The 144,179-nt window shown below is 31.7% G+C and overlaps 5 protein-coding genes and 1 long non-coding RNA gene across 7 annotated transcripts; 1 reads left to right on the forward strand and 5 right to left on the reverse strand.

The window, feature by feature from the left end:
* Window positions 1-2,136: 2,136 nt before the first annotated feature.
* On the reverse strand, window positions 2,137-42,362 carry LOC139483194 (receptor-type tyrosine-protein phosphatase epsilon-like). Its single transcript, XM_071267226.1, has 22 exons — window positions 42,206-42,362; window positions 39,701-39,844; window positions 38,211-38,342; window positions 37,514-37,651; window positions 32,044-32,149; window positions 31,023-31,087; window positions 29,944-30,206; window positions 29,163-29,250; window positions 28,410-28,477; window positions 27,473-27,509; window positions 26,468-26,565; window positions 21,338-21,469; window positions 20,453-20,616; window positions 17,591-17,726; window positions 14,229-14,378; window positions 13,277-13,376; window positions 5,807-5,880; window positions 4,828-4,953; window positions 4,072-4,182; window positions 3,570-3,724; window positions 2,683-2,818; window positions 2,137-2,217 (listed from the first exon to the last, which is right to left on the reverse strand). Exons 1-22 carry the CDS (start codon window positions 42,360-42,362, stop codon window positions 2,137-2,139), a joined length of 2,661 nt encoding a protein of 886 aa, XP_071123327.1.
* A 227-nt stretch (window positions 42,363-42,589) lies between these two features.
* LOC139481730 (putative nuclease HARBI1) lies at window positions 42,590-43,460 on the forward strand. The gene has a single exon (XM_071265218.1). It carries the CDS (start codon window positions 42,652-42,654, stop codon window positions 43,207-43,209), a length of 558 nt encoding a protein of 185 aa, XP_071121319.1. The 5' UTR covers window positions 42,590-42,651; the 3' UTR covers window positions 43,210-43,460.
* A 2,773-nt stretch (window positions 43,461-46,233) lies between these two features.
* LOC139483195 (uncharacterized) lies at window positions 46,234-53,329 on the reverse strand. The gene is made up of 5 exons (XM_071267227.1): window positions 53,323-53,329; window positions 52,842-53,039; window positions 49,103-49,282; window positions 46,950-47,209; window positions 46,234-46,388 (listed from the first exon to the last, which is right to left on the reverse strand). Exons 1-5 carry the CDS (start codon window positions 53,327-53,329, stop codon window positions 46,251-46,253), a joined length of 783 nt encoding a protein of 260 aa, XP_071123328.1. The 3' UTR covers window positions 46,234-46,250.
* A 53,500-nt stretch (window positions 53,330-106,829) lies between these two features.
* On the reverse strand, window positions 106,830-113,437 carry LOC139482906 (receptor-type tyrosine-protein phosphatase alpha-like). The gene is made up of 8 exons (XM_071266931.1): window positions 113,294-113,437; window positions 112,422-112,521; window positions 111,597-111,670; window positions 110,611-110,736; window positions 109,844-109,954; window positions 109,335-109,489; window positions 108,468-108,603; window positions 106,830-108,003 (listed from the first exon to the last, which is right to left on the reverse strand). Exons 1-8 carry the CDS (start codon window positions 113,312-113,314, stop codon window positions 107,923-107,925), a joined length of 804 nt encoding a protein of 267 aa, XP_071123032.1. The 5' UTR covers window positions 113,315-113,437; the 3' UTR covers window positions 106,830-107,922.
* A 419-nt stretch (window positions 113,438-113,856) lies between these two features.
* LOC139483196 (receptor-type tyrosine-protein phosphatase T-like) lies at window positions 113,857-122,384 on the reverse strand. Its single transcript, XM_071267228.1, has 9 exons — window positions 122,354-122,384; window positions 121,292-121,554; window positions 120,529-120,616; window positions 119,414-119,481; window positions 118,464-118,500; window positions 117,542-117,639; window positions 117,107-117,238; window positions 116,223-116,386; window positions 113,857-114,052 (listed from the first exon to the last, which is right to left on the reverse strand). Exons 1-9 carry the CDS (start codon window positions 122,382-122,384, stop codon window positions 113,857-113,859), a joined length of 1,077 nt encoding a protein of 358 aa, XP_071123329.1.
* A 6,128-nt stretch (window positions 122,385-128,512) lies between these two features.
* On the reverse strand, window positions 128,513-132,988 carry LOC139482905 (uncharacterized). Of its 2 annotated transcripts, none has more exons than XR_011655001.1 (3): window positions 132,788-132,988; window positions 130,992-131,199; window positions 128,513-128,820 (listed from the first exon to the last, which is right to left on the reverse strand). It is a non-coding gene; the product is annotated as an uncharacterized lncRNA (long non-coding RNA). The 2 variants fall into 2 exon arrangements; XR_011655000.1 differs by lacking the exon at window positions 132,788-132,988 and adding an exon at window positions 132,417-132,617.
* Between the last annotated feature and the right edge of the window lie 11,191 nt (window positions 132,989-144,179).

Genomic DNA, 144,179 nt, shown 5'->3' on the forward strand with positions numbered 1-144,179 from the left:
AGCACCACGACGGGTGTCACATGTGGAGCAGGAATTGATTTTCTTTTCGGAGCACCAGAGATCGCCCCCCTGTTTTGGATGGTTTGATGCGTAGTCAGTATTTTTTTAATGTTATTTCGTGTGTACTATTATTTGTCTGTTTGTCTTTTTATGTCAAAGCGTTGTAAGTTTTTTTTTATCTATGAGTTTGAATGTCTCTCTTGTATCTTTCCTCCAGTTTTATAGACATTAAATCGTCTTTAACACAACCAAACAATTAAAAAAAAGACATAAATGATCTATTGACAAACCAGTGGGCACTGTTTATGTTCCTCCGTCAGGTTAACCATTTTATTATATACTGTCTTCCTAAATTATAGTGCATATGTTCCAGTAATTGATTGTGATATGAAAAATTGTTACAACAAATGCGTTTATTTGATCGTTATTTCCCTATGCAATATGTAATTGCTACATTTCCATCGGTATTCGTTGTGTCAATAGTCACTCCAAAGTTCATAACGGGCTACATTTCATTTATGGAAACTATTATATGATATGTTTTTCATGATAAACTCTTTTTTTCAAAAGAACATCTACATTATATTCCAATCGGAAGCAAACAAATAGTGAAAGCGCATGGCGTTTGCATTTTTTTTTACATAAATAAAATAGTTTTCTCGTTCTTGTTTTACATTGTCTTATTGGGGCCTTTTATAGCTGACTATGCGGTATGGGCTTTGCTCATTGTTGAAGGCCGTACGGTGACCTATAGTTGTTAATGTCTGTGTCATTTTGGTCTTTTGTGGATAGTTGTCTCATTAGCAATCATACCACATCTTCTTTTTTATACATTAAAGCAATTGCGCAATACAGACCATTAAAAAGTCTACATCATTAGCAACAAGCAGAGGAAAAGGTGAATGACACTCCACAACACACATGACACAATATTGAAAATATTGATCAAAATAAGCAATTGTGTTTTACAAGATGTTTACTTTTTTATATTTGCAAACATTTATGAATAACATTGATTAAGTCTTTTCTGAATACAAAATTTAAAGCAGTTCAACAATGCATGAAAATACATGTTACAATGTATCAATAAAATTTAACAATGAAGATTAGTTAATCATTATTTAACAGTACAGTATTTTTCAAATGTGTTGCTTCCGAAGGTTTTGGGGATGTTGACATACATAAAATACGATTTAAATTGGATTTTTGAGGTTCCTTAAATGTTTTACAACACAAAAACTAGTTTAACAAATTCTTAAACATTCAATTTGGAACTGTTTTAAGACAGGGGTCTATCAAATCATATTTGTTATGTTGTTCGCAAATCATGTTTGACAGTAAACTAATATTGATGAGTATGCATATATACAAGACTGGTTTAAATGATTAACAGAATCCGCAGACCAGGATGAACAAGTAATCTTTAAAAATCTTGAAACTACTGATCAACTCGATTTCAAATTTTATCCATGTACAGACCGTGTGATGTCAATGGGATCATTGCTTGTTTATTGTTTAATGAATATTACGGAAATTGTCAATTTGGAACTTTTTTTTTGTGATGATGACAGCTTTCAAAACCAAACGGTAAAATTACATTTAAAAAAATTAGTTTTCTACGTAACATCGTATTTAAAAAGATTTTTCCACTAGTAAGTTAAAACCATTACTATGTGGAAATTTGCATAATAGGTGTGGAAAAATGTTTTTTTGTTCACACTTGATTAATACGTATTCAAAAGAAGAAAATAACTGTATATAATCTTAAAACTAGCTTATTTCAAAAACATTAGACAAGAACTTTCAAATTGTATTGTTTTCTTTTGAAAACATTTAATTCGTTTGAAATTGTTGTTTTTTGTCCGTTTCAAGATAGGCAAACCATTTTGTTTTTAAACATATCTTAATTTAATGGTTTTAAATCTGTTTCAAGCAATAATTTGTTTAAATGCGAATAAGAAACTAAGCATACATAGTTTATTAAATCGCTTATATTGAACACCACAGTATTCTAAAAAAAAAAAACGACAAAAAATCTTGGGTATAATAGCTAACTAGATAAATTACATATATAAAAAAATACTGGCAATAGCACTTCTGTCTATAAATTAACATTCAAGTACTGTTATAACGTCACTAATAATTTGCATACAATGAATTGCTTGATTCCTCCTCCAGTAGTGATTTGATACACTTATAACAATACTCATACTGATCCTTAAAAAGAAATAAAAATGTTAGACAAGTATTAATGATATGGAATGTTTAAGCATGAAGGTAATTTTCCGATAATCTAAGGATGTAACATTTCTCCATCTTAGTTGATTATCAGATTTTTTGAATAGTTTTAAAAAGTGAGGATAGAATATCAGGAAAATATAAGTTAGTTTGTCCCTGGGTAAAATGTCACCCATTGGTGGTACAATGAAATTAGATACCTTTCAGTTGTTAAAACTTGCATTCCATAATGTGTGGTTTATTTTTCACTCGCTGTGAGCGTGTTGGTGTTAATTGATGAACATATAGACCGACCAATTAGTTGATAGTTAATATGTCACAACCTTGCATTTATCTGTGATACATATAAAGGTAATTGGTACAAAATTGGTGCTCTTTTTTTCAAAATTTAGAGAAGAAATGCACTTTTAATGCTTCTGACTATATATAAAAAAAAACACTTACGAATTCTGGAAGAAATTCCGGTCGCCTTATTTGTATTGCCCTTACCACTTGAAACATATCGACTTCATCATCCATCTGCATTTTCTCCAAAGCAAGTTTAAGTGCTACAAATAGTCCACTCTTGCTACATCCATCACTGCAATATAAAATAATTTCCCAGTACTCAATTAGATACTCTTGATGTACATGCATTTGGTGTTTTGAAGTAGACCAAATTTTGATTTTCCAGAACTTATTTGATACATCTGTTTGTTTTTATAGTGATTAAGATGATAACAAAATGTTGACTGCTGTACTCCTATTTTTTGACATTTTTACCTATTATGGTTTTTTGTTTTGTTCACGCATCGTTGTCAATAAAATGGAATTTGATGCAACTGTAATACAAGTGAGAAGTTTATCTAGCTATAAAACCAGGTTCAATCCCCCATTTTCTACATAAAAATATGTCCTTACCAAGTCAGGCAAATGACAGTTGTTATCCATTCGTTTGATGTGTTTGTGCTTTTGATTTGGCCATTTGATTAGGGACTTTTTTTTATTATTCTTGGAAGTCAGTTTTATTATGATTTTTCCTTTTTATGGAAATTCGTAATGTATAATTTCGATGAGAGAAAATGGAATGGAATAAAACTAAAAGCGTAGAGTTTGCTGACCCTTACTGAACATCCGAGTTAACCCTCGAATCACTGGTTTGTTTCGAGTTTCGCATGACGTTTCATAGTTTTATTTGTACTGTATAATCTATTTCTGTGTATCTATCCATTTCTTCCCTTAAGAATTTTTTCAGTATTTTTTGTGAAAAATAACTATAAAAAACAAAATCATAAGAAAATTATGGATTTACAAATTGCTTATTTACAATATTACAATGTATTCAAACCTACCTACAAACTACGGTGATTGGGCCCTTATTTATTTCCCAGCAGCCAATTACACGCTGGATAAGCTCCAACATATATTCAGGAGAAGATGGGACATCTGTATTTGCAGTCCATTTGGTTGCAGTGAACACAGTTATTGATTGTCTCTCCTTATTTTTCTGTAAATATTAAAATCAATCAATATTAAAAAAGTCATGTTTTAGGAAAATGTATTTCAGTAGGTAACATTAAATGTTTCATTTGCAAAGAATAACAATACCAAGGAATAAAATCAAAAGTTACGCTAATGGTTGCTTACATGTATATCTTCCAAATGAATAAGCGGAATGAGACTTCCTGCAGAACTTCAAATATAAAACTTTTAGAAAACATTTGCAATAGCACATATCAAGTGATTACTTTTCATGTTGTACTGCATGTTTATTTGTTGTTCTTTAACATTTGAATTTCGTTAATTGCCATTGAGCCATTATTTGATTGTGAAGGATATAATAAATACCATTACCTTATGGTTCAAAGACAGCTTCAGTTCACTTTGTAAGCTACTTTTGTCTTTAACAACACTAAACTGCTCACATTCTAAGTTTTCTTTCTCGTCAATCCAAAGTTCAGCATTCTATTTTAAATTGAAATTCAAAGCAAGACATTTTACACTTAATTAACATTATTATACCTCATGTATAATGTCGCAATGCAAAAGCTTGCTATGACCAAAATGCGAGTTTTCAGCAAATTGATAGCAGCCACTGAATAATGAATTTGAAATTGATTGCGACCTCTCAAAAAACACACAAATACGCTAACAAAATCAACAGAAAACCCGACAACTGAAAAACGAACATCCAACTTGAAAAAAAATTAACAGTTTGAAAACAAATATGTACACGTACGTAGGTCAATTCTAGCAACATCTGAAAGCATTTGCTTCCAATCATACTACAACTTCTGGGTTCTCATGATGATAAACAACCAAACGACAAGAGCTGAATAGTTAAGAAAATTTTATTTCTAGTGAAACCGATAAGAATACATTGTTTTTGCTAAGGTTTATTTACAATTTATTATCGTTGAGGTTTTATACTGTAAACAATTGCTAGTGTTTAAAAGACTTTTCATTTCCTGTTTGTACAAACACCTTTTTAGGAACAGATGTTCAAGTTTGCAGAATATGATCAAAAGAAGTAGGCTGGTCACGACATATATCCATGTATAACGTTGCTGTCTTGATATGATATTTATTTACATGTGGAGTACTATTTACCTTATTCGCAAGATCCAGCATAACCACAATCTTGGAACCGTGGTCATACACCATTGTCCAAAAGTCCACTACTGTTTCAACCAATGGACATTGTGTTACAAGGAATTTGCTCTCAGCTGAATAACCCTGCATAAAAATGGGTTATCATGTCAGTATCATTAGAAAAGGAAATAAAAAATATATATCTTAATGACATCAGCGGTACCATTTGTTTTGTAACGAATACGCATTTTGACAATCAATGTTTCATCTGTGATGCTCGTGAAACTCAAAACCTTATGAATAAAATGACGAGCTTATAACCCACAAATGACAAAACGTAAAGCCGAAGACCGAGTAAATAATTATAGCGTTGCAGGAGAAGATATCTAATTCCTGAAATTAAAATATTTTCCACAATTTTGTAACAGAAATTGTATAACACAATATCTGTATTTGCATTGCAGTACCGACTTACTGGCTACTGGGCTGGTGATACCCTCGGTACCTCACAGTCCATCAGCAACGATATAGACCCAGTGGCAGCTGCACTATTAACTGAACCAAAGTATATTTGAAAATCTATGTCTGTGCAATGGATTGGATCCGAAGCAAAACCTTTGTAAACATTATCAAGTATACAAACTTTGATCGATTGTCCTGTGCCGGACTTTATACTTGCAGTTTTAAAATAAAAGGATTCGATAAAAACTAAAATATTATTCACATATAATCATAAAAGAGGGACAAAAGATACCAGAGGGACAATCAAATTCGCAGATAATAATTTAACTGACAACGCCATGGCTACAAACAAAAAAGACAAACAGAAAAACAATAGTACACAAAACAAACATAGAAAATAAAGACTAAGCAACACGAACCAGCACAAACACTGAGGTGGATCTCAGGTGCCCCGGAAGGATAAGCAGAACCTGCTGTACATGTGGCACCCGTTGTGTTGATCATTTAAACATTTGGAAGTAAAATTTGTACTCACGGGTACTATCACTGCATTTATATAATCATTCCGTGTTTTACCAAATGACATTAGGTAAGGTCTATAATTGTCATCTACAAATATATGATTAAGATCAGCAACACATGAGTGTATACAAGCCGGATTTCTCAAATGACGTTTTATTTTTTAAATTAATGTACTATATTGTACAATTAACGTAGTTTACATGTAGAAACTAAACTTCTGTACGTTATTTCTACTATATCTAATGTAAATAAATGTGAATCAAATTACTACATGAAGTTTAAATAAATTATTGAAAGATCGCGATATATTTGTTGTGATCAACGTCATAGCAACTGAGTAATTTGATGAATCATTAGATGAAAATAAGACAAACGTGTAATTAACTTGATACGAAATAAATATATGTAAAACAGTCACAACGGTAATTAAAACAGAAATGTGTTTATTTTGTTAGTAGAACTCGTTCGTTTAATTTACTTTGGTTATCATGTAGTGTAGTATTCAAGTTAAGACCCTAAGGGAACATATATTTTTTTTTCTAGTGAGCTTCCTCCAGGCATGCTTCAAGGATGCTCCGAGCCTTTTAGAGAAGCTTATATCGTTAATACACCATAACACTCCCATAAATGTCAATCAAATAGAAAAGTTTATAGTTTAGAGCTTGTATGAGCCTTTTGTCAGCCTTTTGTACGCCTGTAATAATAAAGTTTTACTATGTTGCCCTAGAAAATAGCTTAATTGACACAAAACTAAACATGGACACTATACAACTGGAGTTTAAACAGTTAAGGGACAATTTGTCAAAATTAGAACGAAAAGCTCTAATAGAACTAAAACATAATAATAGTATTTATATATATAAAGCCATTAAAAATAACACAACAGTGATTGTAAATAAGATCGATTACAAAAAGCAGGAACAATTCACCTTCACAGTAACTATTACTTGAAAATGAATAAACCAACTACTATTGTTGTTGTAAAATCTATAACAGATATTGTTGAAAAACTATATAGGAAAAAAGAAATAGATTCACAAACTAATAATTTCTTGCAGAATAATAACGCATGAAAACATGGACACATGTAGCTTCTTCCAAAACTTCATAAAATCAATCTAGAAATAATTAAGGAGGCATTTGGAACTGGTCAAATATTTGGCAACATAAACATTTCTTACCGACCTATCGTCAATAATTAAGTGTAACTCTACCACGAGATGCATTGAAAGATTACTGGATCTAATTTTAAAAACCCTATTGAAGAGGCATCTCTTTTACATTCAAGATGCAAAAGACTTCCTTAATAAAATACAGTCGCACGAGGTCAAGAAAGAATGCATTCTTATTACCTTTGATGTAACGTCAATGTACACAAATATTCAGATTAGTAACTTAGAAGAAACAGTTATCAATGCATTAGAATCAGTTGACACACAAAAATATATTTTAAAAATTCCCAACAAAAAAGATTTAACGGCATTTGTTAAATTTTATACTAAGAAACAATGAATTTTAATTTAATGGACAGTTTTACAAAAAAATTATAGGGGCACCTATTGGTGCTATATTTTCTCCGATATGCAGATTTACATCTGTCTGTCCTATTAATAAATATCTTAGATAAATTCCAATGGAGAGAAAACATCAAATTACACTGTTAATACAGAGATAACGGTTTTATGATCTTCACAGGCACATTAAAACAGGTTGTTTTTATTATTATATTGATGTTTTGGGAGGCGACTTTCCTGATATGGAACTTGCGCCCAAGTTGAATATTTCTTTAACATAGCGAACAAAATTTAACCTCTGCTTAAATTCACATTTGAGGTGTCTAGATTTAGAATGACCTTTTTAGATACCGAAGTGTACAAAGGTGACAGATTCCATAATAATAACATCATTGATGTTAAATCACATGTAAAAAAACGAAACGTATCAATATTTACCAATCACTAGTGCACATCCTAAACACACATTTACAATGCCTGTACCAAGTCAGGAATATGACAGTTCTTGTCCATTCATTTTTGATGCGTTTTGTTATTTGATTTTGCCATGTGATTATGGACTTTCCGAATTGATTTTCCTCTGAGTTCAGTATTTTTGTGATTTTACTTTTTACAAGTATTACAGTGTGTGAATCTATACGAATTAGTAGAAATAATAGTGGCATTGCTGAATAAGATAAACATTTAACTAACTTACAAGAGAAGTTAGTTGAAAGAGGATATTGTAAAAATAAAACGGAAAATGTTTTTAAAAACTTTTAAAATACCACGAATAAAAAAAACTTTATTGAAGACCTATAGAACAGAGAATGTTTCACTTACTCTTATTACTAAATATAATCAAATGGTAAAAAAACCTTAGTAAAACATATTAACAATATGCAATAATAAGCTGCGCCACGAGCGCATGATACGCCCGTCGAGTTGTGCGTGAAGTTTTATGCAATAATTATAAATAATTTCTGAGATACGGCGCGACATGTGAAAACCCCCCTTTTTTACAAAAAACTCAATAACTCTAAAATAAAATTTTGAATCATCACCAAAATTATACAGATCATTAGATTAATATTACTTAAAAGGGTGTAAAGTTTTAAGCAATATTCATAAATGGTTTTTGATATACGGCGCGACATGTGATACAACCCCTCTTTAAAAAAAAACCACTCAATTACTCTAAAATAATAACTGAATCGTGACCAAAAAGTATCCAGATCTTAAGATTAATATAAGTAAGAAGTGTGTAAAGTTTTAAGCCATACTCATAAATCGTTTTTGAGATACGGCGCGACATGTTAACACCTCTTTTTTTTTACAAAAAACTCAATAACTCTAAAGATAAAATTATGAATCATCACCAACAAGTATAAAAATCTTGATATTAATATAACTAAGAAGTGTGTCAAGTTTAAGCAATAATAATTAATCGTTTTTGAGATACGGCATGTGAAAATCCCCCCCCCCTTTTTTTAACGAAAAAATAAATAACTCTAAAATAAATAATGTATCATAACAAATAGTATACAGATCTTTAGATTAATATAACTAAGAAATGTGTAAAGTTTTAAAGTTTTAAGCAATAATCATTAATCGTTTTTGAGATACGGCATGTGAAAATCCCCCTTCTTTTAACAAAAAAGTCAATAACTCTAAAATAGATAAGGTATCATCACAAAAAGTATACAGATCTTAGATTAATATTACTAAGAAGTGTGTAAAGTTTTAAAGTTTTAAGCAATAATCATACATCGTTTTTGAGATACGCGCGACATGTGAAAAAACACACCCTTGTTTTAGTTACCAAGTCCCGTAACTCAAAAAGTTTTAATCTTATGTTCACCAAAAAGTGTACAGGTCGTTTGCTCATCATAAGATACAACTATGTTTAGTTTTATGAAATTTGGATGTTGCTCTCAAGTTACGGTGCGACATGTTTACGCCGGACAGACGGATAGACGGACAGACGAACACACGGACGCCAGACATTTGTATACCATAATACGTCCTGTCAAAATTTTGACGGGCGTATAAGAAGTCAAACAATGCAGTGAATCTTCACCCAAGTGCCTATCATAGCGTATAAACGTAACAAAAATATAAAAGATTATCTTGCTAAATCAAGGCAAAAGTTGGAAGACTTTTGGATAGGGACCCATGCTTTACATGTTACAGTATAAGCAAAAAATCCCGAAGCACTGTTAGTAATAATCTTTATCAAAGACAACAAACTTTCATACATATGAAATAGAAAAGAATGGTGTAAAGTCTTGAGATTGAGTACGTATGTTGGTTGAAGGAGAAGCATTTCATTATAATGTGACACCTGCAGATCACGGTGTATCACAACGTCTACCCGAATCTGCCTGGTAACCATGTTCTTCAATGAAATCTTTTCTAGTTGGTATAGTATTTGGAAATTATAAAGTTGACGATTTTCTTCCACGTTTTACATGTTCGGAGCCTTAAAAATTGATCTGTGAGAGACGATACTGTTGTTAATTTTACTGCAGAATCTAGTAGTTTTATTAGAATATTGCCAGTTACTGAAGTATGGCCTATTTTAAGACTTACTTGGTTGACCGTAATGGAATATCCATTTCACAGATGATATCGGATAAGTTCTTTATGTCGTAACTACAATCCTGTTCCCTTTCCACGAATGTTAGCTACCAAATTATATTATTTACCGGGTTTGTAATAACACGAGCAACACGACCAACACGACGGGTGCCTTATGTGAAGCAGGATATGCTTACCTTCCCAGAGCACCTGACATCACAACCCCAATTTTTGATGGGGTTCGTGTTGCTTAGTCTTAAATTTTCTATGATGTTTCTTTTGTACTATTATTTATTTGTTTGACTTTTTCTTTTTTAGACATGGCGTTGTCAGTTTATTGTCGATGTATGAGTTGGAATGTTCCTATGGTATCTATTGACCCTCTTTTACTAGTTTCTTGAATTTTTCACAAAATCCTGTTTCATTTGCAAAGGATCCATTAATGGATTTAAAACAACATATATCAAAGTCCTTTTATATGTAAACAAAATCTGTAATATTAATTAAATCAATGTCTGTAAAGTGAATGTTACTCAAATGAAAAGATCCCAATGTATGTTGATTTAATGTTACACTTTTGAAAAAATAACACACTTGGCAAAGTCGCACTAAATCTTCTATTTCTAAATACCGAAATACAATTAACCACAATTGCGGTGGTAGGAGTTCACTCATAGTACACTTTAATACATTCAAGAAAAGTGTTGAATGCTATTTCATATGAGATGGCGTTATATTCTATTAGCACATACTTACAACTTTTTGTCCAATCAAATTGCTTGAATTTGCCTTCTAACTTTCATAGTACTTCCTTTTTCGTGTACTAAGTAAAAAGTAAAATCACAAAAATACTGAACTTAGAGGAAAATCAATTCGGAAAGTTCATAATCACATGGCAAAATCAAATAACAAAACGCATAAAAAACGAATGGACAAGAACTGTCATATTCCTGACTTGGAACAGGCATTTTCAAATGCAAAAAATGGTGGTTTAAACCTGGCTCTATAGCGCTAACCCTCTCATTTTAATGACAGTCTCATCAATTTCCGATATATTTACATTGATGCGTTAAATAAACAGACACAATAAATAAAATAGTCAAAATATGGGTACATCAGTCATCATCGTTTAACAATTTTAAAAGGAACAATTTAACAGAACACAAAAACATCTACTATCTACTAACACATTCATTGATTTGAGTGTCTGACGTCAGAAAATTGTATACGTCCTATAAATTTGTCGCTCAATGTGCATACCAACAGTTTTAAAATTTACATAGGAATTTTAGCATACAGGGTTAAAAAATCAAAAGTATATAAGAATGAATTTCAGAAATAGACCGAGATTTAAACTAGTACAAAAGTTATATACAGAATTTTTAAGAATCCAAAAATAGTTAATTCCACTACGCGATTGAATGATTTTGACGTTTGTGGTTCAACGTATATTGTCATTCATAATAGAAATATATCATAATGACATATAATAGAACAATATCATACTGACGGGATCTTTTAAAGTGCAGAGTCACGTTATAAGAACAAAAGAAATAACTACGCATGAATGACCACAAGGGTAAACTTTCATTGTATCTTAATCAAGATATTGAAATAAAAATTGCTACTGGCTATTTTGAAAAGAATGTTGTGTTCCAAATTAAACTAAACAGTTTGTAATTAGTTTTCAAATTAATTTTTAAACATCCCACTATTTAATCTTTGGATGTAAAAATGTTTTTGACAATTAAAAGTTTCTTTCAATTAAATAGAGAGTAACAAATATAGTTCTTTATAACTTGATTATAGTACAATGCCATCTAAAGTTATAACCATTTATATTATCTTCTGTGTAATTACTTTGTACCCAAAAATAGAGTGAACCATGAAACCTTGTAAAGGGAAATAAAAGCAATTTGACCTATTTCGTCATGAATTAATTGATTATTGGTTGCTTAATGTTCAGTGACAGATATTTCATGCATGTAAACTATTCACTAGACTACCTATGGGTACATAACAGGGGCAGATCCATCCATTTTTAAAGGGGTCCCAACCCAAAATAAAGGGGTTCAACTGTATGTTCGTATTCAAAGCATTGATCATCCCAAAAAATAAGCGTTTTCAACCACCCTCTTTTTGGATCGCCACTGCAAACTATCTTTATTTTTAAAAATTTATCATGTATAGTATAAAATACAGCTTTATACAAATATAGCAATAAACATACTGACACCAGCAACTACAATCTTTTCATTCTGGAGTCAATATCTTACAATGATAATAGTGAGTGATTTACAAATTACGTAAATGAGCTACAGCTAGTCATCTAAAACATATCAATAGATTAATTACAGGATTACTCAAGTTGTAAATATGTCCTCGCTCTAATTTTCATAGTACATACCTTTCTTTACACTAACTGACACATAAATCTTTGAAAATGCTTTATAAAAAGCTCATAAGATCAGTTTGTTTGCCCTATAAAGCTTCCGCAATAATGCTCATCATTCCATGGTACATTTAACAAATGTTGTAGAATTGAAAACATCATGATTATGTAAACTGTTATTCGGTTTTAATAAAGTTTTATAGATTTAGAAACGTTTTTACTTTCATGCACATATTGATAAATTTCTTTAATGAAAACCCCCCAAAAAAGGATTGCCCAATTTGATAGCTTGCAATGTAAATTATTCAGAAAAGATCAAAAAGGCATTTTACCAAGACATTGCAAGGTCTGTAATATATAAATAACTGTAAAGAACAAAGATGTATTTTCAAACTGAAGCTGCTTCTATCTTATTTATAAACAAGCATCTTTTACAGGCTCATATGAGCTTTTTACAAGTTGAACTCAGCGTGGATTCTCAATATGATTGACATTATGGGATCTTAATGGTTTATTAATGAAACAAGCTTGTCTAAAAGTCTTGACGCATCCTCAAAGCATGCCTGGTGGAAGCTCGTAAGAATAAATATGTGTTCCCTAAATAAGCTATACAAGAAAAACAACATTTTAGGGTTTTTTTTAATTTATTTTTTGTTGGTGTTTTTTTTTATGGACAATTGTTTAATATGATAAGATCATCCAATATACATTTTAAGTCATGTTTGTTGAAAACTATCTAGTAGAAACGTGCGGGTGTAAGATTTGCCTTTGGTAGAGTACGTGTCCGAGATATTTTAATATTAACTCTTGCTTTTTTATGTAATACTTCAAATTATAATTCATATATGTTCGAAGTCTTATGTATTTAGTGACTGCATATTTCTGATTCCGAATATTGCATTGATACTAATTTGTTATACTCTCTTTTGATGATGATAGGATATATCAAAATTAAAGATTTCAGTACATATTATATAAATGTTTTATTTAAAAAAAAACATCCAAGATTTTATCTTACGTGGATAAACATTTTTTGAAGAATTTTTTTGTATGTTTTCTCTTGAACGTGCAGATTTATATTCGGCAGGCTTATACGATGGTTTCAGAGATTGCAGTTTCTACAATTGAAATAAATAATATTGAATGGGATAGTTTTACTAAATACAATATGTATCGCTAAAGAGACTTTTAAACCCGTACTTACACATTCTTGATTACGAGATTTTAGGACGACATGTCCAAACAGAGTTATTAATGTCATACTAACATATCAAGAAAGGACAAAGCCCAAATAAAATATATAAACTAAAACTTTCTAGAATATGACATGCGCTTGGATTTAATAAACTCTCAATGTGATAATTTCCTTTCAAACAGAAACACACTTCTTATAGAACATACATAATATACATGATATACATAATATATCTCAACGTAATAATTTCCTTTTAAACAGAAACAAACCTCTTATAGAACATACATAATATACATGATATACCTAATATATAGTACCTAAGACTATGTATGACCTGAAAAATCCATACATCTTTTTTAGGGGCTAAATGAATATCAATACATAAAACATGCAGAATGTTAGATAGGGATACATTACAATAAAGTCTTTCTCTTTTGAACTAAATACACGTGTACTTACCTCAAAAAGATAGACGAAATAAACTAAAGGGACATTCAAACTCAACGTCCATTTTGCATGTCGGCACTTGAGTATCTTAGCCTAGATGTTGGCATTTATTTTTTGAACTTTCATTTTCGAATTAAAATTACGTATTTTTGTTATTATACTTTTTGCAAAGTAAGATTTTGATCATTAATATATGATTGTATTCCTTGTTCCGTTTATTTCAAGTCAAATGAAGAGCTGTACCATAGTTCTCACCGATAACGTATTTAATAAATGAATGTATATTATTCTTAGAGAATTGATTGTTTTTTTGCTTGATACAATATACCTGATACTCTTGTCTGTACATTGTTTGATTTTGTGGTAACCTTTTGTTTTCTTGCTTTTCGATATATCCACAAAAATTGTTCCTTGGAATGGAGGTATCTGGAACAGTGAACAATTCTAATAATGCTTCAAATACGACCTCATATTGTTCCTAAAAAAACAAGTGAAACTGCGAGCTACTGCTCACTGATGATACCCCCGCCGCAAGTGAATAATATTAATAGTGTAAAAATATGGAAGTGTTCGGTAAACAGGAAGTTGTCGAGTGATGAATCTGAAAAAGCATCACACGGTATACCTGACTTATATAAATCCTGAAACCAAATTTCAGAAATCCTTGTATTGTAGTTCCTGAGAAAAATGTGACGAAAATTTTCAACTTGGCTATCATGTGTAAAATCATACAAGTGTTCGGAAAACAGGAAGTTGTTGAGTGATGAATCTGAAAACGCATCACACGGTAAAGCTGACTTATATAAATCCTGAAACCAAATTTCAGAAATCCTTGTATTGTAGTTCCTGAGAAAAATGTGACGAAAATTTTCAACTTGGCTATCATGTGTAAAATCATACAAGTGTTCGGTAAACAGGAAGTTGTCGAGTGATGAATCTGAAAACGCATCACACGGTATAGCTGACTTATATAAATCCTGAAACCAAATTTCAGAAATCCTTGTATTGTAGTTCCTGAGAAAAATGTGACGAAAATTTTCAACTTGGCTATCATGTGTAAAATCAGACAAGTGTTCGGTAAACAGGAAGTTGTCAAGTGATGAATCTGAAAACGCATCACACGGTATGGCTGACATATATAAATGTTGATACCAAAATACAGAAAGGGTGGATGTGTAGTTCCTGAGAAAAATGTGACGAAAGTTTCATGGGACGGACTGACTGACGGACTGATGGACGGACGGACTGATGGACGGACTGACGGACGGACTGACGGACTGACAGACAGAGGTAAAACAGTATACCCCCCTTTTTTAAAGCGGGGGTATAATAAAATCTATATTAAAGGAATCCTAGCATTAACAGTTATTTGGTGTCACTTCCTATTTTATGTCATTGTTGTTCAATGAATTTACTTGCGTAAAATATACAATACCTTCATCCGAAAGATAGTATTACAACAAAATGAAGAATACATTCGTATCAATACAATAATCAGGATAATATGTTACAGACAGTAAACACTTTCAATGCAATAGTGAATTGTCATTTACTGAGGTCTGGTTGCGTAAGAGGGACACTTCCCCTCTTACATTTTCAAGCTTTTATTTAACCCTCTTGCTGCCAAAGGGACATTTATGGCTTCTACCCACAAATCTTGTTGATTGTGTAGAACGTCAAAGGTCCATTGTAACGTCACAATACTCAGGGGCACTGACAACGTCAAAAGACGGCGTCAAAAGGACGATTTTGGCGGGAATGAATCAAACTGAATAAAATGCTTTTAAAGTATACTTAAAACGGATGTCAAGAAATGATACAGGATCATAAGCTTGTAAGTACTATGATACCAACTTCTTTTACGTGTTTACTAATTATCTAGATCGTTATTTTCATGTAAAATGTTGCATTCCTTCGAGAAATTTGTTTTGCGTTTTTTTCGTACATCTATCAATCAGAATATCTCATATTATATATATAAATCAAAAATCTTATCCCTGATAAATAATCATAAAAAAGGTAACTGTTATACTTAATTACGCGAAATATTAATATTCATTCACAAAACACCTTACACGCTTTATTTAAACATGTTAAAAGAACTGGATAATATATTTAGGGCTTAACTTGAATACCACGATTGAAATCTCAGTTAGGATTTTCTGTTGTTGTAAAAATACACACATGTTAACCGATGTACTCGTATTGCCATACGATATTTTAATACACTTTAAACCTGTTTCATCATGGAAGCACTGACTTAAAAAAAATGTTCATTCGAAATCATTGGGGATGTTAAATTAGTAGTAGACACAATGATTTCTATTCCTATCATATATATCATAGATATCCTTTCCCAGTGGCAACCTCTTTTTTTCTGGCATTCACCACAGATCTTTTACTTTGTAGGAACCACTGAGCAATATACTTATTGTATATTGAATTTCAGACGTCCTTAATATTGCATGAAATATTTGCCACTGAACGTTGAAAAGAGAACAATTTATCAATTAACAGATTTTTAAAGATATTTCGTGTATGTCGATCAATTACAGTGTGTACTTTATCACAGTAAATGAAAATGAATTATTATTGATTCAGGTTCACTTGCAGACAATAGAAATTCATTTAGGAGAATTTCTTCCCTCGTTTTTACTATGTTTTTTTATTCGTATTCTCTAAATTTTTTAGCAATAAGTGGTCAACAAAATAATAATAAACATGATTCAAAAATAAGCAAAATGAATATGGATAATAATTTTTATACAAAAAATATTTCCTCGCCTACCGAAACAAGGATTGAAATCATGATAATTTTAATCTGACACGTTTGATACTTTACAACAAGAAGAAGTTCAAAGAATCATAGAACAGCTGCTCGGAGATTTCATTCATTTTCATTTTTATTGGGTGCCGTTGTTTTGTCGTTTATATATAATGATTTGAGAGTTGTTTTTACAGTATTTACCAATTACCTAATAAAAAAACGAGAATAAATATTTTAGTATTTTATAGGTGGTTAAGAATATCATTTATGCATTTCACTTGACAAAGATAAAACAAAGTCGCCTTCAGAGCTAGTATAGCAATTTGTATATTATTTTCACTTTATTTTAAGACAAGAAAGATAAACAAAAATATGTTCCAAGGTTAAAATAATGTTGTATTAAAAACACCGTTTATGACAATCTTAGAGCAATAACTTCCGTAAAATTACTTATACATCGCTTTTCATAATTACGGCTATATTGACGCGGGAAAAACAATTGACGGCGGGAAAGCGCAGTTCTACAGAGAGGCACAAGTTTTGTAACGTCACAGATAAGAAACGTCAAGATCCCTTTGGCGCGACAAAGCAAGAAAAAAAACTCGGCAGCAAGAGGGTTAATGATGTTTAAACCCGGTCAACTAATAACATACTATATTAATGGATTTAAAGTGTTCATTAGATTGAAAGAAAAAAGAGTAATTCGGCAAGAACACGAAAAATAAATATTATACCACCATAAAGGTTACAGATGATAGTTCAGGCAACGATATTACAACAACTGTTCAGCCATTACATTTAATATACAAGTACGTATTTCCGCCCAAGGCGACGTCACTGACAATACGACGTCGACAATAGACATGTACAATAGTTGGAACGTTATGTTCCCGCGATAATCTCAACATAAGTATAATACGTACATGTGTCTGTATCATATTCATTCTATCTTTTTTCATCATCTGAACATACTCCATAACATCAACAGAGCCAACTTTCTTTCCATGTTCATATAATGCATCTACAGCAATTAATGTTCCTGTTCTGCCAACACCGGCACTTCAAAATCAATTATTCAACTATTACTGTTTTCAGTGTAGAAAATTGTTTGGCTTTTGTAAAATGTAGAATTTTATGATTCTGAATAATCAGATAATCTTACTATAAATAATACAATAGAAATCCAGATTTCAAATCTTTAGTAATTTTCATTTGTTTGATCGTTTTGTTTATACCATATGAATGAAAGATTCAAAATAAATCACGATGACAGACATTAGTAAACACCATATGAACAAACGAATACATGCAGTAGTTATTGTGATCGCCAAAGTTCGTAATAACATTAAACGTTACCAATGGTGCAAAGGAGTAGGTTCATTAATAACCCTTGTTAGCCCCACAATATAGCAGTTTTACAAATTTTTTGAAATGTATACTTTAAGTTATTTATTGGAAAGTAAAATGCTTCTGCTACATAAATAAGGGCTTTTTTTGACAATACAATGCACATATATCGGGAACTAGCATCATTTAGTCATGCTAAATTACTTAAATCTCCACAATTCTAACATTTTAGTTAAATTTTAGACGGTTTCCGTCTTAAATGAAAGTGGCCGCATTCGTGTTCATTCTTAATATTGAAATGTAAGTTGTATTTGATGATAAAATATAACATATTTAAAGGTTGAGGATGAACACAGATGCGGCCACTTACATTTTTAACAAAATCCATCTAAAAAGTGACTGTTTTTGGGGCATATTTGATAGATATGTCATATTTAAGCCAGAATCGGAGCATTTTTAATGAGTAAATCAGTTAAAATCATTAAGATAAACTTATTGAATTATCTGAAATAGACACTTAAGTGTTTGAAAAGTGTCTAAAATCTTTCGTCAGATGAACTTGAAATTTGAGGCCAAAATTGGCCCTTACCGGACCTACTCCTTTCCACAATCAATATTTCTCCGTTGACTCTCGAGGATCGAACATTTGAACATTCAAACCTTACTTGAAACTATGAAGTGTTAATAAACTCAGTAAGGACATAAAGTAGTGTCAACAAGGAACCAGAGCAACATGTAAACATGACGGTCCGGAAATGCTATCCTAAATTTAAAGTAAGTTTTAAAGTATTATAGAGACTTTTTTGATGAATTAATAAAACACCAAATACTATGAAAATAATTGCATTGATACATGTGTATAGTTATTTTAATAACTTTTTTATGCTGATGATTGAAATCTTTTTATAAATTAGATTAACATATAATTTCCATTTTTTACGATACCCTTTGAGAGCCTCTTAATTAAGTCAAGATGAAGAGTTTTGATTGGTTAGCTATTTTTGAATATTCCATAATCAATTATTTAGACAGAAAGAGGATTGATACTATTTGTAATCAATAAGTTATCTTTGATCTCTTCGATTTTCCCACCCTCCTTCCCCTTCATCTCCTATCTTTTTTGAATAAAGTAAAGAATTCATGTGCTATTATGATAAATATTTTGTTGATGATAGGTTATTGTAATATATCTTCGCATAGTAACGTTCTAATGTTTTCATTTGATGATTATAGTTTAAATTTTCCTCTTCATAGGTTATTATGAGTTTCTACTCTGCCTTAGCTGGGGCATATGTAACCCCATTCTAGGCCAAGAGTTTATGTTATATAATGGTATGTGACGATTTTATTGTTATGATATTTACTTATGCTAATTAAGAACATTTTTCACTTATCTTTTACATGTTGTAAATAGTTTAAAGTTATGTAATACTTTACGTAATACTTTATGTTTTGACAATTTTACTTTGAAAAGTAAAAATCCACAATATTATTTCTGTGTTTGTTATACTTTACTTTTATGATTTAATTACTTATACTCTAAAGAGAGTGTTTAGTTTAACGTCTGTTGTGGATTGAAGGAGGAGGGCATAAAACAGTTTATCCTATATTTACTACAGACATTTTGTATGTCTAATAAAGTTTTTTTGCCAGTCTGTATCACCTACACTGTGTTGCTTACTCCGTATCGCATAGCCAAACCTGTATCGCATACCCCGTATCGCATAGCTAAACCCGTATCGCGTACCGAGCGTGACGTTATATATACCACAGACGTCAAAGTTTGAATTATGACGTCCAGTTGCTGTATTTCCTGGCATGACACGCAATATAACCTCATTTAGTTTAAATTTCTGAAAAAAAATACTTGCTAGAGAAAATGGGTCGTTTATGACATTGATTCAGACTAAACATTTTCATTTTGGAAGATGATCAGAATTACCATTCTCTCTCCACTAGAATTTGTACTTAGCAGTACATATATCATTACAATCGAAGGTGGGCCCACGATCAGAGGGGTCTCATCATCCAAAATGGTAAAATTAAATGTATTTGGGACCATTCATTAAATGGGAGACTGAATATTTATTTCGTAAATCTACCAGGCCCCAACTTCAGAATCAAATAATTGTCTCCTAACATATCATGAATCTGATTTTGTTAAAATATATGATAAACAGATCAATGCATGGCAAAATACGTATCGCATGCTGTATCACCACGAGAAACCAATATCAGTCCTGAGGGCTGATATTGGTCGAGTAGTGATACTATATCACGTACAATTATGAAGAACAAAAAAAAAATGAAAAACATTATTGTGCATGATTATACGTGTTCTTTCTTTTTCAATTTTCGTGATGCAATCACAAATGTTTGTTGAAAGGAATAACATGATCGGTCATCTATGTCATGTTTGTTAATACTTTAAAGCATACCTGCAGTGCACCACCATCGGTCCACTCTGATCATGTTGTCCACACTGATCATGTTGTTCACGTACGACTTTTCTATAAAAGTTGACCAAATTAATGCTATCTGGAACACCTTGGTCCGGCCATTGGATAAAATGAAAATGATGAATATTTCGTTCTCTCTGAGTCTATAAAGATAAATGAACCTTTTTATTAAAAGATAAATGTCATGTTTTCACTACCTATGTTTATATATCTAGGTGGTATGTTCATCTAATAGAAATAAATTATTAAGTTAATTTCTAATCTTTAGCTCAACCCTGGTCGACAAAGTGAAAATAGGATGATGTTTTTGTTAGCTTAAAATCAAATGGGAAATGATGGACAGTACATGGAACAGCAGCTCCAATAATTAATATAAAGGACAACCATTGTATGAGATCGTGTTCATTTTAACTGTTATCATGGAAAATTTCAAAATGAATGTTGTCACTCTTTACACCAAAACTGTGCATATGACATTGGAATATATATAACAATTACAATTAATCGGTGTGTTGTTTTATCAAATAGTTCAATCAACCTACCAAATGTGTGGCATCAAAATTAAAAAGACAGAAATACGATTGGTTTCATATAGAAAGATTCATGTGGAATGTATACCCTATCAAAGATCATGGTAAACAGTGCCAACAAGAATATATTCAGTCAGAAATACAACGTTTTGTATATCACTCCACAAAAACTAAAAATAGGTCCGAAAAATTGATGTTTTATGTATATCATTAAACAGTTGATATTTAATATTGCTTCAGATACCTTACAAATATTTGTTCACTGTACTATTTTGTATTGTCAGACCAGACATCGGCCATCAATCAAAGTCAAAGGTATACAATAAATACTTACTGTCTTGTCATATACTGCTATCAATCTATACACGTAAACTGTATGATGAGTCTCATTTTTCAATGTAAGTCTGTAATTTTCTATAACCATTGATTTATTTACTGCATGAGGCCAATATTGTTCACATTTTTTCTAAAATAAAAAGTTTGTTAAATGTTAGTTCTTTTGCATATAAAGTATGATTTCAACAACACGTTGGATTTGCAATCAATATATATATGCAAACTTTTACCTGATTATGTTGATATACCAGCTTTAGCGGGCACTTATGGTAGAAGCATCGTTTTGGAATAAAGAACGATTACTCTCTCTACACGACCCATCTGAAAAATTTCGTCACTCTCGTTAAATCTCGTACGATTTTTTTTTAATGGCGGCCGAATATTAAACGTTTGAACGCGAGCTTGAAAAAACGGGACAGATTGGAATAATTTCGATGTTTAATACGACATGAATTTTTGGTTGTTTACAAAAACAAGAATTCAGAAATTTTGGCAACTTGTGTAGCTTATTTAAATTTTATTGTACCACGGAAATTACCGAAGTTAGGACAACAACATCTGACGCCATGTTTCGTCTGCTGCAACTTTCCATTATCAGTGAGGTCAAAACAAATTACTTGAATAATCACAGGTACTCCATCTAAAAGTCACAAAATCATAATTAACGATAACATATTTAGCGTAAACGTTCCTTCCAGCCATGGGAATACAGAAAAAAACTCTGCAAGCAATACATTTCGGATTTTTTTTCTTTATAATGGTCATGCGGGGTAAACTCCGGACACTGATTGACCAGGACTACTTATGTTCATCTGCCACATGATTCCACACATCAAGGAACAGTGATAATGACGTTGGTTATACTGTTGAATTAGTCCGAGATTACTCTGACGTCCAACGGCTGTTTTGTCGGACTACTGTTGAATGTGATCAGGGTTATTCATGAAGCCAATGGCGAATCCTGAACTTTTCATAAAGGGGGCACGCTGACGGGGCGCTCCAGTCATGCTTCAGTGATTCCCCATATAATCAACAAAATTTTCCACACGAAAAAGCCCCCCCCCCCCCCCCCCCCCCGGGTTCCGCCTATGGTAGCCCACAGACTATCACAACTTTAATAACAAAAGTTTAAAACAAAAACAAATATTCAAATAATTCACAATCTTTTAATTCTGTACTTCCTTTGGCAAACTCTCAACACATCTTTTTATTGATTAACATATATGTCACATATCGGATATCTACCTTATAAGTCCCAGGAGAAGGAAACTGTTTTGTTTTCTCTCTCTCTAAGGTTAATCATAAAAGGAGACTTGAGTCTGAGTGGTACATTTAGTACTGTATATATTGATGCTCCCATATTGTCCAAAATTATATTTTATGGGAAGATTATGATAACCCATGAGAATACCATGACTTTGATGCATGTAGGTATATACAGGGCATGTTACATGGAAGTATGTGGGTCATCCTTTAAAATTCAAGCTGCAGCAGTCCCCTGTATATATTTTATGCATCAGTTTAAACCTGATCAAAACATTTTCACTCTACCAAGTACTTTATCATTATATTACTGGCAGGTTCACATTTCAACCTATTTAGCAATACACACTTATGGTTACATGTATATAACATCACAGTACCAAAATTGCACTCAGTTACCAAATTGCTATTCAGCAAAAAGAAACAAGTGTTCTTTCACCATGACCATGTAAAGTAACATAATTATCATCTTTTTAAAATGAGCAAATTAAATTTGTTACCAGCATCCTTTTCTTGAAAAAATAATAGTTGAAGCATGGAATAATGTCAAATTGTTTGAAATATTTGAAGAAATAAAACAAAACATCTGTTTATATTCCAGTTTTAAGGATTTGAAATTAACCATACATGTAATGATGTATGGAATTTGGGTACTGACCTCATTACAGTATAATGGATTGTTGAGAGGTCATTTCAAACCCATTTTTCTATGACTCTACATGGACTCAAAATTAAATTGGTGTAACTATATTGTAAACAAGGAAAGTCTACAAAATAAGCACAGAATAAACTTTTGCCTGGTACATAAAAAAAGTTGGTGAAAAAAAACTGACATGTAAATGTTTAATCCATTTATTGCATTAAAACCGTCATGTTCCTTTCCAAATAACTTGTCAAACATCGTTTATTTTTGTAAATTTTCTTGCATTCGTCCGCCATTGACCGATTTCTAAACTACGGATCTGAACCGGACCAGCTATGACCGAAATCCGTACTTTTACAATAATTACTACGCACGCACGGATGGAACAACTGACAGAAGAATATTGATGCCAAAGGGGAAAATAACGCATTCCACACGCATTAAGAGACTTTTGGTTACATCTAATTGATTGGTGTACAAATGTATATAATTCCCTATATTTTTTATGGATTGTTTCAAACTATTGTTTTAAAGTTGCTTAACTCTGAGACTATTATACTAATATCAATATATTATGGCCCAACTTAATAACTTTTATATATTTTTTTATGAGAAACACTGAATGTCATACACAAGATAATTTTTAATTAAATTGTAATTGATATATTATAATTTCTTTGCATTTTTTAAATAATTTTTTTTTAGTGCTAGATATTTAGTTGGTAGTTTCCCACAAGAACCTTAGTAAAACTTAAACAACTTTTAATTTCAAATGTTACTTTAATTGTAATTTTTTACTCATATGAATTGAACAACATAAAAAGAACATTATTTACATATGGCCCTTTATACTATTGTAAAATCCAAACATTGTAGCGCACCGCGCGAATGAGCACTTCTCTTTCAAATCTCACCACTTCTCCCTATCAGTTTCAAAAAGAGAAGTCACTTCTCCCTATAATTCTGAAGTAGTGTGAGCCCTGGACAATATAGGTTCAATTTGGGTATTCTCATGTTATCAACTTCACAACAGAACTACAAATTTATTTTCATGACCAAAAAAAAAAGTACAAACCTACAGGCAATAAAATGCTTCGCCATGCACAGCCTGATACAACCACAGATGTGTCTTTAGCATATAAAAAACACCAAATTTTTTATGTCAGTTGAAATCAAACATATTCTAATTTTGAAAACAGGTATCAGTTGAACTCAAACATTTCTATTCAGCAGAAGTCTTTAACTCCTTAATTTCATACATGTATGATAGTAAGTCCTACAAAAATATTGAAAATGTGCATATTTAATTTTTTTTTCTAGCTTCTCTCATGTGAAAGTGGTACCTTTTTGGTCACTATTTATGTGTTGCGTCTAAATAAGAATTGTAACACTTTACAGTGACTGAACAGGTTAAACAAATACTTCTCAAGAAACAGAAAAAGAAGACAACTTGGAACAGCACAAGTCATGCCAGTATACATGTATGTATGAATAAAAACTCAGATCAGAATAGCATGGACAATATGTTAGGTATATGTCCTTGTGAATATATAGTGAGGAAAGTTATCAATAATTCTTCAGATAATGCAACTTCACCAAGTGTTTTGTACATTTTCTGTTGAAATTTTCACACAATAAGTGAAACATTCAAACAGGCTAAACTAAATTTTTATTACTGAAAGTTTCAAACAATGACAAGTGTTTTATTTACTAAATAACTCATGTGTTTCTGTGAGAGAAAAAAACATGTGCAATTTTGGTAATTAAAGGGAAAGAAGATCCTCTTGCAGCGCACTGGCGCATATCAATTGTGAATATATATATACTTAGTTACCAAATATATTTTCTTTATCATGATACTCACGTCGACATTAAAAAGAAGTACACATCATAGGAAAAATGCACAAATTACAGATAAAATATTTAAAACACCCTATTTTGTGTGCATCTACTGACAAAGCAGTATTTGTTGCATCTATATATACTAGACCAGAAAAATCAATATAACTAAGTTACATTTTGGAGAAAAAACCCAAAATTTAAAAAAAAAAAAACCAAAAATGTTGTTCCATAACCCAAAAATCAATTATAATCTTCCCTTTGTGTATTGATCCTTCTAGTAAAATTTCATAGAGATCCATTCACTTATACTCAAGTTATTCTGTGGAAACCAAATGTGTCTTCTCAAAAACAACTATGACATGATTAAGCATTTCTCGAAAGCAAATTTTTGACATGCTTGTATTTCCCATTTCCATTCTCAATTTTATTCTGCTGTCATATAAAAACTTGAAAAGTAAGCAATATCATGAACATGTAACAACAAAAAAAATATATGCAAGAAATGACATAAAACTGACTCTGAATACATGAGACTCACAAACTGAAGATGATCAGGAATACAAATGTTTTTTTATTCGAGTCGGATTTTTTTTCATCGAAGCCTATAAATTTCAGCACAATCAATTAAAATTATTTAGTCAAAATTTAACACTAGTATTAAAGCTTATCATAATTAATTGGCAAATATGGCCATTATCACCTAAAAAACTACTGTGTACAGACTTATCTGTGCGGTTTGGGAATTTTAAATGTTTTTAGATAGATAAAAGTTAAATTTATTTTGCATATATATCTGAAAGATGAAATCATTTTTGGTGAAGGTCTATTTCAAAATATTTTTTTTGTCCTCTGCTTGAACAGATTTTTTATTCATCAATTTGGGAATCAGGATATTTTTTTAGGACAAATACCATAACCCCTCCTGCCTTTTCAAGTTCAATGATCGTTCCCTAAACATTTTCCATCTGAAGTTATAATTTTATTTTAGACATAAACAATATAGCCTAGGACATTCGTTCTGAAAATGCATGAAATATTTGCCACTGGACGTTAAACAACCAACAACCAATCAATATATATAGGACATTGTCTTAGTATTTATTTAATAGTTAGCAATACAGCTTTTAGGTATATCATAAATATGTACATGTATAAAGCTGGCATTTAAGGTAGCGCCTTCCTCATATTATAAAAATGCATTACTGTTGGAGTCTTGTGTCATCAAAGTTTTCCCTATATCATTTCTGTTAAAGCTTACTAAGTAACACATATATATTAGATAACAGAACATTATTTTTGTAATTTATTTTCAGTAAACATTTACAGCACTGAATATATCTGAGGATTTAACATGTAAAATACATCGAAACAATAACTTACCCTTTTGTTTTCTTCTAGTTGTGTTACCATCACAATTTTACCAACTTGTTCCTGCCAGATCATGTGCCAGAAGTCCCTTACAGAATTCCTCTTTGGACCTTTTAAATGAGCAAATATCAAGCTATGAATAATAAAAAAATACTTGAAATAAAGTAATTTAAACAAAATTGCCTATACCTATATATATTCACAGGAATGCTCACATTATAATCCTATATTCCATCATATTAATATTCTCATGCGGCTATGAAGGTGTAGACTGTTTTTAAACCGGAAGACATTAATCATGAACGAATAAGTTTGTTATGTTTCAAAACAGTTCAAATTGTAGTTTCATACAATGTGTCACAAAAAGTAAACTGCATTGAAGATAACCTATTGCAGTCATGCATTTCGTCAAATTGGTAACAATATTTTCGAAGACCTTCCCAAACAAAGCCCAGAAATGACTAAAACAAAACAAAATTAAAATGAAAAAAACTAAAGCCCTGATGTATGTTCAAAACAATCATCGTTAAACAAATATCAACTTCGAAAAATGAAAAAATGAAGCTACCGGGACGAAATGTTTCGTTGACTAATTCGATAACAACAAATCATTCTTATACAGATAAAACGATTATTAGAATATATATTGTATGATATATGACATGCAATTAAACAGACCTCGAAACAAAAATGAATTCAAGTGATTTTTTGTCTATTTATGTTTGTACGTTTATTCATTTCCGGTCAAATGACTATCGACAATTTTTGAGGCCATCCAGATGGTGTAATTAGATTGTGTCTAGTCTGAAAGATTCACAAAATGCAGATACATTGCAACGAGTCAATGAAATCTTAACTTTTTGGGAGAACTTTTTGTAATTTTGATGCACGTGTAGGAATGTTATAAATCAACTATAAAACATTTGAGTCAAATATGTAAAAATGAATTGTTCAACGGATGCCACTTTAACATTTTCAAAATATATAACGTATAGAATCAAACAAACATATGTATACCTTGTGATGCGATATATGCCTTTTCGTTGTAGTAGCTCTGAAATTAATATATATCCTAACAAGTATGTACTGCAACATTTGGTTATTCTTTTCAAACCCCAAAATGATAATAGGCATTTAAAATCTATATCGTAAAATTGTGATTAAATGTACAGTAATGACTTCTTGAAGTAATAAAACACATTGCTTCGATATTTTTGCTGTTGGGTGACTGTCATTGACGTTCAAGTGCATATATACCTTACATCTTCATCTTTAAAATTGTTTAACAACATATTTTGTCAATAATCCATTAAATGTGACTGAAAGTTATATTCGATAATCAGTTACAATACATATGTACTTTGATTAGAATATCATTAGATTATAAGAAGAACAAACATTGCAAGTATTCAAAAAAAGATCCAGATCAGCTGATTATGTTTTTTTTACATGATACCATTTGAAGGAGATCGACATTAAAAGGACACCGTTTTTATATTTTATGGTACCATTTTTTTAAAGCAATAAATAGCCATTACTACATGTAGTAACGATAAAAGAAACAAATCTCAGCAGTACAAATAACCTAAAGTTTGGTTTAAGAAATATCATTAAAAATTAAAAGGGTAGCCTACAGCACACGTTTGCTGCTAGTAAAAATTGTAAATATAAAAATTTGAAGAGCATAGATTGAACAGTTTTCCAGTTATTGCACGTCAAGTGTCATTTTTTAATCATGAACGAACCAATACTACGAACTAAACGACAGAAAGCATCATGGTCAATATATCAAAATTTGAAAACCATAGAGAGAACAGTTCGTAACTTGTTGCAGAGGAACAGCTGAATTCGCAACAATTTGCAGGAAGGTAGTATAACCGAAGTGTCAGAAAACACTGCTAAAATGCCGTTTGTAAAATTTATTATAATCATCAGGCATTTTTCACACACTTACGGCAATGTAACTAGCATTGATATAATCGTGCTTTGTATCTCCCTCCAGTACCACACGTGAATGGTCATCTACAACAGAAGATTATATTTAGTTTCAAAAACTGAAATAAGATTGAGTATTCTCTCATTTTTGTGCTATTTTCACGTACATTGTAACTATGAGAAAATATTGCTCATCACTAGTGAACAATCTGTTCTCAGCAAATGATTGGTCTAAAACTCAATTATGACGTTACATTTTTCTTGATCTCTTCCTAATTTACTATTGTGACGTCCTGAAAACATGCGACCTAGCAACGTTCTGAAAATGTGTGAAAAGGAAGGATACAAATCATAAGAGAAACATATTCGACCACATATAATAACTCGTCTATTAAGATATTTATCCACTCTCAACAGTAAAATTATCTTAAAAGCTCGGCAAGCCTCATAACACACTTGTTGCAGTGATAGATTCTATATTTTGCAAAAATATGAAGCAAGATAATTTATTTTTTTGTTTTTCTCACTATCAGCAGTCAGCAGACACAATCTTCCTATTAGTAAATTCTGGAGTTTTTTTTTTACAATGTCATTAGTCAAAGTTAACGTCGTTGGTGTTAAGTGAACTTTCTTAAAATAAAGGTGTCGTCGTGAATTTAAAATGAAGAACCACATTTTAAATATATGATACTGTAATATTGTGTTAATTTATTACTTTTTCCCATAAAAAAAACAAACCAAGCATATATATAAAAAAAAAGATAAAACATACATGGCCATGTTGTAAGAAATCGATTTTTAAGTTTATTTTCTTCTTTGGACCCTTCGTTATGTGGATGTACAGGTCCCTTTGGCAATATCTGTGATAAATAAAACGCTTTTAATAAAGAGACACAACATTTGTTGGAAATGTTATAGATATGAAAATGTGTTACTTGAAAACAAAATGGAAAGGGTTCACAAAGGATCAGCATATGCCCTATACAATTCGATGTAATTTAATTTCACATGTTTTAGTAGACATAAGCATTTCAAGATAAATTAAGGTAAGAAATGTTTAACTATAATATAAAATAAGAAAACTCTAACGCATTTCAAAATTATGATGTCATGAATGTCACTTTTATGATGTGATCAATATTTTCGACTATTGTATTTTTTTGTAAATTTACAGTACACAACATTTCAAATTATTTGTCGAAACTCTTATATTGTTCTTCGATCCCTAGGAAAGAACGATCCCATTCATTTTTTTTGTAATGCATAATTGATTAGACATTAAAAATTTGTGTTTTTGAATTCCAATATTAATTTAAACGAAAGCATTGTTTTTATTTGAAACCATAATGCCTGTTTTGTATAACAACTTATATGATTCCATAATTTCATGATACAGAATGATTTAATTTTTAATTTCAATTTTTCATTCTCATTCAATGTTTAAGAAGAATACATTTTTCAATAGTATATGTTACACTTTTAACTATTAAAGTAATCCTTGAAGAGAAATCTATATGACTAGTGCAAGTATGGCCTGTATGAATACAACTAACCTCGTATTCTTTCTTAAAACCTTCATTCCTCTTCTTCATGTCGATAACCTTCTTAAGGTCTCCTAATAATATTTTGTAGTTGTCAACACTTTGTACAGATGCTATATTGTTGTACACATTTGATTCATCGTCCGAATTTTTTTCAACGTATATTTCAGTCGTAATTTCACTAATACTTGCTCTTCTATTTTTCTTTAGAGACACATATAAACCATCTGCATCTGATACACAACCTTTATTAATATGTTGTTCTCTTTCGAGATCTAAAATTTTAATTAATAGACACTTAAGTATATTTAATTTTCAACCAATAACAAGTAATTCAAACTGTATCTATTTGAGAATTAAAGGGTGAAGAATATCAGTAAATGATCGTAAGAACAACCTCAATTATACTACATGTATTCTGATCGGAATAATGGTTTACTACATGCAAGTTTGGGTACAGATAATACACAGGACGAACTATGAGAAATATATCAACTTTGATAATAAATATAGTTTTACAGACTGTTTGTACAGATGAATATGTTTAAACCAAAACTATAGTGCAGAACTACACACATTGAAGTAGTGACTACTATAACCATAATGCGTAAGTGTTTTCATCGTTCTGTCAGGTATCAATGTATTGCGTAAAATCGTATTGTGTCAGAACTACAACAGTAATAATCATTGCACGGATACAATTGTTCGATTTGTTCAAGTGTATATTCAGCTACTGTGTATCCACTCAATTCATTTACTACTAATACCTCTCTTGTGTATGTTAACGTACTTTCAATAAGCTTAAAGTACCCTATGTGGTCCTAGAATATATTGTTTCTGTTATCATTAGACATGCAAACCAAAACATATTAAAATTTATGACATCGACAAGAGGTGTTGCATGCATGATTATATTAGAATGAGCTTTCGGAAAGTTAAGCGTGTACAAATTAACAAGCGCACATTCGCAAAACTAAATCTGAGGAAATAAAAGTAAACATGTACAATGAAGTTCAGTCATAAACTTGTCCACTTTTTTCTAATATTTGCAAAGACCTTGTTTAAAAAAAATGCACTGCAATGATACTTACTAGCGTATATGTTACTTTGTGGGCTATTTTCTGAATATCTTTCGTGTTTGGAAGTTGACCTTTGTCTGCAAAGAAAATAATGATATCGCATAAGGTATAATTGCAGTGGAAGATCAATATCTATTACGATGAAAATCAGATAGTGTGGTATTAAAAATCTAACATGTTTATTTTTAGATTAAATGAGTATAATACATGTTTTTGCGAAGAGTACACGTTTAAATTTATAATAAATGAAATCCTGAAATGGAAAAATAAATAAGATTTGTGATTTGAATTAACACGGAGAAAAGCATTGGTTGTTGTCAAGCATCTTAACATTTCATACAATGTCACATAAACTATTTGAATACATCAACAGCTATATGGCACAAAATACGAAAATATCTGATCGAATACATGGAATATACGTATCTATAATTATTATATTATACCTCTGAAATGACTGACCTTGGATAAATTAATTGAGATCGTAAAGAAATGTTTTCCTTTGATAATCGATGAAAAGTTATTAACAATGAAAGTCACATTGTTAATGTTTTTGTAAATACTCCAACAAGCACTCGAAGATTATACCAAAGTCATTTGAAAAGCCAAATAACAATCATGTCAGTTTGTAATTCACTATCTTGGCTGAGATGCAATTATTGAAAGATTTGGTGTTTTATCCAAATAAAAATATACATCGAAGATAATGAGATACATAAATTAAAGTGCATGTTTTTTGCAATGATCTCATAAAAGTATGTACACTAAGTCATTATTTCATTTAATTATAAAGTCCCCAAAGGTACACAAAACATGTGAGCTAACTGTCCTATTTGTATTATGATTGTCGTCTGCCTGCTGTATATGCGATTTAAATCTGATACATATAAGGTACAATGTTTGTTATCATAAAAGGGTTACGTGTTTTCTGAAATAACTCTATATAAGCTAGTGTTTACAAGAGTTAATTAAAACCACATTGCATTTTATCGTCTCTTAGATTATACTCTTAAATGTCTAAAACATGACCTACCTGAATATAATAAAAGCAATCACAGCGATTATGATGACCATGATAGCAGCGCTTATGCCTCCTCCTATGGCTGGATCAGGATTGGTAGATGCTGGTTCCTGGTAAACTACAAATAAAAAATGCATATAATTGTTATAATAAAATCATAAATCTTAAACCTGGTTAGATCCACAGTATACATAAGCATAGCTCCTTATCCTTGTTCAAATCATAAATAAAAGAACATGCGTCCATATGATGTAAAATTCTGTTCGTTCACACTTTCATAATTTTATGTTCAGTAAACCGTGAAATCGGGATAAAATCCATCATTTAATAAGATATATAATTAGTGTGGTGTGATCAAATCGTTGTAAACTACCAGAACCACAACTTTCTCATTAGAAGGCACTAATTAAAACCACATATCATGTTCATTTCTAGTGAACCGTAAAATTTGATCAGAATTGTTATTTTGCATATATTTTATGTATAAACTAACTTTTGGTCCGACTAATAATTGCTAAATTCTATGATATTGTATCTATGGTGGAACGTTTGACAAGCATCTCATCTTAGTTGTGTATTGACCACATTAGTTCGAAAGACATGGAACGGAGAAACAGACTCAATAACTGACGGACAGACGTATATTATATCAGATATAATATACCCTTCTATTAAAGATTGGTATAGGAAGTCAAAATAAATATAAAACTCTCTCATATTAGCTGTGATACCACCATGGTTTTGCCCCTATTAATCTTTGTTAAATTGGCACTTTTCAAAAATGTTGTGTAGAATGTTTTTGTTTCAAATACAGAAATGCTTTGCATGAGTAAAGTTTTATTCTGTTCAGTACTTCAGTCAAAATTACACATAAAAACTCATTGCAAATAAGATAATGTTCACCACAATAGGTTAACCAGTTGAATGTTCTCCCCTTACCCCCACCCCCCTTGTACAAGCTTTAGTAACCATGTAAACTCAAGTTTCAAAAATATTTAAAAAAACAAAAAACAAAAAACAAAAAACAAAAAAAAACGGTGCTTTGAAACATACACGATATACATTTATTACTCTTTTTTTAATGCACTGAAATGCAGAATTAATTTCCTACAACTGTGAAGTTCAAGGGAAAATATTGTTCGACCTTTTTCGTAAGCAACCGGATTTGACGTACTATGATTAATAGTACACCTCTTATAATGTGATATTATGCAATTCTTTATTTCCTCCATCCCCAAAGGTTGTTTATCATAAATAAGAGACAATTGATTTGTCTAGCAGCTAGGGATTGCATACCTTGTAAAACTAGACATAGTATAGTCTGTATAGGCTTTACAGTTAACTTTAAGCAACAACAATCAATCAATTGATATGCTTTCGTATTTGTAAATTCTAGTATGACATTAGTTTGCCATTGGATAATTTTGTCCTTCTTTTTTTATATATAGTACTTCGCCATAATTGTTCGTAGAAACAAATATGGCGGTAACCTCACGGAAGAATAAAGAAGTTATTACGGTCGTGTCCATAGCACAATCGGGATAACAATGAATCTATACATAGGTGGTTATGAAGGAAAACATGTGATTGTCATGTGAAACATGCATTGTTACGTCATTGTCGTCTGCACTTACATTGTAGCTAGTGTAAACACAATGGGTCGCAAGGGAAAACAACTCACATCTTATCAATCGTCTCGTTAATTTAACTTTAACTGTATAACAGCATTCCTAGGAGAATTTTACGAATAATGAGGAATAAAGGCATCACAAAGTACAGTGTATTCAGGTAAAATGTTTTCATTTTATTAGTTGTTCAAAATTTTCAAGTTTTGTCATATTCAGATTTACATCGACTGGCAGCCATTTTGTCTACGAATACTTATGGCGGACAACTGTACTTGTATTATTATTCGTTTTCGTTTTAGAAAAAAAGGATAAACATTAAATTGTGTCTTGAAAAGCTGTTTATAATTTTACAAATATCAACTTATTATAAAATCATAATCCTGGTACTTTTGATAACTATTATGAGAAGTCGTACATACTGTCTACTTACATACAGTTTAGGTATATAGTCACATTTGTTTTCAAAGCAACAGACAAAGAAGTAATATTGGCATGTAATGCGGTCACTTTAACACGAAATGTGCAATGCTTTTAATGTCTTTACATCGCACGTATGTGTTGTTCTATTGTCTATCACAGATGAAATGCCTATCGTGAACAAAGATCAATAAGAAGTCAAACAAAGCAATTTCATTTATGTCGAAGTTTGTTTTTTTATTTGCAAAATATATTGATTTGCACTTAAAAAATCCAAATTGCTTTAGCAATGTTTAGAAGTTGATATGTGTATGATTTTCTAGTCCTTCCGTGTATATACATTTCACTTGTTACACGGTACCGAAATATCATATGAGATTTGTCCTATTTTTGATGAAAAAAATGAAATAAGGAGTGTTTACTTCAAATACATAAGGAAACAAATAACAAACAGACATTAAGATGGCAACACACAATCTTTACCAATAAAAGACATGTGTCGTACACAACAATGCAAGTTACAAATTATCCAGTATTTAAATGTAAAGCATTTAATTAAATAGACACCAATCAAAGGCTTTTGTTTAAAAACTCATATGTGCAGCACTATCGCCAAATTATGCATGTACATGTATCCTTTGTTAATTTAGATGTGACAGGAGAGACAAAAATGTAGCAATACTTGTGTAGACAGGACCTATTTTTTTATATCTATATATCGATGGAAATCGTTGACAAATACCACTAGACAATATTATGAATTTACTTCAAATACCAAATTTGTTACAAAGAATTTTCCGCACAAGCTCTCTCATGAAATTAAAAACACATTTTATTCTTTCGAGTAATTTTCGATCAGTGTTTTTACATTGAAAAAAAACCACGCTTGTTAGGGCCGTCTTCTGCTTTCAGAAAGTTATTTTGCAACACTAACTAGAGGCTCTGAAGAGCTTTTGTCGGTCACCTGCATCTTCAACAGTAACCAGTTTTATATAAAATCATCATTTAAAGGGAATAATCAAAAGTTAACTGACAATTTCAGTCATGTTGGCATATTTTTAGACTTTACCCTGCTAGTAACTTTTCCCATCAGAAGTTTCGATTTATCTATTATAGTTTTCAAGATCAAACGCAACAAATGCAAAATCTTGCAAAAAATATGATAAAAGGGCAATAGCTTCAAAAAGAGTCGATGTAAGATTTCAGCTATTATGGCTTACTTGTAGATCCTATCTTGCTGATCATTTGTTGACTTATCTGTAAATGTGGTCTTCCTGAACATTTTTGCTATTAAAAGTTTCAATCTATTATTATAGTTTTTAAGATATTAGGTAAACACTTATACAATTGTAAGATTGTCGTTTTATGACAATCCTCCCAGTAAGGGGTCGACTAAATATATTTGTCACGTTGACGTTTTTGGAGGACTTGTATTGCTTACCATTATTGCTTTACAACGTTTCTGTATATCCTTTATAATTTTCAAAATAAACAACTGATAATAGGTAAAGAAATATATAATTCATCATTTAAAGGCAACAACTCCTACAAAATGTCGTATGATAGTTTTGACGTAATTGACAATAGGCAAATTAAGCTCAACATTTTGAACGTGTTTGCTCCCGTCAGATTTTCTCTATTTACATCGGATTTCAAAATAATAAGCAAAGCTTGCATTGTATCGCTATGTTTTAAAACAACAATTGTCTACACCTACAGTTGAGAACGACAGGTAAGATGTGAGGGGTCATCTAAAAAAAAATTATAAAAAAAGTATTCATCATTTTTTATTGCTTGAAATTTATTTGATTGGCAATGATACAACTGAATTAAAATGAATAAAAAACATGTCTTGTTTTAGTTGATATTTAAATAAACAAATGAACAATGTGTTATGTCTGTAGATAAGGGCGGTACATGTTTTTTCAATGTTTGTATGTTTGGCAGGGTACAATGTACCTCCATTATATACTCGTTACTTTATATCTGTTTAGTTCACCAATCGTGGTAAAAATCCATCCAAAGTAAAAGAGAAAATAAAAGAAAATAAAAAAAAAACAGCGATCTCCAATCGACATAAATGGAATCAAATATGAAGTAGAAGCATAATGTTAAAATATCACATCATTAACTAAAATTTCTACCGTGTCAAAGGCGTAAAAATTACCAACATATTCAGGTGCTCTAAACATGTGACGGGGTTCTATTAGTCTAATTGGATCCAAAATCTCCCTTATATATGGTCAGAGATGAAATTTAAAGAGAAGCATAAATACTAAAAAAACAAAGAATACAAAATCAAAGCTATATCCAGGAAAATGGAAATAGAGAAACAAATTCTAACTCGGTGGCTACAAAACAAAATATAGCAACGACAGTGTAACATATAAAACCAACGATATTTTATAAACAGGTACCCCATTAAACTTCAGTGTTTATCAAATCTCGCTTGTTTAAAAAAGCAAAAGTCAATTTTAACCGAAGTCGTTTGACTCCAAACTACTGATTGGCACTGTCTAAAAAGACATTACAAAGAAAACAAGCTTTATAGTAACTGACGAGTTGAAATATAAATTGCATACGCAGGTATGTACTGCATAAAATGTTTTGACATTGGAACGAGAACTCAACTACACCCCCCTCAACCACATCCCCCTAAAAAAATACATCCCCCTCAACCACATCCTACCCAATTCATTGCGGAATTACATCAACTTTAACTATGTATATTGAAGCGGAAAAGTCCCTCGCTGACAAAAATAGCGATGTGATATTTTCCTTTGACCTTTGAAATCAATATGTTTCAAATTGCCCCTCCCGACATTTACATCAGGAAAGGTGCTGAACGGTTGAAAAACACCAACTCGACCTTGTTTACGAGTGTGTAACTGACGGATGGACAGTCCAGTAATTATGTTTCATAAATTTCGAAATTGAATCGTTAATGGCATGCAGCAAAATATTTGATGAAATCATCAAATTGAAGAGAAAGCTGATCACGATGCGGAATTCTTGCAGAAATTCTTTAATCAATTCAACGTGAAATGTCGCTTAAATACATGTTATACGTATATTATATGACAGAGACATATATTTATGGCAAACAAGAGGGTCTGTTTTAAATCGTTTTACAAATGTTACGCTGATTTTATATTGTACTTCTTGAATCAAATAAAACCAATGAAAATCTTAAAAATTTCTGTCCTATTATACAAATCGTAGACAAACCCAGACACAAAAAGGTTGATGACACTGTTTTAAACCCTCTATCATTGTCTATAATAGCAAATGATTTATTGTCATACTGTAAAATCTGTGTATTATTTCTTACAGTCATGTGACTTTCAAACGGCTAACAACGTTAATTTATTTACAGTTTCACATTTTTAAAAAGAAATCTACTTAGTATAAATAAAACAATCCAAGTGTATATGTACCTTTTGAGTTACACTTGTGACCGCCAAATCCATCCGCACAACCAAGAGTACAATTGCCATCCACTATATCACAAGTTATGTTCAAACAGCCATCACAAAATGTACCACAACCCCACCCATACGAACCTGTACTACATTCTGAAACATAACATGTGTCATACTTAGATAAAGTGTGTCTTTTCCATACTTTTTTTCAATAATATCTGTCTGTTCCTTTGCCTCGTTGCTTCTAATTATTCTCTAGTTTTGTGTTTCTCATCCTAAGCATATGGTTCCTAAAGGAACTTGAAACCTGCAGCTATTTCGAAAAAAAATTCCATGTCGATGATATGAATTAATTCTTTATTGGTTAATATAAGTTGTACGAGTCAGCTATAGATTGTATGGTATGCTGAGGAATAACGCTAAAAAATGTAGAAGTATTAAAGTATACAAGAAACTATTTTTTTATACCAATAATGTTGATTCATTTTGTACGACAATTTGTAATGATGCTAAACGAAAAGAACCATTAAGACATGCAATGAGCGTAAATTTACGTTTTGGAATAGCTTTAGATTTATAAGAGGTGTAATGTTATAATATCAGGATTACATCAAGTGACTGGGTTGTCATGAGAATGAGTCAAAATGCTACTGTAACACTATGATTAAGTTTACCATACTAATCGTAATCAAAGACCTAGATCACAACTTACCCTCATCGCAGGAGTCAGTCTGCCAACCTATTTCACAGCCATCAGAACAACTACCAGTCAATTTATCACATGGACTTTTAAGACAGTTACATCTCTTGTTACAGTTGATTCCGAAACGCCAGTCTTCACAAGCTGCAAACCAATGTAATTTGTTAAGTGTCTCTCTAATTTAAGCAGGATTCTATATACTACCATTAATAATGTAGGGTTATATAACTGATAAGTTCATAATTTATAAAGAACAGTCCTGATACCACCCTATAAGATATAGATATTTTGTGGATTATAAATATCTTTTTTATAGTTTTTTTCTGGAATTATTTAATAGTACATTACCAATGATTGATTGATTCTGTTATTACAGACTCTAATCATAAATTATCCTTTCGCCATTTGCCATTTGTTGACTTTTCCTTTTGTCCGAACAAAATTAACTGCTTCCCATGCAAATAATGAGAACTCGTATGAATTGACCTAACTTAAGCTTATTAAGGTAGATAGGGTGTCTTCCTCCATCTTGGATTTGGAAAATATCAGAAAACAAGGTCTAGATCTTTACTAGAATGTGCAAATATTTAGAGTAGTAGGTAATTCATGTGTAAGAACTTCCACTTCGATATAGAAAATGACATGTTTTATCATATTTATGGTTGTATTTTACAAAAAACAGAAAGCTTTTGTTTGATAATTTTTTTCCCAACTTTGCCAAATAAGAGGAGGCAACTCAAATGCAAGGGCAGATAATTCAAATTAAGGTACTTTTACACTGGATTGTGTTAGGAATTTACCTATTTTGAAATGTAGAAAGAAAACGGGTCCGGTGACCCCATTGTTTCTTTTTCTTAACTGAAAGCATACTATTAAAGCCATCTTCTTATATGTTATCTCAAAATTCTATGGTGTAGATTATGCTTTAATGCAGAAAATTGGGTTTTCCATGCATAATCTATACAGAGTTTGTCAATTTTGAACACTGTGTAGCGTGAAAATAAGCCCGGTGACCCATACTTTTTATTATTATTTTTTAAAAACACGATATAAACTACATTTTTGCAAACTATTGAAAAATTCTATGGATTATAATTTAGACTCATCTACCTTAAGTATAAATAAAAAGATATGATAAGATTGCAAGTAACAAACTATCTATCAAACACTATTAGCAATCCATTAAGGACAATATCAGTGTGAAGAAAGTTATCAGACATAAACATTACACTGTATAAAGTATTTAGAAATAAAGATTACTGATGCAGTATATAATTTATTTCTAAATGTTTTGTAGAGCCTGAACATATAAATTGTTACGAACTAAAATCAGAAGAAAGTATTTTACCGATGTTTAAACCTCATACACCGACTGATAGGAAAACAAATCAAGGTAACACACAATTTATTTTAAGACATTGCGAAAAGAATAAGACCGGGTGCATTGAGTAATTTCATAATACTAAATGTATTTGAATAACATTTCAATGTGAAAAGCTTACTTTTATTGCAATATCTTCCGTATTCATAGCCAGGTTTACATCTATTAGCATGAACACATAAACCATCAATGCGGCTACATGCGTTATCGATACAACCATCACAAGATTCAAAACAATTAAATCCGAATCGCCCATTACTGCACTCTGAAATAGCATATATGAATAAACTATGTTTATGTTAGCTTCCTTGAAAGCAACATTTTTTTCTCATGGACATCTGATAGTGAAATTATGCAAACACTGCAATGGTAATTATTGGAGATAAATTATCCTTATGCAAACCTCTTAAATTATGCTACAAAACAAAATGAGAAAATCAAAGTTATGTCTTATTGTGATGTCAAGTTTCAAATAAGATGAATAATGGAAGTCAAGATATCTGCATGAGGCATACCCTCAATTTTCTGTGTTTTCATTTTATTCTCGTTCATATAGACATACATGTATATGGTGAATTTAGTCACAAAATTTTAAAATTTAACCAGTGAAATAAAGTAACCGTCCAATGTTGAAAAAATCAATTGAATTCTCTAAACAAAAAGTTACAATTCGTTTAAAAAATGTATAGAAAGAAAGAAAAAAAAACTCTTTCAAAGAATTATGTGCTCCAAAGCAACTTTCTTGTTTAACCTTTATCAAGAACTATAAAAAACTTAACACAATTTAATGAGAGTCAATTACGTCTAAATAATTAAACACATTTAAAAGTAACCTAATTATAAAAGACGAAACTCATCTTAGGTCAACATTGTTTCAGGGAGTTTCAGAATTTTTTAAGTGATGATTTTAATAAATTCATATTGTAAGTCATGTCAGTACCATAGCCGTTACACTATGGTTGATGATACCGTCGGGGACCAATAGTCAACAACAGTCAACAAACAGGGATATTGACCTATTGGCTTCTACTAAGAAAATTAATATACACGATTTTGATTTTTACAACAAAAAGTCTATTACTGATAAAAATAGCTAGGATAATTGTATGTTATATTCATGTTTTGTAACTTTTTTGCGTAAATCTTAAAGGGGCACAAACTACGAGATACATAAACAATTTAATGTTGTTTTTTGGTTAATCATTAATGAAAGTGACTTTGAGAAATAATAGTTCGATTTTGTCAGCTAGTATGCAATTTCGTCAAAATAAGGTAAAAAACATCGATGAGGAATAGTTCAGTTGCGAGTGAATAAGTTAACCTCATTAAATCCGTATTCATGTTAACTACAATTTAACTCCTTAGCCAGAGATTGAATACACATGATTTATGCGTGTTCGGTTACTAAAAGTAAGGAATGTCAACATTGAAAGTGAATCGAAGGGAAATCATAATTTTGACTGGTTCGATCCACAAAACAATAATCATTCTTATACTATATAATCGTAAATTTTAACCTATAACACGAAATGAAACAGAAATTTGAACGATGTCTATATATATTTACAAAAATGTATATTTATGTTTATATTTGTATCGTGTTATGTGACCGTCGGTAGTTTTCGGGGTCATCTCAGTAGTTAATTAGGTGGCATCTACACTAAAATAAAAAAACAATTCTGATATATATTGATATTATGTTATCCAGTATATGAATTGATAATGGTTTATTTACAGTTCTTTTCATAATGCTAGCAAAATAAAGGTTTGTTTTGCTTGTTTGATTTGTTTGTATCAATGTTTGCTCAAGCATTGAAATTAATATCGACATCTGCAAACAAATTAGTAGGTAGAGTTAAATCTGTGTATAGGTAAATTGGATTACTTGTATTTTATAATGTCCAAACAAAATTAGATATAATGTATACAAGTTAAAATACGCCTACTTATATTGTATACAGGTGTCAATCTTGATTACAATGCTTCAGCAAACATTGATACAAACAAAGTAAGAAAGCCAAACAAACCTTTGTATTGTTAGTATTATGAAAGGAGCTGTAAGATATCATAATTTGGATATATGTTTTAGTATGTCATAAATCAAAAATGAAAATTTGGGTCAAATCGGAGATATTATTTTGACAGCTACTGCACCTTTGATTAACACATTAAGGCATTTAAACAAAGTATAAATGAAATAGTACATTATGTCCTTATCATTTTTTCAAAATGCGATACTAATTAAACTTTTCCTTTATATGCAAAAATGTATGTAATTTGAAATTAAAAATAATCATATTTTTTTTTTTATGAAATTGTAATTTTTTGCTGAGATTTCTTCCTAAGTTTTAAAGCGTTTGTATAAAAGGGGGTAACTCTTAAACAGTAACATTTATAAAGGAATGTACATGATTATGGTTATGGTTATACATCTAGCAGGACAAAATGTACATTTCATTTTTTTCTTTTTCTTTGAAAGATCTGAAAGCATTTTTAAGAGCTATATTCTCATATTGTATTGTGAAACTCTACCATTCAGTGATGCCTTTTCTCTTCAATATCCATACACAATGTGTTAATTTTTCACAATCGTTTTTATCTGTACTGTCAGACGACTAAAACAAACCTTTTGTGCAGTTTAATCCTTCCCATCCTTTGGTACAGCCTCCGTTACATACACCTGTCACGTGGTCACAGGGATGAATTACACAATGTTTTGAACAGTTTCTACGACAATGACCTCCGAAAAAACCATGGCTACAAGCTGTGAAATTAAATGCCATTACTTAATTGTATATTCTTAAGAACTATTTAACAGACAAACTGTCACTACAAAAAAAATAGCACTTTACAAATTTCGTAGCCTTCTGGGGCCGGTTGTTCAACTTGTCGTTAAGTCTAACGCTGTCGTTAAAATATGCTAATGCTTCGTTAAAATTTAACGTATGGTTAATCCTGTTGTTCATCTCTACGTTAGATTTAACGCAACGTTAAACTGTTGATAACTTCTATAAAATCTAACGCTGCTATAGACCTTCGTTAAATACTTAACGAAGCGTTTTAATTGATAAAATGGCTGCTCTGTTAATGGTACCTAGGCAAAGAAAAGAGAGAATCTTCAGAGGAATGGTTTCACATCTAAACAATTTGACTGACAATGAAATGAGGATAAGATATAGGTTTGGAAGAGACTCTATAGCCTACATATGTAATATTGTGGGAGATAAATTGAGAAGATATACAGCAAAGGAAACTGCTCTAACAGTGGAGCAACAAGTATGCATAGCCTTGAGGTTTTATGCCTCTGGGTCATTTTTACAAGTAATTGGAGATACAATGGGCTACGACAAAGCAACTGTATCTAGAGCAGTGAATGATGTTACCAATGCTTTACTTGATGTGAAAGACAACTTCATCCAGTGGCCAAAAGACATCAATTCTAAAAACAGGATGAAGTGTGGTTTCCACAGACAAATGAACTTCCCAAATGTTTTGGGATGCATTGATTGCACACACATCAAGATACAAGGGCCATCAGAGGACGAGGCAGCTTTTGTCAACAGAAAGGGGTTCCATAGTGTGAACTTGCAGGCTGTGTGTGATTACGAAGGTACTTATTTAATTTGTTAATCTTATGTGTCTGATCTCCTCTTCGTCTGTTTATTTGTTTACCTTTGTTATTATCTCCCTTAAACTTTCTCGTCAGTAAGCCAACAATTCGGCCCTCGATCTTATACGACCCAAATATTACAAGTGATTGATCGACGATCGGGTCATTGTGTGCTATCTTTTCCAATAAGACCGCGCACCTGTGACTCCAAACAGTGTGGTTATACGTTCCACTTATTTATATGTGCTATTTCTAATCTTTACAATGTGGATGAAGGAAAGCATAAATATTACTGTTGCATTTTTCTGTACGGGATCGGGTGTTTTTAAGCTCGAGATTTCAGGAGTGACACCCTTTCGGGATTTCGGGAATGACCCTTTCAGGATCCGGGAATTCTTTTTTCGAATTTCTGGATCTCGGGATTTTGTGTTTTTAAGCCCAGGATTTCTGGATCCGGATCCCCCCCTTTTATACTGAAGGAAACACATATTTTTTTTCACTGAAAACGATTTTGAACATTCATAAATAATAAAATTATTGAGTATACAAATAGTTTCAATCATCTGTATGCATTTTTTAGGGCCTCAATGAGCCTCAATGAAAATAAGACTAGTTCTAATTGAGTTACACTTTTTAATTGAAAAAAAAAATATGATTATTAACTGGAGTCCCGATAAAGTTCCTATACCCCCTCTTATTTGTCACAAGCAGCAATAGACTGAGTGACCTTTATTCAACAGTTCAAGCTGCAGTTAACTGTAACATTATTTAGTACTCTTCATAGAATTAAATTAGTTTAATATTTTTTCAGGGAAATTTACCAATATATCTGCTAACTGGCCAGGGTCAACCCATGATTCCCACATCTTCAACACATCAAACCTATGTCACTACCTGGAGACAAACAACAGAGGACTTGCAGACGGTTTGATACTAGGAGACAGCGGGTATGCATGTCGCCCTTTTCTCATGACACCCTATCTAAATCCCAGAGAAAGACACCAGCAAAGATTTAATAGAGCACACTCCAGTACAAGATCTATTATTGAAAGGGCTTTTGGAATCTTAAAGAGAAGATTTCATGTTTTACACTCTGAGGTAAAAATAATTATAGAATACTTTAAAATATGATAACAAAAAAGTAGTGTGATTGCCAATGAGAATACTCCAAACTAGAGACCAAATTTCTTGGAAGTTAACATCGATAGGTAACTGTACAGCCTTCAACAATGAGATAATCCTATATAGTGATGCATAGCTTAAATGGTTAATTAACCTCAGCAGTTTCACACAAAAAATGCCAGAAAAACTTCAGCCATGAAGAAAAAAATATATTGAGTAAAAAGGGACACAAAAAAAGAAACTAATTATTAAAAGGATACTAATTAGGGAGCTACCATTTATTGTTTGAGGGGGGGGGGGGGGGGGCTAGTATGAAAAATGCCTTTTTATTTTTCACACTTTCATACATAAATTGTCATCCTGCCTCTTTTTTATTAAAACTCTTGTCCTGACTTTTTAAATTTCATACAAGCGACACTATCCCCATAAAAATTAAATGGAAGCTCTGAAAAACTAGAGACATTGTTACAGAAAGAGTCGCAGTTAATAGGGATTATAGTGAACCTGTTTTTTAAGTAGCTATCAGTATTGGTTTTTTTAGAATGCCGTGCAAATAATCATTAACATGGTATTTTTTGTTAAAGTGGATATCTGCATGGGTAATTTTCCAGGAGACAATATTGTAGATGGGAATACACTTCTGAAACAGTTTTTTTTTAAATTGAAATATATTTTCCTGCCCATAATTATGAAATTAAATTTCAGGTCAGAATGAAACCAGAAAAAGTCTGTCGAGTGTTTGGTGCTTGTGCTGTTCTACATAACATAGCTTTAACAAGGAATGAACCTTTGGAAGATGTTTGTGGTGTACATGTTCAGCAGGACCAGCCAGTGCAAGTTCCGAATTTTGAAGGAGAACAGGATGGTAGACACATTAGAGAGCATATCGCAAGAGTGTTCTTCAACTGAAATACATGTTTAATACACAAGAGTCTTTATTTTTTCATCCAATATAAAATTGTGATAAATAATACAAGTTATTTTTTCTCAAAACACATGCATTCGACATGTCAGTGAATTGAAGGCTTAGCAAATAATGAGTTCATAAATACACTTGCGGTAATATGAGTTATTGGCACTACGAAGTGTCAGTCGTCACGCTATTTTAAACATCATCTCATTGTTAATTGTACACTGAATGACATTTTACCCCAAGGCTTGATTAAGGTATACATTTAAGGTCATCCTTTGGAATTTGTTCGTCCAATCAGTGAAACCCTTGTCGCAAAGTGGGTCTTCCATAGACTGTTGGGTGTGTAAAAATGCCGGCACATCTGGTTGGAAAGGGGATGTATAATCTGATTGCGTTGTATGGATAAGTGTAACGCCATGCATATAACAAAATCGTGTGAGGGGTCTGATTATACATATTGTACTCTTTGTTAATTTGAACTCATCATGAACATGCATGAAATATTTGCCACTGGATGTAAAGCAAACGATATGAACGAATATAAACATACCTAATAAATGCATAGCCAGAATTAAAACAAGAGTACACACGCTAAAATATCTAGCCTTCTTTATTAATCATTGATGTTATGTGGATAGTCCTTAATATAGAATTGAATAGAATAGAATATTTTTATTTCCAAAATTACAGGGCCCATAAAGGGCATAAAATCAGATACGATTGATTTACATAATAAAGCTATATTACAACTGTCACATACACTTAACATTAACCAAGAAGACTAAACATCGACCAATGAACCATGAAAATGAGGACAAAGTCAAATGACACCTGCCAGTTGTACATGTACATGAACACCTTACAGTCCTTCCATACACCCAATATACTAGACCTATTGCTGATAGTATCTGAGATATGGACTTGACCACCAAAACTTAACCTTGTTCACTGATCCATTAAATGAGGTCGAGGTCAAGTGAAAATTGTCTGGCAAAGAATTGTTAATTGATAAGAAAAATAAATATTTTAATTCATTAAAAGTTGAGAAAATGTTAGTGGAGTATTCTCTTTGTCTTGTTTCATTAATTCTAGCAACTCTATCTGAAGGTCTAATTTCTTCATCTCTTTTTTCTGCTTTGCCATTTCACCCTTCAAATACAGTACCTGAAATAAAAATGATACATGTAGATCCATATGATTATTTCAACATATATCTTTATATGTGTCTGTATACCTTACAACTTTTGTGGAATTTACAGAAGTATTGAATGAAATTGAGATTTCCAGATAAAGTGTATGACCTGTTGGACCTATGCTTTGGCCAGCAGCTGGAAGACCATAAATTTTAAATATTTATATTAGAAGATTTTCATAAAGATGTTGATTTTGTGTAATTTAAGATCGATACACGGTCTCACATCATTGCCTATACCAGTGGTAGATCCAGAACTTTTTGTAAGCGGGTACTGACTGACCACAAAGGGGAGGGCATTGACCGGGCCCCTAGTCCCCTGGATCTGTATCTGTATGATACAAACTAATCGATGGGGACCCAAAAAGTCAACTTTTCTTAGTGTTGATAATTGAATTTTACATTTTTATTTTCCCGAGTATAATGACAGTCTTCAAACTAACACCGAGCCATTCATTATAAGACAATAATATGTTAATCGATTTTTATTATTTTGGATTATTTCTAAAATAAATGCAAATGTGAAATTTTACCTGAAGCCCATAAACATCATCAGCAGTTGCTTTCCTTTTCTTTGGATTTTCTGCTTTCTGTGCTGTTAGAGTCCCCAGCTCAACTACTGCAGCCACTGGGCGTGGCACCTGGATATTTACAGCCGGTAGAAGCGATATTAGTGGTAATGGCTGAAGAATGGATTCAGATCCAGATTGGGAAAGTGGTTGGCTTGGAGGGGTATCAAACAGGTCCTGGGAATTACTTGCACTCTCCTCTGGCAATGCTGCTGAGTTGTCATCTAGAAAATATAATAAGGAGATTGTTATTTTTATAATTATCATGATGATGAATAGAAGTGTGTCTATTGTTAAATTTTCTTACTTAAGGAGGCTCGAGGGTATACAAATTTCAGAAAAAAATTAAACATCTGTTTTTCATTACAAATTTTATTTATTACCTTTTGTAGTTGTTACTTTATCATATGGTACAAAAAATATTAAAAAAAAATAATTCGTGTTGGCCCCAGATGACTTTTAAAATGTAAACATCATTTAAAAAGTTCTAAATTATCTCCCTTTGGTGGAAAAATGCCATTTTTTGGCTTTAAAATTGAAATATCTCTTTTAACTCATCGGTGACCTATATTTTTTAATATAATTTCGATATATGCTGTACTTGAACTAAATTATTGTAAAATTTGAGCGATTTCTGTAATAAATCTCTTTTTTTATTTCGATGTTACCTTTATTTCTCCTATTAGTTCAACAGAAAAAAAAACACTTTTGCAAAGATGTATGCTTCTTTCGAAGGCAGATTGTGAGCGCAAATGAACGGTGACCCCATTTTTTTATTTTATTTTTCTATTAACCATAAGATAAAGTTCATTTATAGAAAAATATAGAGAAATCCTATATAAATGATTTAGACCCGCGAACCCCCTTAAAGAGAGTTTTTTTGTCAGACATTCTTTCTTTGCTTTCATTGACCTAGCCTGACAAACCATATGCATCAATGACAACCAAAACGAGACAGTCAGTAACAAAACTATATATCATAAGACAACTTCTGTTCAATTGTAAGGCAGTATTGCACAATTTTAAATAATTTTCTAGCAAATCTATTGGTTTTGATGAATAATGAATATTGGTGTTTAACGCTGCTTTCAGCACAATCGTGCTATTTCGTTGAAGTCAGTTTTTATTGATGGATGAAGCTGGAGTAAACACCCGACATTAGGTAGGGTATCCAATCCTTAGTCAATTATCATCAAGGATTAGAGGGCACCTGCCCATGCTGGATTTAAACTCGCAATCTCACTCGCTGTCAAAAAAATAATCTTTACATTGCTTATTGTTAAATGAAAATTGCTTGCCCATCTATATTTTACAGTGTTGATATTGCGTCCCCTTCGGTATATTTGACAAAATAAAAAGGACCTATTCCAGTGGCACTTCTGTGCATACATTTCTCACTGTATAGCCCTCCCCCTTTTTATCCACATTTTTTTCACTCATATCCCACAAAGTTTAACACCATCTATATATATTTATTTTCCAAATCTTGAACGATCAACAAAAGATGATTATTAAAATTGTTAAAATCTTGGCCTTTACGAGCGTATGCAACGATCGAATTTAAGGTACGGGTTAGCCAGGGTCCGAGAAACATCGTCCTGTCGGCTACAAATCAAAGGGAAATAACAGCAAGGAGGTTCTTTCGTGGATAAACAAAAAATTTGAACTGAACATGTATTGTTCCAAACTATCATTACAATATTGTCAAATGACAATATTTGAAATCATCCATCGCTTGAAAAATGTGTGTCATGAGGTAATAAGGCTCAAAAACAAATATGTTCATTAGCATGCTGAGCGTCTTTCAAGGTTAATATTTAGGACGTAAATACTAGAATGCAGACGACATAAATAATTGACCAAATGAATTGAAATACTTATTATTCACTGAGTAAAACTGAATATAGCCGAATGCCATTTAAATACTAAGCTTACACATTATTAAAGATTAATAAATCAGCTAAATACCTGTCAAATTTTGATGACATGGTATAAATAATCGGCGATTTTTTCTTAACACAAAGTTGCATGAAATCGGAGAGAATAATTAATAGCATTTAAAGATTTATTATTTTTACATATTCACAAAAGAGTATAAATTAGTTACTGATACATACCAAGTACACTTTCAACTCCTTCAAGACCTTTGAAAGAAGCTGAGTCTTTACAAAGGTCTATTGTTCTTTCAATGGCCAGACTCAGTTTTTTTGGCTGTGGACCACCACCAGTAGCCCTCTGCTCCTTGTTACGGTTGTTAAAAACCTTCTTAGCCACCTTCTTGGTGTTAGCCCACTTGTCTTAACAGTCTTTGGGAGACCTGTTGGCAACACCCAGAGCACTGACCAAGATGGAAATCCTGCTCTAGACAGCAATCTTTCTGGAATTGGTTATACCATCCCCAAACTTTTCATTAATCACTTTGTAATTCTTTTGCACTTGATCTTGAATTACATTTACTTCTTCTTGGGTGAAGTTAGGTTTTCTGTCCCTTTGTGTTTTAGCAGAAGACTTGTCAGCCATGTTGAAGTAAATATTAACAAACCAATGCATTGTGGGTAAAGAGAATAATCTCTAAACTTTAGTTAAATATTTAACGAGTGGTTAAATTATTTAACGTCATCGTTAACTAACGACAGCGTTAAACCAAGTTGAACAACACCATTTTAACCATGGGTTAAGTAACGATACGTTAGAGTATTTAACGACACGTTAAATTTAACGCTTACGTTAAGTTAACGACAAGTTGAACAACCGGGCCCTGGTAGTACCGCTCAAACTTAATGATATAAATGATAGTGATGAAAAAAAATGTGTAGCTACGTGTGAATCTAAACGATCAAAAGCGACCTACATAGAATAGAACTTGTCCGAAAAAATTTGAAACTGTGTTCTAAATTTTTCTTAACTTTTCGACAGGGAACTTAGAAATTTATGTCAAATATATAGCCAAAGCAGTTACTACTGAGCTGATGAAGCTCCGACCATTTATCTGAAATATATCCGACTCTCGACTATTTAAAAAACTGAAAAAAAAAAGTTAACTGAGAGAGAAAATAATAATTGGTAATATGTTTTTAGTCTTGATGGTTTCGTTATAATCATTAGATTTTTTTGTCTCCTCTAAAACATTTGTATACATATGTTTTAAAATGAAAACCATTAACCAATATAAAAAAGAAGATATGGTATAATTGCCAATGAGACAACTCTCCACAACAGACCAAATGACACAGAAATTAACAACTATAGGTCACCGTATGGCCTTCAACAATGAGCAAAGCCTGAATCCACCTTCACATAAGACCAAAACCAAGTTGGTGGTGAGATCATTTGATATGTCGACTTGAATATTCAATGGAGAAACTATGCTAAGTCTTGTGAAATATTGCAATTGTAGGTATTTAAGGGGACTAATTACCTTCTCCACACGTTTTACCACGAAAACCATCTAAGCATCCAAATAAACAGTCACCAGTCAACAAATGACATGGCCCTTTACAGTTTTTTGAACATGAAGTTTGACAGTTCAACCCATACGTTTTATTGGAACATCCTGCAAGCAATAAATCTCTTGACCATGGATATAAATAGATAAATAAATAATTGTGTATTACAATAATTAAAATGTTCAGTTATCGATTAATGGTTTATTTAGAATAAATAACATCTAACTTGTTGGTTCGAACATGAATTCCCTTCATCAATCAACAAAGTTTTAAATCTAAAAGGACTTTCTATTGCAATAAAACAGGAATCTTCGCGATATATATTGTTATACACATTTTGGACGATTTTTTTCACATATCTCTTATAAATTATAAATGTTGAGGCAATTGAATTAAGGAATATTATTGAAAATAAATTGTGTTTTGAGCACACTCATGTCATTTATAAATTTGTATAAAAAATTGTCAACAGCATTACATATCTAGATTACTTAAAGTAAGATGTTAGTGTGAAGTAGCGCTGTAACAGTTGCTTGTATTTGATGAATAATACACCTAAATAATTTGTAAAATACCCATAATTGAGCAATCATATAAAATGGTGATATGTTTGTGAAGGCGCCATTTGCAACCTATAAAGGATAACATAATGTGTGTTGTCATATATTATGTCATTATTATAGTAGTAAATGTTAAAAAGTTTCTATTTACGAACCTACAGTGAAAGAAAAATTTCTTCTTTTGTGAACAAAGTTAAAACTTCGTATTAAACCTGAACACAGCAAGACAAATGTTCCTTGTTTGGTGCCTTTGCAAAATTAACACAGATTTTAAAATGCCCAGGATTGTTATTAGCTTAACGGAAGTTAGGTTAACAACAGGTATAGTGTCCGGTTGGAATCGTGATTTTTCGAGTGATTTGATCGGTATTTTTCGGTAATTTATTTTGTGACCACTTCTTTTCGAGTGAACACATGTATTATCAAAAATGTAAACAAACTGACTTCCTTTCTGGAACATAGCAGATTAATTAGTATACCTGATAAAAAGATGTTATCAACCCTACATTATTTTGTTTTAAAAACGTTTAGTTTAGCCTTATCATACTTTATTGCAAACACATACCAATGGCGTGTGTAGAGAGTGCTTCGCTTGTTACACGGTAAGAATCCTAGCAACAGCTCTCTGAAGGGTTCGTATGTATGTAGGTGGGCTATTGCACGCAAAGATTTTGTCCATATCCGACCTATATCCCAATTTTTTTCTGTCTCAGAAATCACGTTTGAATTTGTTTTTAATTTTTCTCGTCCTGAACATGCATGACACATTTGCAATTGGACGTTCAGTAACTTCTTTTAGAAGAATATTTTGGTTTATATTGAATTTTTCTGATTGTTTACCGCTTTTTCTTTTCCTAGGTTTTCTTACACCTAATTGTTTTCGTCAATGTAATATATATCAATCATAAAATATATAATACTGTAGAAACAAAACTAGGGTAGCATGCAATGCAATTAATAATAATATTAAACCCAGTACTCCCGGTTCTTAATATCAAAAAGAAGATATGTTATGGTAGCCAATGAGACAACTCTTCACAAGAGACCAAATGACACAGATATTAACAACTATATAGGTCACCGTACGACCTTCAACAATCAACAAAGCCCGCTTTCAAAGGTAGTCATTGATTGTTTGATATATATCGTAATACTGCAAGGTTATGGTAAAACCTTATCAGACCAGAAAGTTATCATTAATTTGAAAAACCGGATAAGAACTTTAAGATATCGAAAATATTGTTACATGTTTTCTTTCTCACACATTTATAAAACTGAACGCAAGGTTATTACTAAACCGATGAACATTTAAGGAAAAACCGTAATAATGGACGCAATGTGTGGCTAATCTTTATAACATTGTATTTGAAGCCTTCAATTTGCTCTTCATATATTTGAACCTTTTCTCCATCCAATATGAGAAATTTACTGTTCTTGAAAATGCAACGTGTCCCGCATTTAAAAGGACTGCGCTATCAATTATATTTTACATTTCGTTCTTCATAACATTAACATGATTAATTCAACACATTGTAAAAACGATTTTCATTTCGTATTTTCAGCTTTCTACCATTTCTTAGCCTTGTTTAGGAATAAAGAATCAGCACCTGATTTTCTTTCTTGCTTGAACCCAATAATCGTTTATACTCAATGGTCAGGCCATTACAGTTGCTGATTCAAAAGACTTTGTTAATCAGAGCATGTCAAATCCGATTATCACTGTTATCATTAAATAAATGCATCCAATTATTTCCTAAATAACTTTTTTTTATAAAAATCTATTAAGACTGACCGTATTTATTAATCATTTTAAGTAACCGATAACTATTACGACTTATTCGAAGACTTACCACCAATTTCCATTTCACATAAATCAATCTTAGAATTTTCAGTACCAATTGGTGGAACATAAATAACATATCTGCAAAAACCAAAGACATCTAAGTCTTTGTTTAATTGTTGTCCATTGAATAATTCTATACCATTTGTCCAGGAATCACTAGTATTAGAACAATGTATTATGTGGTTACCCACTAATGAATTTATGTCTAAAATAAAAATAAAAAAAAGCATGTATTGAAGCATCTAACCTCATTCAACAGATAGAAACATTTCCTATTTTAATGAGCCAACTGTGATATTTTTATAATACAATTAACGTTATACATCAGTGCTCTTATATATGTATTTGAATCCGTTACTTTCTTGGTGTGACTTTTGTGACTTTTCTCATTGTAGATAGCTCAGAAATAGTCGAATGTCATAATAGTTTTTCTTGGTGCGTTTTTCACTATTTCCTATGGTTTGTTTTCCAGTACCCTTAAAGCTTACCACACATTATTGGTTGTATTATTGTTTAATGCTGAACAATGAACTGCAGTTATTATGTATTTCGTATTTGTGAAGAAAAATATATATATATATATGCTTTAGTCCAAAAAAAAGGTAGGCAGTACTGTTTCTTATGTCAAACATCATGACTGTTAATTTGTGTACATGCACTGTCCTTGTTAGTACCATAACACAAACACAGATTATGATTAAAAGCTATATGAGTACATAAAATAACGATAAGAAGGGTAACCTACGAAATAGAGATCACATTTTTTTTTCGTTTAAAACAGTTAAAATTTAGCGGAATATTTCAATTTCTACTCGTTAATAGCAACCAGCAACAAGAAATGTTGATTCTGTTGGTAGGCACAAACTAAGCAGCTTGTGAAAATGTACCTCTTTTACGGTGATAGTCATAAACTTGAATTTGAAAATACTATACATGATAAATCCTCAAGTAAAGGCTAAGGTTTTAATTGTGATCTTCATGTCAATATGCATGTACATGTTGTCGTAAAACTAACGACATTATTCAATATGTTGATCAAAATTATAACACCTCCAGATATATGGAATTCACACGCAAGCAAAACATGTTTATGTAGCAAATACAGGAAAAAACGTCTCAGCATCTTTTGTTAATATTTTAAAATAACTATGCAGTACATATAATTTGCCCATCTCCGTTGCAAAATTAAAAAAAATCAATCACGTTTTTATTTTTTTTATTATATAGTATCGATCATCCGTGAATCCTATTACTTACGCATGCATGCATGTCTTAAATAAGATCTTAAATAAAAACAAATTTAAAAATGTACCTCCTAAAGTAATATATATAGCTGTTATAAGACTGATAGATCTAACGTCAATTTGTAGATAAGAAGTTTGTTCTGTTGCTGTGAACGTAATACAAGTATCTCTCTTTCCATCGATTGCATAATGTGCCTTCACATCTAAAGGTATCTGTTTTGCAGTTCCATTGTACGCTACATTATCTGTTAATTAAACAGTTGTTCTGTGTTTTTTTAAATTTGTTTTAGTAATTACTTAACTCTAAAACTAAAAGAGAGTGAATTACTTTAAAAAAACGTGTAAAGTAAACTGATTCTGGCACAATTTTGTCTCGTGTGTTAACTGATTAGTTCTGACTGATTGGTTCTACGGTGTTACTTAAAGAACTAGTTAGAATTTTTATTTTGGAAGTGAGTACGACTAGGAGAAGATAAAGGTTTTAATCAACGAGACCGCAATCAAACAACACGAAATAGCTTATGTTAAGCCATTTCAATTGATATTTTATAGTGTGTCTTTCTATGCTGTGATGTTACACTATTGTAAAATGTTTAAACCCGCTACATTTATTTGCATCTGTCCTCAGTCAGGAACCTGATGTTCAGTGGTTGTCGTTTGATGATGTACAGTAGTTCCTAAGTGTTTTTCGTTTTTTATATAGATTAGCCAATTGTTTTACCTGTTTGAATGGTTTTACACTAGTAATTTTTGGCCTATTATAGATTGGTGTCCTGTGTGAGCTAGGTCTCCATATAAAGGCCGTACTATGACCTTTAATGGTTTACTTTTACAAATTGTGACTTGGGTGGAGAGTTGACTCATTGGCACTCATACCACATCTTCTAATATTTATTTGTATATATTTTCAATAGGGTCTTTTGTTAAACTAAGTCCCCCGTTATAAGTGAACAGTAGGACGGTTTCAAACCAGAAAGCATCAGAAAATATTATTCAATTTAAATGTGGGCGGAAACATTCACTACAAAGCTTTCAAATCTTTGCAGAAAATAACATGTTTTTACATTATATTAGTCAGATAAAACATATTTGAAGTTTTTTCTTGTAGTAGAAAACAACTAAGGGTGTCAGTATTGCCCAACGTAACTTAACTAAGCTAGGTCTTTCATTTGACCAATCATGTAACCATTCGGTGTGTTCTGCGACAAGAAAAATCTTGAAATATGCATAATCTATAACTAAATCAACTCCAAAAGACAATGTACATTAGGCTTTTTTTTTCTTTACAATACTAAATTTCACAGGATTGAATTACAATCTACGTTTATTTCGTTATACATACAATGCGAGCAGAATTTGCCGGCTCGTCCACTAATACATCCCGTCGTACAAACACTTGTAGAAGCATCACATTGGTCATTCAAACAATAAAGTGAATCACAGCCCCATACACATAATCCATTTCCAGGATAACACTGTTTGTGAGTACACTTTATCGGACAAGACATTGAACAATTTTTTCCCCACGTACCTTTCCAGCAGCCTGCAAAAATGTAAGATTGTATATATATATTCAAATATTCATACATGTAGGATGATTCAATTATCTATACGTTTAAATACAGAACTCTTCAAATAAGTATATCCAAGTATAACAAATTACCTTGCATGCAGAAATCGCATTTTTTTTACGACTTGTAGCATAAATGTTAAAACTTAATATTAATATATGTTTAGCCTGTTCATTCAAGTTGTATATCTTTCGGTGTTGACATGAATATCAATTATATGGTCATTTTTATAAATTTACTGTTTGCAAAAGTATGAATTATTCGGAATATAAGGATTTTTTTTTAATCCAAGGCATAGATAACCTTAGCAGTATTTGGCACAACTTTTGGGAATTTTTGGTCGTCAATGCTCTTCAATTTTGTACTTGTTTGGCTTTCTAACGATTTTGATCTGAGTGTCACTGATGAGTCTTATGTAGACGAAACGCGCGTCTGGCGTATTAAATTATAAGCCTGGTACCTTTGATAACTATATTTGTAAATTAGTTTTTGTTTGTGACTTGAAATCGTTGGTATTCACTTTACAAGTATTGTTCACATTGATACTTGACAATCAGTTTCATATTTTTATATTTACAAATGTATTTCAAACTTAGAAAAATGACGCTGAAATATTTCTAGAAATAAAATATTCGTAACATGAAATATTGAACAGGAATAAACTATCTATAGAACGTAGCTAAATTATAGTACAACTACCTTCGTGGTAACCACTTAACCTTATCAAAATCGTTACCATTTATTTCTATGTAACATAGTTCCACAAAAGCCCACACGTCGATATTCCTTTCGTTGAAAAAGAAAAACCTTCTAGCAAGAATATTGCAGGTTCTGTTTTGTATAAAGTCAGGCAAGCCTTTGTCTGTATCTTTGTAGCATACCACATTAGAACTGTCACCAATACTTGATCCATTCGTTAGAATCAAACTGAAGTTATCCATACGGTTAGATGATTCTATAATAATAAGTATTAAACGTATATTAAATATTAAAATATTTATGCGTTATTATTTACTGGCAAAAATAATGGCATGCATTGTCTGCCTAAGGTCGAGTTGTTGTCTCTTTGGCACATTCCTCTTTTCCATTCTTAATTGTATTAATGTTGTGCTATTTAAGCAACTATATCAAAAAGAAAAAAACTTGTGTTCTGAAAACGGAAAATGGAAAACTCCTAAAACATGTAAAACAACGATTAATACAAATACGTCACCAGTAGCTTTAAAAAACATGTGTTCGTTATAGTCAATTATCCAAACTAATGTGCCCCCTCATTGTTGTCCTCGTTGTTGGGTTGTATGATTCAAAACACATGAACTGTTATTCAAATAATTTGGTAATGCCAATTAACGTGATAAATTTGGTTACCTCGAATATACTCCAATTAAACATGTAAAAGGGGGATCCAAAACAGTCATAGATCTGATCTAAGTTCCTTTGGTATTTTAATTAAAGCGAAAGAGATCGATCAACACGTATTTGTTTTGGCATTTAGTGTAAGAGCCAACCAATTATGCTTTATTTGTAGTTGAATAAAGTTTGAGTTACAAATGATGTTTGTTTCGCGATTTTTACAAGTAATTCGCAGACCTGTCTATTTAAAATATTCACAGGGTGTTCATGTAATATAAACAATAAACAATGGTGTCAGGAACAAAACTTTTTTTTTATAAACATTGAATACTTTTAAACTGAACAGTACATCAATTAGTCTATGTTGCAAATATTATCCGAATAGGATTCACAAAGTATGCGTATACAATTAGTCCTTCTGACTTATAACAATTTGTCAGAGAGTCAGCTAAATCAAGACTTTATGTGATGAAAATTAATGAATTTCCTGCTATGAAAACGCATCGCATATACAACAGAAATAAATCGACTTATAAATGAAGATCAAGTATCATTATACGATAGTAAACATGAATCGCATAAGGAAAACAGCTATAGTGGAATTTAATTGAATATCAACAATCTCAGTAATAAAACTTTTTTTATGTTAAACAACATCAATAATAATGTTAAAAGGTACATTTTCCTGCAAATGTAACTGAATGGCTGCTTTTAAATTTCTTGCAAGCTCTGTTCGTGAACTATTTTTAATATTTATCTACGTGTGTATCAATTTTACACCTGGATGGCTGTAGGCGCGTCGAAAATCCATTCGCATCACTAATCTATATAATAAATGTATAAAAACAGTACATATTATTTCGTATTTTATTCAAAAATCATGAATTTGTCGTCTGTTTATTTATCATTCTACATCAGATATTCAAAGCGGATACAGTAAAAATGGGTTTTCATGATTCACACATTATATGCACTAGTGTTACAGTTGATGTGTATTCTCTTCAAAACTAAAATATTTGTCTTTTCTGCAACTACGCCTTCAAAACAAAATTGATAAATAAGACTTTCAAATAAGAAGTGCATAATTACTGATGAAAATATAAAAATAAGGAGATATTGTATGATTGGCAGTGAGACAACTACATGTATCTACCAGAGTCACATTAAGTGAAATTACGATCGTAACTATTAATGTCTGACTTCATTTCTAATTTACAAACATTGCACATTTTTGTCGGAAGTTTTTTTTCTTTATAGTCTTGTTTTGTCCACTGACGAAACTACATGAAACACTGACTGTCCTGACATAGCCAATGGCGTTGAAAGCAAAAATCAACAAACAGCAAATACCAACAAATATAATTGTGGTCTAAATTTTGTACTGAACAATTATGTTTTGCTATAATGAATAGTCGCCTGCTTTGTTTTAGTTATTCCATTGAATGGAGAAAGTGCATTATTATGTTATATAGATGCAAATAATTAACGTTGATTCTTGAAAAAGAAACCTTGAGCCCGGAGGTCGAATGGTTTGTTTTCGGGAATCATTGCTTATCTAATTGAACTATAACTTAAACTATTGTGTTAATTTCTTTTTAAGATTAAAGCCTTTTCTTAGTTAGAAGGTATTGTAAGTGTAATAATTATGTTATCGTGTCCAACGGTGCATTGATAAATCTAAGATCACAATAAGTTGGTTAAAAATACAAATATAACACAATACGTCTGCCTTTGAAGATCTTTATATCATCAGGCATCTAAATTTATCTGTTTTTACAAAATAAGACATATTCGAACTTATTTCTAATAAAATTGAGAATGAAAATAGGGCATGTGTCAAAGAGACAACAATCCAACCAAAGAGCATATATAAAGTATAACTAGAACACACCCGCGAAATCGCGGTCATTCAGAGCGTAGTTTAAAGTATGTAAAGTGTTTTTGGATGAATTTTGTAAAATATTGAATGACTGTAGAATTTCAGCAAAAGTATCATAAGTCATAGGTCATTATTTCCAAAATTCCCAATTTTTGGTTTTCTATCAATTTCAATATGAACATACATATAGTATGTTATGAACATTTAAGTAAGGAGCCTGTAATTCAGTGGTTGTCGTTTGTTTATGTGTTACATATTCGTTTTTCGTTAATTTTTTGTGCATAAATAAGGCCGATAGTTATCTGGTTTGACTGATTGTTTTACATTGTCAGTTCGGGGCCTTTTAAAGCTGAGTATGGGGTATGGGCTTTGCTCGTTGTTGAAGGTCATACGTTGACCTATAGTTGTTAATTTCTGTGTCATATTGGTCTCCTGTGGAGAGTTGTCTCAACATAGCAATCATACCACATCTTCTTTTTTTTTGTAATCAATGAAAAGATTTAATGACTGGAGAATTTTAGAAAAGGTATCAAAAGTTCACATGAATATTTTTAGCGCTTATCTAGAGTTGTCTCAACATGGCAATCATACCACATTTTCTTTTTCTTTTGTAATCAATGAATTTTGTAAAAGATTTAATGACTGGAGAATTTTAGAAAAGGTATCAAAAGTTCACATGAATATTTTTAGCGCTTACATGTATCTGTATATTATGAACATTCATTACAGTAACTATATAAATATAGTGTATTTACTTTCAATTCTAAGTTTACTAATCGATTCATGGTGGTCATTGGTATAGTATACACACGTGAGTATACAGACTCTCTCTATTTAATAAACTCTGTGACTGCCGTAGATAGTAAATTCTAAGTTTACTAATCGATCCATGGTGGTCATTGATATGGTATACAGACTCTCTCTATTTAATAAACTCTCTGACCGCCGTAGATAGTAAACTTGAAAATGATAGCAGATAGAATTCTGAAAATACACTTTATTCTTTGTATATGTTTGTTCAAAGTATCCAGAAAAACGCAAACCGGAAGTCTAATCTGACTTAAATGGATGTCTACGAGAAAACCAAAATCAAAAAAAAATTATGAAAGGGGTTGTGGAATTTTCAGCTGATTTTGGGTTCCTAGTAAAGTATATAGTACATCTAATAGTTCTATGGTTAAAAAATGACAATTTATCTCAAATTATGTGAATACAGGGCAATTCTTGTTTAGTACCAAATTTGCTGGAAAATGTTGTTGAAAATGGACATTTTTTTTTTTTTTTTATTGAATAGTTCAAAGTATTATATGACAAAAAAAATTGTTTGGCCTTAAAATTCAGACTTTCTACTAAAATAAACTGTAATTTGGATCTTATTTCAACCTTTATTTTTGTTTTTATTTTTATTGACATAATTGTGTTTTTCTTAAATTTGAAATCAGCCTGTACTGAAAATGTCCATAAAACCTCAAAAGTCACTCAGATTGAAAAAAATATTTTGTTAAACGTTATGGTTCACTACAAACTAGTATTCCTTAACGGGATTTTGGTTGCAAATTGATATAAGCTTATTTGAATAAAAGATGAAAAACTGAAAAATATAGCTAAAATTATCTCCCTTTGTAAAACTCTTCACAATAAAAGGTAGATTTAGTGCCAATAACAGAAGGAGGGAAATCAACAAATGTGCAGAAGGATAGGAAATAATGATATTTTTGATGAGTACGGTGTAGCCAAAAACTTATTTTTATTGAAAGAGTGTAACAAAGACATAGCAAACCATGTGGCAAAGACATTCCCACTGCCACTGGGATAAGTCTGATCCTGATCAGATAGTCTAGACATGACTCATGAGGCTAGACTATCACTATCATGTCTAGGTTTCAGACTCACATTTTAAAATGCATATGCTGCAAACATGGACAGGAGTTGGATTGCAGTAGACAAGAAGACAAAATGAGTTGCTGCCATCCTTTCATGACCCTTCCAAATCTAGCAACGGAAATTTCAAAGCAAAACTTTCAGTTTCAGTTGGTTCTGGTAAGTTTGTTATTTTTTTTTTTGTGGTTAGAAAAAGCAATTTGACACCATAAAAAGACCTACTGTAGAAACATCACATCTGATTCAAAACATAAATATCGGAAGAAGAGCATAGACCATTTCTCTTTGGGAAAAAAAAGGGGGGGGGGGGGGTATTTACATAATTTTCTTGAAGCAAACACTGACTTACATTTATAATGATTTAAAATTCTTCTGAAACTAAAAGATTTATGTGTTTGCCTTCTAAATTTTAATAGAAAAACTTTTTTCTCTCTCAGTCTCTTAGACAAGAATCATGATAAAATATATATTCTATTACAAAACCCTCCGGTATCAGGTCTGTTCGCCCTGAGTTTGTTTGACAAATTGTCAATAGAGTCCATTGACTCTGTTTTTTTCTCTCCTAATTTAAAAATAATGGTTGCTTCAAATCCCTTTTTTTTTTAAATACAACCCATTGAAATAGAAAACATTCAGTAGATAGATATAGGAAGATGTGGTATGAGTGCCAATGAGACAACTATCCATCCAAATAACAATTTATTAAAGTAAACCATTATAGGTCAATGTACGGCCTTCAACACAGAGCCTTGGCTCACACGGAACAACAAGCTATAAACATGATAAAGGACCCCTAAATTACTAGTGTAAAAACCTTCGAACAGGAAAATCAATGGTCTAATTTATATTAAAAAAAGGAGAAACGAGAAACACATATAAATTACATAAACATACGAAAACTACTGTACATTTATGCCAACTAAAAAGTATGTGTGGTAACCGCACTACCCTTACCTACCTTTATTTTTATCCCTACCCTAAAGATTTTTGTGACAGGTTTTGATTAAGCACTGTTAAAGTCACAATATAGCTCCCAAAGAGTTGTGAATTTCCTGTCTTTATTCATTCCTTTACCAGTACTACATGTACATTGTACAATGCAGCTAGATTGATACAATATATGGTTCTCAATCTCAAAAAAATGTTTTACAAATTATGAGCTGTTTTTTTTTCTCTCTAAAAATTGGTTACTGTGAGACTTTTTCTTTACATTTCCTTAGTGCAGGTCCTGTATGGCTGTATCACAGTTATAAACATGGAAAGAGACCTTGTACATGTCTTTACTTCTATCGTTAATAAAATAGAATCTGAATAGAATATGCTTACAAATGTATTCCAAATTAAAGGGCCCAGAAGGGGCAACATGAGATCATAACATTACAGATTACTCAGATAAAACAAATTCAAAATAACAATACTGAAGAAATGAATTACTTGATGATGTGATTGATATCATAGCATTTATGACATTTACACAAATTAATTATCATATCTACAAAACTTTTTTTTTCAATGAACCAATGCATTATGTTAAGCCAACTTAATGTACAATGTACATGTAGGTGTAACTCACTGTACTGATCATGCAAATGTACAAATATACAATATTTTATTTCTTATCAGCAGGTTAATGTTGAAGATGGAAAAGCACAACAATAATGTTAAAATGAAAGCAGATATGATAGGAGATCACATAGGTAAATATATGATATAATTGATAAAAAAATGAATCAAACAAGTCATAACAAGAGACTACTAATTAGACAGCAAATAAGACCTGTGTTGTGGCATTATTTATGAAATATAATCATATATAGAAATTGGAAATTGACCAGTTACATTTATTATTGTAAAAACATGATAAATAATCAATAAATTAGATTAACCCTTCAATTTTAACAATCTGGTGAACAAAAAGTAAACATAACACACAGAACACTCAAATAATTTTTTTATGATCAATTAAGGGCCATATCAGTACAATTTACACAACAAAATTTTCATTACTCATCATTGGAATTGTTCTTTTTATAAGAATTAAACCTAGAAAAAAATATGTTTTCTTGTCAGCTTGACACTGAGATCCTCATTTATATATATAGTATACATGCATTTATGGTAAACCTGAAGACTACATTTGTATTTTTCATTTTTGAAAAAACACTTTTACCATTATTACAGCTATTTTCCTAATGCATGTAGAGTAAAACTTTGATAGGTTTGCTTGCTCTGTTTGTATAAATATTGATTCAAGCTTTGTAATTAAGGTTGATATCTTCAAACAATAAATATAGGCATATTTGAACCTTTATGGAGTACTTTTAAATTTAATTAGACGTTATGTCAATTGCAATTGTACAATATACAAACAAACCATGCAAGCTAACCGAAGTCTTAGATTTACATGCCTTTGGAAATTAGCTGTAAAATTAATTATATATTTGTTTCCTATGCTTATTGTTTTACCAATTTCAAATGTTTTGGCTTGTTTTTAAATTGGTCTATATCAGCTATAGGGTCAAAAGGGTCCAAAGTTAAACTTGATTTCATAAAACAATTGAATAATTGGTGTTCTTTGATCTTATGCAAAATTAAAAGGTGTATTGTACTTTTTTGGGTTAAATACTTCTTATATGTTTAGATTTTTAATATTCGTTTTCAAATTGCAAAAAAGATCATGGGGGCAAAAAAACCTTTGTTAGTTTATTAAAATATTATTGAAGTTTTTTTTTTCTATGCTAAATGTTATCATGCATTTAGCATGTTTAGATTTATAAGTTGGGCTCAGTTTTCAAGTTGATTCAAATTGGGGTCCAAACTTTAACTATGTTTAAATTCATTAAAAATTGCATATATGGGGTTCTTTGATATGATAAATCTAATCATGTCTTTTAAACTTTAGATTTTGGATATTGGCACAAGTCCAATTTCAAAATCATCAGTTCTTTTACCACATTTATTCTGTGTCAGAAACCTACATGTATGATGTGTCTAATAATTCATTACAATCCAAATTCTGAACTGTATCATGTGAATCAAGTTTGAATGTAGTGTCTATATAGTCCCCCCCCCCCCCCCCCCCCCCAACCTGATGAAGGTGTAATCTCTGTATTTGTAATAGAATGTACCCTTGAGCTGTTTTATTCTCATTGTTGAAGGTTGTACAGAGGCATTACATTCATTTCATTTGAACTTTTGTGGATATTTGTCTCATTTGCAATCAATACTCATCTCCCTATTTTTGTATTGTCATAATGTCATTAATACAAGATGAAATCTGCAAAATTAACTTCATTAAAATTAAGTTTGCTGCAGCTTGGAATAAGAAAAAAATCAAATTAAGGTCCATTTTTAGCTAGTATACTTTATTTCTTATTCTATGTACTGGAATGTCAGAGTTGTGATAATCGAAACACATTTTACACTAAGACAAAGTTAATAAGTAATTTCTTTTTAGGAAATTTCAATCATTTAATGTATAACAATTGTTTTCTTATTATTTTTTACAGACATTTGGTGATCCAAAAATAACTGGAGTTATTTGAATAAGGCACTGATCTGTCTTTGATTTTTCCTGTTGATGTTAAAAAATTGCAAGCTCAAATAAAAATAAATTGAAATGAAACTCATATGCTTTGAAAAAAAAAAAAAAAAACGGCAATGTGAATCTTGCTGAAGTCTTGAAAACCACCAAGTCAACAAACAGTTGCAACACAAATGAGAAGAGAGAGATATTTGCTAGGAAATAGAATGTTCTCACTGTCTTACCATCAGCAAGGCTTTCTCATCAGCGAATAAGAAGTCTAAAATTATTTCTGTATTAAAAGGTCATCAGTATTGAAGACAATCAAGAAGATTACGAATGTACTTGGCCATTTGATAAACATAATAATATTTTCATTTGTCAGAAATTGTTTCTTAGATTGACTAACTAGTTTTATTCATTGAATTATTAGTAAATTACCTTTCATAGTTCATGTAGTTACATGTATGTAAATTCTTATAGGATAGTATGGAAACAATTTTATACTTCCCTAAAATCCATACCTAATGCAACAATTGTCTTGTGCTGCTAAGTCAATTCGAATTATTTTTTATGTATGTTTATAATAATTTTATTCTTGCATGTAAGCACCATTTAATGTTATTGTATCATCTTCATTGATTGTTAAATATAATACTAATGCTATAAAAAATAATAACATTTATGATCATTTATACAGATTGAGATATTTAAAAATGTATCACTATCAATGCTAATAGAGAATTTATAAATTTAGACCTTTTTTTATGAGAATTTTAGAAAGTACTACAACAAAAGCAAACCAAGAGTATATGCTCAAATGCACTATTAACACTCTCTCCAGATAACCAAATAGAGATATGTTTATATTTTATTAAATTGATGAAGTGTATGTTAGTTTAAATTAATATGTACATGCAATTTTAAGGTTTTAAAAATCAGCATTTTTATTGGATTATCTCCCTTTGTACAATAGAAATTCAGATTTTAATCCACACTGTCTCAGGTACTCATGATCAAAATGACTTATATGGTAAACTGCATGCAAGTAAAAGGTTGCAACATGTCTTAATTTTGTTTACCTGTCAGACACAACTTCTGTATGTCAATACTTAAGATTTTTCAATATGATGAACTGTGGATGAACTTGACATTGAATTTCATATCATTTTTCAGTAACCAGAATACAACTTTAGTAATTAGCAAGCTGCAATAACCAAAAATGGGATTACTAGGAAGAAATGAATGGATTTTACTCTTTAAAGTAATAGGGACAAGTGTACTAAAGGAATTTGGAATTAAAAAAAAATACCAAAAAAAAAATTGTCTTTGGCAGCTCCCCCCCTTTTTAAGCCTTATGCTTACTATTGTTTGTGACACAAAAATCCATTTCACTTTGAATTTTCTATTTGATTTACCTATATTGCATGTTACAATCTGATTAATTCAAGTATTTATTTTTGAATGCTTGGTTTCATTAAAATATGAGACTTTCCTCAATTTATTGCGAAAATACAAAAAAAAAGGGGGGAGGCTATCTAAATGATCAATAAAATCTATAAAATTAATTTGCAACCAAAATCCCTTCAAAATATTTTGAACCAAAGAAAATGCAAAGCATTTCTGAAATTTAGGGTAAATTAAAGCGACTTTTGGGCTGCAGTGTCTGTTTTAGTGTGATTAGATGAAAAGGCCATATTTTTTATCATTTTATGTGTTTTGCCACACCCTTATTTTCTATATATATCATTATGTTTAATAAAATTGTGTGATTTATACTTCATACACATCCTATCTGTGCTATTAAAGTATTTAAACACTCAGAAGTATTATAGTATTTATTTCTATTTGAGAAATTTATGAAACCTATGCATTTTAGTAAATGCATCTATAAATAAACTCGAAAATACCCTAAATCCCTATCGTTGCCATGGTTACCAGCAGTGTAAGGGCTTCAAACTTGCATGACTTTCATATAAGGTCAATCTGAACATGTTAGCAAAGTTTTATCAAAATCAAACAACTTTGCATGGAGCACCATCTGCATGGTTTTCTCATAGATGTCCATTTAAAATTTCGTCCAATGACAGGACATTATCCGGATGCCTTTTTTCTCGTTTTTCTCCCAAAATAACTCAATCTGAATAATCATATGACTGGATGACAAATGCGACTATGCACTGTACCTATAGGACACAGAGGCGTGTTGATTAATTTATTGTGGAAAGAAGAGAAGCGACACCCAAAATGAGGTCTTCTCGTTTAATAATATAGATAATAAGTATGTTACCGAAATTTCTAGCAATTAGCCTATTTCTAGGCACATCATGATGTTTCTCGGATAGAAAAAAACATTTTTCAAAAGTATGTAGTAACGCAGATGACATCATAGTTATAACTGTATTTATAAAACAAAAATGGACAAATAGAATGTAATCATTTTCGTTTAAAATATGTGAAATAGCCAATAATAATCAAAAATTAAACTGTAAAACTCGCTATTATTACAAAAGTATCCACAATATCTTACAAAACAAGAAAAAAAAACCAGAAACACCAAAGAATAGGAACAACAAAGAGAAACGGGTTTGAGCTTTCTATAAAGCTAAGGACTGTTCGCTCTATCCTAATTTAAGGTAATATATGTGCATGTGGTTGTTCATTTAGTTTTTGAAATGTGGTATTTTTAGATATTGATTGATATTAATTGGATTTACTTTAAGATTGTGCGTTATTATATATACCCATCCTTTTGAAAAAATGTTCAATTTACTTGTTATAAATTAAAACATTTACAAATAGATACGACTCTGGAGGTTTGCATCTATGGAGTGTGCCTAGTTTAGCAAAACAAATGGTATATATTGCAGATTAACAAAGCAAATAAACACGTATTAATAATTGATTTTTCAATTTTGAATTTCAGTGTGCATTATGTATGCATAGTAAAACAAACATGAATTGATGACAGTTGATCGGAACTGTAATACATATAGTTAATTTTCCGGCATTTGATGTCTTATTCTGAGACGAGAATATTCTGTTATTCTTTCTCTCATACAAGCCAATAGCTGTTGCATAGTAAAACAAACATGAATTGATGACAGTTGATCGGAACTGTAATTCATATAGTTAATTTTCCGGCATTTGATGTCTTATCCTGAGACGAGAATATTTTGTTATTCTTTCTCTCATACAAGCCAATTGCTGTTGCTGTATTTCAGTCGCATCATAAAGCAACCAATCAGAATCTATTTATTTATAAGTAATTATTTCAAGATGGCGTGTATGTCGACTGAATATAATAGCTCCGTACCGTGATGCGAAGCAAACAGGGATTCGATACTTAACCGACAATTCCCTTCCTTTAACTCATTGATCTTAACCATGCTTATCTCGCGGCTACCAACTTATACTATACGATTGCCTATTATGTTTATATAAAGGTACTACATGCCCTGCGTGTCCGTTGTACTTGTGTATATTATATGACTGTTCATTTATATAGAGACTAATTTTATTAAACCTTGTGATCAATTGATTTGGCAATCTTCAATGGCAGTCAACAGGGTTTAAGAACATCAGTTGTTCGACCTGTTAGTCAAATGCGTTTTGTAAAAATATATTTTTGCACTCTTTTGGTCTTTTGGAAAATGTTTTTGCTGTATTTAGACCCCTCTTCGACGAAATCTGTTACATGCACACGTATAAAAATAGAGGTTTTTAATCCAACGCAATCATAGGTTTTCCCGTTGTTTTTAATTTAAACTTGTTTATATTTATTTCGTTTAGGCTTGTATTATATTTCCCCTCCGGTTTATATAATCCGTTTATCCTATTTTGACTCTTTAAAATTCAAGAGTCTATCCTAAATTCAGGTAAATTATATGGCCTTCCAAATACTTTTCGATCCCTAACATCACTGAAGAGACATTATTTGTCGAGATCCGTATATAGTGTAAAAAAGTAAGCACCTGATGTTGTGGTTCACCATATCTTTGCTGCAAGTTTATTGTTTTCTACTTGGTATTCAATTAATATAGAGATGCAGTTTGTTATACCTTGCGATCAATTTATTTGGCAATCTTCAACGACAGTCAGCAGGGTTTAGGAACATCAGTTATTCGACATGTTAGGCAAATGCGTTTTGTTAAAATATATTTTTTCACTCTTTTGATCTTTTGGAAAATGGTTTTTGTGCTGTATTTATAACCCTCTACAACGAAATTTGTTACTTGCACAGGTATAAAAATTGCGGCTTTTATCCAACGCAATCATAGGTTTGAACGTTGTTTTTAATTTAGACTTGTATATATATAATATAATACACATGTGAATTCAGTAGTTTAACCCAATGTTAGCGTTTTCAATACTGAAGACTGAGTGAGATACCTATAACTTTATCAACACAGCAATAATCCGTTCATACTTACCAAAACGCCGATAATATATCTCAATATGTGTGATGAAAGCTTCTATTGGAAGTTCTAAACTCCACCATGCCGTCATATACCCTTTATCTGTAGACGCACATCCATCTGACCATAGAGTTGTTGCTGGTCCTTCAATAGCAAGAATTGCGTCGTATAATACAGTTTCACCGCCTATTGTAAGTGACAACGTTGTTGATTGTGACGCAAAGCCCTCTACGGCAAGATTTACTAAAAACAAAACACTTAACACTTGAAATTTGCAAGAATCCAGTGCCTTCTTTTATTAGGAATACAGTGTTGTGTATATAACCGAAATGTGCAATTGACAAGGGATTAATTAAAACTCAAGTTTTGAAAATCAGTCTTTGAAGTTCTTTTAGGGTTTGAATTTAAAAGTATTTGAGTTTATAATCCCATTTTTACATCATATGCAATTCTGCATTATCTCTTTCCAATAGGGTTTTGTAGTTCCTATTGCTTTACTGAATATATAGTAAAGTGAATGGTAAAATGAATTCCATATAACAGTAAACTTGTAATCAATTCATAAATAGTAAATGTTGTACTCGTTGTATAAGTAAATGCAAAAATAAATGCAAGTCACTAAACTAAACCATAAAATTTGTGGTAATTAAATGGGTAATTGATGTTTTTTTTTTTTATGAAAAGCAAAGTAAAATGTCATCTTGACGGATGCAATTTTGTTTTATGTAGAATGATTTTTTTTTACAGATTTGTGAAATTCTGTTTAAATCTGTGATCATTTATTTTTGTACACGTTTTTTTTTATTTTTAATTGTCTTCAAGATAAAAATGAGTGTCATTTAAGGGAAACAACGTCCAGTGGCAAATTTATCATTCATTTTCAGGTCGAGAACAATTTAACATTTAAAACAATGCATATGTTAATAGAGGCCGTAATGAATGAAGATCAGGGAAATTTAGAATGCAACTGGAAAATGAGGATAAATTGGATACTGAAAGACATTTAGCCTTATTGCAGGCCACCTATGGTCCGCTTGTTGCAATGGTTCTTGATGTACAAACATGGCGCTCTCACTACTAGAGACAATTAACGTGTCCATTATGAACGGACGTGGCTGTTTACTTGACACATCCCGCACAGGCAAACGGACGGCTTACTTTGTTAAGGGTTTTATTGCCTGTCCAGAGTACAACTGAAGTAACAATATGTCTATTCACCGATTGCAAGCACCCTAGGCAATAAAACAACTCCTATTAGGAGTCGACAGCAGTTTAGGTCAAAATGGATAGACGATTTATCTGTCAGGTTTTTTTTTTTATCTTACTATAACACGTTAACGGTCACCACTACCAGTATTGGTGGTGATTATTTTTCTAATTTCAGGTTACCTCTTTCTACTAACTCATTTGCTCCAAAATTAAAAAAAATACAAACAAGACTGCACACGCTGAAATTTCTAGACTGCTTCACTGATCATGGTGAAATCTATGTTGAAATCTTCCATATAAAGATTTAACTACAAGAACCTAATACATTAAACATTATCGATGATCCATAGAAATGAGATCAGATGAATTATGCCTAACAGAAATGTACACCTTTAATCATGCCATACACCAAATGGTTGAAAAGAAGAACATATAGATGACGGGAATCACCTGGGTTTTTTTACATATAGGACAATAGGTACAAGTGAACTTTTTTCTGCTGCACTATTAGATATGCTAGGCAAAAAACGTTACATGTTTGTAAGATCATTTATATTTTTTATTACTAAGAATTTATAACAATAAGTTAATGGGTTTATAACAATAAGTTAATGGGATAGTTACATGTAGCCTACATCATTCCGAAGAGAATAATAACAAGTTTTCTCTATTTAAAACAATAATGCAATTTTTCGAACAGTTTCAACAGAACGTGTGCAAAATTCAAGTTAACATGACAATACCGTGTATGACCACCTCTTGCATTTATGACCGTCTGACACCTACTTCGCATTGAACCAATCAGACTTCGAATAACGTCTTCAGGGATTTTTTCTATTCCATAAAAAGTGTCTTTTGGTGATGGGCGAGCGTTTCCTGTGGGTTTTCGCTATTTCTGAAATGTCGTTTAAGTTCGTCCCTGAGATGTTCGATTGGCGATAAATCTTTAAAAAATGCTGGTCATGACAACACACGATATGAATATTTTCCAAAAAAAAAATCTAAATGTGTCCTATGTGACAACGGGCGATGTCATGCTAAACAAACGTGGCCCACCCACCCGTTTAAGCCATGCCTTCGTAAAACTGGAAAACAACTGAAGCCAGAATTTGGTCTCCAAACCCTTGATGCATTTACGTTCCCATTCATGATCTTGAGCTCGGTGCGTACCTGTTAGGTTATTCCGCACCCTAATAGCATTATTCCACCACCATTAAACTAATCCGTTTCCTGTACGCACGCATAATAAATCGTTAATTGCGCCCCGGGGTAGACCCCGGCTCTGTCGTCGCTAAATTTCAAGTTGAATGTCGATTCATCGGTAAAAAGAACCTGTTTTGATGTAAGCTGATTTAATTGAATCCGTACCCGAGTCCATTGAAGTCGCGCCACCATGTGACGCTGAAATTGTTTTCAACCATTTGGTGTATGGCATGATTAAAGATGTCCATTCAATAGGTTACGGACGGTTTGAAAAAATATTATTTTGTTATTTCTTCCATTAGTTTGACATGTTGTTTGTGACGCGTTTACAAACCGAATCTGGAGATGAATAGTGCGGATGTTACTGTCTTGGCGTAATGTCGTTTCACGAGGCCTGTAATTTTGGGTACGATGATCGGATCATATATCGTGACAGTATCTCTCAGACGAGTCTTAGGTCTGGCAAAAGTCATTCTGGAGACATAAAATGAATTACAACCTGCAAACGAGTCATCCCTGCAGCCAAAATCATAATAGATCGTTTTATCCCATTTTGACATAGACGTAACAACATTTTCAAAATTTTGATGCGACCTTCTGTTTACACACAATAATTGACCAAAACTTCAACTTGATTCCATCTCTGACAAAAATGCTTATTCGTTTGGAATAAGAAAATGATGTTTTTTTTTTTACAAATGAGTATATTTGATAAATAAACTAGTTTTAATCTTGAAAATATTTGAAATTAATTTTTAATTAAAAAGCAATGTTTCTTTTCTTGCCTATTATATAAAAGAAAATTGATATTTAGAAAAATCAATTTTGGTTATTGGTGCAGAAATAGCAAGAAAATTTGAGGAAACACTGTGCGATGTTCAAATTTTTTTATGTGTGTAAAATAAAGCAGTATGTGTTCTTCGTCATTACAATTTTGAAAATTCTTGAGTCCCTTAGAAATGTTATTTTTCATAATAAAAGTCGAAATACCATAGTGTTTCACAGTTTTATCACAGCAACAGGAGTAGAGAATTGTTTTTAGTTTTTTTTTAACCAAATTTTCATAGTAAAAAAGCAGAACCCTTACAGGCAACCATTATCGCCTAATATTATGTAAATTCTAACTTGATTGTAACCAAATAAGCTAGAAATTGCTTATTTTGTCTGAAAAACAAAGGTTTAACCTTTATATCATAAAATGTGATCATTGACAAGTAAACCATACAATGAGGTTGAGTTTATGTTTACCCTGTGACAGCCAACGGACAAGCAGACTTTATAAATGATCATATATACTTACATTAATCACATATTACTTATAATAAAGGATATTTCAAATGAGAAAAATACTATGATTTTTTTTTCAAGATGTCGCTTAACAATAAACAATATGGTTAAGGACAAATGACATATACAAGATAAAAACTTATCATAAGACATCTCCATACAAGGTAGACAGAATCCAGCTCTTGTACTTTCTGAAGTATTAATTAGACCTATTGCAATTGTTTACGCCGTTCGCCCTCCCAGTTGCAGCCTACCCTTATGTCTTGTATTTTGCGACGAATTCTTTCTTCGCAGGCAAGACGAAAATTGGAAATAATCATCATTCCAAGGTAATTTGTAATTTAGATTTTGTTAACCTTTTTGTATATATTGTCTTACTTTTCATGTTTTGCTTTTTACAATTTCTATTTTTTAACACGTGAAATTTGTTTAAAATTAACTTTTATGTACTACAACTAAATAATACGTGCTGCATTGTTTCTCTGTTGTTGTCATTTTGACAAATATGGCAAAAGTCATTTGATAGTTTAATTTTTTGTAATCTTCCTCCAGTATATAATATATTGGGCATGGATCTCCATTGAAATTATTTTACTGTACAATGTATTTTCAATAATCAACTGTTTCAATCCCGTCAACATATTTTCCAAATGTAAATTGCTTTCAAATGTTTTCTCCCACTAATTATGACACTTTGCAGGTAAGTCGTTATCTAATAACGTACAAATATATTTGAATTTTATATTTGAAGGTTTAATTAGTAATACTTGGTTGTTTAAGTTCATAATATCAAGGCCATTTGATATCTTCAATTTCATTATGCAAATTCTGGTTTCCTCAAGATTTCAAAATGTGTACGAAATCTAAAGGAATTACCTATTCAATTTAAAACAATTCGGAAATACAAATTCTCTGATCAATAAACTTCCTTTAAATTTCATGGTAATTAATAAAATCAGTAATTTCAGAATTCCGAATGTCTTTCATAGTTTTTATATCGCTTTTAAAAAAAGAAGGGTGTATCAATGGTATATTTTTGAGGGAAAAAAATGTTTCCAAATATTCTCGTATTTTAAACATCTCCTTTATTTAATGATGTATCAATATTTTGAATGAAACCTGAACAGCTATTTATATTTCTCTGATAAAGTTGTGGTTAATATCTTAACCATTCAAACTAAAACATTTACATATTTATCTTAATATATTTTTATGTTTTTCATAAAATTTCCGTAGCCAATATTTTCCAATCGCATTCCAGCCTTCCAATGGCTCCTGCAGTACATGTAAGTGATAGAAAATGTTATTTGTTGACTTTTTGTTAGCATACATGTATCTATACTGTCCATACTTATCTACCCTTTTTGTTCATGCAAGCAGATTAACATTTCTGTCTGCCTTGTTCACTTTTTCGTCACATATACAATTCCAAATTATACATTTTAGCTCTTTAGTATATATTTATCCGGAATTCCTCGTATATCAATCTCGTAAAAACAGAGAGAAAGTATCAAATTTTAAACTATACGTGTTTTACCTGTAAATGTAAGGTACTTGTCCATTCGAGTATACACTTTTTATCTTTATCTATTATGTTTCTCCATACATGTATATCATCATCATCTATGTCATAACAAGAGCACACATCTTATGGTTTAACATAAGTACTTGTTATTCATTTACAAAAATTTTAAACGGCCGCTAAACGTGCCTTTACTTGTTCCGGAAGTGAAGTAAACAGTGACATTTGTTTAACAGAATAATATTAATGTTTAGACCTTTTTGATAGTCTTAATGTTACATGAAGATCATAACAATATCCTTATATAAACAAAACAAAACCCACGTAAGCGTGTTACGATAGTTGACACCAGGTTCTTGCGACGTCTCTAATTAAAGGCCATACATTGATCTAGTATGTTTGCTAAAACCTTCGTCCTGTTGGTTTTTAGTTGATACAGTCACAAGGTTGTCTAATTAGCTCTCGTACCAAATCTACGTTTTGAGTTCGAGTAGTACATTTGTACATTTTATATGAAAATTAAAACTCAATCTGTCAATTACAATGAACATTTATAATAACTACACTTTACATATGCTTACTTTGTGCATTTACTGTTACGACAAAGATCCCAGTTATTATGTTGAAAACTTGAAACTGCATGGTCATCTGTAATTTATCAAAATGACATATATTGTATATGTGAATAACATAAGTTAATGTGTCTAGTAATTAATATATTGGTTCATGCGAATATCCCTACCTATTCTAATACTTGTATATCATAGGAATATATATATAAGCTGAATTATTAGTTCAGTCTAGGTGGCCGTGTGGTAAAGCACGCTGGACACATTGCTGGCGGTGTTGTCTTGATTTCCCAATAGCATGAAATCGAACCATAGTAAGAAAAGTTGGTATAATTCTATGATATAAAAAAGAAAATGTAGGATAATTTACAATGATGCAACTCTTCAAAAGAGACCAAATGACACAGAAATTAACAACTTTAAGTCATGAGTCCATTATAGGCGAGTGACTTATTTCAATAAGACGCTTAGTTAACGACTTTAATGCACCCACCTAACCCACGGCTGTATTATATATCATTCGAAAGCTGTTAATCTGTACTTTCTGTTTTGCCCGGTCGTAAAAAAATCGTATCGTGCAGTTTTTGTTAAATCAAGGTCAAAGGTCATGAACAAAAATTCCAATTTTTGCGATTACTAAATAAAACGCCATTTTCTAATTCTTGTACCATAAAATGTTCCAGAAGATCATATAAACTTTATGGAACATGATACAGAATTTCCTAATCAAACAAAAAATAAGAGATTCGATGCGCAAAATTTCCCGAAAATTGAAATTTATCACAAATCCTAAAAAAAAATGAAAAATTATTCAAAAAGCAAAATATTTCTTGGGGAATCGATATTTGAATGCTAAAAAAATAGATAAATGTATATGTTTTAGGTCAAGGAATATTTTGTAATTTTAAGATGCAATTATTAATTATTGTTCATGGAACAGCCTTCTATTGAAGTGTTTTCAGTTGCGATCATTTTGTAGACTATTAGTCCACGAGGGTATCACCAGCCCAGTAGCCAGTACTGGCTACTGCCCTGAACATACGGATTTTTTTGTGTTATTAAAATTTGCTGTTACAAAATATTAGAAAATATTATAAATTAAGGAATGCATCTCCCTCATGCAAAGCTCTGATTCCTTTCACAGATTTGGCAATACTTTTTGGACCTTTTGGATTATAGTTCTTCATCTTTTATATAAGCTTTGGATTTCAAATATTTTAGCCACGAGCATCACTGAAGAGACATGTATTGTCGAAATGCGCATCTGGTGCAAGAAAATTGGTACCGTTAATTTTATTGTTATTCTATGTTAAAATAGCACATCGCTAATTGTGAATATCAGGTAGGAGAATGATTTTCCATAATAAAAGAAGGGGTATTTAAAGTAAGAAAAGAATATATGCGAGGTAATTGAGGTTAAAATATGTTTTTTACGAAGTCAAACTGTTTTACTTTTTGTAATCTTGTTTAAATGCAAACTTTACTTTGCGACTAAATCGTAGGCAACATTGAAATAAGTAACCTTGTTTAGAAACACTTGGTTGTCTAAAGCGACATGGAAACGAACGAAATAAAATGCGGCTGCTTCTTATTTAGTTTAAAATCGTGTTATAGTAAGTCATATTAAATGTGTTTAGAAGTTTAATCGCTTTAATTATTTGAATAAAATATGCTTTGAGTATTTTCTTCATAAGCTTTAAAAATACAAAGGCATGTTATTGTGTATGTAAAACACTATAAGTAGTTGTGAAATAACAAAATGAAAAAGTTAAATACCCTTCCTGACCTCATAAGATCATTCGCTGTTTTAGAAGTGTTCGTTTTCATGGTATGCTGTGTTTTTGGACTGTTGTTCATCTCTTGGACTTTAATTTTTTTTGTTCGTGGTTTTAATTAACTTTATTTGATTCATGGTTTGAGATGTTGATTGTCCCTTTGGTATTATCTTACTTTAAACACATTAACTTGGAGTAATGAAAATCAGCCAAAAAATCACCTCAAGGTAAAATGAAAAAGATTAACGCAATAAGACAAATATCCGCGAAAATAACTTAATTTGATGATATATATATATAGAACTAAATCGTTATCATGATACATTTAGCTACACTGATCTACAATTTTTAAACATTTTACTACTTGAATAGTGACGAAATATATCAAAGGGACATCAAACTCATAATTAAAAACGAACTGACAAAGCCAGGCAACAAACGAACAAGACAAGCAACAGTATACAAAACACAACATATAAAACTACAGATTGAGTAACACAAACCCCCAAAACATTTTTTGAGTGAACTCAGGGGCTCCCGAAGGGTAGGCAGATCATGTTCCACAAGTGACATCCGTCTTAGTTTAAACATATTTATATATAGTGGATTGGGAAACAAGTTTTGCAACTTAAATTAATCGCTTTCCACTTTGCGGGTGCGAGTGCTGCCTTGTAGCGGCATTAGCCTGCTCTTTTTCGAAATCTACAAAGGTGTGTTTAACGTGCAAGAGATATGGCTCTCTCTTAACAAGGGTCAGCCATTCATCGTCCCCTTCCGACGGACTTTCATCGTTTCCTCAAACCATACTCACAAATGGTGTCAAGGAAGAGCCGAAAATGCAGTCCCTGAAATTTTCATCACGGAACGGAAACGAACCAGGAACCTTTGTGTTAGTTGTCCGATGCACTAACCACTACACAACGACTATCTTTTACCCGTCTTGTGGCTCATGTATTTCCTAACTCGGTGCCAAGCCTTATTCGGTTGGTGACATTCACGGCAGAAATGACGGCAATTTGGTTACGTCGATGGAACTTATCTGGCGAAACAGATATCTCATAATTGCAACCAACTCGTAGTGGCGTCCATGAAATTTTCAAAGGGATGATTTCAACTTTGCATTTGAACTCTGGTTTTAAACATGTTTAAACCACCATTTTTCTTCAAATGTCCTGTACCAAGTCAGGCATATGGCAGTTGGTATCGAATAATCTGTTTCTTTGTATGTTGGCGTTTGTTTTTGTAGCAGTTCTGTGTTTCTGTTATATCGTTGTGTTCCTCTTATAGCTGATGCGTTTTCCTAGTTTTTGCTTTGTGACCCGGATTTATTTTAGTTACTAGTAAATCGATTGATGACTATTTAATAGCGGTATACTATAGTTGCCTTTATTTCAGAGGAGTTGAGGCTCATATCGGTCTCTCCTTTAGTAGTATAGATATGCAGGCGTTGCTATAATGTTGTTACATAGACACAATTGAGAACTAGCAACCTTTCTAAATGTAGAGTTAGATATAGAGAACCTCAGACAATAGATTTAATTTTCATGATTTTGCAAAAACAAAAAGAAGTGAGAGAGAAACTCCGCAGTTTACTAAAATGATCATCTTTGTAATGTGAAATAGTTTTCATTATTATATTTCTATAAGCTTAACATCACAATTTATATTATCAATCGCAATTTATTTGGCTAATGTCCAATAAAGATAGCCATATGTAACCATTTTCATAACAGCGTGGACAAGACCCTTTCTTTGCGCGCTTAGGTTATCAATTTCCGGCACATACTGCGGTGTTTAACATGTTTGCGAGATCACAACTTTCTCATTGCCTTATCTTAACATGGGCAGCAGTTTACCAACACAACAAAGATTAACAAGATTGACGAAAGATACCAGAGGGACAGTCAAACTATTAGAATCAGTTGAAAAGGACTTTGTCTCCTTAGAACGATACAAAGAAAAATAATCCAGTCACTTAAACACCCAAAACACAAAGAACCGATCTGTGTGTATTTGCTTTTTCTGGAAGTCCCAAGCCATTACTAACCAATAAAAAATCCTGATTCAAATTTTTTAAATTATAATCCTGGTACCTTTGATAACTATTTACACCACTGGGTCGATGCCACTGCTGGTGGACGTTTCGTCCCCGAGGGTGTCACCAGCCCAGTAGTCAGCACTTCAGTGTTGACATGCATATCAATTATGTGATCATTTTTATAAATTTCCTGTTTACAAAACTTTCAATTTTTTCGAAAAACTAAGGATTTTCTTATCCCAGGAATAGATCACCTTAGCCGTATTTTGCACAACTATTTGGAATTCTGGGTCCTCAATGCTCCTCAACTTTGTACCTGTTTGGCTTGATAACTAGTTTGATCTGAGCGTCACTAAGAGTCTTAAGTAGACGAAACGCGCGTCTGACGTATTAAATTATAATCCTGGTACCTTTGATGCCTATTTACACTACTGGGTCGATGCCACTGCTGGTGGAAGTTTCGTCCCCGAGGGTATCACCAGCCTGTGGTCATTTTTATAAATTTCCTGTTTACAAAACTTTTAATTTTTTTCGAAAAACTAATGATTTTCTTATCCCAAGAATATATTACCTTAGCCGTATTTTGCACAGCTATTTGGAATTTGGGGTCGATCTCAATGCTTTTCAACGCTGTACTTGTTTGGCTTTATAACTATTTTTAACTGAGCGTCACTGTTGAGGTTCATGTAGACAAAACGCGCGTCTGGCGTATTAAATTATAATTCTGGTACCTTTAATAACTACCAATTAAGACTAAAGCTTTTTATTTTTTTTTTCATTTTAGAATGGAATTCTGCTGCCATTATTCATCTTCTCTACTATTAAGAAGGATGATTTCTCGTCTAGTCGGGTTTAAAAAACAAAGGTCGTACGCAGTTTAAATTTACCTGTACCGAACAAAATACACATGGTATCTTGACATTTTAATTGCATTTTTCAATCACGTTAAGATTGGTAATACGCAATGCGCCCGTAATATCATAATTGAGTTATCTCACTTAAAATATGATGTCTGAATTGGCGTTATTTCTGATTCACAATTGTCCAAATCCTCCTGGTTACATGTATACTTACACCACTGATTAAGTTAATCCAACATATATTGAAGGTCCAATTCTGACTTTGCTAAATAGCTATGTCATCCGCATACAAATTAAACTGACAATTCCCTATGATCTAAATCTATTTCTATGTGTAGATCGTTCAATTCCTTTATTTAATCATTGATAAATATTGAAAAAAGTGTCAGTGATAAATTGTCCCCCTGTTTCACTCCGGATTTACAGGTAAACCAGCTTGCAATTTTGTCATTTAATTGTGACACATGGTTCAGAATTCTGAAAATGTTTTTAACAGCGTTGTACAGTTTGTCATCAATGTTGTATATGAGTGGTTTATACACTTTTTATAACTTATGATCAAGCATCATATCCACATCTATGTAGTCAAAACCTTTTCTTATATCAATAAAGAATACACAGAGTGACTTATTATTACGGACAATACTATTCAGCGTGTAAATGTTATCCTCACAAGATAATTTTTTCTAAAGCCGTTCTGCTCGTTTGCGAGTATATCCTGATTTGTTTAAGTAATACGCATTTCGCTTATAAATGACATCATTATTCAAGTTTGCTTATACAAGATAGCAAACTAACACCTCTGTAGCTTATTAGCAGTCGTGCATTTGGAGAAGTATCCTTTAGTATATGAAAAATAACAGGTTTCCTCCGAATTGATGGTATAAGGCTAGTGTCCAAAATAAGATGAAACAGCTGTAATAAAGTCTCAATCACTATAGGGAATTTCAGAACACCGTATGGAATTTTATCGAAACCACTCGTGCATAACGATATTGTCAATTTCATCTAAAGTAATGTTGCGGTTCAAATATTTATTCGGAACACACACCGGGTCCTCCATATTAGTTTCTTATTGATACTTATGAGAATTTAAACGATCGTAATGTTCATCATCAAACTCGTCACTGTTGTTTCCTTTGTGTAAATTTTAGAAGTCTATTCTCCACTGATCCAACACCACCTGTTCCTCTTTTACAATATTTCCCATTTCATCGACAATTTCTACTGGTATAGACTTCGAACTTCTCGGACTAAGGTTACGAATGTTTTTGCTTAAGTCATTAGAATTTTCGTAGTCATTGATTCAATATCTATATCTTTCTGTCTCCCATATACTTGCTCGGTTCGCCGCAATGCTTTATCGAAAATATCTCGCGCGTGTAAATAGTTGTTCCGCCATGCCGCTCTTTTATACCTTTACATCAAGTAAATTCGTTCCCTTTAGTTCCGATACGATTTGTTTCTGCTTGAAACGTTTCTTTGTGCTGTTAAACTCGACTTTCGACTTCTTGTCTATCATTTTAGAAAAAAAAATTGAGCACAATTCAGTGTAAATTTTATCAACATTGTCCTGAGTTTCTTTTAAATTCAGTAAGTCAGTACGTTTAATTTTTCTGATCATAAATCATAAAATCTAATGGGATCTGATTGAGTTTGTATATATTGAATGGAAAAGTTTCGTTACAGCCGCTTCATGTATTCCACTATTTTATAACTCTACATGTAGATCAATATTTGAAGCATGATCCATTGTTAAAAATGTCTGCATCTAGATTTCGTAAAGATTCGTTTGCAATATTAGTGCAAATTGTATAAGTATACTCGCAGTTGTGAATACGTGCTGTAATGTTAAGGCAACTTCAAGTTGATATATGATAAGAAGATAACGAGGGGTGACTGTTTTACACGTCTAGCGACAAATTTATATATGCCTCTATACCAAAGTAAATGCGAAAAATTCAAATGATTATAACAGTTGCTATAGTTTCTATATTTAGGACTGATTTAATATTTATGTTGCTAAATATGGCTCGAGTTTGACACTTGTACATTTACAATTTTCATTCAGCTGTTCAATAACAACCTGTGACCTTGACCTGTGCAAATTTCAAAATTCAAAATTTTGCATAAGATTCTTTATACAAATGTAAGTGATCTCTATATTTGTATTTGATTTTTAACATTCATAAGTTGACCTCCCAAAATATTCTTTTTTTTTTCTTTTGATAGAAGGTGTAGGTAATAATTTGCTGGGTGAATATCCAATTTCTTTTGGTGAGTGTGGAAGCACATAAACATGTATTTGATAGTTGAGGATATAAATGTGTACAAATGATAAAATAAATTTTGAAAATAAGCGTGCGTAGCAATAGATGCAAAAAAAGAAGGTCAATACGGAAAAAAAATCCAGCTGGAAACATATATGATTGGCTTCAGTGGTTTGCTCGGACAAACCAATTGCCAATTCAGCTTTAAAATTAATGCAGTTGTGTCTGTTGTTGTATAATTTATTACACAAACGGTGATACAGTTGTGTTGTGGTTCACACCGATGAGGACGAAAACATCATTCAAGACCATATCATAGACTTGATGTGCCATATTCTGGGTGTGAAACGAACCGACCGATTTGATTCCTATGCTCTTATTATAACAAAAATATCTATTCAATAAAAAGTTTAAAGTATCGGAAAAACAAACACGAAACATATCTCTATGAGGGAAGTTACAATATACAAAGTTGACTTAGCTATCTATTCAAAACATATTAATCAACAACACAACTAACGCAAATGTATAATGTATTGACTGACCACTGGTCTTGTGTCAAAGGACATAAATCACTATGTTGCCTACACTATTGGGCCATTAACAAGACCAGTGGTCCCTCAATCCGTGTCTAACAATGCCGAACGTTGACCTAGTTTGTGTGTTTAATTGCTTATAGACTACTTTTATTTCACACATGAAGTTTAGCACACACATACACCGTGTCTTATAATCAGATCAAAATAATGTGATGACACACTTAATAAAACATCTTCTCAAACAAAGAGAAACGATCCAGTCTACTTCTCTCCACCCTTAAATTGGCATATTCAGTCAACATTTGTGATTACAATGCTACGCTATATACCGGTATATAAAAGTCACACTCTTTCTGACATCATCATTCTTAACCAAGCCCAGCCCTTGAACTTTCTTCAGTGAACAGGTGTAAACATTGTTGTGTCTAGTGTTTACAAATTCCGTGAAACAGGAATTGAACATATACATGTATGTTGACATTCCAACATTTGCAAGAGAAACATACCCAGGAACTTCAATAAGTTAATTATTGCGACCAATATAAATCATTACCTCGTGTCTCCGAAATTCTATCTTTGTCCGCCAAGGGTGGAGAGAAGGGGACTGGATCGTAACCCATGGCTAGCGAAGATGATAATGATTTTATATTGCTTTCGATGAAAATGTGGTAAGTTTCGGGTAAAATTTTAGTCTTACTAAAATTCTTAATCAATTATACTAAATGACTTATTATATACTTTCTGCTTTTGTTATATGATATATCTGTAGGACTAAGAGGTGCGATGGGGACGCTGAAGTGCGATGGTCACGCTGAAGTGCGATGGTCTACGCCGAAGTGCGATGGTCCTTTCACTGAAGTGCGATGGTTTTGCACATGACGTTTGAATATTGTGACGTGTTCAATTAAAACGTTATTACAAAATCTTAAAATTGAATGCAGACAGGAGCATAAGATGATGTGTAGCTGAAAGTTTCATGCCAACAAAGAAACGGAAATAGAATGAAACGAACGATTCAAGTCCCAAATTGTTTTGATCATTGTGTGAGGAGGTTACCAAAATATGTAAATCAATGGAAACAAGGCGGCTAAAGGATAAGATGATCTTGGTCTCTAGCTAACCAGTGTTCGGAACTAACAAAATGTATGCCGGATAAGTTTTTGTACTACAAGTAAAATGTCTTGATCTTATTATTAATTTTGACTTTTTTAAAGTATCCTTCACATTATCTTGTGTTGACAACTTAATAATAAGATAAAAATTAATTGTAAGCATTTTTTTTTCGTTATATCAAGTAGCGATAATTTTGTTTTATTCAGCGGCTTAAGATGAACCCTGTTTTGTAAAATAAAACACACAATCTCAGTAATTTTATTGTGCTTACAGTATTAATCTTCTGCAACGGGATAGGCAAAAAATAAACCCGTTGGTCCCGACTTGGTCCTGAGTGGAGAACCAGCTAATTACCCGCTATGAGTCAATCATAAAACTGTTATGATATTAGATAAATGGATGACTGGGTGTTGTGAGCAATTTCTTAGATATGACAAAAACAAGTTACTAGTATATTTGATAAAATAAGTTGAATCCTACTAAGTGAATCATTTTTTTATTATCGCACTTCAACACGCAATCTAAAGACATATCTCGAAAACAACATCGGTGACTCAAGTTTGTTTCTCTTAAAATTCCGAAATAAGTATAAATAGTGCGATTTCCCTCTAATCTCATCCATCCAGTCTAGATCTACTTTCTGATCCCGTACTACTGTCTGCTAATATAAGCGGATGATTAGCATAAAAAAATTAAAGTCTTTGGTTAATCTGAACAGAAATAAAAACCCGATTTTTTCAAATATGAGGCTAGCACACTAACCACTACACCTCCACATTAAATAGGATTTCAACTTCAGACTGTCGCATTTAGCTAGTATAAACAACGTCAAAATTAGACCGCCGCACTTCAGCGTACCCACCATTGCACTTCAGCGTACCCACCAATGCATTTCGGCGTTTCTAAAAAAAGGATAGCGTTACAATGTCACCATCGCATTTCAGCGTGTTAACCAACGCACTTCAGCGTAGACCATCGCACTTCAGCGTGACAATCACGGTTCGGAGTTCCATCGCGGTTCCGATTCCTACATATTTAATGTATAAACTACATATTTAATGTATAAACTACATTACAAGTACTATTTTAACAACCAACCATGGTGAAAGACCGTAATAATTTTATTGTTTATGTGAAAGATATCACGTACAATACGGTTTTGGGGGGTACCCTGTAAGAACACAAAATTTTGAAAATCTTGACCATGCATTGAACTTACGATGATAATCATGATTGTTAAATAAAATGATTTTCCTATATTTTGAAAGTAAAAAAAAAATGCCGTGTGTTATCCGTTCACTTAAACTCGCTAACTAGATGATTTTATTGACACTGGACATCCTATTACGTCAATGAGGTTGTTAAATTGATTTATGCCTTTTTTTGTGCTTCCTTGTTACATACATGTATTTGTTTGTTTTTATAGTGATCGAGATTATAACACAATGTTGACTGCTGTACCCTATTTTTGACATTTTTACCTATTATGTCTGTTTGTTTTGTTCACGCAGCGTTGTGATTATTATGGAATTTGATGCGACTGTCATACAAGTGAGAGGTTTAACTAGCTATAAAACCAGATTCAATCCACCATTGTCTACATAAGAAAATGCCTGTAACAAGTCCGGAATATGACAGTTGTTATCCATTTGTTTGAGCTTTTGATTTTGCCTTTTGATTAGGGACTTTCCGTTTTGAATTTTCCTCGGAGTTTTTGTGATTTTACTTTTTTTCACAATAAATATGTTAGAATGAAGCACACAAGGAAAATATACGAAAGTGAATCACTTAATCTATAAGACTGTCAGCTGTTTAATATGTTTTAATTATATTTTAACAATAAATAGTGGGCGCTTTTGTCCCAAAACATGAATTGTCAATTCAGCTGCTTACATTCCTAGTGTTGTGCCAATGAATTTCTCAAACACAATTTGTCAACATTTCACGAATTAGAAGAAAATTCCTTACATCAATAAGACTATTTCAAAAATAAATAAAATCGGTCTTAAAATGAAATCATGCAAAATTTCTAAGATTCAGATTCAATAGTTTATGAATAAGACCTCTCGTCTATACAGTAAAACACATTTCTGAATAAGAAAAACAAGACTAAACAAGTTACAATGTATGTGTCATGCTTTAAAGAATTATGAGAGACTATAACTTAACTGAAGCCAATTATTTATTACAGTAATAGAGATGTCTTGGGCTTTGAACACTTTACAACCTACTAAATTAGTAAGAGAATGAGCATACCTTTTTTATGATAAAAACTCGCTAACGCTCGTATTTTATCATTAAGAAAGGGATTCTCCTTCTCTAACATAAACTAAACAAAACTTTTGAGATTATGCCTTATCTAAATATCTCAACTGTAGACTCTCGACTCTGAATTGTCAGCTGCAAATATAATTTGTTTTATCTAGCATGGCTAATAAATTGATTACACTTTTAAACGACTATTTTTGCTTTTGTTTATCCGAGTAATATCACTTTCATACGGATCCCCGCTGGGGACATGCAAAGAAAAATATATATTGTGCGCACAAAATAACATATTGTGCGCACAATTTAAATAAATTAATTAAATAAATTGTGCACACAACATAATATAGTGTGCGCACAAAATAGTATATTGTGCGCATACCATAATATACTGTGCGCACAAAATAAGTAAGACAGTTTTCACTCGACCTTGATCTCAATTCATTGATCATTAAAAAAGGTTTAGTTTTCGTGGTTAAGTCGTCATATCAGATACCATATGCAATAGTTCTTCTGTATATGGTTGTTTGCATCTATTTTAATGTCTAAGGAGACAACAAAGCAGTAACATGTGTAAGCTTAAGGAATCTGAGCGCACAATATATTTAAGTTTTGCGCACAATATGTTTAAGTTGTGCTCACACTATATTTAAATTATTCGCACAATATATTTAAACAAACTGTGAGCACAATATATTATTTTGTGCGCATAGTATATTATTTCGTGCTCACAATATATATTTTTTTCTTTGCATGTTCCTAGCGGGGCTCCGTACTTTCACATTGTCGTTTACTTCATAGTGCCTTGAATTCAAATTGTCAATTACCAGTAGTTAACTTTATACATTCATATTTTGAAAACCAAAAAATAGAGATATTCTCTAATTATTGTCATACCTCATGGCAGTAACGGATTTTATTGACAAAGTAACAAAGTCTTAGTTTAAACATTATTTATTAATGAAAAATTACAAGAATTAATTATTACAATGTTAGGTGAAGTTCAAATATGGGATTCGGAAACAAAGTCTTAACATTATTTTTTCTTAATACTTATAAATAAAACAGATTACTGATCTTTATTATAGAAAAGCGTAAAACCACGTACCTTTGAAAAGAAATATCATGGAATAATCATGAATGTAGACCAGGAAGATCAGTCAATCGCTCAACCACTAGAGGAAATGGTGTACAAAAATCCAATTTGTAAACAACAAATTGTCTTTTTTTTCAATACGTAAGTCTGCATGAAATTCTACATCCACAAACAAAGGTTTGAATAGTTCAATTACTGGTAGCGAATTTGTAAATATAATTTGAAGTCTTTAAAACACTTTACAAGTCGTAAATTGTGTTGTAAATATGTTAGGAGAAAGCTAAGATTGTTTGATTGCTCGTATATTTATATATTTTAACAATCGTCCTTTAAACCAACAAGCTTGACAGTTATAACCTGAGAATATTTGAATCATGTATTTGTTTTATAGTTATCTCATTGGCCATCACATCTTATCTCTTTATTTCTATATTTTCCTTAATACCTTTTTTTTATAGCGTAAAAAAGTTATTTTTTGGGGAAGTACTAAATGGGCTTTCACAATCTCAAAAAGAAAAAATATGATTGTTCAAAATAATAACAGTGTGTTTGCAGTACGGTGTCTTTGTTTTTAGTAATGATCGATGAATTTTTGTCTTGATATAGTTATTTGAGTCTACGAGGGGAAAAGAACACATACAAAATGCAGTGCTTACATTGCTTCGGCCATGATATATTACTCGTGATTGAGCATCATGAAAATTAAGAACATTTCGTATGCTTGTCAAAATGACTACCATAGATAAATTGAAGTAATAAAAAAAGCAAATATATGCTACGAGGTCCTTCAATTATAAGCAAATCCATTCTGCATAGAAAACTATAAATGCTTTCAACCTGACACTCACATGAAAAACAAATTAAACGGGAAAACTAAGCTAAAAACGGCCTGGTCATGTGCAGAACCAAAAAATATATACATAAAAAAAACGACAACCAAACTTGGGGTAAGCAAACACACATTGTGACCTCGTTAAATATATCCCTTCGGTTGACCTGGGACAGCAAAAAAATAACTATATAAATCAAAGGAAATGGATTTGATTCATCACATCGTTGTAAGGCACAAAATTTATTAAAATAAAGTTCTTAAAGACTTTAAATCATCAAATTTCAAGTTCAAATCAATTTAAGACACTTATATATATCAATCCGGATATGATGTACTAATTTTTGCACCTCATCTTTGTGGTATAACATCTTTGCCACACGTTTATTGTTTGGTATTAAATTAATATAAAGATCCATTTTGTTACATCTTGTGATCGATTTATTTGGCAATCGTCAATGCCAGTCAGCAGGGTTTAAGAACATCAGTTGTTTGACCTGTTAGTCAAATGCGTTTTGTTAAAATGAGCTTTTTCACTGTTTTTGGTCTTTTTGAAAATGTTGTTTGTGCTGTATTGAGACCCCTCTAGAACGAAATTTGTTTTACATGCACACGTATAAAAACTGCGGTTTTTATCGAACGCAATCATAGGTTTGAACGTTGTTTTCAATTTAGACTTGTTTATATTGTTCATTTTTAAATAAAAGGTGTTGAATTCTTATGATGCAATACTCACCGACTTCGTTTGAACTGTTTACATCTTTCAAAGCGGTGTTTTCCTGGTATATAAATACAAGTATAAATAAGTGTAAAGTCATCGCGTTGTTATCCGTTACGTGTGCAATGTAGCAACTACCACTACAACCAGTAAAATTCTGAAATGACCTATATCTGTACTCTACTGTTATGATTTTTACTCGACCGTTCTGAATTGGTGTGAAATTTACTTGATAATACTCCACAGTGTTCTGAACCATACTTACCAGTCTGAACTTGTACTCGACCTTTACTTGACCAGTACTTAACCATTGTATACGCGTCTGAACCATGCTCGACAAAGTCTGAACAATGCTCGACGTCGATCTTGTTGGAATCATACTCGACTTAATCTGAACCATACTCGACCTAATCTGAACCATACTCGACCAAGTCTTAACCTACCTATATGTATACCTATTTTGTGTCTCTTTATTGTGTTTCGTCAATTAGGAATAGTTTATAACTATTTCCCCTGTCTAGCAATTTGAACAACAATTTGAAATTCAAAATGTATTTAATATAGCATTGAAACCAAAATTGTACAATAAACATATTAATATAACTTCAACACCATATTGATCAACACTTACATATATAATTATTTTTATATCACTTTTAAAATATAAATAAAACAAGCTGATAAAATAATCTCAAAACTAAACTGTGATTTATATCTTTATCATTTTTATTGTTATTCCATTTTATTTTTTTTTCAGATTTTATGTTTACATGTTCTGAACAATTTTCACCATCAACTTAAGCCTATTATAGATTTATGGTGACAGTTGAGTTAAGTTAATAATGCAGTAATCATTTGTTTTTTTATTGAGATACATATAAAAAGTAAAATGACAAAAATACTGAACTCCGAGGAAAATTCAAAATGGAAAGTCCCTAATCAACTGGCAAAATTAAATGATAAAACACATCAAACGAATGGACAACAACTGTCATATTCCTGACTTGGTACAGGCATTCTCAAATGTAGAAATAGTATATACAGCAACTTAATGAATTCAAAAAAATACACCTTTGTTTTGTTAAATTAAGAATTTAATATGATTATGATAATACGGGTAGAACTTCCATAGCAATCCTTGATAACCTTTTATAAAAGGAAAATTAATGTTTTTGAATGTTACAGTAAACATTTATTTCAATTACATATAAATATTTTTTTGTCAAAATCAAAGAAATGGCGATAAAAGAAGCACTTTAATAAGGTTTAATTACCTCAGTACTGTGTATAATATATCAAAAATTATAATAAGAGATATATTTCTGTATAAGGTTACACAATATCAGTGATTTTGCTGGGTGTTGTTACCTCATTAAAAAGATAATTATATAACTATTGTATGTTACCATGAAACATATTTAGTTTTTTATTTAGGAATTTAAAAAGAAATAAAGTTTAAAAAAAACACACATGCCAAACAAGAAGCACCTTAGTAAGGTTTAATTACCATCAGTAAAGGGCGTTTTTTAGGTAAACAAATATCTTTTTTTTTTTAACAAACCGCTTAAACTTTTAATATTAATATAAGTAAATTATTATATAAGATGATTTGATTTAACCATCTCTATTTGATAAATGTGAGAATCATGTAGGGATGTAAATTTATTTTGTTGAAATACGATGATATATTTTGCTGCATACATAAGATAGTTGCTGAAAAAAATGTTAATTTGATTATTAGTATTATATAAAAAAAAATGAAGATGTGGTATGATTGCTGATGAGACAACTCTTCACAAGAGACCAAAACGACACCGAAATTTACAACTATAGGCCTTCAACAATGAGCAAAACCTATACCGCATAGTAAGCTATAAAAGTCCCCGAAATGACAATAAAAATCAATTCAAACGAGAAAACTAACGGCCAAATTTATGTATAAAAAATGATCGAAAAACAAATATGTAACACATAAACAAACGACAACCACTGAATTACAGGCTCCTGACTTGGGACAGGAACATACATACAGAATGTGGCGGGATTAAACATGTAAGCGGGATCCCAACCCTCCCCCTAACCTGGGACAGTGGTGTAACAGTACAACATAAGAACGAACTATAAAAGTCAGTTGAAAAAGGCTAAAATCATCAGATGGATAAAAATACAAATACTACAAATACATGTGGACGTGACCGGGTATCCCAACAACAAAAAGACACTAAGTACAGATCTGAGAGTACTCGCAGTTACTGACAGCAAGTCCAAAGCCACTAGCAGCTAATAAAAAAACATGCATCTAAGACTAAATAGAGTTGATTATCCAAAATTGTCAACTCGAGTAAGGGTTATTCCACGAGGGCTTTAGCCCGAGGGAAATAACTCTTACTCGGGTTGACAATTTTGGATAATCACCGACTCAATGGGCCATAGCTGTTTTATTATACCAAACGAACAGTTTCAATTAAAAGTAAACTATTGTAACAGATTGTCAAAACACTTAGTGCCTGACGTTAGAAAACTGTTTTGTGTCTATTGACATTTCGCGTATGTACAACAAAGGTAGACTGACTCTTTCTGTAATATATTATAGATGGCCCTGAAAAGGGCCGTTTACAAGAGATATCGTCGACACTAGATGCATTCCCAAAGCTTGCTTGGTCATGTTCCTTCGTCCCTTCATGGGCTTCCTGCAACGTGAACGTTACCATTTTGTTTATTTATGTCTATGACGTCATTTTTATGGGAGTAACTCGTGTACAAATCAAGACACTCAAAAGTTTATTCACCGGTGAATAGGATTATTTACCGCTGGTGTAATTTTTTAGGCCGGTTATTCGTCCTTCCTTGCAATTAAAGGAAAATTAACTGAATTATTCCATGTCACGTGATTAGAATTGTTTTAAAAATATATGTAAGGTATAATAATAGATTCAGTTTTAGGACGTTTTTTTTCTTGTATTGATCTGTTTTTACAATTCATCAACATTTTCCTGAGCACAAACAATACTTCAGAGGTAATTTTTCAAATGACCTTTCCAGCTATTAGTTGTCTCGATAGATCATGTAAAACATGTAAAACAATAACAATAATGGTGCGCATGTTACTGCACAAAAGTACACAAATGTTACAAAGTGGACCTATCCACGTTACTTCCATTTACTTTTTCGTAGATTTTGAAAGCAATTTAAAGAAAATCAAGTACAGATTTACATCTCATTTGTTGTTCGATAAGGCCTCAGTCGTAGTCAATCATACAGTTTGATTTTGTGAACTTAAATCTTATTCATGTATTTTTTCCCGATTATGCCGGTCTACCCTCGTACGTTTTCAATCGTAAACTCTTTGGTAGAAAATCCTAGTAAAATAGTGGCACAACATGTATTATTTACCATAAAGTATTGTTTGCTTATTATTTATTAAAGCAAACAGCATAAACTTGTAAATACATGAAGCCACTGTATTTAAAACATTGACGAGAAATAGAAATTAATAATCAACGAGAATTTATATTTTAAAGTGGTTTATGAACGTTTAAAGTATATCATAAAACACAATTCAAACTCCTCTCTAGTAAATTTATGGTTGGTGAAGAAGGAAGTAACACAACTATCTATAATGTTTTGCTACAGAATGACTACCGACTACTCGAAGAGATATACAGGTATGTTTGAAAAGCCAATGTGCAGTATCATATAATAATATTTTTATAGCTACTGTAACTAACATAATATATAACATCATGCATATCTATTTGAATACCATTGTTACCTTTCGCTGTTTTCAACAAGAGGACCAGTTGAGAAATTTATTTAACTTTGCGTTCGTTCTATTTCTGTCCGTCCATTGAGATATATTTCTATAATATTCTATACTAGTCAACAAAAGAAACGATACACAAGTTGTCAGCTTCTTTCTTATTCATATTTTCTTCAAAATTCCCGGACCGTTTGTTTGAAAAAACTCTTACGTTTTAAATGCAACTTTCAAAATCACCTGAAAAATGTAAAACGTTGCATTTTGAAGTCAAATAGGAAAGTGTGCATAGTTATTCTTTTTAAAGTTACAAATGATTAAATTCGTTTCGTTATTTTAATTCCTACTCAAGAATAGTCGTCATCAAGTGTCTTATATTAAAACTGGGACATATATAGATATAAGAAGATGTAGTATGAGTGGTATGGTGGAAGATATATAACAGTCTCTAGGACAAGTTTGCAATTCCGCTGAGTGCAAAAGTTGTCACCTCAATTTTTGGAGTTAAGTCAAAATGAAGTTGATAACTTGGTTGGTATTGGTTCCCTGATATTTGTCCTAAAACACCTTTGAGGAAAATCTGTTTCCTTTAAGGAAATTATATTTCCTCAGAGGAAATTTGCGTCTTCATATTTTCCTTTGAGGAAATTCTATTTCCTCTGAGGAAATTTGTGGCTTCAAATTTTCCTTTGAGGAAATACTTTTTCCTGTGAGGAAATTTTGTCAACTACAATTTCCTTTGAGGAAATATGTGACAAACACTTTTCCTTGAGGGAAAATTCAAGACTACAAATTTCCTGTAAGGAAATGTTTTCCCTTATGTTTCCTCTTTGGAAATTTCATAACAGTTTAAACAGTATGGATATATTTGTTTCTAGTATGAATAATTGATACAATTGATACAAAAGATAATCAAAACTTTAATAAAATGTTTACTAATGAGTACTATACAAAAACAAAAGTCTGGCTTTAAGACAATACAATAATATCAATGAATATCATACCCTTTGTGATGTTATAAATATTGTGCTCATATTTGCATATTAAATAAAATAAACACTTTTCATATTAATTTACTTTTTCTTCTGTTTCAGCTGCTGTGTACAGTTATTCAATCCCCTACATAACAGTTCAGTGCATACATAATTCCTTCCACCAGACATCTTCCTTCAATTGGTAGAGAACACATTTTTGCAATCTGTTCTTCAAATATCTTCCTCTGTATATTTGATATGACGGAGCCATGTACATGAATCGATAAAACAGTTTTTTTTCAACAACAATTTGTTTTCACATTTCTCCTTAATCCTTTAGTGCATATGTAGGTTGTTACATTTACACAAATGTTTTCTTGTGCATCTATGATAGTACTCCATTTTGTTTATAGCCATTTTGTAGAAATTTCATATTTCTTTTTTCAGGAAAGCACACATTTCATTTCACATTAATCCAATTAGAAGACAATGTTGAAAAGTATTAACTTGAAGTTTCCTTTTCAGTATTGACCTGTTGATGATCATGAAAACCAAGATGTCTGACCTATAAATAAAAAAAATAAAAATTATAAATGGAGAAAAATACAGCAATATAAAAAAAAGCTTATTTTATCATTTTTAATATGTACATGTTAATTCTTACTTATATGAGTTCTCTTATTTCAGTGCTTTATGTCCGCGATTTTAACATTAGTTGTTTTACTGCCTTGCTTCCCTTGCATTGATATTTTGAGTTGAGCCACTCAATGCAACAGTTTTTAGTTTGTTCATATGTTGTGTTATTTGAACCACTGTCCTAGATTACGGTAAGGTTGAGTGCTCACATACATTTTTTTTATTAATTGTTATTGGCTTTGAATTAAGTTGGATTGTTTTTATCTTTTTATGTTGGGGTCGTTAATGGCTGACTTATAAGATATGGGTTTTCTCATGATCGAAGGCCGTCATTGCCCTTTAATTGCTCGCATCTACTTCATTGAACTCTGGTAGATAGATCACCCATTCACCATACCACATTTTCTTATATTTATAATAGTCATCATTCAAGGGTAATCACTTTTGTGATATATAGAAGTGGTCTTACCATTTACAAATGATTTAGGCTGTGTTGTCTTTGAACAGTTTATCTTGTTTTGCCGATCATTTCTACTGTAACTGTTTATATTTTTCCTCATCTTCTATATTTCTTCCCCTAGACATAAAAAGGGTGAAAACTATAATTTAATGACTATAACTATTATTATATATCTTTATATGTTTTTCTAGATACAATAATATAAATCAAAGTGATGGTAATCACTCATGGAAAGATAATAAGAGTAGTTGGAATAATTTCATATTATAGAATGGTGGGGGAAAATGAACATTAATAAAGCACTATTGCTAAAAAATTACATTAACCATGTTAGCAGCAGGTCGTTAGAAGGAAACGTGCTTTTCCAGTATGAGGATAAAATGAGCTCAAATTAAATAATATGGATCCCTTAATTTGCACAATTGTATTTAAACTGCAGTTAATATCTTATCCAAATGATGTTGCCTGTTCTGAACATCTTTCAAAAAACAAAAAAAATGCATATCAAACATTCTTCTAGTAAATTTTACCAACTACCCTTGTAAGACATAAAATCTAGACCAACAGCTAAGAACTTTAAAGTGTCAACAAAAATAATCTAAAAAGGTTGTTTTGGGGCATTTTGTAATTTGAAAATGAGGTTATATTTTATTGAAATTTGGATTCTTTCTTGATTGCAAAAATATATATTCACTTCTAATAAAAAATCAAATGACTGAAATAGACATAATGATTGATTTGATGGGGAATAAACTAATAAACCATGGTTTGTTATAATTAAAATTAAAATAGTGTTATCAGTATAATCTGCATGTGTCTTTTGTCATAAATTCAAATTAATATATTACAGTCAAGGATATAACTCTATAGGGTTATTACAGAAAATAACTTACATGTACATGTGTAATTACAGATACTTTCATGACTCTGATCATTATTTCATTGTCTTTTATCTGATTTTTTTTTCGATAGAAAAGTTACAAGCTTTAGTTTACCTCTGATTAACAAACTATGAACTGTTATATCTTTCTATAGTTTTAGTATACATAAAGACAATATTAATATCAATAGAACCTGTATACATTTTAACAAAACTAATGATGTTTATTGTCTCTTTGAAACATGTAGCATACATATGTTATCATAGTTCTCTGATTTTTTAGTCCACAATAACAAATGTATGTTTTTTTCTGTAATAATCCTATAGAGTTATATCCTTGACTGTATTACTTACAGAAGCAATTAAAACAAGGGGCTCTCAATTAAGAGCCTGAATCGCTCACCTGTAATTTTTTGCTTAAATCCTTCATTGATGATTATTTTTGCTTTTCAATATATACTAATGAGTGGTTTAAAAATTCCATTTAAATGTTTTTTGTATCAGTCATTGTTTCTACATAAGCAAAAAAAAAAAGGCATTTTCCCATATTTTTAGTCATGGTGGCTATGTTTCTTGAAAATAAAATACATAATGTATACTATATTAATTTATATACTTTGAATCTCTTTCAGCTGTTTCAAAGGAGAAGATTTTTTACAGTAAGCAAACTAGATGAACAAATTTTTGAAAAAATGTCTTTAATGGGCAATAATTATATAATTCCTTAAGGGGTCAATTGACAAATTTGGTCATATCAAACTAATTTGTAGATTTTACTTTGCTAAACACAGTTTTCAGAAATTTCCATAAGTGGGGGCCCACTGACTGCCTAAAAGGGGACACGCTACTGTCATGTTTCAGTGATTCCCTATATAATTAATCAAATTTTTCCCAGAAAAGGGGGATGGGGCCTCTAAATCCGCCTCTTAAACATGTTTACTATTTAGTCATTAATAATATTTAAGATAATAACCAACTAGATGTGTTTAAACAACATGAATGGCCCCGTCTCAAAAAATTGAAAAATCTGCAATTTCAACAACACATGTGGTAGTCTCAGTCTCACATGTCAAAAATCAGCTTCAATTCTGAAGGCGTATAGAAAAAGGACTTATAACTGTGATTTTCAACCATATATCAAGCCCAAAGCCCGTAATTTAGGCCAAAATTAATTGCAATTTAAAGTAATGTTTGATTTCAGAAAATATAATTATAATAATTGAAAAAAAATACTGTAGTGTGAATATGTATGGATATACATGTAACACTGGATTATGTTTGTCTGTATTGAGTAGAAAGCAAAAGATGCCAATATGCCATAGTACTTTAATTAAAAAGAAAAATTCTGGCATGGAACAGCTTTATGTTTAAATGAATTCATTTAAAAATAATTTAAAAAATTTGTCCGTAATTTTGTGATGTTTACTCTTGAATGTGTATATAATTTCATGTTTAATGATTTCACAAAAATCTGTTGGACTAGGGAGATTAATTGTTGCAATATTTTTGGTTTTTTTTATTTACTCAATATATAATGTTGAATGATTTTGTATACCAATGTATACAAAAATTCCATTGATGGTGATATTTTTTAATTTAAATTTCTTTGTCTACAGTTCAATGAACACTGATTCCCTAGTGGTTTTCCACGTGGATTGTAGGCGAAGGGATTTTTCCTTTTCAAAGTGTGACTTATGCTGTTTAAGTACAAATAAAAAAGTAGTTTTGGTTAATATATTTTCAGCAGAGTTGTGAAGAATCAAGCGGAAATACAATTGTCAATGTTTCTGATTGGGAATTGGTTTGATCCAACGACAGTAAAGTAAGAGACAAGCCAGCATAGTTGACACTTGAAGGTGAAGTCCCTTTGCTTACAACAAGCTTTCCACATAATGAAGATTTGACTCAAATATTAATGTTCATTTTGATATGAGTTCATTGCCTTAGTGGGAGTTTTAGAAGTTGGTCGAATTCAAGAGAACTAATTGAATTATCAAACTATTCATAAAGAACTGTGTACACGTATCTTGAAATGGCTAGAAGCATTTAAACAACAACAAAAACAAATAATCAATAAAGGAACAATATTTAATAAAAGTGTTGGAAGATATTTTTGTTTTGAGTTTTGGGAATACTACTCCTTAAGGGAAAGCCTTGTTAGTGGTGTAATTTGAGATTGGCCTGCACATATGCTGTGTGGACTATAGAGTTGTCTATGCCCATAACTTAACATGAACTGGATGCAAGATTATATCAACCACTGAGGATATGGGTATAACCTCATTGGTTGATGTTTTCGGCGGAAGTACATGTGATACATCCTCATTCTTTCAATATATAAGTGGTTGGTTCAAGGGCTATATTTGTTCAGTTGTCAGGCAATACATATTGACTGTTTGGGTTGATGAGGTCCTTGACATGTCCCCCCCTCTCCTACCCATTAGTACCAAAATGTGGATAGGTTTTCATATTTAGATTTTGATATTGGTATTACATGTATGCATTTTGGGTTGATGAGCAAGAAACAACATTAGAAAAACACAAGAATTACCATGTGATCAAATGTTTACCAAAAACACCTTCACAGCGTCCGATGAGGCGATTTACACGGGAAACGTCAATGAAGGCAAGTGGATTCGTATTATTTGTGCTCGCTATTTCATTACAATGCTAAAAAAAATCCGATCTGTTACATGTACCTATAAAGAACAAATTTTCGAACAGCTTCACGTATACTAAGGCACGGAAACGCAGGGAGTACAATCAGTAATTGTTGAAGCAAATAGAAATACTGCATGAGGAAAACCCTAATCAGTACTGGCAATTGATTGATGAACTGCAAGGCAAGGAAAAGGATGATAAGAGTGCATTAATTGCACCATTTGATTGGTTGAATCATTTTAAAAATTTGAACGAACCAAAAGATGAGTTTAAAGAGCGACTGCAATTTTTAGAGGTCAAGCTAAACATTCTTGAAAAAAGAAAGTGCTTTAACGAACCTGATAGTAGGATATCTGAAACCCAAATATCTACTGCTTTGTCATCGTTAAAGTTAATAAATCAGCAGGGTTGGATAACATCTCTAACAGTATGCTAAAATATGGTCAAACCTCTTTGTTACCGTGTTTACTAAAAAAAAATTACCTCTCTTATGGAAAATACACCGAACCCTGGACTACTGGTTACATATTCCCAATTCATAAAGGGAATGATGCATCTGATCCTAAAATTTATAGAGGAATAACTATTACTGATGCTTTGGGAAAGCTTTTTAATAAAATTCTTGACACCCGTCTTTGCAAATTTTTAGATAAATATCAGATCATTAAAGAAAGCAAAATTGGTTTCACAAAAAAAAGCACGACCATCTGACCATATGTTCATACTTAAAACCATTATTGATAAGTACTGTCATACTAAAGAAGGTAGAGTGTTTGCCTGTTTTGTTGATTTCCAGAAGGCCTTTGATACCGTCATTCACCCAGGTATAAAACTCAAGTTATTAAACATCGGGCTGGGTACAAATTTATATAATATAATTAAGAGTATGTACATGTATGCTCAGAGTAAATCGTGTATTCGATTAAAGAATAGAGTTACAGCCAAAGAAGATGGGAGTGAAACAGGGAGATCATTTGAGTCCAAATTTGTTTAAAATTTTCATAAATGACCTCCCTGTTTATCTAGAAAAAGTCACCTGATCCAGTCTTGGTTAACTCAAAGCCAGTTCATTGTTTATTATATGCTGATGATATTGTCATTTTTTCTTCCTCGGAAAAGGGGCTTCAGTGTAAACTTGATCAATTAAATAATTATTGTAAAGATTGGTGTATGAAAATTAATCTAAAAAAAAAAGTAAAGTGTTGGTATTTGGCAATGCAGGCAGGCATAAAAAACATAATGTTTACTTTAATGACATGTTAATAGATTGTGTTCAATATTGTAAATATTTAGGTATAACATTTAGTGCATCAGAATCGTTTTCGTTTGCTCAGAAGGAATTGTACAATAAGTAGAAATAGGAAGATGTGGTGTGAGTGCCAATGAGAAAAAGTAAATCATTATAGGTTAATGTATGGCCTTCAACACGGAGCCTTGTCTCACACCGAACAAAAAGCTATAAAGGGCCCCAAAATTACTATTGTAAAACCATTCAAACGGGAAAACCAACGATCTTATCCATATAAAAAACGAGAAACGAGAAACACGCATTGAGAGCATACTACAAGCTACGAAAGGACTTCTTGTCACTGAATCCAAATATTAAAAACAGCCTCCACGTATTTGATCATACAATTAACCCCATTCTTTTGTATACTTCGGAAATTTGGGGCTTTTTTAATCCCTTAAAAAAAATATTCTCAGACTTCTACAGTTGATCAAGCATATCCTAAACTTCTTTCTGAAAGATTACATGAAATTTTGTAAACTATTTGTTGGAAATCACACACAGAAGAGAACGTTAACGTAACGCGGCATTATTGTATATCCAACGTTGTGTACTTATGACCTTATCTTGTACTTCAGCCATCGATACAAATTCAAACAGTTTAGACGTCTTTCTTACATATGCAGTTTTAGTAAAACCACTTTACGATACTATTACTAGGTGTTGGGAAAAGAGCATCAATCTTTGCCACTCCTTCAGAATTTGGGAGATTTCCTTTGCATTTAGATATCACTAAATCAATGATCAGATACTTGCACCGGCTTGAAAATTTGGGTTCATCCTTTCCATTACTAAAAGATGCATATTTAGTAGGGATGTCAACGAGTACTCGAGTACTCGAGTATCGCTCTGTAGTACCGAGTATCGATTACCAAAATGATACTCGACTAATCGGTTTCTTGTTAGAATGTTGTTGCTTTCTTAAGTTTATAAACAAAAAAATATTTTTATTGAGAGCGCCTCCCGGGAAATTATTATACATTAATCAAAATTATAAAAATTAAAATACGATTCGAATGTTTGCGTTTAATTGTCATTTAAAATTCTTCCAAACAGATGTACATGTGGCATATGACAAGAGCATTTTTCCAAAGTAGACACTTTTCTATATTTTCATTAGCAATCATCGTTTTGGTCCCTCATTTGATGTCATCCCATTTCTTTTTTATTTCCTCTGTGGTTCTGCTGGTGAAGGATACTGCGTTTAACACGTTTTGTACTTTTTTCCATGCTTCTTTCTTTCTTGTATAAGAAACAACATCAGAAAACTTGCTAAACAACATGACAGAATTTTCTTTGACATTGTCCAAGATGGCATCTATTTCTTTTTGCTGTAAATCTTGGCTTCTTTGTTTTCTTCCCTTCCTGCATAGCTGACGTTTCTTTTAAAATGACGTCATGTTAAATACTACTACCGGTAACTATGCATCAAATAATAAACCTGTTAAATAAAGTGGAGGTCCTCCCTTTCAGCAGCGGGTTCAGCAACAAAGCAGTCAATTCCCACCTGGTTACTGCTGGACCTACTGTAGAACAGGTGGCTGCTCCAGTGACAACTGCAAACATAAGCACCAATGTGTACAATGTGCTAAAAAACATGCCACAGTCTCATGTAAAGAGTGACTTACAACCCATAAGTCTACCAACACCAATAAAAGTAAATAAATTAAACATTTTCCTCAAAGGCTATGACAAAGCAATAAAATTAAATTTAATACAGGGTTTTACATTTGGCTTTAAATAAAAAAAATTCTTGATAAAAAAAGTGGACAATTTTCCTTCCAACAGTAAAAGCGCAAGAGAAAATCCAGACGCGGTCAACCTCAAATTAAATAAGGAATTATGAAAAGGCAGAATAAAAGGACCCTTTATTGAAGCACCCTTTGAAAAATTTATCTGTTCTCCCTTGGGTCTAATACCTAAAAAAGAAAGTGGGTCTTTCCACTCAATTTATGCTCTATCTTTTCCAAACGGGGACTCTGTCAATTTTTGGACACCACCTGAGTACACTTCAGGTTCATATCAAAATATTGAAACTGTCATAGAACTTGTTCAAGAACACGGTTTCAACTGTGAAATGAGTAAGGCCGATGTTTAAGATGTGTATCGTTTAATTCCGCTGCATTTTTTAGAATACCGTTTATTAGGCTTTAAATGGGAGCCTCTTTTTCTTGCCAACTTTTTGAAAATGTTTCCTCTGCTCTTCAGTGGATTTTGAATAGCAAATTTCAAATAAGAGGTGTTTCCCATTTGCTAGATGATTTCTTTTTTGTAGGGGAAGCAAATACTAACAAGTGCTTTGTAGCACTTAACACATTTTTAACTTTATCAAATATTTTAGGTGCTCCTATAAAAGATGAAAAAACTCAATCACCTACAACATGCATAACTATCTATGGCATTGAGATTGATTCTAGGGCTATGGTAGCTCGTTTACAAAAGATAAAATAGCAAAACTTTGTCTCCTTAACATATTTAAGGTAAAAAAGAAACTTATTCTTCGAGAATTACAGTCTCTTTTAGGTTTATTGAATATTTCCTGTAGTGTTGTATTTCCATGACGAGCATTTCTGAGAAGGTTTTTTGATCTAACAATTGGCCATTCATGTCCTCATTATAGAATTACACTAAATTCAGAAGAGAGAGCTGATTTGAGGGCATGGTTTGATTTTATATCTAATTACAATGGGAAGTCCTGTTTTTTGTTTCAAAAATGGGTGTCTTCTGAATCATAAAAACTGTATTCAGATGCAGTTGGGGTTCATGGGGGATATGCTGCTGTTTTTTGGCAGTACTTGGTTTGCAGGGGAATGGCCTCAAAATATGCTCCAATTACACATTACAATAAAGGAGTTGTGTCCTATTGTTCTTGCTGTGGAAATATGGGGACATACATTGTCAAATCATAAGGTACTGTTTTGACTGTTTGACTGATAATCAGGCAGTTGCTGATATTATTAATAAATCTTCATCACGAGATAAAATTTTAATGAAATTGGTCCGCAGATTAGTTTTGGCATCGCTGAAGTTTAATATTCATTTTAAAGCAAAGCATATTCCGGGTAAGACAAATGTAGTCTGTGACTTGTTGTCTCGTTTTTCTTTTCAGAAAGCCCATCACATAGCTCCTTGGTTAAGTATCAACTCCAGTTTCAGTGCCACAGCATCTTTTTAATCTATGACGAGAAAATTTATTACAACCTTCACTATCAACAGCAACAAGAGCTTCTTATAATAGAATATTAAAAGCATACGAACAGTTCTGTAAGGAACATTTTCCTTTATCACAGGCTTATCCATCTACGCACATGAAGGTGTCTCATTTTATCAGCTTTCTGTTTTTGCAAAATTATAAACCATCTACATTAGCATCTTATGTTTCTGCTATAAGTTATGTTCACAAGTTAAAATGTTTGCCGGATCCTACAAATTCTTTTTTAATAAAAAAAAAAAAGATTATCAAGGGTGCACAAAATTTGAGGAGATCCTGTGACACCAGATTACCCATTACAAAATAGATATTATCAAAATTATTGTAAGGAGTTTCCCATGTTATACGGGATCAGTCAATCAGTTCCTTTTAAAGGCTATGATGTCCTTGGCATTTCGTTGTTTCCTCAGGATAGGAGAAATTGCTGTTAAAGCAAAAATGAAAATAACAAAGTTTTACAGTTGTCAGACATTTCTGTGGGATTACAAAATTAGGTCCCAATAAATATGACCGTCACAATAACATTTTATAAACATAGCGACTTGCGTTCCAAGAATATTTTAATTACTCGAAACTTTGGTAATATGTTTTGCCCTGTAAAAACAATGATGGATTATATAAAGGTGGCAAAACACAAGTCAGGTCCCCTTTTTCATTTTCTTTGTGGTACACCAGTATCCTACACTTATTTTGATTCCTCTTTGAAGTCCCTATTAATTTTCATAGCTTTAAGCCCAGAGCTTTACAAGGGTCATAGTTTAAGAATAGGCACTGCAACAAGTGAAGCAGCTTAAAGTACATCTTTATCTGTTATACAACAAATGGGTAGATGGAAATCAAATGCATTGCAAAATTACAATCGAATGGATAATTTTTTTGTATGATTTGACGGAGGTCAAAAGAGCATAATAAATTATATTTTTCCATTATGTATAAAGCTGGTAGAGGTCATCATGGTCATCAGAGCTTGTTCTACCTTTTATTCTTTTCATTTAATTGCTTCATTGCTTTTATTTAGAGTAGTCCTTTATGTCAGTATGGATAGAGGTCAACAGGGCTTGCTCAATCCATTGTTTAATATTGTTTGCAAAATGATATGTTTATATATTTGTATTGTATTTTTTAATTTTTGCTAATTTTTATATATAACTATGTATTTTGTCTTTGATTATATTGTAACACTCGGCGTACCTTACACATATGTTACTTTAATGTCGGTAATAGGATAACAAACAGTATGACATGGGAATGTAAAGGTCAAAAGGGTTTGCTTTACTTTGGCATTTCTACTGGCCAAACAGTTACGGTAGAGGTCAACAGGGCTTGCTCTTACCAATTTTGTTATTTACACTAATGTTTTGAGTTGAATGATATGTTATTTTTCTGAATTTTTCCTTTTGTCATAAAAAGTAGTCTCCAAGGATGTCTCGGGTGGTGGTCTACCCAACTCAGGGACTTGGGGATTATGGCGGTAGTTATTCCCCACCTTTGCAATTGTTGTCATTTATTCAGTTTTGTTTGATGACGTAATTGTCCATCACTGTCAGTTGTATAATGCTTTATGATATTCTGAATAAATGACCTTTTTCACAAATCTTGAGTTAGATATTCTGCAAATGAACTCGCATCCTTAATCAAATGGCAAAATCAAAAGTATGAGAGACTTGCAGGAGCTGAACAAAGAGGACCCCAATGGTTATAAAAACTTCGTGAAAGTGGAGTAGGACGCTGATTTCTTATAGGAGTTTTACTGCTCTTTCCTTAAAAATTAGATTTGTCACTGGATAAGTACTGATGTTATATAGCAATATAAAAAAAAATTACAATCCCCCTCTCCTTGCTTTCTTACAAATTGAGTCTACTGTTTGTGTCATATATGTGCATTGGATGTAATCAGTATTTTCCATAAATCTGATACTCAGTAGTTGAATGGTTCAAAATATATATTTTCGGTATATACATGGTAATAACCTGCCTTTTTTACTAATAATATTGCAAAAAGGGGCAAAGATGCCATACCGGTATATTTTCCCAAAATTTGGCCAAAAATAGAATTGCAATCCCCTTGAGGATACCTTTTCGGAAACTGTTAACATATATCTACCACAAATTCAAATAAAAACCATTTGTTGTTCGTTTCATTTTTTTTTTAATAAAATCGTATCAAAAAGTGTATGAAAAAAAGTGTTTGTAAAAATTCGACCGTAACGGTGACATATAGTTGGGTCAAGATCCCTAATGCGCCTCGAAATGAGGAACTCAAAAGTCATATGTAAACTAAAAATCTCTGTGTAGTGATATTGGACATGTTTCTATTTTTTACAAATGACTGAGCTTAACCATTTGTGGTGATCAGGAAAGTAGAGGAACATAGAATCAATGTGTAAAAACTATGGGGCTATTAATGTGCTCAAAGTATATAAATTTTCGAAGAACTTATTGTGTTACAAAAGGGATTTTTTTTACCACAAGGAGCCGCATCACGAAAGGATGTTCGGGGTATACTTATTAACGGAAAAAGTTATCTCACTTCGTACCCCGAAAATTTAACCACATATGTGAAAATGTCACAGCTTCGAAACGAGCTATCATACATACCCAAGTTTACGATATGAACTGAGGTACAGGAAAAAACGTTACCATTATGTAAAAACAATTAAAGATATTGACCAAGTTGTTAATTTCTGTGTCATTTGGTATCCTGTGCAGAGTTGTCTCATTGGTAATTATATCATATCTTCGTATTTTCATACTAAAAACATTTGTGGACATATCGAAAATACGGACAGTCAAACAAAAATAGCCCGTTAAATAGCTAAAATATAATATTGATGTTCTTAAAAACTAACTTTGAAGACTGCAGAGTCTACTTATCGGCTTTCGTTTTTCGCTATGGCTGTGTCGGTTTGACCTTTGGGTTTGATTGTTCCTTTGGTATCTGTGTTCTCTCATTTTGAAATCGTACACCTCCTTGCAAAAGTACAGACGCGTACTGTACATGGAGGAGTTGGTGTACAGCTAAAAATAAATAGTGACAATATATTTTTGCAGAAGCAAAGTTATGAGAGTCAATCAGAGCTGCACACATGTCTAGAGAATCGTGTATCAGTCATGTATACTTGTGTATGGCCGAGAAGAGATAGAAGAGTGGTCGAATGTGGTCGCGTAGATATCGGGTATTGGTTGAGTTGATCTGGGTTGGAAAAAATATAGAAGTCACAGTGATCATGAAGCAATCGGAAATTGGTCGAGTTAACCTTGGCCACATATCGTACAGGTTGTCGTTGATCGGGAAATGATCGGGTATAAGTCGAGCATAGATTGAAATGATCGAGTACTGATCGGTAAACTAAACTATTTGTAATCCGACCATACTCGATCTATTCACGACCCTTTTCCGATCAATTCGATCGCTACTCGACGTATTCACGATCTCTTCTCGAGTGCCTGGCTTCTCATTCCTTACTCGAATGTTTTTGACATGTCAAAAACTCTCGGGTAGAAAGTCAGATTGATGACGACCAAGGTAGACCAACCCGAATATTCTTGTCGATTGAGACAGATCAGTCTCCCGATCGCTTAATTTGTCTTAGTCGAGCATGATCGAGTTGGTCTGATCGGCAGTGTGAACCTAGCTTAAGGGATTGTCATTGCATTGTTCCAAACCTGTTGAATGTGTTTCTTCATAACGACAATTTCTTTTCTTGACCATCGAAAATGAAAAAAAGTTGAGACGTAAAACTATACTTGAAACACGTGCGTCGTTAGAACGACTAATCAAGTACCCTATCAAATCAATGATATATACGAATGTTGAAGGATATAAGGTTTTAAGTCTGAGAATTTCTTGCTTTTGAACATTTCGTCAGTTTTTCTTTCCGGACCAAAGGCGATAAAGTTGAATCAAACACGTGTGTCGCAAAGTCGTTAATAAATCCTTTATGTGACATGTGATGGACGCCATTTAACCATATCATTTGTTATTTGTCAAACAATACAATCAACACCTATATTGATTAGTTCTTTGTTGCCTACAGCTATCAAATGCAATCAGCTGATTATTGATTTTCAGTCAAAATCGTAACGAGTTCAAGGTGACTGCCGAGTATTGTTTGATCAGGTAAAGTCTAAGAAACACGAAAAAATATAAATAAACAAGATAAATGAAATAAATTCATTATATATATATTTCTTTCGCCAAATTCTTTCGCAAATGACGAATTTTAATCGCCACATTTTTTTTTTTGCAAAATGCGACAATGGCGACCGCCAGTGGAAACACTGCTGGTATCTATGATTAGTTTATTTAAAAGACACCACGTCCACTAATATTTTTGTCCATCTGATGAGTTAAGCCTTTTTCAACTGATTTTTATAGTTCGTTCTTATGTTGTACTGTTATACCACTGTCCCAGGTTAGGGAGAGGGTTGGGATCCCGCTAGCATGTTTAACCCCGCCTCATTATTTATGTATGTGCCTGTCCCAAGTCAGGAGCCTGTAATTCAGTGGTTGTCGTTTGTGTATGTGTTACATATTTGTTTTTCGTTCATTTTTTTTACATAAATAAGGCCGTTAGTTTTCTAGTTTGAATTGTTTTACATTGTCTTATCGGGGCCTTTTATAACTGACTATGCGGTATGGGCTTTGCTCATTGTTGAAGGCCGTACGGTTACCTATAGTTGTTAATGTCTGTGTCATTTTGGTCTTTTGTGGATAGTTGTCTCATTGGCAATCATACTTCATCTTCTTTTTTATACATTAAAGCAATTGCGCAATACATACCATTAAAAAGTCTACATCATGAGAAACAAGCAGCGGAAAAGGTGAATGACACTCCACAACACACATGACACAATATTGAAAATATTGATCAAAATAAGCAATTATGTTTTACAAGATGTTTTTTTTTTATATTTGCAAACATTTATGAATAACATTGATTAAGTATTCTCTGAATACAAAATGTAAAGCAGTTCAACAATGCATAAAAATACATGTTACAATGTATCAATAAAATTTAACAATGAAGATTAGTTTATCATTATTTAACAGTACAGTATTTTTCAAATTTGTTGCTTCCGAAGACAGGTTTTGAGGATGTTGACATACATAAAATACGATTTAAAATTGGATTTTTGAGGTTCCTAAAAACGTTTTACAACACAAAAACTAGTTTAACAAATTCTTAAACATTCAATTTGGAACTGTTTTAAGACAGGGGTCTATCAAATCATATTTGTTTTGTGGTTCACAAATCATGTTTGACAGTAAACTAATATTGATGAGTATGCATATATATAAGACTGGTTTAAATGATTAACAGAATCCTCAGACCAGGATGAACAAGTAATCTTTAGGAATCTTGAAACTACTGATCAACTCGATTTCAAATTTTATCCATGTACAGACCGTGTGATGTCAATGGGATCATTACTTGTTTAATGAATATTACGGAAATCGTCAAATTGGAACTTTTTTTTTGTGATGGTGACAGTTTTCAAAACCAAACGGTAAAATTACATTTAGAAAAATTAGTTTTCTACGTAACATTGTATTTAAACAGATTTTTCCACTAGTAAGTTAAAACCATTACTATGTGGAAATTTGCATAATAGGTGTGGAAAAATGTTTTTTGTTCACACTTGATTAATACGTATTAAAAAGAAGCAAATAACTGTATATAATCTTAAAACTAGCTTATTTCAAGAACATTAAACAAGAATATTTAAATTGTATTGTTTTCTTTTGAAAACATTTAATTCGTTTGAAATTGTTGTTTTTGGTCCGTTTCAAGATTGGCAAACCATTTTTTTTAAAAAACAGATCTTATATTAATGGTTTAAAATCTGTTTCAAGCAATACTTTGTTTAAATGCGAATAAGAAACTAAGCATACATAGTTTATCAAATCGCTCATGTTGAACACCACAGTATTCTAAAACAAAAAACGACAAAAAATCTTGGGTATAATTGCTAACTAGATAAATTACATATATAAAAAAATACTGGCAATAGCACTTCTGTCTATAAATTAACATTCAAGTACTGTTATAGCGTCACTAATAATTTGCATACAATGAATCGCTTGATTCTTCCTCCAGTAGTGATTTGATACACTTATAACAATACTCATACTGATCCTTAAAAAGAAATAAAAATGTTAAAGAAGTATTAATGATATGAAATGTTTAAGCATGAAGTTATTTTTCCGACAATCTAAGGATGTAACATTTCTCCATCTTTGTTGATTATCAGATCTTTTGAATAGTTTTAAAAAGTGAGGATAGAATATCAAGAAAATATAAGTTAGTTTGTCCCGAGTAAACTGTCACCCATTGGTGGTACAATGAAATTAGATACCTTTCAGTTGTTAATACTTGCATTCCATAATGTGTAGTTTATTTTTCACTCGCTGTGAGCGTGTTGGTGTTAAATGATGAACATATAGACCGACTTATTAGTTGATAGTTAATATGTCACAACCCTGCATTTATCTTTGATACATATAAAGGTAATTGGTACAACATTGGTCCTCTTTTTTTCAAATTTAGAGAAGAAATGCACTTTTAATGCTTCTTACAAATAAAAAAAAAAAAACACTTACGAATTCTGGAAGAAATTCCGGTCGCCTTATTTGTATTGCCCTTACAACTTGAAACATATCGACTTCATCATCCATCTGCATTTTCTCCAAAGCAAGTCTAAGTGCTACAAATAGTCCACTCTTGCTACATCCATCACTGCAATAAAAAATAATTTCCCAGTACTCAATTAGATACTCTTGATGTACATGTATTTGGTGTTTTGAAGTGAACCAACCTTTTGATTTTCCAGAACTTATTTGATACATCTGTTTGTTTTATAGTGATTAAGATGATAACACAATGTTGACTACTGTACTCCTATTTTTTGACATTTTTACCTATTATGGTTTTTTGTTTTGTTCACGCATTGTTGTCAATAAAATGGTATTGTAATATAAGTGAGAAGTTTAGCTAGCTATAAAACCAGGTGCAATCCACCATTTTCTACATAAAAATATGTCCGTACAAATGACAGTTATTATCCATTCGTTTGATGTGTTTGGGCTTTTGATTTGGCCATTTGAATCGGGACTTTTTTTTATTATTCTTGGAGTTCAGTTTTATTGTGATTTTATTTTTTATGAGAATTCGTAATATATAAACTTCGATGAGAGAAAATGGAATGGAATAAAACTAAAAGCGTAGAGTTTGCTGACCCTTACGGAACATCTGAGTTAACCCTCCAATCACTGGTTTGTTGCGAGTTTCGCATGACATTTCATAGTTTTATTTGTACTGTATAATCTATTTCTGTGTATTTATCCATTTCTTCCCTTATGATTTTTTTTCAGTATTTTTGTGAAAAATAACTATACAAAACAAAATCATAAGAAATTTATGGATTTACAAATTGTTTATTTACAATATTACAATGTATTCAAACCTACCTACAAACTACGGTGATTGGGCCCTTATTTATTTCCCAGCAGTCAATTACACGCTGGATAAGCTCCAACATATATTCAGGAGAAGAAGGGACATCTGTATTTTCAGTCCATGTGGTTGCAGTGAACACCGTTATTGATTGTCTCTCCTTATTTTTCTGTAAATATTAAAATCAATCGATATTAAAAAAATCATGTTTTTAGGAAAATGTATTTCAGTAGGTAACATTTAATGTTTCATTTGCAAAGAATAACATTTTCAACGAATAAAATCAAAAGTTACGCTAATGGTTGCTTACATGTATATCTTCCAAATGAATAAGCGGAATAAGACTTCCTGCAGAATTTCAAATATAAAACCTTTAGAAAACATTTGCAATAGCACATATCAAGTGATTACTTTTCATGTTGTACTGCATGTTTATTTGTTGTTCTTTAACATTTGAATTTCGTTAATTGCCATTGAGCCATTATTTTATTGTAAATGATTGTAAAATAATAAATACTATTACCTTATGGTTCAAAGACAGCTTCAGTTCACTTTGTAAGCTACTTTTGTCTTTAACAACACTAAACTGCTCACATTCTAAGTTTTCTTTCTCGTCAATCCAAAGTGCAGCATTCTGTTTTAAATTGAAATTCAAAGCAAGACATTTTACACTGAATTAACATTATTATACCTCATGTATGATGTCGCAATGCAAAAGCTTGCTATGACCAAATGCGAGTTTTCAGTATTTTGAAAGCAGCCACTGAATAAGGAATTTGAAATTGATTGCGTAAATTTTTAAAGACTTCTCAAAAAACACACAAATACACTATAAAAATCAACAGAAAACCCAACAACTGAAAAACGAACATCCATCTTGAAAAAAATTAACAGTTTGAAAACAAATATGTACACGTACGTAGGTCAATTCTAGCAACATTTGAAAGCATTTATTTCCAATCATACCACAACTTCTGGGTTCTCATAATGATAAACAACCAAACGACAAGAGTTGAATAATTAAGAAAATTTTATTTCTAGTGAAACCGATAAGAATACATTGTTTTTGCTAAGGTTAATTTACAATTTATTTTCGTTGAGGTTTTATACTGTAAACAATTGCTAGTGTTTAAAAGACTTTTCATTTCTTGTTTGTACAAACACCTTTTAAAGAACAGATGTTCAAGTTTGCATAATATGATCTAAAGAAGTAGGGTGGTCACGACATATATTCATGTATAACTTTGCTGTCTTGATATGATATTGATTTTGATATGGAGTACTATTTACCTTATTTGCAAGATCCAGCATAACAATAATGTTGGAGCCGTGGTCATACACCATTGTCCAAAAGTCCACTACTGTTTCAACCAATGGACATTGTGTTACAAGGAATTTGCTCTCAGCTGAATAACCCTGCATAAGAATGGGTTATCATGTCAGTATCATTAGAAAAGGAAATACAAAATATATATCTTGATGACATCAGCGGTACCATTTGTTTTGTAACGAATACGCATTTTGACAATCAATGTTTCATCTGCGATGCTCGTGAAACTAAAAACCTTATGAATAAAATGACGAGCTTATACATGTAACCCAAAAATGACAAAAAGTAAAGCCAAAGACCGATTAAGTAATTATAGCGTTGCATGAGAAGATATCTAATTCCTGAAATAAAAATATTTTCCACAATTTTGTAACAGAAAAATTGTATAACACAATATCTGTATTTGCATTGCAGTACCGATACCGACTTACTGGCTGGTGATACCCTCGATGCCTCACAGTCCATCAGCAACGATATAGACCCAGTGGCAGCTGCACTATTAACTGAGCCGAAGTATAATTGAAAATCGCTGTCTGTGCAATGGATTGGATCCGAAACAAAAACTTTGTAAACATTATCAAGTATACAAACTTTGATCGATTGTCCTGTGTCAGACTTTATACTTGCAGTTTTAAAATAAAAGGATTCGATAAAGACTAAAATATTATGTACATATGATCATAAAAGAGGGACAAAAGATACCAGAGGGACATTCAAGTTAGCAGATAAAAATTTAACTGACAACGCCATGGCTACAAACAAAAAAGACAAACAGAAAAACAATAGTACACAAAACACGCATAGAAAAAAAACCACTAAGCAACACGAACCAGCACAAACACTGACGTGGATCTCAGGTGCCCCGGAAGGGTAAGCAGAACCTGCTGTACATGTGGCACCCGTTGTGTTGCTCATTTAAAAATTTAGAAATAAAATTTGTACTCACGGGTACTATCACTGCATTTATATAATCATTCCGTGTTTTACCAAATGACATTAGGTAAGGTCTATAATTGTCATCTACAAATATATGATTAAGATCAGCAACACATGAGTGTATATAAGCCGGATTTCACAAATGACGTTTTATTTTTTAAATTAATGTACTATATTGCACAATTAACGTAGTTTACATGTAGAAATTAAACATCTGTGCGTTATTTCTACTATATCTAATGTAAATAAATGTGAATCAAATTACTACATGAAGTTTAAATAAATTATAGAAAGATCGCGATATATTTGTTGTAATCAACGTCATAGCAACTGAGTCATTGAATGGATTGATTTACTTTGGTTTTTATGACAGTGTAGTGTTCAAATTGGGACCCTGTTAAAATAAGCTTTACATGAAAAACAACATTTTAGGTTTTTTTTTAATATATTTTTTGTTGGTGTTTTTTTTATGAACAATTGTTTAATATGATTAGATCATCCGATATACATTTTAAGTCATGTTTGTTGAAAACTATTTAGTAGAAACGTGCGGGTGTAAGAACTGGCTTTGGTAGAGAACGTGTCTGAGATGTTTTAATAATAAGAATATTATTATATTAAGTCTTGCTTTCTTATGTATTACTTCAAAATATAGTTCATATATGTTCGAAGTCATATGTATTGAGTGACTGCATATTTCTGATTCTGAATATTGCATGGATACTAACGTGTTATACTCTCTTTTGATGATGATAGGATATATCAAAATTAAAGGTTTCAGTACATATTATATAAATGTTTTATTTAAAAAAAAACATCCGATATTTTATCTTACGTGGATAAACATTTTTTGAAGAATTTTTGTGTATGTTTTCTCTTGAACGTGCAGATCTATATTCGGCAGGCTTATACGATGGTTTCAGAGATTGCAGTTTCTACAATTGAAATAAATAATATTGAATGGGATGGTTTTACTAAATACAATATGTATCGCTAAAGAGATTTTAAACACGTACTTAATTATTCTTGATTACGAGATTTTAGGACGACATGTCCAAACAGAGTTATTAATGTCATACTAACATATCAAGAAAGGACAAAGCCCCAATAAAATATATAAACTAAAACTTTCTAGAATATGACATGCACTTGGGTTTAATAAACTCTCAACGTGATAATTTCCTTTCAAACAGAAACAAACCTTTTATAGAACATACATAATATACATGATATACATAATATATAGTACCTAAGACTATGTATTACCTGAAAAATCCATATTTCTTTTTTGGGGGCTAAATGAATATCAATACATAAAACATGCAGAATGTTAGGTAGGGATACATTACAATAAAGTCTTTCTCTTTTGAACTAAATACAAGTGTACTTACCTCAAAAAGATAGACGAAATATACTAAAGGGACATTCAAACTCAACGTCCATTTTGCATGTCGATACTTGAGTATTTGAGCCTAGATGGTGGCATTTGTTCCTTGGTTTTTCCGTTTCGAATTAAAATTACGTATTTTTGTAATCATACTTTTTGCAAAGTAATATTGTGATCATTAATATATGATTGTATTCCTTGTTCCGTTTAGTTCAAGTCAAATGAAGAAATGTATCATAGTTCTCACCGATAACGTTTTAAATAACTGAATGTGTATTATTTTTAGAGAATTGATTGTTTTTTTGATTGATACAATATACCTGAAACTCTTGTCTGTACATTGTTTGATTTTGTGGTAACCTTTTGTTTTCTTGCTTTTCGATATATCCACAAAAATTGTTCTTGCGAATGGAGGTATCCGGAACAGTGAACAATTCTAATAATGCTTCAAATACGACCTCATATTGTTCCTAAAAAAGTAAAATCTTTTTATTAAAGGAATCCTGGCATTAACAGTTATTTGGTGTCACTTCCTATTTTATGTTATGTTGTTCAATGAATTTAATTGCGTAAAATATACAATAACTTCATCTGAAAGATATTATTACAACAAAATGAAGAATACATTCGTATAAAAACAATAATCGGGTTAATATGTTACAGACAGTAAACACTTTAAATAGTAAATTGTAATTTTCATTAACTGAGGTCTGGTTGCGCAAGAGGGACACTACCCCTCTTACATTTTCAAGCTTTTATTTGATGATGTTTAAACACGGTCAACCAATAACATACTATATTAATGGATTTAAAGTGTTCATTAGATTGAAAGAAAAAAGAGTAATTCGGCAAGAACACGAAAAATAAATATTTTGCTTAATATTTAACTACGGGATCTGTATTTTAAATCAGACTGATACCACCATAAAGGTATAATACGTACATGTGTCTGTATCATATTCATTCTATATTTTCTCATCATCTGAACATACTCCATAACATCAACAGAGCCAACTTTCTTTCCATGTTCATATAATGCATCTATGGCAATGAAAGTTCCTGTTCTGCCAACACCGGCACTTCAAAATTAATTATTCAACTTTAACTGTTTTCAGTGTAGAAAATTGTTTGGCTTTTGTAAAATGCAGAATTTTATGATTCTGCATAATCAGATAATCTTACAATAAATAATACAATAGAAATCCAGATTTCAAATCTTTAGTAATTTTCATTTGTTTCTTTGTGATCGTTTTCTTTATACAATATGAATGAAAGATTCAGAATAAATCACGATGACAGACATTCGTAAACACCATATGAACAAACGAATACATGCAGTAGTTATTGGGATCGCCAACGTTCTTAATCACATTAAACGTTACCAATGGTGCACATTTCGACAATCAATATTTCTTCGTTGACTCTCGAGGATCGAACATTTGAACATTCAAACCTTACTTGAAACTATGAAGTGTTAATAAATTCAGTAAGGACTTGAAGTAGTGTCAACAAGGAACCAGAGCAACATGTAAACATGACGGTCCGGAAATGCTATCCTAAATTTAAACTGATTTTCAAAGTATTATAGAGATTTTTTGATGAATTAATAAAACATTAAATACTATGAAAAATAATTGCATTGATACATGTGTATAGGCAAATTATTTTAATAACTATTTTTATGCTGATGATTGAAATCGTTTTATAAATTAGATTAACATATAATTTCCATTTTTAACGATACTCTTTGAGAGCCTCTTAATGAAGTCAAGATGAAGAGTTTTGATTGGTTAGCTATTTTTGGATATTCCATTATCAATTATTTAGACAGAAAGATGATCGATACTATTTGTAATCAATAAGTTATCTTTGATCTTTTCGATTTTCCCACCCTCCTTCCCCTTCATCTCCTATCTTTTTTTAATAAAGTTAAGAATTCATGTGATATTATGATAAATATTTTGTTGATGATAGGTTATTGTAACATATCTTCACATAGTAACGTTCTAATGTTTTCATTTTATTAGTATAGTTTAAATTTTTCTCTTCATAGATTATTATGAGTTTCTACTCTGCCTTAGCTGGGGCATATGTGACCCCATTCTAGGCCAAGAGTTTATGTTACAAAATGGTATGTGACAATTTTATTGTTATGTAATTTACTTATGTTAATTAAGAACATTTTTCACTTATCTTTTATATGTTGTAAATAGTTTAAAGTTATGTAATACTTTACGTAATACTTTATGTTTTGACAATTTTACTTTTAAAAGTAAAAATTCACAATATCATTTCTGTGTTTGTTATACTTAACTTATATGATTTAATAACTTATACTCTAAAGAGAGTTTTTAGTTTAGCGTCTCTTGTGGATTGAAGCAGGAGGACATCAAACAGTTTATCATATATTTACTACTAAAATTTTGTATGTCTAATAAAGTTTTTTTGCTAGTCTGTATCACCTACACTGTGTTGCATACTCCGTATCGCATAGCCAAACCTGTATCGCATACCCCGTATCGCATAGCTAAACCTGTATTGCGTACCAAGCGTGACGTTATATATACCGGAGACGTCAAAGTTTGAATTATGACGTCCAGTTGCTGTATTTCCTGGCATGACACGCAATATAACCTCATTTAGTTTGAATTTCTGAAAACAAATACTTGCTAGAGAAAATGAGTCGTTTATGACACTGATTCAGACTTAACATTTTGGAAGATGATCAAAATTCCCATTCTCTCTCCACTAGTATTTGTACTTAGCAGTACATATATCATTACAATCGAAGGTGGGCCCACAATCAGAGGGGTCTCATCATCCAAAATGGTAAAATTAAATGTATTTGGGATCATTTATTAGATAGGAGACTGAATATTTATTTCTTAAATCTACCAGGCCCCAACTTCAGAATCAAATAATTATCTCCTAACATATGATGAATCTGATTTTGTTGAAATATATGATAAACAGATCAATGCATGGCAAAATATGTATCGCATGCTGTATCACCACGAGAAACCAATATCAGTCCTGAAGGCTGATATTGGTCGAGTAGTGATGTTATGTATTGTTCAGTAAATACTATATCACGTACAATTATGAAGAAGAAAAAAATGAAAAACATTATTGTGTATGATTATACGTGTTCTTCCTTTTTCAATTTTCGTGATGCAATCACAAATGTTTGTTGAAAGGAATAACATGATCGGTCATCTATGTAATGTTTGTTAATACTTTTAAGCATACCTGCAGTGCACCACCATCGGTCCATTCTGATCATGTTGTCCACACTGATCATGTTGTTCACGTACGACCTTTCTGTAAAAGTTGACCAGATTAATGCTATCTGGAACACCGTGGTCCGGCCATTGGATAAAATGAAAATGATGAATATTTCGCTCTCTCTGAGTCTATAAAGATAAATAAACCTTTCTATTAAAATATAAATGTCATGTTTTCACTACCTATGTTTACATATCTAGGTGATATGTTAATCAATCGAAATAAATTATTAAGTTAATTTTTAATCTTTAGCTCAACCCTGGTCGACAAAGTGAAAATAGGATGATGTTTTTGTTAGCTTAAAATCAAATGGGAAATGATGGACGGTTCAAGGAACAGCAGCTCCAATAATTAATATAAAGGACAACCATTGTATGATATCGTGTTCATTTTAACTGTTATCAAGGAAAATTTCAAAATGAACGTTGTCACTCTTTACACCAAAACTGTGCATATGACATTGGAATATATATAACAATTACAATTAATCGGTATGTTGTTTTATCAAATAGTTCAATCAACTTACCAAATGTGTGGCATCAAAATTAAAAAGACAGAAATACGATTGGTTTCATATAGAACATTTCATGTGGCATGTATCTTCTATCAACGATCATGGTAAACAGTGCTAACAAGAATATGTTCAGTCAGAAATACAATGTTTTGTATATCACTCCACAAAAACTAAAAATAGGTCCAAAAATTGATGTTTTATTTATATCATTAAACAGTTGATATTTTATATTGTTTCAGATACCTTACAAATATTTGTTCACTGTACTATTTATGTATTGTCAGACCAGACATCTGCCATCAATCAAAGTCAAAGGTATACAATAAATACTTACCGTATTGTCATATACTGCTATCAATCTATACACGTAAACTGTATGATGAGTCTCATTTTTCAATGTAAGTCTATAGTTTTCTATAACCATTGATTTATTTACTGCATGAGGCCAATATTGTTCACATTTTTTCTAAAATAAAAAGTTTGTTAAATGTTAGTTCTTTTGCATATAAAGTATGATTTCAACAACACGTTGGATTTGCCATCAATATATATGCAAACTTTTAATTGATTATGTTAATATAAACATGTATTACTGTTGGAGTCTTGTGTCATCAAAATTTTCCCTATATCATTTTCGTTAAAGCTTACTAAGTAACACATATGTATTAGATAACAGAACATTATTTTTTTAATTTATTTTCAGTAAACATTTACAGCACTGAAATATCTGAGGATGTAACATGTAAAATACATCGAAACAATAACTTACCCTTCTGTTTTCTTCCAGTTGTGTTACCATCACAATTTTACCAACTTGTTCCTGCCAGATCATGTGCCAGAAGTCCCTTACAGAATTCTTTTTTGGACCTTTTAAATGAGCAAATATCAAGCTATAAATAATAGAAAATACTTGAAATACAGTAATATACACAAAATTGCTTATACCTATATATATTCACAGGAATGCTCACATTATAATCCTATATTACATCATCTTAATATCATCATGCGGTTATGAAGGTGAAGACTCTGTCTAAACCGGAAGACATTAATCATGAACGAATAAGTTTGTTATGTTTCAAAACAGTTCAAATTGTAGTTTCATACAATGTGTCACAAAAGGTAAACTGCATTGAAGATAACCTATTGCAGTCATGCATTTCGTCAAATTGGTAACAATATTTTCGAAGACCTTCCCAAACAAAGCCCCGAAATGACTAAAACAAATCAAAATTAAAAAAAAAAACAAAAAACTATAGCCCCAATGTATGTTCAAAACAATCATCGTAAAACAAATATCAACATCGAAAAAATATAAAAATGGAGCTACCGGGACGAACTGTTTCGTTGACTTATTCGATAACAACAAATCATTCTCATACATGTCTATTTATGTTTGTACGTTTATTTATTTCGGGACAAATGACTGTCGACAATTCTTTGAGGCCATCTAGATGGTTAATTATATTGTGTCCAGTCTGAAAGATTTACAAAATGCAGATACATTACAACGAGTCAATGAAATCTTAACTTTTTGGGAGAACTTTTTGTAATTTTGATGCACGTGTAGGAATGTTATAAATCAACTATAAAACATTTGAGTCAAATATGTAAAAATGAATTGTTCAACGGATTCTACTTCAACATTTTCAAAATATATAACGTATAGAATAAAACAAAAATATGTATACCTTGTGATGCGATATATGCCTTTTCGTTGTAGTAGCTCTGAAATTAATATACATCCTAACTAGTATGTACTGCAACATTTGGTTATTCTTTTCAAACCCCAAAATGATAATAGGCATTTAAAATCTATATCGTAAAATTGTAATTAAATGTACAGTAATGACTTCTTGAAGTAATAAAAGACATTCCTTCGATATTTTTGTTGTTGGGTGACTGTCTCATTGACGTTCAAGTGCATATATACCTTACATCTTTATCTTTAAAATTTTAGTTTCAATTTTTTAACAATATATTTTGTCAATAATCCATTAAATGTGACTGGACGTTATATTCGATAATCAGTTACAATACATATGTACTTTGATTTGAATATCATTGGATTATAAGAAGAACATACATTGCAGGGATTAAAAAAAATCCAGATCAGCTGATTATGTTTTATTACATGATAACATTTGAAGGAGATCGACATTGTAAGGACACTGTTTTTATATTTTATGGTACCATTTTTTTTTAAAGCAATTAATAGCCATTACTACATGTAGTAACGACAAAAGAGACAAATCTCAGCAGTACAAATAACCTAAAGTTTGGTTTAAGAAATATCAATAAAAATTAAAAGGGTAGCCTACAGCACACGTTTGCTGCTAGTAAAAATTGTAAATATAAAAATTTGAAGAGCATTGATTGAACAGTTTTCCAGTTATTGCACGTCAAGTGTCATTTTCAAATAATGTTCGAACAAACACTACGAACTAAACGACAGAAAGCATCATGGTCAATATATCAAAATTTGAAAACCATACAGAGAACAGTTCTTAACTTGTTGCAGAGGAACAGCTGGATTCGCAACAATTTACTGGAAGGTAGTATAACCGAAGTGTCAGAAAACACTGCTAAAATGCAGTTTGTAAAATTTATCATAATCATCAGGCATTTCCCATACACTTACGGCAATGTAACTAGCATTGATATAATCGTGCTTTGTATCCCCCTCAAGTACCACACGTGAATGGTCATCTACAACAAAAGTTTATATTTAGTTTCAAAAACTGAAATAAGATTGAGTATTCTCTCATTTTTGTGCTATTTTCACGTGTGAGAAAAATATTGATCATCACTAGTGAACAATCTGTTCTCAGCAAATGATATGTCTAAAACTAAATTATGATGTTATATTTTTCTTGATCTCTTCCTAATTTACTATTGTGACGTCCTGAAAACATGCTACATAGCAACGTTCTGCAAATGTGTGAAAATGAAGGATAAAAATCATAAGAGAAACAGATTTGACCACTATAACTCGTGTATTACGATATTTATCCACTCTCAACAGTAAAATTATCTTAAGGATGTTCGCTTGTCATGTTTTGTGATTTTTGTCAGATTTTCGAATTCCTCTGGTTTTATCCATTTGAATGCCTTCAAAAATTTTGGCCATTGACCCCCACTTTTTATTTTATAAATCTTTTACCTGTATAATTATAAGCCATCTGTAAAAGTCTTATAAATTCTTGTTATTTTTTAATAGTTTTTGAGAACTTGAACTTGTCAATGATAAAGCTATGAAAAATCAAGAGAGAATATTTTCCCGCCAAAATTTCAATGACTATTATCTCAAAAACAAGCACATTGACCTATCTATTTTTTGGCATTTTTTGTTCCTTTATTAATCCTCTATTAATATATACTAGTGTTATGAAAAGCTTGTTATTTTGAAACTGAGTAGCGAACTTCCTTAAAGGCTCGGCAAGCCTCATAACACACTTGTTGCAGTGATAGATTCTATAATTTGCAAATATGAAGCAAGATAATTTTTTTTTTTGTTATTCTCACTATTAGCAGTCAGCAGACACAATCTTCCTTTTAATAAATTTTTTTAAAGTGTCATTAGTCAAAGTTGACGTCGTTGGTGTTAAGTGAACTTTCTTGAAATAAAGGTGTCGTCATGAATTTTAAATGAAGAACCACATTTTAAATATATGATACTGTAATATGTGTTAATTTATTATTTTTTCCCATTAAAAAAACAAACCAAGCATATATAAAAAAAAAGATAAAACATACATGGCCATGTTGTAAGAAATCGATTTTTAAGTTTATTTTCTTCTTTGGACCCTTCGTTATGTGGATGTACAGGTCCCTTTGGCAATATCTGTGATAAATAAAACGATTTCAATAAAAAGACACAAAATTTGTTGGAAATGTTATGGATATGAAAATGTGTTACTTGAAAACAAAATGGAAAGGGTTCACAAAGGATCAGCATATGCCCTATACAATTCGATGAAATTTAATTTCATATGTTTTAGTAGACATAAACATTTCAAGATAAATTAAGGTAAGAAATGTTTAACTATAATATGAAATAAGAATACTCTAACGCATTTCAGAATTATGATGTCATGAATGTCACTTTTATGATGTGATCCATATTTTCGACTATTGTTTTTTTTTTTTGTAAATTTACAGTTTGCAACATTTCAAATTATTTGTCGACACTCTTATATTGTTCTTCGATCCCTAGGAAAGAACGATCCCATTCATTTTTTTTGTAATGCATAATTGATTAGACATTCAAAATTTGTGTATTTGAACTCCAATATTAATTTGAACGAAAGTATTTTTTTTTATTTGAAACCATAATGACTGTTTTGTATAATAACTTATATAATTCCATCATTTCATGATACAGAATGATTTAATTTTTAATTCTAATTTTTCATTTTCATTCATTGTTTAAGAAGAATACATTTTTTCAATAGTATATATTACACTTTTAGAAATCTATATGACTAGTGCAAATATGGCCTGTATGAATACAACTAACCTCGTATTCTTTCTTAAAACCTTCATTCCTCTTCTTCTCGTTGATAACCTTCTTAAGGTCTCCTACTAATATTTTGTAGTTGTTAACACTTTGTACAGATGCTGTATTGTTGTACACATTTGATTCATCGTCCGAATTATTTTCAACGTATATTTCAGTCGTAATTTCACTAATACTTGCTCTTCTACTTGTCCTAACAGACACATATAAATCATCTGCATCTGATACATAACCTTTATTAATATGTTGTTCTCTGTCGTGATCTAAAATTACAATTAATAAACACTTAAGTATATTTGATTTGCAACCAATAACAAATAATTCAAACTGTATCTATTTGAGCATTAAAGGGTGAAGAATATCATTATATGATCGTAAGAACCTCAATTATACAACATGTATTCTGATCGGAATAATGGTTAACTTCATGCAGACAATACACAGGACGATAAATGAGAAATATATCAACTTTGATAATAAATATAGTTTTACAGACTGTTTGTACAGATGAATATGTTTAAACCAAAACTATAGTGCAGAACTACACAAATTGAAGTAGTGACTACTATAACCATAATGCGTAAGTGTTTTCATCGTTCTGTCAGGTATCAATGTATTGCGTAAAATCGTATTGTGTCAGACCTACAACAGTATTAATCATTGCACGGATTCAATTGTTCGATTTGTTCAAGTGTTTATTCAGCTACTGTGTATCCACTCAACTCATTTACTACTAATACCTCTCTTCTGTATGTTAACGTACTTTCAATAAGCTTAAATTACCCTATGTGGTCCTAAAATGTATTGTTTCTATAATCATTAGACATGCAGACCAAAACATATTAAAACTTATGACATCGACAAGAGGTGTTGCACGCATGATTATATTAGAATGAGCTTTTCGGAAACGTTTAGCGTTTACAAATTAACTAACGCACATTCGCAAAACTAAATCTGAGGAAATAAAAGTAAACATGTACAATGAAGTTCAGTCATAAACTTGTCCACTTTTTTCTAATATTTGCAAAGACCTTGTTTTAAAAAAAATGCACTGCATGATACTTACTAGCGTATAGGTTACTTTGTGGGCCATTTTCTGAATATCTTCCGTGTTTGGAAAGTGACCTTCGTCTGCAAAGAAAATAATGATATCGCATAAGGTATAATTGCAGTGGAAGATCAATCTCTATTACGATGAAAATCAGATAGTATGGTATTAAAAATCTAATATGTTTATTATCAGATTAAATGAGTATAACACATGTTTTTGCGAAGAGTAAACGATTATATTTATAATATAATGAAATCCTGAAATGAATAAATAAATAGGATTTGTGATTTGAATTAACACGGAGAAAAGCATTGGTTGTTTTCAAGCATCTTAACATTTCATACAATGCCACATAAACTATTTGAATACATCAACAGCTATATGGCACAAAATACGTAAAATATCTGATCGAATACATGGAATATACGTATCTGTAATTGTTAGATTATACCTCTGAAATGACTAACCTAGGATAAATTAATTGAGATCGTAAAGAAATGTTTTCCTTTTATAATCGATGAAAAGTTATTAATGAAAGTCACATTTTTAATATTTTTGTAAATACTCCAACAAGCACTCGAAAATTATACAAAAGTCATTTGAAAAGCCAAATAACAATCATGTCAGCTTGTAATTGACTATCTTTGCTGAGATGCAATTATTGACAGATTTGGTGTTTTATCCAATTAAAAATATACATCGAAGATAATGAGATACATAAATAAAATTGCATGCTTTTTGCAATGAGCTCATAAAAGTATGTACACTAAGTCATTATTTCATATAATTATAAAGCCCCCAAAGGTACATAAAACATGTGAGCTAATTGTCCTGTTTGTATTATGATTGTGGTCTGCCTGATGTATATGCGATTTAAATCTGATACATATAAGGTATAATGTTTGTTATCATACAAGGGTTACGTGTTTTCTGAAATAACTCTATATAAGCTAGTGTTTACAAGAGTTAATTAAAACCACATTTGCATTTTATCGTCTCTCAGATTTCTCTTAAATGTCTCAAACATAACCTACCTGAATATAATAAAAGCAATCACAGCGATTATGATGACCATGATAGCAGCGCTTATGGCTCCTCCTATGACTGGACCAGAATTGGTAGGTGCTGGTTCCTGGTAAACTACAAATAAAAAATGTATATAATTGTTATAATAAAATCATAAATCGTAAACCTGGTTAGATCCACAATATGCATAAGCATAGTTCATTATCCTTGTTCAAATCATAAAAATAGAATATGCGTCCATATGATGTAAAATTCTGTTCGTTCACACTTTCATAATTTTATGTTCAGTAAACCGTGAAATCGGGGTACAATCCATCATTTAATAAGATATATAATTAGTGTGGTGTGATCAAATCGTGGTAAACTACCAGAACCACAACTTTCTCATTAGAATGCACTAATTAAACAACATATCATATCCATTTCTAGTGAACCGTAAAATGTTATCAGAATTGTTTTTTTGCATATATTTTTTGTATAAAACTAACCTTTGGTCAGACCAATAATTGCTAAATTTTATGATATTGTATCTATGGTGGAACGTCTGACAAGCATCTCATCTTAGTTGTGTATTGACTAAATCAGTTCGAAAGACATGGAACGGAGAAACAGACTCAATAACGGACGGACAGACGTATTTCATATCAGATATACTATACCTTTCTATTGAAGATTGGTATAGGATGTCAAAATAAATATAAAACTCTCTCATATTAGCTGTGATACCACCATGGTTTTGCCCCTACTAATCTTTGTTAAATTTTCTATTTTCAAAAATATTGCGTAGAATGTATCTTTGTTTCAAATACAGAAATGCTATGCATGAGTAAAGTTTAATTCTGTTCAGTACTTCAGTCAAATTTACACATAAAAACTCATTGCAAATAAGATAATGTTCACCACAAGAAGTTAACCAATCGAATATTCTACCCTTCCCCCCGTGTACAAGCTTTAGTAACCATGTAAACTCAAGTTTCCTAAATATTTATAAAAAAAAACTAAATTAAAATTGTGCTTTGAAACATACACGATATACGTTAATTACTCTTTTTTAATGCGCTGAAATGTAGAATTAATTTCCTACAACTGTGAAGTGCAAGGGAAAATATTTTTCGACCTTGTGCGTATGCAACCGGATTTGACGTACTATGATTAATAGTACACCTCTTATAATGTGATGTTATGCAATTCTTTATTTCCTCCATCCCAAAAGGTTGTTTATCATAAATAAGAGACAATTGATTAGTCTAGCAGCTAGGGATTGCAGACCTTGTAAAACTAGACACATATTATAACCTTTATAGGCTTTACAGTTAACTTCAAGCAACAACAATCAATCAATTGATATGCTTTCGTATTTTTAAATTCTGGTATGACATTAGTTTGCCATTGGATAATTTTGTCCTTCATTTTTTATATACAGTACTCCGCCATAATTGTTCGTAGAAACAATTATGGCGGTCACCTCACGGAAGGATAAAGAAGTTATTACGGTCGTCTCCATAGCACAATCGGGATAACAATTAATCTATACATAGGTGGTTATGAAGGAAAACATGTGCTTGTCATGTGACACGTGCGTGATTACGTCATTGTCGTCTGCACTTACATTGAAGCTAGTGTAAACAAAATGTGTCGCACGGGAAAACAACTCACATCTTATCAATCGTCTCGTTAATTTAACTGTAACTGTATAACAGCATTCCTAGGAGGATTTTACGAATAATGAGGAATAAAGGAATCACAACGTACATTGAACTAGGTAAAATGTACTCATTTTATTAGTTGTTCAAAATTTTCAAGTTTTGTCATATACAGATTTACATCGACTGGCAGCCATTTTTTCTACGAATACTTATGGCGGACAACTGTACTTGTATTATCATTCGTTTTCGTTTCAGAAAAAAGGATAAACATTACATAATGTCTTGAAAAGCTGTTTATAATTTTACAAATATCAACTTATAAGAAGTCGTACACATTGTCTACTTATATACAGTTTAGGTATATAGTCACATTTGTTTTCAAAGCAACAAAGCAAAGAAGTAATATTGGCATGTAATGCGGTCACTTTAACACGATATGTGCAATGCTTTTAATGTTTTTACATCGCACGTATGTTTTGTTCTGTTGTCTATTTATACGTTGACACACAGATGAAATGCCTATCGTGAAAAAAGATCAATAAGAAGTCAAACAAAGCCATTTCATTCATGTCGAAGTTTGTTTTTTTTTTATTTGCAAAATATATCGATTTGCACTTCAAAATTCCAGATTGTTTTAGCAATGTTTAGATGTTGATATGTTCATGATTTTCTAGTCCTTCCGTGTATATACATTACACTTGTTACACGGTACCGAATTATCATATGAGATTTGTCCTATTTTTGATGAATAAAATGAAATAAGGAGTGTTTACTTAAAATACATAAGGAAACAAATAACCAAAAGACATTAAGATGGCAACACAAAATTTTTACCAATAATAGACATGTGTCGTACACAACAAAGCAAATTACAAATTATGCAGTATTTAAATGCAAAGCATTTAATTTAAAAGACACTAATCAAATGCTTTTGTTTAGAAACACATATGTGCAGCACTATCGCCAAATTATGCATGTATATGTATCCTTTGTTAATTTAGATGTGACAGTAGAGACAAAAATGTAGCAATACTTGTGTAGACAGGACCTATTTTTTTATATCTATATCAGTAGGACAACCAGATGTGCCTTTTCGGCCAAAATGTGATTCGGCGGCGCTCAGTAGTCCTACGCCGAAAATTCGACTATTTTGCGTCGGCCGACGTCAACTGAAAAATGGCGCGCTTTTGTATTTTTTTTAAATTCGTTTGCGGCAAAGTGCGGACGATAAATACTGTCGATTTTAAGCATATCTACAGGAGAAAAATATTTGAGTTTACATATTATTGTCATTTTTGATCATTGAAACATAAGGAAATCTTATTTTTTTACATCTGAACATAGAATTTCGGATTTTGATTTTCTGCACCTATAGGATTAAATGGCTATATCAAAAATGGGAACAAAAAAATACCTATCCTTCGAATCGCTAAAAAATTTTACAACCTATTCTCGCGAGTTTTTGGCATCGAAATTCGTAAAGAACAGAGGTGTCCAAGCCAGGGCAAAAATTTGTTCCCATTCTAAAGTAGGGGTCTCAATCTTTTATAGGTTTTTCCTTGCATTGTCGGTAGATTTGAAAATTGGAAGAGTTTCTGTTTTTAAAGTAAATATTTATTCAAATATCATGAAAAGGTGAATCATTAGGTGTAAAACCACTTTAAATATAGCAGTTTGTGTCACTGAATTGTAAAATTATAGATTTTTTTCGAAATTGAAGAAGGCGCCATTTTTGGCTAGTTTTCCATTACGTCTATTGATATGCTAAAATTATGAGGTGTTTCTAAAAAATCTCCGACTCAATTTTTTTAAAACTTTCATATGCTAATCTTTGGTACAAAATGTATGTGTTTTGAAAAAATTAGGCACTTCTATCGAGTAGAAATGGAAAATGGTCACCTTTACTTTGTATGTCCCCACTATGGGGGCCCTGTTCCTCCCTTTACCTTGTTTCTGAAGAACACGATAGTAATTCATCTCTCGAAAAAATTATCCACTAAAAATAGTTGAAACATATCAAATATATGTTAAGACATCAATAAATTTTACTGGATGTGATTTTTTAAGCAGAATTGCCGGAATCGACCTCAACCGAAGTTGTGTCAGTATATAGATAAACGTTGTCAATTTCCGGCACCGAAAATGCCAACGTAAAATGTCATTAAAAGTTGGATTCTTTTCTTCTTTGTAGCAATTTTGTTAATCTTAATGCCAAAGAAGGCATGCAATATGTTGAATCCATACCAACGTTATACCATACTTGGTACCCTAGAGTGTTAGGCTTACACATCATGGGACCCCGACTGATTTGTTGAAATCATGATCGTACTTTAACTAAAAGTTTACAAAGTAACTTATAAAAAACAAGATTCATTCCGTGAATATTGCTACCTGCCGTTGAGTTTTTAATGAACATTTAATCTGATTCGGTCATAGAAAATCTGTAGATATTCCTTTCGTTAATATAATTATCGTTGTGTGTTTTGTTTGGTTTCTTATTTTTAAAAGGGGGCGTTGGCAGGGGCATGCTCTTTTTATTTTGTCAAAGGCATGTGTCATTTTTAGGGCTCAGGGTTCTCAATCTCTGGTTACAGTGGAGGTTCAAACTCATCATGACTTTAAAACTTGTTAAAAATTCATTTTGCAGTTTCTTGGGGCATTGACATACTATCAAAATATCTATGCATAGGAGGGATGACCAATTCTATTCAAAGTAGGTGAAGGGAATTCAAAAGAAATCCTGGTCCGTTCACAATAGTACTTCAGTGGCGGATCCAGAACTTTTCCTAAAAAGAGGGGGGGCTCCAGTCATGCTTCAATGATTCCCTATATAATCAACCGAATTTTTCCCACGAAAGGGGGGCCCCCCTGGATCCGCCTATGTACTTGTTCGCCCTGGGTGCTTTGCCCTTATACCCATTCGCCCTGTTCTTTTTTTTATTTTGTTGTCCTCTTTAATGTAAATTATTTGAATGAAGTATGTAAAATTTGGTTGACAATTTTGTGCATAAACCACATACGCCAAAACGTTGGAGATTTTGTCTGGATTGACTATTCATTTGCATCCATTGCTACACATGCATTTATTTCTAAACATATTTTCACTTTTGCATACAGATGCAGAATATTCCTTTTCAGCCTGTCTTGTGTCATGTAACAGGGTCTTTTATACATGTGGCTCACTAACTGCTTTTTGTTCAAATTAATCTTTTTAGACATTTGATATCTGGCGGAGAGTTGTCTTATTGGCATTGATCATACCCCAACTTTCTAATTTTCATATTACTGAAAGGTAACTGTATTTATTACTTAGAATTGAATAAATAAAAAAAAACGAGCTTTTTTAAATTACACTCATGCAAAATAAAAGGGAAACACTTGAGGCCAGAGGGAAGATATAATATTCGGTTGTCAGAAGTATAAAATAAACGTGGAATCTTATTAAGTTTATAACAGTGAAATTGCTTCAAACAAAATATTCATGAAAACAACTGAGTCAATAATCTGATTTTTTTTAATAAATATGGTGACATTTCACTTCTGCACTTTTTAATGTTGATGAGTCTCATATATTTAAAAAATCCTCTTGTTACTAAACTTTGGAGCCCATAGTCTGTTAAACTTTCATTTATTAAATCCTGCATTAGTTCAACAAAAATGTCCGCTTATAATCACTTGAACCACCTCGCATACCATTCTGTACATGAATATATCTCTCATAACAAATTTCATATAAATTGCTGATTCCAGGTATCAAAATTTTTATCCTCCAGTAAAATTATTCCTCTGACAGGATGTGTTGTCTACTGAAAATGAAATTTTTTGTTATTAAATTAAGTTTGTTAATTCAATCAAAAAGTAATGAAGAATCAATGATAATTATAATATATTGTATTTCATTGTTATTGCCATCTATGACCTCAATACAGTCTGCTCAAGTCATTCTCTTATCTAAAAAATACCAGATGCTCCGCAGGGCGCAGCTTTATACGCCCACAGAGGTTGAACCCTGAACGGTTCGGGCAAGTATGGACACAACATTCAAGCTGGATTCAGCTCTAAATTTGGATTGTGATTAAATAGTTGACACAGCATAGGTTTCTGACACAGAATGAATGTGGTCTAAGGAACTTAAAATACTTTTTTGCCTTTGAGCAATTCACTATGCTGTTAATATTAATCCTCTCAAAAAAATGTTTGAAGAAATTTTCTTTTTATTTATGAAATCTGAAATGAAAAAAATTTACCCCCCCCCCCCCCCCCTCCAATTTTATTTTCACATCCCCCTTTCCCTTATTCCAAAACTGATCTCAATTCAAATTTCTAATGGAGTTTGCAACAATAACTACTCATTTAAATACATCATAAAATATTAAAACGTAAAGAAAGTGCTTGTTAGTGGCGTATTCGGGCCCCTTTTTGGCCCCTTATTCCTAAACTGCTCGGACCTCAACTCCCAAAATCAATCCCAACCTTCCTTTTGTGGTCATAAACCTTGTGTTTAAATTTCATTGATTTCTATTTATTTATACTAAAGTTATTGTGTGAAAACCAAGGATAATGCTTATTTGGGCCCTTTTTTGGCCCTTAATTCCTAAACTGTTGAAACCAAAACTCTCAAAATCAATCCCAACCTTTCTTTTGTGGTCATAAACCTTGTGTCAAAATTTCATAGATTTATATTTACTTAAACTAAAGTTATAGTGCGAAAACCAAGAAAATGCTTATTTGGGCCCTTTTTGGCCCCTAATTCCTCAAATGTTGGGACCAAAACTTTCAAAATCAATCCCAACCTTCCTTTTGTTGTTATAAACCTTGTGTTAAAATTTCATAGATTTCTATTCACTTTTACTAAAGTTAGAGTGCGAAAACTAAAAGTATTCGGACGACGACGACGATGCCAACGTGATACCAATATACGACCAAAAAATTTTTAATTTTTGCGGTCGTATAAAAATGGTCAGATTTATTAAAACGCTTCATTTGCATGGATATGATGCACATCATGTAAGAGTTATTTCCCTTATATTGTTTTTTTTTTATCATAAATTAAATTTAAATTATGGTACCCTTCATTCTTGAAATTAGGTTTTAAATCCAAATGTAACTATCTTGACATTTATACAGCATAGATAACAGAATAAAATCTTTAAACTATTAAAAGAATACCATTCGGCCTTAAAGTCTGTGTATGATTCTTTTACCTATATCTCATTAATTATAATTTCCATCCTCAATTTATTCCATTGGCAATATATATATAAAAAAGAATAATTTAGTATATAATTATGTCTGACTGTTAAAAGAGGGACGAAAGATACCAAAGGGACAGTCAAACTCATAAATCTAAAACAAACTGACAACGCCATGGCTAAAAATAAAAAAGACAAACAGAAAAACAATAGTACACACGACACAACATAGAAAACTAAAGAATAAACAACACGAACCCCACCAAAAACTAGGGGTGATCTCAGGTGCTCCGGAAGGGTAAGCAGATCCTGCTCCACATGTGGCACCCGTCGTGTTGCTTAAGTGATTACAAATCCGGTAAATAGTCTAATTCGGTAGGTCATATTCAAGAAAGGGAAGGGGATTGTAGTTACGACGTAAGGAACATATCCGATATCATTTGTGAAACGGTTATTCCATAACGGTCAACCAACTCGTGATGGCGTCCGTAAAATTTACGAAGGGATGATTTCAACTTCACCATTTGGAACTCTTGGTTTAATAGCTTCCTTGTGAGCAGCAAACCTCTATCAAGAAAATCATGATAGGAAATGCAAGCACGGGAATATCGTATCAATTGGGAGATATATTGTTAAATGTAGATATTTTCAGTCTATTCCCTTATGAAAACAGTCTGCATACCATGTATATTATGTTTTTGTTTCATATTTGTGGGATTGAAATCATAGCACACTGTTAATAACTGACTGTTTTTACCCTAAATAGACACTTTTGGATTACTTACCCTTAATATATTCTAGTCCTATTGTTTTCTATCAAAATCATTTTGCTTTCAACATTACTGGACACTGGTCATTAACATTCCATTTGATTACTGTTTTCTTGTTGTATGTATATCACACATACACGTGTACATGTACATGTGTTTTTTGTTGATATATAAAAGTCCTATGTATTGAATTTTTTATTCATAGTGAACATCTTTCTCCTTCCTGCAAATATAAAGCAAATGTACATACAATTACTAAATAAATTATATACTAAATTATTCAAAGCAAAATTAAACTTTGCATTGTTATTATCAACACATTAATACAAATTTGCCATATGAATTACCAAAAAAATACATGTTTTTACTAAGTATTATAAATAATTATGCCTCAAGCATTTTGCTCAATACATAAAAGTTAAAGGGGCAAAGAAAATATTTCCAAGTCTTGAAAATTTATTTTTTAAGTATAATATAAAAAAAGAAGATGTGGTATGATTGCCAATGAGACAACTATCCACAAAAGACCAAAATGACACAGACATTAACAACTATAGGTCACTGTACAGCCTTCAACAATGAGCAAAGCCCATACCGTATAGTCAGCTATAAAGAGCCCCGATAAATCAATGTAAAACAATTCAAACGAGAAAACTAACGGCCTTTATATTTATGAAAAAACGAAGAACAAATATGTAACACATAAACAAACGACAACCACTGAATTACAGGCTCCTGACTTGGGACAGGCGCATACATATTACATTTTTATATTCAATTATATTATAGTGTACATAAATATCATAACATGTACAATACAAGCTAAAATTATATACATTTTGGGGGCACTCACAACCCAGTTTTTCTCAATTAAAATCATGGAACCACCACTGTCATGACTATTGAGACCTTGTTGGAAAAAATTTGGTTGATTATATAGGGACTGAAGCATGACTGGAGCCCCCCCCCCCCCCCCCCCCCCCCCTTTTATGATCTTTTATGAAAAGTTCTGGTTTTGCCACTGAAATTTGTTAGTTTCTGGTCTGACATGTAAATGTATGTCACTGTGTAAGCTCTCAAATGGGTGACGGGTGATTGGTTAATTACAATGGGGATACTACATGTATCTGGTTTATTTTTTTATATACAATGTATGGGAAAGAAGAGTATGGATAGTGAACCCCCTTCGTCAGAAACAATTAAGTGCCTATAATCCCTTTCCCTTTGTATTGTATCAATTTGTGTTCATAAAAGATTTAATGTTTATAGATAAAATATTAGACTTGAGTGTACATGTATTATATAACTGTATAAATGAAATCAGGGACATATAAAAGTTCAAAATTCTTTATTTTCCAATTAAGGCAGCAACCATTTGATTTTCTGGGGCAAAATTCATGGAGTACCCGCCCACCCCACCCCCTTTTTTAGAGAACTTACAGTCGGCATGAAACATTATCATCCACGCTTTCAAATTTGATTCGTTTTGGTCCGTATTTGCAGTTTCATGTTTACAATGTTCACAAAGTGATAGCGTGAATTATTTCCAGGGAGATCGTGAAGAATACTTTTTTTAATTTTGTCTGTCCAGTTTGAAAACGGATGTTGACAGTGGGTATAATGTTTCCGGAGACAAGGGCGGATACCCCAGACCAAAATCCGAATGTAATAAAATAATAAAAGTGATAAATAGTAAATTCATTACATGAAAAGGAAATGATGAAAACTTGGATTTCAATATTCATGTTTCATATTATTTTACACTTTATTTTTGCCGTTTAAATCATTTCTTGGGATGCGAAAATAATTACCTGCAATATCTGGAATAAAGCTTTATCTTTTATGTTGTGTGGCACAAAGTTTAAGCATCCAAGAATGTCATAAATGCAACTTTCAACGAGGAATGCCAAATCCGACGTCAAATAATGGCCGCCATTACGTGTTGACAACGTCGTCTAGTGAACCGTATCACTGAGCGCCGAAATCCTTACTCATGCGCTTCCGGTTGTCCTACTGTATATCGATGGAAATCGTTGACAAATACCACTAGACAATATTATAAATTTACTTCAAATACCAAATCTGTTACAAAGAATGTTCTGCACAAACTCTCTCATGAAATTGAAAACATGTATTATTCTTTCGAGTAATATTCGATCAGTGTTTTTACATTAAAACAAAACGCTCGGTAGGGCCGTCTTCTGCTTTAAGAAAGTTCTTTTGCAAAACTAACTAGACGCTCTTAAGAGCTTTTGTCGGTCACCACCATCTTCAACAGTAACCAGTTTTATGTAAAATCATCATTTAAAGGGAACAATCAAAAGTTAACTGACAATTTCAGTCATGTTGGCATATTTGTAGACATTACCGAGCTGGTAATTTTTCCCATCAGAAGTTTCGATTTATCTATTATAGTTTTCAAGATAAAACGCAACAAATGCAAAAATTTGTAAAAAATATCATAAAAGGGCAATAGCTTCAAAAGAGTCGATGTAAGATTTCAGCTATTATGGCTAACTTGTAGATCCTATCTTGCTGATCCTTTGTGCTATTTAAAGTGTCTATTTATCTATTTCAGTTTTCAAGATAATAGGCAAAATTGGAAAAATCATTACTAAAGGGCAATAACTCCAATAAGGAAACGACTAACAAATTGGGTCATGCTGACTTATCTGTAAATGTGGTCTTCTTGAACATTTTTGCTATTTAAAGTTTCTATCTATTATTATAGTTTTTAAGATATTAGGTAAACACTTATGAAATTGTAAGATTGTCGTTTTATGACAATCCTCCCAGTAAGGAGTCGACTAAATATATTTGTAATGTTGACGTATTTGGAGGACTTGTCTTGCTTACCATTTTTGCTTGACAAGGTTTCTGTATATCCTTTATAATTTTCAAAATAAACAACTGATAGTAGACAAAAGAAAATGTATAATTCATCATTTAAAGGCAACAACTCCTACAAAATGTCGTATGACGTAATTGACAATATGCAAATTAAGCTCAACATTTTGAACGTTTTTGCTCCCGTCAGATTTTCTCTATTCATATTGGTTTTCAAAATAATAAGCAAAGCTTGCATTGTATCGCTATGTTCTAATAGACCTTTTCAACAATTGTCTACACCTACAGTTGAGAACGACTTTGACAGGTAAGATGTGAGGGGTCTTCTCAAAAATAAAAATTGAAAAAAAAGTATTCATCACTATTGATGTTTTTGCTTGAAATTTATTTGATTGGCAATGATACAACTGAATTAAAATGAATAAAAAACATGTATAGTTTTAGTTAATATGTAATTAAACAAATGAACAATGTGTTATGTCTGTAGTTAAGGGCGGTACATGTTATTTCAATGTTTTTATGTTTGGTAGGGTACAATGTACCTCCATCATATACTCGTTACTTTATATCTGTTTAGTTCACCAATCGTGGTAAAAATCCACCCAAAGTAAATGAGAAAATTAAAAAAAAACAGCGATCTCCGATCGAAATAAAAGTAATCAAATATGAAGTTGAAGCATAATGTCAAAATATCACATTATTAACTAAAAATTCTACCGTGTCAAAGGCGTAAAAATTACCAACATATGCAGGTGCTTTAAACATGTGACGGGGTTCTATTAGTCTAATTGGATCCAAAATCTCCCTTATATATGGTCAAAGATGACATCTAAAGAAAACCATAAGTACTAAAAAAACAAAGAATACAAAACCAAAGCTATATCCAGGAAAAGGGAAATAGAGAAACAAATTCTAACCCGATGGCTACAAAACAAAATATAGCAACGACAGTGTAACATATAAAACCAACGATATTTTATAAACAGACACCCCATTAAACTTCAGTGCTTATCAAATCACGCTTGTTTTAAAAAAAGCAAAAGTTAATTTTAACCGAAGTCGTTTGACTCCAAACTACTGCTTGGCACTGTCTAAAAAGACATTACAAAGACTTTGTAGTAACTGACGAGTTGAAATATAAATTGCATACGCAGGTATGTACTGCATAAAATGTTATAACATTGGAACGAGAACTCAATTACATCCCCCTTAACCCCCCCCAAAAAAAAAATTACATCCCCCTCAACCACCCCCTTTTACTATAACTATGTATCTTGAAGCGGAATAGTCCATCGCTGACAAAAATAGTGATGTGATATTTTCCTTTGACCTTTGAAATCAATATGTTTTAAATTGCCCCTCCCGACATTTACATAAGGAAAGGTGCTGATCGGTTGAAAAACACCAACTCGACCTTATTTACGAGTGTGTAACTGACGGATGGACAGTCCAGTAATTATGTTTCATAAATTTCAAAATTTAATCGTTAATGGCATGTAGCAAAATATTTGAAGGAATCATCAAATTGAAGAGAAAGCTGATCACGATGCGGAATTCTTGCAGACATTCTTTAATCAATTCAACGTGAAATGTCGCGTAAATACATGTTATACGTATATTATATGACATATATTTATTTAATTATGTGTTTGATTAACGTCTCCTATATCTTCTGTGGCGAAATAGTCAAGACGGTATGCAATCATCAAAAATCGAATATGTATACGTAATGATAATCATGGTGTTTTTTTTTTGTCTTTGAGACGACCTCTCAATGTTACCTGTACACTGATGGTGTCGTTAGTCAGTGTCGCGAATAGTTGAAAAGGTCTATTTTTAGCCATTTTGGCTAGGTTGGTTGACAAGCGGGGTCATTAGACAATTGTTCAACTAGATATCCCTGATGATGAAATTTATATAACGTATAGTTTTCTTTTTTATGCATCTTACAATTTATATATAGTAAGTTGAAGGTAGGCTAGCTATTTTGTTCCGTAGTAACAATGCTTATACAGTCCATCGTTCGTTTATTGTGTTCATTCTCTTGCTCAATACATTAGTGGTATAACGGGACATCAAAATTTGTTGCGTTTGTGACACGAAAAATATTTATGTCAAATGCTAAACTGTGTTCGTTGACACTATATGTATAGAATGAAAACAAAACTAATGTGTGCTAACACCATGCATTGGAATTAGTACATGTATTATAAGAATTGCATATAACTTGACGTTTTGTGTAACTACGACATTTTAGATTTTACTGTCCAGAAGATTAAATATGATATGACTGTATCCGGTTAACAAGAATTAGGTAATTAAAATGATTATGTGTTCATCCTTATATTTTTCATAATCCCAAGCATGATATTTGTTATGGTGGCGTGCAAAAAAACAATACTTGAGAAAAAAAAGGATAGCGTTTTGATCACTGCCTTTTAAAAATTATTTAAAAAACGCATTAAAAAATATTCATTCAATGTTCGTAGTAACAAAGTACATTCCATTATGGATAACCTTTGATAATTCATGTGTACAATACAAATATTATTGTGTATTTTTTGGCCAATGAAATTGGATGTTACTACTTGTTTGTTTGTGAAACGCCTGTATGGTATCAATGATTCACAAAACGCTTAGCTTGACTGCAGTTCAGTATAGTTAAGGTTTTATAAGATCATAATGAACATTAATTATCATTCATTTGCATCATGTATTGGCTAACCTTCTTTTAAAATAAGACAATAGTCAATAAAATATAAAGCACACTTGTCCAAAATCTGCTTTATATAACCATTTAAGTAATTTAGAAGTTCATATAGTAGCATTCATGTCTTCCGTTAGTCCTCGTATGCGTTGTCCCAAGCAAACAAGGGCGTCTGTTTTAAATCGTATTACAAATGTAACGCTGATTTTATATTGTACTTCCTGAATCAAATAAAACCAATGAAAATCTTAAAAACTTCTGTCCTAATATACAAATCGTAGACAAACCCAGACACAAAAAAGGTTGATGACACTATTTTAAACCCTCTAAAATAGTAAATAATTTATTGTCATACTGATAATGATTTAAAGTAAAATCGTGTATGTGTATTATTTCTTGCAGTCATGTGACTTTCAAACGGCTAACAACGTTAATTTATCATTTTATTTACAATTTCACATTTTTAAAAAGAAATCTACTTAATATAAATGAAACAACCAAAGTGTATATGTACCTTTTGAGTTACACTTGTGACCACTAAATCCATCAGCACAACCAAGAGTACAATTGCCATCCACTTTATCACAAGTTATGTTCAAACAGCCATCACAAAATGTACCACAACCCAACCCATACGAACCTGTACTACATTCTGAAACATAACATGTGTCATGCTTAGATAAAGTGTGTCTTTTCCATATTTTTGTTCAATAATATCTGTCTGTTCATTTGCCTCGTTGCTTCTAATTATTCTCTAGTTTTGTGTTTTTCATCCTAAGCATATGCTTCCTAAAGGAACTTAAAACCTATTTCGAATATTTTGTTTCTATGTCGATGATATGAATTATTTCTTTATTGGTCAATATAAGTTGTACGAGTTTTGTTTAATCTATAGACGATATTGTTTAGAGATGAATCAGCTAGATTGCAGATTACAAACATTGGAAAAAAGTGGTTGCAAAATATCACGTTTAACCTTTCAGAGATTACATATAAGAAGATGTTGAATAAGTGCTAATAAGACAACTCTCCATCCAAGTCACAATTTGTGAAAGTAAAAATGTATAGGTAAAAGTACAGCTTTCAACACGGAGCCTTGGTTCACACCGAACAGCAAGCTATAAAGGGCCCAAAAAAACGACTTGTGTAAAACCATTCAAACGGGTAAACCAACGGTCTAATCTATATGAAAACGAGAAATGAGAAACATTTATAAATCACATCAACACATGACAACCACTTAACATTAGGTTCCTCACTTAGGACAGGCGCAAACAAATGCAGTGGGTTTAAACGTGTTTTTTTTAAATATGTATAAAGCTTAGTTTTCAATTCATTATAAAGGACACCACTAAACGTAATAATAAGTGGGCAATATAGATTGTATGGTATGCTGAGGAATAACGCTAAAAAATGTAGAAGTCTTAAAATATACAAGAAACTATTTTTTATACCAATAATGTTGATTCATTTTGTACGACAATTTGAAATGATGCTAAATGAAAAGAACCATTAAGACATGCAATGAATGTAAATTTACGTTTTGGAATAGCTTTAGATTTATAAGAGGTGTAATGTTATAATATCAGGGTTACATCAAGTGACTGTGCTGTAATGAGAATGAGTCAAAATGCTACTGTAACACTATGATTAAGTTTAACATACTAATCGTAATCTAAGACCTAGATCATCACTTACCCTCATCGCAGGAGTCAGTCTGCCAACCTATTTCACAGCCATCAGAACAACTACCAGTCAATTTATCACATGGACTTTTAAAACAGTTACATCTCTTGTTACAGTTGACTCCAAAACGCCAGTCTTCACAAGCTGCAAACCAGTGTAATTTGATAAGTGTCTCTCTAATTTAAGCAGGATTCCATATACTACCACACATAATGTAGGGTTATATACTTGATAATTTCATAATTTATAAAGAACAGTCCTGATACCACCCTATAAGATATAGATATTTTGTGGATTATAAATATCTTTTTTGTAGTTTTTTTCTGGCATTATTTAATAGTACATTACCAATGATTGATTGATTCTGTTATTACAGACTCTAATCATAAATTATCCTTTCGCCATTTGCCATTTGTTGACTTTTCCTTTTGTCCGAACAAAATTAACTGCTTCCCATGCAAATAATGAGAACTCGTATAAATTGACTTAACTTAAGCTTATTAAGTATAAATAAAAAGATATGATAAGATTGCAAGTCAAAAACTATCTATCAAACACTATTAGCAATCCATTAAGGACAATATCAGTGTGAAGAAAAGTTATCAGACATAAACATTACATGGTATAAAGTATTAAGAAACAAAGAGTACTGATGCAGTATATAATTTATTTCTAAATGTTTTGTAGAGCCTGAACATATAAATAGTTACGAACTAAAATCAGAATAAAGTATTTTACCGATGTTTAAACCTCATACACCGACTGATAGGAAAACAAATCAAGGTAACACACAATTTCTTTTAAGACATTGCGAAAAGAATAAGACAGGGTGCATTGAGTAGTTTCATAATATTTGAATAACATTTCAATGTGAAAAACTTACTTTTATTGCAATATCTTCCGTATTCATAGCCAGGTTTACATCTATTAGCATGAACACATAAACCATCAATGCGGCTACATGAGTTGTTGATACAACCATCACAAGATTCAGAACAATTAAATCCGAATCGCCCATTACTGCACTCTGAAATAGCATATATGAATACACTATGTTTATGTTAGCTTCCTTAATAGCAACAATTTTTTCTCCTGGAAATCTGATAGGGAAATTATGGAAACACTGCAATGGTAATTATTGGAGATAGATTATCCTTATGCAAACCCCTTAAATTATGCTACAAAACAAAATCAGAAAATCAAAGTTATGTCTTATTGTGATGTCAAGTTCCCAATAACATGAATAATGGAAGTCAAGATATCTGCATGAGGCATACCATCAATTCTCTGTGTTTTCATTTTATTCTCGTTCAATTGGACATACATGTATATGGTGAATTTAGTCACAAAATTTTAAAATTTAACCAGTGAAATAAACTAACCGTCCAATGTTGAAAAATCAATTTGAATTCTCTAAAAAAAAAGTTACAATTCATTTAGAAAATGTATAGAAAGAAAGAAAAAAAACTCTTTCAAAGAATTATGCGCTCCAAAGCACCTTTCTTGTTAAACCTTTATGAAGAACTATAAAAACTTAACACAACTTAATGAGAGTCAATTAAATCTAAATATTTAAACACATTTAAAAGTGACCTAATTATGAAAGACGAAACTCATCTTAGGTCAACATTGCTTCAGGTAATTTCAGAATTTTTTAGTGATGATTTTAATAAGTTCATATTGTAAGTCATGTCAGTACCATAGCCGTTACACTAGAGTTGATGATACCGTTGGGGACCAATAGTCAACAATAGTCAACAAACAGGGATATTGACCTTTTAGCTTCTACTAATAAATTATTCTACTAATAAATTAATATACACGATTTTGATTTCTACAACAAAAATTCTATTACTGTTAAAAATAGCTAGGATAATTTTATGTTATATTCATGGTTTGTAACTTTTTTGCGTAAATCTTAAAGGGGCACTAACTACGAGATACATAAACATTTTTTTTATTTTTTGAATCATTAATGAAAGTGACTTAGATTAATAATAATTCGTTTTTGTCAGCTAGTATGCAATTTCGTCAAAATAAGGTAAAAAACATCGATGAGGAATAATTAAGTTGCGAGTGAATAAGTTAACCTCATTAAATCCGTATTCATGTTAATTTCAATTTAACTCCTTAGATATAGATTGCGTGTAAAGTTACTAAAAGAAAGGAATGTCAACATTGAAAGTGAATCAAAGGTAAATCATGATTTTGACTGGTTCGATCCACAAAACAATAATCATTCTTATACTGGTATAATCGTAAATTTTAAATTATAACACGAAATGAAACAGACATTTGAACGATGTCTATATATATTTACAAAAATGTATATTTATGTTTTCGGCGTCATCTCAGTAGTTAATTAGGTGGCGTCTACACTAAAATAAACAAACAATTCTGATATATATATATACTATATTATCAAGTATATGCATTGATAATGGTTTATTTACAGTTCTTTTCATAATGCTTGCTTGTTTGCTTTGTTTGTATCAATGTTTGCTCAAGCATTGAAATTAATATTGACTTTTGCAAAAAATTAGTAGGTAGAGTTAAATCTGTGTATAGGTAAATTGGATTACTAGTATTTGATAATGTCCAAATTTTTTTTAGATATAATGTATTATACAAGTTAAAATACGCCTACTTATATTGTATACAGGTGTCAATCCTAATTACAATGCTTCAGCAAACATTGATACAAACAAAGTAAGCAAGCCAAGCAAACATACTTTAGGTCATTTTTTAGTAGCGATAAACAAAAAAAACTATGTCAATTGGACATGCTTTAATACTATACATGCCCTTGAATTTTTACTAGATAGCATTTTTGTCGCTTTGGGGATTCCTTATATTGTCAGATTATCGAAATTCCAATGGGGACTAACTGTGCACCACTTATTGCGGACCTGTTTTTGTATTGCTATGAGTTACAATTTATGATCAAAATAAGCAAAACACGTCGAAACAACATCTGATAAACAAATTTTAGATATTTGGATGATATTTTGGCTCTCAATAATGACGACTTCAGTATGTATATTTAAGAAATTTGTCCTGTTGAACTTACTTTAAATAAAGCTAATACTAACAATGAACACTGCCCTTTCCTCGATCTTGATATCTATATCACTAATGCAAAGCTGAATACTAAATTTTATGATAAAAGAGATGATTTTTCATTTCCTATCGTTAATTATCCATTTTTAGATGGTGACGTTCCCTTGTCACCATCCTACGGTGTTTATATATCTCAACTTGTACGATTCGCTCGTGTATGTAACAATGTTTTAGATTTTAACGAGAGACATTTATGTATTACTGAAAAATTATTACACCAGGGTTTTCGACATCACAAACTAGTCAAAACATTTACTAAATTTTATCATCGGTATAACATGTATAAGGACATCATTCGTAAATATAGCTCAACATGCAGACTTCTTATACGTTCAGGTATTTCACATCCAATTTTGTATGGAAATATTCTTTATAAAGCACAAAGGTATCAGTATTCACCTCAAAAACTAACAAAACCTTTGAATAGACTTATTAAGAAGGGATATAGTTACGATACTGTTGTCAGGTCATTAAAGATTGCATATTTTGGCATTAATATTGATTCACTTATAGGGTCTTTGCATCGGAACTAAACACATTTATTAAAAAACCAGTTGTTGGCATGACACGGGTTATGTTCTTCTCATATATGTTATGATGGTATGATACTAACCCCTAACGGGAAGGATTGTCCCTGATGTTTATATGATGAAATCATAATCTTTCAGTCAGTTTAATTGAAGTCTGGAGCTGGCATGTCAGTTAACTGCTAGTAGTCTGTTGTTATTTATGTATTATTGTCATTTTGTTTATTTTCTTTGGTTACATCTTCTGACATCAGACTCGGACTTCTCTTGAACTGAATTTTAATGTGCGTATTGTTATGCGTTTACTTTTCTTTATTGGCTAGAGGTATAAGGGGAGGGTTAAGATCTCATAAACATGTTTAACCCCGCCGCATTTTTGCGCCTGTCCCAAGTCAGGAGCCTCTGGCCATTGTTAGTCTTGTATTATTTTAATTTTAGTTTCTTGTGTACAATTTGGAAATTAGTATGGCGTTCATTACCACTGAACTAGTATATATTTTTTTAGGGGCCAGCTGAAGGACGCCTCCGGGTGCGGGAATTTCTCGCTACATTGAAGACCTGTTGGTGACCTTCTGCTGTTGATTTTTTCAATGGTCGGGTTGTTGTCTCTTTGGCACATTCCCCATTTCCATTCTCAATTTTAAACCTTTGTATTGTTAGCATTATGAAAAGAGCTGTAAGATATCATAATTTGGATATATGTTTTAGTATGTCATAAATCAAAAATGAGAATTTGGGTCAAATCGGAGATATTATTTTGACAGCTACTGCACCTTTGATTAACTCATTAAGGCATTTAAACAAAGTATAAATGAAACAGTACATTATGTTCTTTTCATTTTTCAAAATTCGATACTGTAATTTAAATAACTAATTAAACTTTTCCTTTATATGCACAAATATATGTAATTTGAAATTAAAAATAATCATATTTTTTTTATGAAATTGTAATTTTTTGCTTAGATTTCTTTCTAATTTTTAAAGCGTTTGTATTAAAAGGGGTTACTCTTAAACAGTAACATTTATAAAGGAATGTACATGATTTTTTTTTCTGGTTATGGTTATACATCTAGCAGGACAAAATGTACATTTAATTTTTTTCTTTTTCTTTTAATGATCTGAAAGCATTTTATAAGAGCTATATTCTCATATTTTATTGTGAAATTCAGGGATGCCTTTTCTCTTCAATACCCATACACAATGTGTTAATTTTTTCACAATCGTTTTTGTTTATACTGCCATACGACTAAAACAAACCTTTTGTGCAGTTTAATCCTTCCCATCCTTTGGTACAGCCTCCGTTACATACACCTGTCACGTGGTCACAGGGAGGAATTACACAATGTTTTGAACAGTTTCTACGACAATGACCTCCGAAGAAACCATGGCTACAAGCTGTGAAATGAAATGCCATTATTTAATTGTATATTGTTAAGAACTATTTAACAGGCAAACTGTCACTACAAAAACATAACACTTTACATATTTCGTAGTCTTCTGGTAGTACCGTTCAAACTTAATGATCTAAATGCTAGTGATGAAAAAATGTGTAGCTACGTGTGAATCTAAAAGATCAAAAGGGACCTACATAGAATAGAACTTGTCCGAAAAAATTTGAAACTGTGTTCTAAATTTTTCTTAACTTTTCGACAGGGAACTTAGAAATGTATGTCAAATATATAGCCAGTTCCAAATCAGATACTACTGAGCTGATGACAACCCCGCGGACTAACATTCAAGTTGAGGTAAAAACCCAGTGCTAGTAAATGAAAATTCAATTTTATAATTGCCTGCGTCCGAAGCGGTTTTATGAATGTACAGTCATTAGGAATGCTCAAACAGATCATAGGATCCAACTAAGGATGGAAAACAGTAAGCTAAGCTTTGTTATGAATTATACAAACAAATTCGACATTTAAAGAATAACAACATTTGTTTAAAGTCCAATTTTCAAAAAGTTGAGACATTAGTTCTTTAATAATTTGTTTGATGTGTTTTATCATTTGATTTTGCCATTTGATTAGGGACTTTCCGTTTTGAATTTTCCTCGGAGTTCAGTATTTTTGTGATATTACTTTTTCTTTTTTCATTAATCTATCGAAACAGGATTTAAGTAATGAATGTATTAAATCATGTCAGTACCGAGACACGAACTACTGGGCTGATTATACTCCAGAGGAACAACAGTCCAACAGCAGTGGTAAATATATAATGGAAGTCCATGAAATAGAACATTATAAAACACAAAGTACGTTAAAAAAGAAGTGAGTATTATGGGTGCAAGGGCAATTAGAAAATACATGTTTATACTGCGAA

This window comes from Mytilus edulis, chromosome 7, assembly GCF_963676685.1.
Source record: "Mytilus edulis chromosome 7, xbMytEdul2.2, whole genome shotgun sequence".
In the NCBI taxonomy this organism is placed as follows: Eukaryota; Metazoa; Mollusca; class Bivalvia; order Mytilida; family Mytilidae; genus Mytilus; species Mytilus edulis.

Excerpts from the sequence above, each read along its gene's own strand:
- LOC139483196 (XM_071267228.1), bottom strand. The coding sequence starts at position 122,384 with ATGGCCCACAAAGTAACCTATACGCTAGTAA. Across the intron at positions 120,617-121,291 it reads GTTTTAAGAAAGAATACGAG|ATATTGCCAAAGGGACCTGT; the intron begins GTTAGTTGTATT and ends TATTTATCACAG. Across the intron at positions 118,501-119,413 it reads TCAATGCTAGTTACATTGCC|AGCTACTACAACGAAAAGGC; the intron begins GTAAGTGTATGG and ends TATTAATTTCAG.
- LOC139481730 (XM_071265218.1), top strand. The coding sequence starts at position 42,652 with ATGGCTGCTCTGTTAATGGTACCTAGGCAAAGAAAAGAGAGAATCTTC.
- LOC139483194 (XM_071267226.1), bottom strand. The coding sequence starts at position 42,362 with ATGGCATTTAATTTCACAGCTTGTAGCCATGGTTTTTTCGGAGGTCAT. Across the intron at positions 21,470-26,467 it reads AACTAGAAGAAAACAAAAGG|AAAAAATGTGAACAATATTG; the intron begins GTAAGTTATTGT and ends TTTTTATTTTAG. Across the intron at positions 14,379-17,590 it reads TGAATATGATACAGACACAT|GAACAATATGAGGTCGTATT; the intron begins GTACGTATTATA and ends TTGTTTTTTTAG.
- LOC139482906 (XM_071266931.1), bottom strand. The coding sequence starts at position 113,314 with ATGTACAGACAAGAGTTTCAG. Across the intron at positions 111,671-112,421 it reads TTCAAAAAATGTTTATCCAC|ATGACAATTATAGACCTTAC; the intron begins GTAAGATAAAAT and ends ATATATTTGTAG. Across the intron at positions 108,604-109,334 it reads CCAATCACCGTAGTTTGTAG|TGATGGATGTAGCAAGAGTG; the intron begins GTAGGTTTGAAT and ends TTTTTATTGCAG.
- LOC139483195 (XM_071267227.1), bottom strand. Across the intron at positions 47,210-49,102 it reads AGGAGTTGAAAGTGTACTTG|ATGACAACTCAGCAGCATTG; the intron begins GTATGTATCAGT and ends TATATTTTCTAG. Across the intron at positions 46,389-46,949 it reads ATGATGTTTATGGGCTTCAG|GTACTGTATTTGAAGGGTGA; the intron begins GTAAAATTTCAC and ends TTTTTATTTCAG.